The 103718-nt window shown below is 43.0% G+C and overlaps 4 protein-coding genes, 1 long non-coding RNA gene and 1 pseudogene across 8 annotated transcripts; 4 read left to right on the forward strand and 2 right to left on the reverse strand.

Moving 5' to 3' along the window:
* Positions 1-1555: 1555 nt before the first annotated feature.
* On the forward strand, positions 1556-26645 carry Ash2l (ASH2 like, histone lysine methyltransferase complex subunit). 3 transcript variants are annotated; one of them, XM_013144702.3, is made up of 17 exons: positions 1556-1783; positions 2259-2325; positions 3183-3328; positions 5748-5836; positions 6075-6169; positions 9850-9945; positions 11606-11701; positions 13028-13103; positions 13791-13808; positions 15261-15354; positions 16509-16726; positions 19803-19970; positions 20550-20743; positions 23553-23645; positions 25247-25345; positions 25862-25921; positions 25993-26645. In XM_013144702.3, exons 1-17 carry the CDS (start codon positions 1593-1595, stop codon positions 26098-26100), a joined length of 1908 nt encoding a protein of 635 aa, XP_013000156.1. In that variant the 5' UTR covers positions 1556-1592; the 3' UTR covers positions 26101-26645. The 3 variants fall into 3 exon arrangements, with proteins under 3 accessions (XP_013000156.1, XP_003462929.1, XP_063095903.1); XM_063239833.1 differs by lacking the exon at positions 1556-1783 and adding an exon at positions 1962-2146; XM_003462881.5 differs by lacking the exon at positions 13791-13808.
* Positions 26646-28323: 1678 nt separating this feature from the next.
* Positions 28324-34553, reverse strand: Star (steroidogenic acute regulatory protein). Its single transcript, XM_003462880.5, has 7 exons — positions 34350-34553; positions 33362-33475; positions 32946-33073; positions 31692-31850; positions 31380-31564; positions 30841-30934; positions 28324-30142 (listed from the first exon to the last, which is right to left on the reverse strand). The coding sequence occupies exons 1-7, from the start codon at positions 34411-34413 to the stop codon at positions 30029-30031; spliced, it is 858 nt and encodes a 285-aa protein (XP_003462928.1). The 5' UTR covers positions 34414-34553; the 3' UTR covers positions 28324-30028.
* A 932-nt stretch (positions 34554-35485) lies between these two features.
* LOC134473939 (uncharacterized) lies at positions 35486-48995 on the forward strand. Its single transcript, XR_010044442.1, has 4 exons — positions 35486-38104; positions 42888-43035; positions 44553-44658; positions 47648-48995. It is a non-coding gene; the product is annotated as an uncharacterized LOC134473939 (long non-coding RNA).
* Lsm1 (LSM1 homolog, mRNA degradation associated) lies at positions 47738-61281 on the reverse strand. Its single transcript, XM_003462879.5, has 4 exons — positions 60851-61281; positions 57657-57725; positions 56158-56273; positions 47738-48208 (listed from the first exon to the last, which is right to left on the reverse strand). Exons 1-4 carry the CDS (start codon positions 60894-60896, stop codon positions 48038-48040), a joined length of 402 nt encoding a protein of 133 aa, XP_003462927.1. The 5' UTR covers positions 60897-61281; the 3' UTR covers positions 47738-48037.
* A 108-nt stretch (positions 61282-61389) lies between these two features.
* Positions 61390-102630, forward strand: Bag4 (BAG cochaperone 4). Of its 2 annotated transcripts, XM_063239835.1 has the most exons (6): positions 61573-61705; positions 71444-71551; positions 76416-76523; positions 96253-96507; positions 97260-97514; positions 98431-102630. In XM_063239835.1, the coding sequence occupies exons 2-6, from the start codon at positions 71537-71539 to the stop codon at positions 98914-98916; spliced, it is 1119 nt and encodes a 372-aa protein (XP_063095905.1). In that variant the 5' UTR covers positions 61573-61705; positions 71444-71536; the 3' UTR covers positions 98917-102630. The 2 variants fall into 2 exon arrangements, with proteins under 2 accessions (XP_003462925.2, XP_063095905.1); XM_003462877.5 differs by lacking the exon at positions 71444-71551 and having other exon boundaries at positions 61390-61705.
* LOC134473938 (DCN1-like protein 1) lies at positions 76532-79032 on the forward strand (annotated as a pseudogene).
* Positions 102631-103718: the final 1088 nt, after the last annotated feature.

Genomic DNA, 103718 nt, shown 5'->3' on the forward strand with positions numbered 1-103718 from the left:
AACTACACAATGAGACCCTGTCTTTAAAAAAATGACAAAAGGTTGGGGGTGTAAACAAGTAGTTCAGTTGGGAGAGCAACTCTGGGATCAATTCCTCCAAAGGAAGAAGGGGAAGAGGATTAAAGATAAGGCTGGGGCTGTAGCTTGTGTAGCCTGGCAAAGCTGACATTTAATCTTCAGTACTGGAAAGAAAGAAAGAAAGAAAAAAAAAAAAAAGCCAGGCATGACACACACCTGCAATCCTCTCTGGGAGGCTGAGGCAGAAACATCACAAATTTGAGTCCACCCTGGGCAATTTAGCAATTTAGTAAGACCCTGTCTTAAAATAAAACATTTTAAAAGCCTCAAGATGTAGTTCAGTGGGAAGATCCTCCATTAACATATTTTTTTAAAAGTAAAAGTTTGAAGAATTGTAACTGCTTATTACCTACATTTGATTTACATATGTATCAAATTATACCCATAATGTATCTCACGGTGTGCAAATATTGTGTCTACATTTTAAAAAGAATTTGCATCTATGTTAAAACTATCACAATAAGTAAACATTTGGGGGGTAACATTTTGAGCAAGTACTGTTTCTACTTAAAACTATCACCCACTAATGATGGTATTTATCACTAACAACTTTAAAATATCCATTATCTGGTAATTTCATTAGACCCTCCTTCAATTTTGTTGAAATCCTATTGAAAAATCAGTATGTCTATATATTTCTAGTTGTGTCACATGCCCCAGTTTCCTAGATGGAGAATTAGAGCTATGCTTTTCTCTCGTAAAATGAGAGAACAGTGCACAACGTTTTAAAAATTAAGATCTATCCAAACACTGATATCTAAACAGTTTCCTGGGCCCCAGATTCTAGAGGTTTGCACCCTCGAATTTGAACAACCACGGCTGCGAATGCTTCCAGTGATTTCACCTGCCAGCTCTTGCTGGTGACTTCTGAGATCCTACTTTTAGTGGTAGCTCTTTCCTTCGCTAAGCACAAAAGTTCAAGTCCCTGACTCTGGGGCTTCATTTCCTTTCTTTCACAATAAGCCGCTCGTAAGGCACACTTTGCTTGTCGCCTAGTTCTAGTCCGGACACTCCCCTTACCCTACCCCATCCGCGTGCCTAATTTGGGCTCTGGAATCACATTCTAGATTCCCATTTCCAAAGGCCTTTGGAAAGGAGCTCAAAACAGCAGACCCCTCGGCAGCAAGACTAATTGCAGCAGGAGCCGAGCGGTGAGGGCTGGAAGATGTTTCCCACACTCAATGGTGAGGGACGTCTGCAAGGCACACAGCAGCATGTAAAGTCACTGCGCAGTCAGCGAGTTATTGGCACTGGGCAGCATTCACCCGAAAACGAAGGAAAACCTAAAGGAAACCCAACTAACAAACTCACGCCTTCACCGGGTACAGCTTGTGGCAGTTGCCGGGGCTGCGACCCGCCCCTCCGGCCTTAAAGCGGGGCGGCACAAAGTGCGCAGTCCTTAAACCATGGGTGGGCCCACCAGAGGCCTTTACTACTTGAAGAGTACAGTATCAACCAGCAAGTCGCGCGAGACTGAAGCTGTATTATCGCGAGACGTCTGGGAGGCGGCGGTGATGGCGGCGGCGGGAACTGGCCCTAGCCCGGGAGCGGGTGCCGGACCTGGCCCAGGAGCGGCTGCAAATGCAATAGCGGCAGAAGAAGGGGAGACGAAATCGGTGGCAGCGATAGCAGCCGCTCCAGCCGGAGAGGGGACATCTGCTGCGCCGGCACCCGCGGAGCCCAGTTCTGGGGAGGTAGAAAGCGGGTAAGACGTCCGCCGCCTTTTGCTGGCAGGGAGGGATGCCTGCCCTTTGGAATCCTGCAGCTCGGGCGCGTTCCAGCAATCCCTCCACGGGACCCAGTCCGCGGCCAACGGCTGGACGAGTAGCCCCGCCCGTCGCTCAGCGCGTAGGTCTGAACTGCAGCGCAGGCCACGCCCCCCTCTCCCACATTTTAGGGAGGTGCGAGCCCCGGTGCTAGTTGTTTCTGATCCTGGCACCGAGTAGGATATTGATAGCTCAGTGTTCGCGCTCTGGCGTCCAGTTCGGAGCCGGCCTAGCTGAAAAAGCCGTAAGAGTGTGAAGTTCAGCTAAATTTCATCATCATCTTTGGGAGTTGGCGTTTTGAGGTTTCTCTTAAAAGTTCTTTCTTGATTTTGAAATTTTGATTTTTTTCCTCTTTGAAATAAAATGGATTTGGGGAAAAAATATTCTTACTGGAATACATGCATTACCTTACAGAGATGCAAACTTGGTTGATGTAAGTGGCGGTTTGGAGACAGAATCCTCCAATGGAAAAGATACATTAGTAAGTATATCTTTTTGCATGTTTGCAAAGGGAAATAAGGTACTTACGTATGTATGTGTGTGTTTACTATAGTGGGAACTAAATCTAGAGGCGTTCTAGAACTGAGCTGCGTCCCAAGTCCTTATTTATTTATTTTCTGGACGAGATCCTAGGTGAAACGCAAGGTTGGGAATCCTCTTGCCTTTTCCTTGTTCAGTCCTAAGGTCACAGCTTATGCTGCTGTGCCAGGCTTTATTTGCTTTTTATGTTTTTTTGTTTCTTTGAGACAGTGTCCATAGGTAATCCAGGCTGGCCTTGAACTCACTGTGTAGCACAGGCCGGCCTCAAACTAGTGGCGACCCTCCTACCTCAGCCTTCCCTGATGCTGGGATTACAAACCAGCACCACCACATCCGGCTTCTCCGCTAATTTACTTTTTATTTTAGCTTATTAGTACATGTGTGTGGTATGTAATGTTCAGATTCCTTGTGGGCAGCTGGCACATGTATATACATCTCAGTTCCTTTTTTTTTCCACACACCCCCCTTTCCCTTCCTTCCCTCTAATTTGTAGTTTTGGTGGGGGGCAGGATCTTGCTACATAGTTCAAGCTGGCCTTGAACCCACTATGTAGCCCAGGCTAACCTCAAACTCAAGGTGATCCTTCTTGCCTCAGCCTCCCAGAGTGCTGGGATTACAGGCATGCACCACCACACCAGGCTCTAATTTGCTTTTTAAATTTATTTTTGCAATGTAGAGAAGTAAACCCAGGGCTTTGTGCATGCTGTAAAAATGCTATACCACTGAACTACATCTCCCATCTGTTTTTAAGCAAATGAAAAAATGCATCTTTGGTTCTCTACTTGTTCTTGGTCACAGGAAGGTGCTGGGGATACTTCAGAGGTGATGGATGCTCAGGCTGGCTCTGTTGATGAAGAGAATGGCCGACAGTTGGGAGAGGTAGAATTGCAGTGTGGGATATGCACAAAGTGGTTCACAGCAGATACCTTTGGCATAGATACCTCGTGAGTACTTTTATAAGAACTGGATTTGAAAGTCAGATCTGCCCCATGATGTCCAGTCCCTTTCCACAGCTTTGGAGAAGAAGTTGGGTTTCATGTCTGCGCCTCAGTATTACTTCTCAGAGTCCTTCAGGCAGTGACTAAGGAGAAAAACCATGTCATACAGTCTGGACATAGCTTTGTTTTTTTTGTTTTTGTCTTTTTCCTTTTTATCGGTACCAGGGATCGAACTCACGACTGCCTGCTTACAAGGCAGGCGCTTATGCCGCTGAGCTAAATCCCCAGCCCCAGTCTGGACATAACTTTTTGTCTGTCTCTCTCTTTGTGTGTGTGTGTGTGTGTGTGTGTGTGTGTGCCGCTGAGCTAAATCCTCAACCCCAGTCTGGACATAACTTTGTCTGTCTCTCTCTTGTGTGTGTGTGTGTGTGAGTGTGTGTGTGAGTGAGCCCCAGTCTGGACATAACTTTGTCTGTCTCTCTCTTGTGTGTGTGTGTGTGTGAGTGTGTGTGTGAGTGAGCCCCAGTCTGGACATAACTTTGTCTGTCTCTCTTGTGTGTGTGTGTGTGTGTGTGAGTGAGCCCCAGTCTGGACATAACTTTGTCTGTCTCTCTCTTGTGTGTGTGTGTGTGTGTGTGTCTGTGTGTGTGAGTGAGCCCCAGTCTGGACATAACTTTGTCTGTTTCTCTTGTGTGTGTGTGTGTGTGTGTGTGTGTGTGTGTGTGTGTGTGTGTGAGTGAGCCCCAGTCTGGACATAACTTTGTCTGTCTCTCTCTCGTGTGTGTGTGTGTGTGTGTGTGTGTGTGTGTGAGTGAGCCCCAGTCTGGACATGACTTTGTCTGTCTCTCTCTTGTGTGTGTGTGTGTGTGTGTGTGTGTGTGCCGCTGAGCTAAATCCTCAGCCCCAGTCTGGACATAACTTTGTCTGTTTCTCTTGTGTGTGTGTGTGTGTGTGTGTGTGTGTGTGTGTGTGTGTGTGTGAGTGAGCCCCAGTCTGGACATAACTATGTCTGTCTCTCTTGTGTGTGTGGGGGGGGGGTGCTGGGGGTCTAAACCAGGGCCTTGTGCATGCCAGGCAAGAGCTCTACCACAGAGGCAAATCCCAGCCCAACTTAGGTCTATTTAAGAACACCTTGCTTTAATCTCTTACTTGATGAATCTTTTTTTTTTTTTTTTGCAGAATTCATTGCAGACTCCACATAAGTTTTTTAGGTGGGGAGAAAGAGAAACCATACTGGATTCATGGAAGACCGAGTTTTATTTGGGCTTCTTGAATTAAGGAGACTTGGGTCTCATTATAAAGGCTGGCCTGAACTTGTGGGAATCCTCCTACCTCAGCCCCCTAATGCTGAGATTGCAGGCCCCTTTATGATTTATTGTACATAAGTAGATTTTGGAAATACTAATGTACCAATTAACACGACTGACCTGGGATATGGTGTTTAAAAGAGAAATATCGAGGGTTCAGAAAGAAAGAATTGATTCTGGTAAAAAGGTTGTAGGGAAAATGTACTGACCAAGGAAGGTCTAAAATTGGAACACTTTGGGCAAGAAAAATTTATATGGATAGGCTTAGGAATGGAAATTTACATGAGATAGCCAAAGGTAAATCAGAGATGAATTAAGCTACAGTTTAGAATTTGTAGGAGCAAGTTTGTAACTAAATTTAAGAAATTATCCCAGAAGCCCAGCTGTACGGTATTGGAGCACCACAGCACCACGGGTGGGAAAAAGAAATGAGCAGTAGTTGAGGAATGTAGAGGAGTTCAGAGGTTTTGGTTCATGGCAGAACTGTGGCAGGCACCTCCAGGAGAGGATGGCGCATCAGGGCCAAGACTTACATTTGCTGTTAACATGAGTGCTAGGAACACTTGTCAGGTCATCATGGTCCTGTTTCCATCCCTCTCAGTTCTCAGGACAGCCAGGAATTATCCGAAGGCTGACATAACATCCAGTACCTCAGGGTTCCTAGAAACAGCCCTTCCCGGTAAAATCAGTTAACATATAATGTAAAGATTGGCCAACACAAGTGGTTGAGAGGATCACAGTAAAATATATGTGTTTGTACTTTTGACAGTCTATTGGAAGAGGGAAAAAACGATATTCTTTAAACACTACAAACAGCTTGATTATCAGAGTGATAGATGCATAGCTTTCATGGGTAGCTTACCAGGTACTGTAGAAAGTTAATGTTCTACTACAGCCTCATCACGCAGCACATTGAGGTCTTTAAAGAAGCAACAGCAAGAATAATCAGGATTCCCAGGACATGGGATGAGAGAATGTGAGCTAGCAGGATAGGAAGAGGCTGCTCTTCTCATTTTGTATTCATATTGCATTTGAATTAAAACAACTACAGCTATTGATCTGTGTCTGTAAGTGTGCATCTGAAGTTCACTGATTTGTACACTCTTGCTGACCCACAGATCCTGTCTACCTTTCATGACCAACTACAGTTTCCATTGCAATGTGTGCCATCATAGTGGGAATACCTACTTCCTCCGGAAGCAAGCAAGTAAGAATAACTCTGCAGATTTCAAAATGATCATCCACTGAAAAAGAAAAGGGACGGGAATTAGACTTGGGAGACCTTTGCCCTGAGTGGTAGAAGGTGGAAGAAGCCGCTGTTGCCCATTTCAGATCCTTTTTGGCTGTGCAGCTTGGTGTTTTGTGGGCCATCTTATGTAGACTATTCCCTTGGTAATGGAACTGTAGTCATCATAGATAACTTTTTTTCTTTTTGTTTTTGATAGACTTAAAGGAAATGTGCCTTAGTGCTTTGGCCAACCTGACGTGGCAATCCCGAACACAGGATGAACATCCCAAAACCATGTTTTCCAAAGATAAGGTAGAGATGGAATTAACTTCATTACGGTTAAGACCAGAAATCAGGTGGAAGGCTGGGGATTTAGCTCAGCAGCCTAAGGGCCTGCCTGGCAAGCACTAGGTCATGAGTTTGTTCCCCAGTACCCCTCCTCCCAAAAATCAGGTGGAAAGCCATTTGTGGTAGTGCAATCCCATCACTCGGCAGGCTGAGGCAGGAGGTTTGCCATGAGTTCAAGGCCAGTGTAGGCTCCATAATGAGTTCAAGCCACTACATAGCAAGACTTCTCAAAAAAAAGAAAAGAAAAAAACAAAAATCAATGGAACATTCAGTATACTAGCAGGAAAGAGTTACTTGCACATGCTAGGCAGCCTATACCCTGGCTGCACCTCCATTGCCTTTCTTTGTTCTGAGACTTGCTAAGTTGCTCAGGCTATCCTTAAACCTGGTTTTTTGAGACAGGGTCTTGCTATGGTTCAGGTTGACTTTGAACTCACTATGGGCATGATGACACATACCTGCAGGGAAGCTGAGGCAGGAGGATAGGAAGCTTAGCAATTTAGCAAGACCTTGTCTCAAAATAAAAACAAAAAGAACTGGGGGTGTAACAGTGCAGAAGCACTGGGTTCAATCCCAAGTAATGCAAACAGACAACCTATAGGGTTTTTTGGGGTTTTTTTGTTTTTTTTTTTTTTTTGTCTTTTTAGAGACATGGTCTTGCTATGCAGTTCAAGCTGGCCTTGAGCTCAATTTGTAGCCCCGAGGCTGATCTCAAATTTTTAATAATCTGCCTGTCTCAGCCTCCCGAGTATTAGGATTATAGGTGGGCACCACCACGCCCTATAGTTTATGAGCTTTAATTTTTTGTTTTGTTTTTTGAGACAGGGTTTTACTTTGTGGTTCAGGCTGGCCTTGAACTGTGTAGCCTAGGATGGCCTCGATCTTTGTGGTCTCCTTGGTTTTCCAAGTGTAGCCATCATGCCTATGACGTACTGCTTGAAAAGTACATGTGTAGAGCGTGCTGTGAGATCAGAATTGTCTGGATCAGGCTTTGGGCCTTGTCTACTAAATAGAGAAATTTGTACTTATTGAGTCTTATAAACTGGAGCAGTCAGCAGGGAGGCCCTACTGATTTTTTTTTTTTTAGTATTAAAAGTACTTAAGCAGAGTGTATTATAAATAGATTTGACTTTTTCCTCTTCACTTATTTTTCCCAAATTATTATCTGTTTTTTCTTTACCTAGATTTGCCATTATTACCGTTTTGACACATTTGCTTAGTCTCGTATCTGTATTTTCTCCTACACTATGTGAGACTAAATTGCAGATAACATACTTTATCTACTGTTCTGTTGTGTAATCACAATATAATGATCACACTTTAAAAATGTAATATTGATTTATAATACTAATATAGATTCATAATACTATTGTAATATAGTATTAACCCTAGTATAATAGTATATGTATAGTATATTAGTATACTAATATGTTAGTATATAGTATATTAGTATTAGTATAATATGTAATTAGTATACTAATATGTTAGTATATAGTATATTAGTATAATATGGTAATTTGTAATACTATTATAATATAGATTTATAATATTATTTATATATTAATATTTTCTCAGTATTTTGTCTTAGTATCCTTCATGGTTTTGTCTACCAAGGACTTGATCAGGATTGTACCCTATATTTATCTGTAATGACTGTATTTTGTCTTTTTTGAGACACGGATTTACTATGCATTCAAGTTGGACTGGGGCTTACAATGTAGTCCAGGCTGGTCTCCAACTTGCTCCTGCCTCAGTCTCCTAAGTGCTGGGACTACAGGTGTGTGCTACCACGCCCTGCTATCTGTTAGGATTTTAGTCCCGCAATAGTTCCATTTTAAATTTATTTTTCTTTTGAGAGTGGACTCTCCTGTGACATTGAAAGTTTTGAAGCATCTAGACAATTGTTTGGCATGATATTAAAGTGATTGGCTGTAAAACAGGAAACATTTATTGGCTATAATTCTGTAAAGAAGAACTTTCATACTGGGCATGGTGGCCAAGTCTATATTCATAGCACTCTAGAAGGCTGAGGTGGGAGGATCACAAGTTTGGTTTTGTTTATTTGTTTTTTCTGAGACTGGGGTCTCACTGTATAGTTCAAACTGACTGACTTTGAACTCACTGCATAATCCAGGCTGTCCTGAAACTCCCTGTTGATTCTCCTGCCTTAGCCTCTCAGCATGCTGGGATAACAGGTATGCACCACCAAGCCTGGCAAGAAGATCATGAATTTGAGCCCATACTGGGCAATTAATGACTTAGCAAGACCCTGTTTCAAAGTACAAAAGTTTTTAAAGAGTGAGAATTTTTTTTTTTATAATTTTTTTTGTCTTTTTCCTTTTCATCGGTACCAGAGATCGAACTCACGACTGCCTGCTTGCAAGGCAGGCGCTTATGCCGCTGAGCTAAATCCCCAGCCCTGAGAATGTTTTCAAAGGGTGAGGATGTAGTTCAGTGTGAAGGGCTGCCCAAAAAACCCAGCTTTTCCTTCTCCTTCTTTTCTTTTAAATTGATGTAGAGTCATGTGTTGCATAATGACGTTTTGATCAGGTGTCCCTAGTGGTCCCATAAGAGTACCGAGGAGCCGAATGTCCCCGTTGTTTGGCAAGGACAGGGGCACAGAGTGTTGTTCGGGCGCTGCCCGCCGTGTGAAGGTAGTACACACGCTGTGTGCTGTTTATCACACTTGATCGTACGTGACTGTTGCCCTTCCATGTGTTCACTCTGCTCTTTAGCATTAGTTGAGGCTGCACTCCTAAAAAGTTCACTGCAAAGTGGTGTGGTAGCTGCATGTCACGTCGTACATGTCACGCTCACTGCAAGAGTGCATGATTCAGTTTTTGGTTCTTTTTTTTTTCTTTCTTTCTTTTTGCAGTATTGGGACTTGAACCCAGTGATGCTCTGCCACTGACCTATATCCTCATCCTTTTTATTTTTTGCTTTGAGACAGGGTCTCACCAAGTCATTAAATTGCCAAACTGTACTCAAACATGCAATCCTCCTGCCTCATCCTCCCAGAGTGCTGGGGATGTAGCTCAGGGTAAAAATCCTGAGTTTAATCCTTAATACCACTAAAAGAAAGAAAGGAAGGAAGGAAAGGAGGGAGGAAGAAAGGAAGGTAAATTAATTTACAGTACCTAGCTAGGCATGGTAGTGCACACCTATAATCCCAACTCTGGAGATTGAGGCAGGAGGATCCTTGCAAATTCAAAACCAGCCTGGGCTACGAAGTGAGCTCAAGGTCAGCCTGATCTGTATAGTGAGACCAGGTTTCAAAAAAAAAAAAGGCCTTATAAAAATAATTTACAGTACCTGTAAGATGTGTGGAGAGGTCTCAAGTAGGTAGAAATAAGAGCTCAGGAGCTGATAATTTAGAAGTCATCTTCCAGTTGACAACCAAGGGAATATGACAGAGCTTTTACCTCCAATTGGATTATAAATTATAGTTATTTGTCATCTCCATAATGTATATATTTCTAAGCAATTAAATATTTGTTCAAGTGATTAAAAGACTAAACATGGATTTTCCTTTTTATTGTAATGAGGCCTTTGAAAATGACAGTTTTCTTTCTTTGTAACCAAATGTTTGAAAGTAAATATAAAAGTTTTAATATTTTTTTAATATATTTTATTTTATACACTAGGATATTATACCCTTTATCGATAAATACTGGGAGTGCATGACAACCAGACAGAGACCTGGAAAGATGACTTGGCCAAATAATATCGTCAAAACAATGGTGAGTAAACTGAAGTTGATTAGGCTTGACATTTAGAAAACAGTGTTAGCCGGTCTTGGTGGCATATCTGTATAATCCCAGCACTCAAAGCTGAGGCAGAAGGATCTTCAAAAGTTCAAGACCAGCCTGGGCTACAAAGTGAGTTCGAGGCCAGCCTGAACTGCATAGTGAGAGATGCTGTCTCAAAAAGACAAAAAAAAAGGTTCTTTGTACTGTTTAAATGCTATTTAGTCTCAGCATGAAATAATATGGGACTAGAAAATGGAAATAATTTGATTTTAAATCTCTGAGAGTATCAGATACAAATTTAATAGTTTGACACACACATTCATTGACCCCACACATTATAAGCACCACTGAGCTCCACAATCAGTTTATGCACAGAAACCTTTGACCACAGCACTTTGGAAGTATAATTTTGTATTAAAATTCGAGGTGAGCCAGGAGGATGCAGCTCAGTGATAGAATGGGTTCAATTCCCAGAGTCACAAGTAAAGTTCCTGCATTAGAACAAAACAAAGTAGGTATGGTGATACACTCCTATAATCCCACTCAGGAGACTGAGGTGAGAGGGTCACCATTTGTTCAAGGCCAGCCTGCACAAAACAAAACATTTTTCTTTGATTTCAAACAAATGAGAACCAGGCATGGTGGTACACACTGGTAGCCTCAGCACTTAGGAGGCTGAGGCAGGAGGATAGCTTCAAGTTTAAGACCAGGCTAGGCTAAATAGTGAGTTCAACCCCGGCTTTAACTATAGAGGGAGACTCTTTTTTTTAAAGAATTGTTTTATTTATTTTTTTTTTTTTTTTTGTCTTTTTTCCTTTTTATCGGTACCGGGGATCGAACTCACGACTGACTGCTTGCAAGGCAGGTGCTTATGCCGCTGAGCTAAATCCCCGGCCCCTCAGAGGGAGACTCTTAAGGAAACAAAAGAAAGCTGAGCATGATGGTACATACCTATAAATCTTGCTAGCACTCGGCGAACTGAGTCAGGAGAGTCGCTATGAGTTTAAGGTGAAGCCTGCACTATGTAGCAAGATCCCATCTTTAAAAAAAAAAAGGAACAGAATAAAACAAATGAGAGCATCTGGGAAGGAGTCAGCAGCCAGCCGTTGGTGCTTATCTGTGGGGTGGGAGGACAGGTGAGGGTGATGAAGGCTGCCTGTTTCTCTTTTTTTACATTTTTAATGATCACTGCTGTAGTCACTTTCTTATCGCTGGGACACAAAATGCGTGACCCCACCAGTTAAGGAAGGAAGGGTTTATTTGGCTCAGTTGGTGGGGTCTCAGTGCAGTCGGCTGGTTCCAAGGCAGGGTGCCCTGGCAGAGGAGAAAGCTCACAGCACCAGGACAGAAGGCCTACCAGGCCATGCCACATCGACCCACCTCTTTCTACCAGGCTTTACCGCCCAGTGTCACAGCCAGGTGTAAACCCAGTACTGATCCAGCAATGAGTGTCACACACCCACGACTCAGTCACCTCCCAAAAGACCCCCCCACCCCACAAACCATGAGGCTTTGGTGGACACGTAGGTACCGACCATGACAGTCACGCAGTGATTCTGTAATAGCGCTGTCTTTGGAGACTGACTTTTTGGTTGGAGGCTGATCATCTGTGTAAGAGATCCGTTAATGCTAAGATGCTGTTTCCTTTCAGAGTAAAGAAAGAGATGTATTCTTGGTAAAGGAGCACCCCGATCCAGGGAGCAAAGACCCCGAAGAAGATTACCCCAAATTTGGGCTTTTGGATCAGGTACACTAATGTCCTTCATATTTTCTTCTTCACCTCAAGGCGTTAGGGATATTAGATTTTTGTTTGTATCTGTATATTTGGCACCATGACATGGTGGGTTCTGAATAAACACTTATTGATGGGTGTGCAAATAATATGTTGAACTAGGAAGCTAGTGTGTTAGTTCTGACTCTTTCCCAGAGTGTTACAGATTTTCACTAATAACTTTTTTAAAATGTTGGTTGCCTCATTGGTATAAAAATATGTGCTTGCGAATTACTTCTATCTTTCTGCCATCTCAAATTTTACTCTTAAAATCTTTGAAACTTTGAGATTTTGTTGGACAGTTTGTCTTGCACAAGAAAGAGAAAATGTCTGTCCTTACTCTGTGACAGGGGTCACACTTGGCCAGTGAGAAGGTCAGCTGTAGCCAGGCACAGTGAAACAGAAAGAACTGGGTGGCTGAGGCAGAAGGATCTCAAGATGCACCCAGCCTCAGCAACCTAATGATTTGTTTAGTGAGACCATATCTCAGTGTTCAATTTAGAATTAAGAAAAGGACTGGGCTTGTAGCTCAGTGCAGGGGCCCTGGGTTCTGGGCCCAGTTCCACAGAAAAGACCAGGTGGTCAGATCCTCCAGCTGTGCCTCCTATAAGTGTCAGATTAGATTTTTTTTTTTTAATCCCCCTTTAGAGACAGGGTCTCACTCTGTCTCCCTAGGCACTGGCCTCAAGCTCTGAGCCTAAGTAGTTCTCTACCTCAGCCTCCCTTGTAGCTGGGACTGCAGGCTAATACGTCATCTCTGAAACTGAGATTTCCCACTGCAGTTGAGGTTTCTGCTTTCGTGACAGGAAATCTGCCTATGCCGACCCTGGGGAGCCAAGTCAGTGGGCTGAGGCTGTCCTGGTTACCTTGCACCCTCCACCCAGGCTGCTTGGCTGACCGCCGTGTATGGTTATTTGTGAAGCACTCGGCCACTGTGCACACATTGCCTGCTCCCTCCCAAAATCCCAAGACCCCTGCAGATTTCAGAATCTAAAGGATTCAGTTCCTGTGCTATTAGAATCCCTCCTGTTTTCAACTCTGCCAAATCACCTTGTGTATGCAGCCTTTTTGTTTTGGTTTGGTTTTTTCCCCTTTGCTGTGTTAAGAATTGAATGCAAGGCCTTTATTCTGAGCTTTAGCCCAGCCTTCTATTTTTTCAGACAGGATCTTCCCAAATTGCATAGTGTGGACTTCACTTGCAACACTCCTGCCTCAGCCTCCCAGAGTTGGGGTCACAGGTGTGCATATCCACACATAGCTTAACTTCCTCTTTTACTTAGATTTTTTTTTTTTCCCTTCCAGGATCTCAGTAACATTGGTCCTGCTTATGACAACCAAAAACAAAGCAGTGCTGTATCTACCAGTGGGAATCTAAATGGTAAGTACTTATACATCTCATTGCTGAAATATGTTTAAGCTGTTTAAACCACACGTGTCTAGAATTGGGCATTCATTAAAAGATCCTTTAACGTGGCTGTTTACTAATGCTTTACAGTTTAAAACTCAATTTTGAAAGGTGGTCAAAAATATGACAGATGGTAATAGAGGAGAACTATAACCACTTTGCAGGCACTTTGTTCTTAAATGAAAGAGATTTGGTGTAAATACAGGTACCATTTAAGGTTCGATTTACAGTGTTTGTATTACACTTCCCATCTACATCTTTATAGCAGATGTAGAAAGCTTTAGTTACTCTCCACTGTTTCTGTGATTCAGCTATTACCTAATAAGCTTCCCATGTCCGTTTTCTAGTTTTTCTTGCCCTAAAACTTAAACATTTCTGTATGATCACCTGCGGTGGCATGTACCTTTCTGTTGGTACCCAGCTAATGGGAAATGCTACTGGTGACTAATGGTAAGCTGCCGGGAGCCCAGGCCAGCAGTTCATTTGGCACGTGGTGCCATTGTCTTTCGGACTGGACGAGTCTCATTAATTAACATTTTCCACAGTTAGTGCAAGGTGGGTTGGAAGTAGCTGAGTGTATACTGTATGTCTTTACACCACCTTCTCCCTGCTTCATTGTTAGGAGTTGACAAATACATGGTGCCACTTCTGTTCTTACAGGCGGAGCCACTTTTGGAGGTGAATTCCTCCTGTGTCTTCTCTCAGCCTCTCAGACTTAAGTATTTTGTGGCTTGGAAAATGCTTTTTGCTGAGTTGTGGTAGAAGCTAAAACTAAATAATTTTAAAGCATTGTGAAAGCAGTGGCAATAGCATTTACTATGAAATGGTAGTTCCAGTTTAATGTTAGTAATTAAAAGCTTTATGTTGTCATATTCTGCCTGACGTGACCAGTGGTCTCCGTAGTACTGCTTGTTCTCTTCAAGGTGGTTCTAAAACTTCTAAATGAAATTGACAGGAAAAAGTTAATGAAGGCTGAGGATATACACCGCAGCGATAGAGCGCTTGCCAAGCTAGCAAGGTGCTGGGTTTGATCCCCAGCATGACCAAAATAAATTGCATAATCTTTGTGATCGGTAACGACATACAGCAGTGTCAGGCTAAGTCTCTTATGCGAAACAGAAATAACCTCTGCTGTATTCACAGAAAGGAGCTGCAAAATCGTGGTCCTGTGTATGCAGAATATGACCTCCCCTCAATGTCGTGGTCCTTCTTATTGCAGCAAAATCGCTGGTGGTTTCCGAGCTTGCCCACATATATCTCCTGTATTCTGCAGTTGTTTATGGAAAGGTGTTTTCCTGCAGTTCAGGGGTGATTTCTTGAAGTGGGGGGAAACAGACAGTGCCTGTTTCAGAAATACACAAGGCACTGTTTCTTTTGGCTTCAGAATGTAGCTGAATTGTTTTATATAAAACAATGTACATTGTCTGTTGATACTGTTCTGCTCTTAACTCCACAAGCCAGATTGGTCTAACTTGAATTGGATGTACTGGCATACTCTTAATAAATGTTGTATGGAGAATGCACATGGAACCAAAATTTGCCTGCTAAATTTAAAGCCTTTCTTCCTTGCACCACATATGACCGTAATGGGTGCTAGCAGCACTGGAGAGAAACACCTTTTGAGCACTTCCATTTTTCATTTTCCATGTTTGATGTACTTTTGTCTCTTTGGATCCTCAAGTTAAGTGCTTCAGCAGACTCTGTGCCTTTATTATGTTTATGGACCACACCGCACAGTTCAGGCGGTGAGCATGGACCTCTGGTGAGGAGTCTGCATCCTGGGTGTTGGCTGTGCCCTGGGCTGTGCGCTTGAGTGCGAGTGCAGATGCATTTGTGTCACATCCTAGGTCGTGGCTCCTTTGGAAAGGAAAGCCAAAGCCATAACATGAATTTCATGACTCTGGCTTTGTTTGCGCCTGCCACCAAAGCTCAGTGTTCGGACTGTGACACGCTCACACTTACACTCACACTCAGCACATGCTCCAGAGCCAGGGTGACACCCCGTGGCTTTGGGAAGGAAATCTTGTGGTGTCACACAAATGCACTTTGAGTGTGTTGGTCCTCAGAATCTTGGTGTTTGCAAGGCACTTTGATCGCAACTTACTGAGCATCACCTGCCTTCTCTTAAAGGGGGAATCACAGCAGGAAGCAGTGGCAAAGGGAGAGGAGCCAAGCGCAAACAGCAGGACGGCGGGACCACGGGGACCACCAAGAAAGCCCGGAGGTGGGGAGGACACCCTGCCCTGTACCCATCGTTTGCCTCTGTGGTGCCAGCAGAGTCGTACAGAGGGGAGAGTGGTCTCAAGTAGCCCTGGGTGGCAAACTCACGGCACCTGCGCCTCTGTGGGCTGTTGGTTGTTATTGCTGAAAGCTCTAAACGGTCCGCCTTCACTGCTCTGCTGTCTGAAGCTATGAAGCTCCTCCTCCTCCTTTCCCCCTCCCTTTCTCCGTCTGTTTATCTGTCTGTCATTTTTGTTTGTTTCTTGAGTCAGGGTCTCACTACATAGCCCAAACTGGCCTTGAACTCACAATAAATCCTCCTGTCTCGGCCTCCCAAATTCTGGGTTATGGGCCTGTACCACCATGCCCACCATATATTAGCCATCTTTTGTTTTGTTCTGGTTTGTTTTTTTGTTTGTTGGTTGGTTTGTTTCTTGAGCCAGGCTCGCCATGTAGTTAGACTGGCCTTGAACTCACTAGATACCCAAGGCTGGCCCCAAACTTGTGGTGAGCCTCCTGCCCCAGTTCCTGATTCCAGGTGTGTACCACCATGCCTATCCCACCAGTACTTGCTACTACATGAACTTGCTACTACAAAAAGGTCCCAGGCCACATCCTTTGGGTAAGCTTGGGGTATAAAGTTCTAAGGCATTTTGAGAAAGAATAGGTGGAACAGAAGGGGAGAAAACCTACAGAATGTGAGATCTTTAGCTTCTGCCCCTCCTGTCTCAGGCTTCTTCCATTGTCTTTGTTTCGTACTCAGGTGGTGAAATCCGGGTTACTTTTTACTTAGACTGGGCACAGATAATAAGTGCCGTCGTTGAGCTTCTGTTCATTAGTTTATAATAATGAATAAACTAAGGGGAAAGCAGCCTAAATACCCTCATTCCTCTCCTCCCTTTCTCTTCCATTGTACACTAGCTATATTTCATAGACAAGAGTATTCCTGATTAGCCCCTAGGAAGACTAATTTCAAGCCCAACTGCTTTGTCCAGACAACTTACTCCAGCTTACTTCCTGAGTTCCAAAACACTTTTGTTAAGAAGTTGCATATGTTCAGACCAAAATCTACTATGTCAGAGGCTTTTCTGGCACAGGAGAATGTGGTTGAACTACAGGGAGTTTTAGTGCCTTGATTTTATTCTTTCCTCGCTGCAGTGACCCTTTGTTTTCTGCTCAGCGTCTCCCGCCTCACGGCTACCCCTTGGAGCACCCATTCAACAAAGACGGTTACCGCTATATCCTGGCTGAGCCGGATCCGCACGCCCCTGACCCCGAGAAGCTTGAGCTTGACTGCTGGGCAGGAAAACCCATCCCTGGAGACCTCTACAGAGCTTGCCTGTATGAACGGGTTCTGTTAGCCCTGCATGACCGAGGTATGCAAGCATCAGGGGTCACATGGACCAGGGTGACTTAGAGCTGGCCTCATCATTTGATCAATGTAGGATTCTTTAAGATTTATAGTAAAGGTCCACTGGGGAGATAGCTCAGTGGCACAGCACCTGTCTGCAAGCGTGAGGCGAAAGGTCATGAGTTCAGTGCCCAGTACAAAAAAAAAAAAAAAAAAAAAAGACTTACCGTAAAGTTCCAGAAGTGATACATCTGGAGAGTCTCTCAATATCAAACTTCTCATAATGATAACAGTTCCTACTTTTGATGAACTGCATTACTTACGTAATCATAATGCAGTTCATCAAAAGTAGGAAATTAACATTGGTGAATACTATTACATTGGTCCTACAGATCTAGCATCCCAATTGCTTCAAAGTCCAAATCCTTTTGAGGGCCAAGATGATGCTCAGGAGGTCTTGGATTTCAGCTGGGCTTGGTGGCCCTCACCTATGATCCCAGTTCTCAGAGCACCTGAGGCAAGAGGATTGTGAGTTCAAGCCCATTCTGGGCGACTTAACAAGACCCTGTCTCAAAATAAAAATGTGCTGGGATTGTGGCTCAGTGGAAGGCCCTGAATTCCATTCCCAGTACCACACACAGAAAAACATTGGGATTTTAGAGCATTTGAGATTTAGGATTTTTAGGTGAAGGATGCTTGCCCAAGTGAAGTCTATACAAGTGTTCCAAAATCTAAAACACTTCTAGTCTCAGAAATTTTGTATAAGGAATGCTCAACCTGTATTGACAACAAATCAAAAGTTATTTAAGTATTTTACTTTTCCACCCCCAACATTTACTCCATTTTCTTGGCTTTGGGCTTGTGAAAATCACATGCTAATTACCTCAGAGCACGTCACTCAGTTTCAGTTTGTGATTTGAGTCACACTGTTTGGACAGGAAGGTCAGCGAAGTGAGCTGTATTCCTCATGCTGTGTCCTGTCTAGTTTTCCTTTGTCCTAGGACTGGTGGCAGTTGGTCACTTGACAAAGATGATGTCTGTCAGGCTTATCCACCATAAAACTACTTTTTCCTTGCGTAATTGTTTTGAGGGGAGGTGAACTCTTGAGTATCCCTTTAATACTGCCTTTGTGGTGATCCAATATGTAACAGGGTTGAATTAGGTCCAGAACAAGAAGAGCTACGTGTCCTCCCTTTACTGTGATATTATTTGATAATTGGCTTTTCTGTAATTTAATTACTAGTATTGTATCAATGTTGATTTGGGAAAGTGAGATGTTTTTGAAACAGGTTCTCACGTTTTTTGCCCAGTATAGCTCTGAATCCCGGAGCTCCCAAGACCTTAGTGACATTTTTCTGGGTTCACATATGTTTTGCTTTAATTTGTTGTGTTTCATGCTGGAGAGTGAACTCATGCCCTTCATATGAGCTATCTCCAGCCGTTTATTTATTTTTTTGAGATGAAGTCTTGCTAAGCTGTTCAAACAGAGGCTGCTTGCCACAGCCTCCGAGAACACTGGGGTGACAGGCACGGGCCACTGTGCCTGGGTAATCAGCTAGTTTTGATACGTCTGTTATGGTTGTAAATAACATTAGGGGAAACTGACTAAAGGGTATATAAAGACTTTGGTTTTGTACGTGTACTCTCACTGTATTCCCTAGGTCAGCTGGCCTATCTCCGTGCCTTAGCCTGGAGAGTAGCTAGGATGGTAGGAATGTACAGCTGGCTCGTGTGGCGTTTTGTGTGCGTGTTTCTTTTTTTTTTTTTTTTTTGTATGTCTTTTTTGAGACAGGGTGTTGCTATTTGGTTCAGGCCTTGGGCTCACTTTGTAACCCAAGATGGTCTCAAATTTGCAACAATCCACCTCCCTCAGCCTCCTGAGTGCTGGGATTACAGGAATGCACCAACACACCCAGCTTAAAGTCTGTAATTATTATAAAATAAAAAGTTGTTTTTTTGTAGGGCTGGGTGTGATGGCACACACCTGTCATGCCAGCAGTTGCTCTTAGAAGACTAAGGCAGGGCGATCACGATAAGTTTGAGGCCAGCCTCAGCAACATAGTGAGTTCAAAGCTAACGTGAACTGTGAGATCCTGTCTCAAAAAACAGATACAAAGGGGGCTGGGATTTAGCTCAGTGGCATAAGCGCCTGCCTTGCAAGCAAGCAGTCGTGAGTTCAATCCCTGGTACCGATAAAAAGGAAAAAGACAAAAAAAAAAAAAAAAAACACAACAAAAAAAGTTAATTTTTTTCTTTTTTTCCCCAGTTCTGGGAATTGAACCCAAGCCTAATACATGCTAGGCAAGTGTTCTACCACTGAGCTACATCCAAGCTTAAACAGTTAAGTATTTTAGCCAGATGTGGTAGTGCCAGTAATTCCTTCCAGCTGCTCAGGAGGCTAAGGCAAGAGGATTGTGATTTCAAGGTCAGCAGTTCAAGGCCTTGGTACCTAGCAAGTTCAAGGCTAGCCTGGAGTACATAGCACGATCCTATCTCAAAAATCAGTAAAGAGAAAACATGTAGTTTAATAGTTAAGAGCCCCTGAGGTCTATCCCCGGTACTGCAAAAAAAAAAAAAAAAAGTGGGGGGAAGAAAAGAAAATTGAAATTAAAGCCAGGGATTTAGCTCAGCAACATAAGCATCTTCCTTGCAGGCATGGTCCCAAGTTCAATCCCCAGTACCACAAAAAAAAGAAATTAAAAATTTTAGGGCCAAAAATATAGCTCAGCAGCATAAGTGCCTGCCTGGCACACACAAGGTCCTGAGTTTGATTCCTGGCACCTAAATAAGTAAATAAATAATTTTTAGGATAGTTTACTCAAAACAGTGTCTAAACACACTCCAGTTGGTTCATTAAATTTAGGGACTATGCATATGAAGTGCGATCAATTTTAACCTGTCCTCTAAATATAATTGCATTTAATAAAAACTAGACCATCTAGCAGCTTTCTCACTTTCTCCCCTCTCCATTTCGTTGGCGTCTTACGGTGTTTTTTGACTCCCGAGCTGTATTTTCTGACCCTGCTGTCTCACTGGACATAGGCTGCATCTTCAGTGTCTCAGGTAAGTCGAAGCCTCTGTCTGAATCTTGTCTGCTGCAGCGCCCCAGTTGAAGATCTCTGATGACCGGCTGACCGTGGTTGGGGAGAAGGGTTACTCCATGGTGCGGGCCTCCCACGGGGTGCGGAAAGGTGCCTGGTATTTTGAAATCACTGTGGATGAGATGCCGCCAGACACGGCTGCCAGGCTGGGATGGTCCCAGCCTTTAGGTAAGTTGGAACCCTAGTGCGGACAGCATAGTAACTGGGCTTACCTGACTGGGGCATCAAATTCGGTGTCTGCAGGGTTTACTGGTTTGCAGGCTCTGGAAATCTTGTTAGAATTACTAAATTACCAAAAGAGTATGTAAAAAAAAGCAGTAGATTTCAGGCATGTGCCACCGGCCCTTGACCATTAGGGTTAGATGGGATGGGAAGGCAGGACACCAATGATAGGATTCATGTGCTTGGAGGAATGCAAGAGGCCTGGTGAGGTGCCACACCTCTACTTCTGTCACTCAGGCTGGGGCTGGAGGATCTCCAGGTAGGAGTCCAGCCTTGTCCCAAAACAAAATATGCTGAATGCAGTGGTGCACACCTGTAATCCCAGCATTTGGGAGACTGAGGCAGGAAGATTGTTGCAAGTTCAAGACCAACCTGGACTACAAAGTAAGCTCAAGGCCAGCCTGAACCACATAGTGAGGCCCTGTCTCAAAATAATATAAAGACAGTAGAATCTGTTTGTTTTAGGAAACCAGAGTTGACCTGAAATCAGTCATCTGATTTTTCATGTATCTTCTTTTGGGATAGGTAACCTTCAGGCTCCCTTAGGTTATGATAAATTTAGCTATTCTTGGCGGAGTAAGAAGGGAACCAAATTTCACCAGTCCATTGGCAAACACTACTCTTCAGGCTACGGACAGGGAGATGTGCTGGGGTTTTACATCAGTCTCCCAGAAGACACCGAGACAGCCAAGTCACTGCCTGACACTTACAAAGATAAGGTGAGTGTCCTGCCCAGAGCCCAGGCCATGGCCTGCGTGCTGCCGACCCACAGTTTTCCTCTGTTCACATCACATTTAGCACATTTTCAGACATAGTAAGAGGTGAAAAGAATTTAAATCAGCACCCAAATACTTGATTCTACTAGTTACATGTTTGGATCCTCTTTTCCACTGCCTGTCCATTCATCTTTTTTATGCCCTACAGAGAAATGGCAAAAAATAAGTATGTTTCTACCCTTTAGGATGTGTTTCATTAATTGGCACTCAACCTTGTTTAGTTTCTTATACACACACACACACACACACACACACACATTTATCTATTTATTTATTTATTTATTTTGGTTTTTTGAGACAAAGTCTTGCTGTGTAGTTCAGGCTGACCTTGAACTTGTGGCAAGTTCCTGCTTGGCTAGTTTATTTTTTGATTGGATCATCTTATTTATTCATAAGAGTTGCCTGTATGCCCTAAATTATAGTCATTTGTCAGATACAGTATTTTCAAAATATTTTCTCCTCTGCCACATTCATCTATTCACTTTCTTAATAGTGTCTTCAGGGTCACCCAAGTTTTAAGTTTTGTGAAGTCTAATTTGCCACGTTTTAGGCAGGCATGGTGGTGCATACCTGTAATCATACACTCAGGAGGCTGAGACAGGAAGGCCACCATGAGAAGAAGGCCAGAATAGTGAGTTCATGGGCTACATAGTAAGTTCAAGGCCAACCTAAACTACATAGCAAAACCTTGTTTTAAAAAAGAAAAAGAAAGGAAGCTTGCTTTTAGCTTTCACATTTGGTCTCTGATTTACCTTGAATTAGCTTTTGTGCTGTGTCAGCCAAGGTTACTTTTTTCCAGAGGGCTTCCTCTGTCAGCATCATTTGTCAAGCTCTTTCCGGTCTGCACTGGCTTTCTGCTGTGTCTGTAGTGCAAATCAGATGAGCGTCTACACAGGTGTATCTTGGATTTGCCCTGTCTGTGTGTGGCCCTTCGTGTGGGAGCCCAGAGTTTGTCCCTGTGCTGGCTGCGGGGAGGGTAGAGCTCAGCGGAGGCCTTTGCTGGCACACCCATGGCCCCAGGTCAGCCCCCAGCACTACCATGAGAAGCAGGGACGGAAAGGAATAGGGGCGGGGAGGGAAAAGGCAAGAAAGAAAGAGCTGGAAAGTGACTCCTCTGCTTTGCTCAGCAAAGGAGCATTCGTTTCACACTGCAGCTCAGCTCCAGCCTCGCCTGCCTGGGCCTGAGGACCTCTGCGCCTCTGCACGGAGCTGCTGCTGCAGAGGGCGGAGCCTCTGGAAGCTGCTTTGCCTCTTTTTACCTGCTGTGCTGGCACACTCCTGTAGGCCCAGCCAAAAAGAATTAGTTAAAATGACAGTTTTACTTTTTCATATAGACTGGCTTAGTTCTTAATTTGTTAACAAGATATCCGTAAGACAGTACTGTGGATCTGTTCAGAAGCTACATGTATACTGATGTGAATGACCTCTAGGGTGTGTAGCTGAGGGAAATACTCAAGGAGTGACACCAAACTTGCAGTATATTTTTGCCGCGCATGGTTTGTATGTCTGTCTGGCTGTTCCTCTGGTGCGTGTCCTCTTTCGGGAGACTAGTACTGCAGGTGCTTCAGCTGCTCTGGGAGTGTAGTGGCACCCCAGCACGTGATTCACTTTGCAAGCAAGACTGGTGAGGACGTGGGGATGGAGCAAGCTGCTCCATATTATATGTTCATGGATCTTGTGAGCTTTTTAAAAACTATGTCTACTCCATGTATCTACTGAGAAGTTCAGCTTTAAAAATGTACTGGAGGGCTAGGGATTTAGCTCAGTGGCATAAGTGCCTGCCTAGTAAACATGTCATGAGTTCCATCCCTGGTACCAAAAAAAAAATGTACTGGGTGTTCTACAGTGGTTTGGGAATACAGAGCTGTATAGGCTCTTGAGGCCTGGGACTCATAAGCTAGCAGAGAAGAAATGGTGTCCACAATACGGAGCTTCAAGGCTCAGGGCAGTCATTGTTCCTTCCACTGAGATTATTTTAAAAAGTATGAATTAAGGGGCTGGGGATTTAGCTCAGCGGCATAAGCGCCTGCCTTCCAAGCAGGCAGTCGTGAGTTCGATCCCTGGTACCGATAAAAACGAAAAAGACCAAAAAAAAAAAAGTATTAATTAATTTAGCTTTTTTTTTTTTTCAGACACTAGACAAGGCTGGCCTCGAGTTTGTGGCAGTTCTTCTGCCTCAGCTTTCCAAGTGCTAGGATTATAGGATTACAGGCATGTGTCACCACACCCAGCTAATTTAGTTTCTCTCTCTTTTGTGTGTGTGTGTGTGCCAGGGATCAAACTCACAACCTTGTTCTTGCCAGGCAGGCACTTGTGCCGCTGAGATAAATCCCCGGTCCCCTTTAGACTCTTATGGAGACTTTTGTTATGGTAAGAATGTCTGCTTATGTGTATTTCCTTACAAATTTTCTTACTAAGCACTTTTAAAGAATGTTTAACAAATATGACAGGCTGGTATTTTTTGAGAAGTATACAGTAAGCGAAATGCAGTGAGAGACACTTGTGCCAGCCACTCAGGAGATGGAGGCAGCAGGGTCACAAGTATGAAGGCAGCATAGACAGCTTAGTGACAGCCAGTCTCAAAACAAAAAGAAAAGGGCTTTCTTGGGCTGGAAGGGACGTGGCAGGCGCAGTGTCCTTACCTAGCGTGGGAGAGGCCCAGTGCCCACGCCTGGGACTTGCGGCCTCTAGCCCAGTTCTCTCTCGTGCCCGCTGATGCTTCAGTGTGCCTTTTTTCCTCTCACTTTTCAAGGCTCTGATAAAGTTCAAGAGTTACTTATATTTTGAGGAGAAAGATTTCGTGGATAAAGCCGAGAAGAGCCTGAAGCAGACTCCTCACAGTGAGGTGAGTGAGTCTTGGTCCCCAAATCTGCAGAGTCGCAAGGAAATGGAAAGCCCAAGGGAGAGTGGTAGGCTTTCAGGGAACACCCCAGCCACAGCTCCTCCCGGGGTGCCCGCTGCTACCAGCAGGGCGGTGCCTGTCGGAGCGCTTCATACAGAAAAGGCAGAACAGGAGTGCCTTGGGACGAAGATCTGAGCCTAATCCACTGTCCACATCCTTTAGTGGTCCCTCAGCTGAGGCAGCGCAGTGCGGAGGGGCCTTGCAGTGCGGCCCGGGGTGAGCGCAGGTGGCTGTGCAGCTCAGTGCCCTGCAAAGGCCCTGGCTCCCTCCCTGTGCAGGGTCCCCGCACCGTCCGGAAAGGTAGCCTTCCCGAGCTGGCCTCAAGGGCCAAAGCCCAAGAGGAAGGAGAGGAGGGAGGCAGAACCTTCTGAAGAGAGCTGAAAATGTGCTGCTGTGCTGTGCCAGGCATGGGCATGGTGCACCCCTGTCCAAGCAGTTTGGGAAGCAGAGGCAGGAGGATCACAATTTGGATTGGCAATTCAGCAAAAAATAAAAAATGGAAAAGGCTGAGGATAAGTCCAGTGTGAAGGTTCTGACTATAATTCCCAATATCATTAACACACACATGCACAGAGTAAAAATAAAAAATGAGAAGAGTAAAAATGCTGTGGCTTTACTTAGGGTAGGAATGGAAAGTATAAAGGAGTATATGAAAACTAAAACTCCAGTTGTTTTAGGGAAAAAAATAATACATAAAGGAAACAGTTGGGCCTGGGATATAGCTCAGGCATAGCACCTGTCTAGCAAGCATGAGGTCATAAGTTCAATTCCTGGTACCAAAAAAAAAAAAAAGGAAACAGTTACTTTAGGTATGATAACAGCTAGAGAATACAGCCAGAGGGAAGGTAGTTCTTGCTGGGAAGAGAAAGAATCTTTTCTGAAGATCCTCTCTCTTTTGTGGTTGAAGAAACATTCGGGAAATAATTACAGGAAAGAAATCATAAAGAAAACAAGGGTTCAGCCAGGAATGGTGGCACATGCCTTTGATCCCAGCACTCGGGGAGCCTGAGCAGGTGGATTCTGCAAGATGAAGGCCAGCCTGGGCTACATAGTGAGTTCAAGGCCAGCCTGAGCTCTACAGAGACCTTGTCTCAGAAAAAAAGATGAGGCTTCATCTTCTACAACAGAAGACTCTAAAAAATTTCAAAGTTAAAAAAAAAAGAGAATTTGATGGCAGGAAAAAGAAAAAAAGAGTAGAAAAATAAGCTTCAGTCGGTTTAGTTCCAAGGGATCTGGAAGGCTTGCCTGTTTCTCTTAGGTAAAATCTGATAAATAATCTAATGTAGAGCCATTTGGTGACATGGAATCTAGAAAGCAAATAAACCTGAAGTGAACTGGATTAGTACACATTTATCTTACTGTTACTTGGAGAAATTGAAAGTACCATGTAAATTCAAGATACTGCTCTGGCATAACCCACAGGCTGTTCTTGGAGTACAGCATACTGTTGTTAGTCTGGAAGCAGCACTTCCATGTTCTCCAAGTGAGTTCTTTTGTTTGTTCTTTTTTAAAATTCTGAATTGAAACCATGATTTTTGTTTCAGATAATATTTTATAAAAACGGTGTCAATCAAGGAGTGGCTTACAAAGATATTTTTGAGGGGGTTTACTTTCCAGCTATCTCACTGTACAAGAGCTGCACGGTATGTATGCTGTGTTCATCCTGTAACAAAGAGTACGATTGGTTCTGAGCCCTTGGGAGGTTGAGGCAGGAGGATCACTATGAGTTTGAGACCAGTCTGGGCTACATAGGGTTCAAGGCCAGCCTGACCTACTTAGTGAGACCTTGTCTCAAAAAAAAAAAAAAAAAAAAGAAAGGAACAATCATTGGGGGCCTGTTTGCCTTTAAAAAAAAAAAAGCTAACCCATGGAGATTTCCATACATTTTAGTCTGTCAGTAGCACCAGTTAAAAAGGTAAAATAAATAACAGAAACTAACACAGATCGAGCAAAGCAACCACGTTGCTTTGAAAACAGCCAAAATAAAAAAAAAGGAAAAAAAGAAACAAATACAGCTCGATTTTTCCCCAGTTTGGGATGGTGCCAGGGAGTTGTGTTTGTGTTCTGAGCATCCTAGCTGTGTTCACAGTGGAAACGTTCGCATGTGAAAATGACATCTTGGTGTTTTTCCATGTCTACCTGAACCGAATGGACTGCAGGTCTCCATTAACTTTGGGCCGTGCTTCAAGTACCCTCCCAAGGACCTCACCTACCACCCGGTGAGTAGCACTAGCAGCCCGAGCCCCAGGCCCCCCATCATGCTCCACTCACCCCCATCTGTCCCCTGCAGATGAGCGACATGGGCTGGGGCGCCGTGGTCGAGCACACGCTGGCCGACGTCCTGTATCACGTGGAGACGGAAGTGGACGGGAGGCGCAGTCCACCCTGGGAGCCCTGATGAGTCTGTGAGCTTTCTGGACAGGGAGACTGGGGTTTTGCATTTGAATTCTCAACGTCCACCCAAAGATGCCACAGAGCACAGCTCTGCTCCAGACAGTTATCTGCCCCTCCTCACCTTCTGTGACACTCTGTTTCCTGTGCCATACACCACCTGCTGACCCCAGGACCTTGCCATACAACTGGTGCTGTCTCCTGTCCCTGCCAGCAGGGACTCGATACCTTACCACATTTTCTAGGAGCCAGTGCTCTGGTCTTGAGAGTTAACTTACTGGAGAGACATTTCCTTCTGCAGGCACTAACTGTGCACCCGGCACCTGGGGTGGTGGGGCTGCTTCTGTGAACTGGAACCTGGCAGCGTGTTCCAGAGCCATCTAGAAGCAGTTTCCTTTTGGTGCGAGTTTGTCTGTTGGTTTTGGAACACATCTTTCATCCCCAGAATCTCTGAAATGGCGCAGTCTCTAGAACTGTACTGTGAAAGGGACTTAGCTTCGCACAGAATAAGATCTCTTCTCCAAATAAAACTTGCCTCTGGTTTGTGTGGCACTTGGCTTCTCTCAAGCTGATTCTCTTAGGGGCAGTGTCTGAAATGTCAATGAGGAAAGGACCAGCTCGGTGGAAGAGACAGGTTTGGGGTGTGTAGCTCCCCTGGGCTCACTTTGTTCTCGCTGGCCAAGTCCAGCACCCTGTGAAAGCTGGACTCTCAAAACTGTAAGGAGGCCAGCGGTTTCTCGGCTCTTCCTTGGACACAGTGTTGTGTAAGCAGGCTTGGAACAGTTGGTGGTGGAGGTGCAGGCTCTGGCTGGGCTGTAGCTCGGTGGGTGAGCGGTGCCCCAGCCCGTGCAGGACCCCAAGTTCAGCCCCCAGTACTGTTCTGGGAAACCAGTGCAGCTTGCAGAATCCTGAAACCTGGAAGGAGGCGGAAGCTTCCTTTGGGGTCTCTTTCCAGCTTCCTAGCCCCCTCCTTGGATCCACAGAGCGAATGGCAGATACAGCACCCCAGTGGGATGGGGGTGCTCGAAGATACTGCATGCCACTGTCACCTGGGTTAGTGAGGAGAATGCTTTAACAGGTGAGATGTTGTCAAAAAAATCGCTGCATAGCATGCCTGCAGCTCTGCTGAACATCTTATTTTTGTTTTTGCCAAAAACTTCCCAAGTTCAAGTACATTTTGGGATCATAACACAGTAACGTTGACAATTTTCTCTTTAATGAGCGGTCCAGACTGCTTGTTTCCTCTGCTCCAGTTTTGCTCTGTTTAGGACGCGCTGTATGGTTCAGGCTGGCTTTAAATGCACTATGCCCTGATTGGCATGCTTTGAAATTTTGTTGTAGTTTTCTCTCTTTTTTTATATTTTATTTTATTTCTCCTTGAAATAAAATGGATTTGAAAATGAAAAAGAAAAAAAGTGCTATGTAGCCCAGGCTGACCTCAAACTTGAGACAATCCTCTGCCTCAGCCTCCTGGATGCTGGGGTTACAAGCGTATGCCACCTCACCCAGCTCTTGTCCATTCTACATCTTAACAGAAAACCACAGAGTCAGTATAACTGTAGGCTGAAGGCTCAGTCTGTCAGATTCTAGACACCTACTGATGCATGGCACTGATCTTAGAAGACAGACTGCCAGGTGTGCACACCTATAATCCCAGTACTCAGGAGGCTGAGGCAGAATGATTGATGCAAGTTCAAAGCTAGCCTAGGCTACATAATGAGTTCAAGATCAGTCTAGGGGCTGGGGATTTAGCTCGGTATGAGCACCTGCCTGGCAAACTCAAGATTGTAAGTTTGATCCCTGGTACCAAAAGAAAAAAAGACCATACTACACACTGAGGTCCTGTTTCTTCTAGATTATCCAAACAGGGTGATTTGTCTTGTCTTGTTTTGTTTTGTTTTTTGAGACAGGGTCTTGCTATACAGTTTAGGCTGGCCTTGAGCTCAATTTGTAGCCCAGGCTGTTCTTGAACTTGTGACAATCCTCCTGCCTCAGTCTCCCAAGTGCTGGGATTACAGGTGTGAGCCACCAAGCCTGGCCTAGAGGATGGTATTTTATAAAATTAGGATGTACATGTCTTTGACCTTCATAAATTAGAGGTTGCAGAAAGGAATTTTCTTTCTAATACTTTATATTCAAGAGAACATGTTTCCATGCTCATGCATTAAGATCTATTGGAAGAGCTCAGAGAATACTCGTCGTCTAATTCTACACATTTTCTGTAATCAGATTATCAGGAACAGCTTATTTTATTCAAATGTAAAATTAAACAAGTAGGAAAAATATCTCCTACACATCAGAAGGACACAGTTACATAGTTTGAAGAACCATTACAACCCAGCCTAAAACTAGTGTCTGCTGAAACCACACTCCTCTCCCAGCTGTTCTTCTGAACCAGCACTCATGTTGCTGTGCCAGCCTGTAAGCAAGCAATCCTCGGCAAGGAGTGGGCCGTGAGCGCTGTGAAAATGCGTCTCCACCACTGCCCCTCAGTCAGGAGCGCCGACATAAACAGGGATTTCCCCTAAGCTAAAAACAGACTAAGTAAAGTCATCAGAATAAATTACAATAAATATTTTTTTCAGCTGTTAAGTTTTAATATCGCAATAAATACCAGGATGTCCACTAGTGTTGTGTTGTTTAATAAATAAGCTAGGACCCTATTTCCAAACGGTATAAGTCCTCAGAGCTATTAAAACTAGACTGGAAAAGCTCCAGGTGCAAGTAATTTCTTTATCCTACTTAAATTTAGTGGAGAACTTTCTTGTGTATGTGTGTGTGTGTCTGTCTGTCTGTCTGTGGTTTGAGACTGTTGCTGTGTGTCTGCACTGGCCGTAGATTCACTGTGTAGCCAAGGCTGCCCTGGAAAACTCAGTTTTCCTGCCTTAGCCTCCTGAGTGCTGGGGTTACAGTGTGCACCATCCCACCTGGCTCCAATTCTGCTTTTAAAGCATAGCTTTTCTGTATAATGGAAAGGGAAACCAGCTACTAGCTTACTATCCCTCTTCCAGCGGCTGCCTCTCCCAAAATGCTACAATTTTAACCTTGCAAGCAGAGAAGTTGGCTGCTCTGAGCCAAATTGACAGCTATGAAATTCTTTTAGTATTGTACTATTTGGCATCATCCTAAACACGTTAACTTTATCTTAGTGGTGTTTATTATCCCATTTGATACTATCCTTTTAAGTAGATCAGCTGCAGTTACAATCATCTTCAAGGAGCCCACAAATCAGCTCAGATACAAAGTGTCTTACTGATTTAGGTGTGTGCTTATGAAAATTACTTTTTTATGAAAGATTTTGGTAACATTCTAAATAATTGATATGAATCTGCAATATTTCTTTCCTTTTAATGAGATTTAGTTTAAATATTTGTCTAGGACCCTTCTAGGATGAGATTATACTCTTATTAGACTATATTTTCTTTAATAACTAAAACAAGTAGAGACTGAAGGTCTCATGTTAGTTATGGCTCTATTCTGACTAGTGTTGTGGAATGAGTAATGAGACCAACCTAATCCTCAGTGCAGGAGCAGGAGCCCCTGGTAAGAGCCTGCACTGTCCGTACCTTGCCTGCAGGGAGAGGAATTCCTGAGTCCAGTTTTTGCCTTTAGCACCCGCTTTAGTGGCTTTAGTACAGACACTAGCATTCGAAAGATGGTTTTAGTTGGGCATTTAAGAGCCCAGAAGAATTTGTAACCAGTGTCTTGGGAGCTTAGCCTACATTCAGAGCTAGCTACTCATGGACCAAGTGAGAGGTCTGTCTGTCTGAGAGAGAGCATGCCTGCTATTATCTTGGTGCTAACACTGTGAATAGTGCAGGCCTTATCACACCCTAGACTCCCCAACCCTCCCAGCTGCAGGTGAAGCTCTTAGACTTGCAGGCTTCTGGCAGGGGCGTCCCAGGTGCAGGCAATTGGGAGCTGCAGGCTGCTGGCTAACATCGGGCTTCAGCAGTGGGGCTGGACTCCAGGCGCTTGCGCAGGTGGTTGGCAAAATCCATCTGGGTCTGTGATAAGACCTGGTTGATGATAGTCTTTGGCAGCCAACCCTGGAGCAGAAGACAGGAATATGACCATCACTGGCTCTACTCCACACCTCTGTCCCTGTCACACACATGGACTGCCTGGGGTGTGGCCCTCCAGCTCTGTTTATAGGTGTGGCCTTGGAGTTGCCCAGACTGCTTTGCTCAAAGGTTATGATGAAATCAAAAGCCCAGGATTCGCTCTTAAGACAAAAATCCAGCCCTGTCTTCACAGTTGTGTGTGTGACCTTGAGCAATCTACATTTACATCACCTCGCACTGAAATTTCAAGGGTTAAATTTATTTTTTATGGGGTTTTTTTTTTTCCTTTGAGACAGTCTCAGTCTGTAATTTAGGCTGTTGCAAACCAGTCTCAGACTCACTGCAATCTCCCTAGCTCAGCCTTCTGAGTGCTGATGTTACAAGTGTGATATGGTACCACATCCAGCGTGAGACGGTCTCACTATGTAGCTGAGGCTGGATTTCCACTCACAGTCCTGCTGTCTTAGTTCCCGACGCTGGGATTGAGGTGTGCACCTGGCTGCTAGCTTCCTTTTTTCTGAGTGATAGCAAAGACTTGAAATGGGATGTGAGCGCGTGGTGGAATAGGACCTGCCACCGAGCGTCACTTCTCTCCCCAGCGGCCCGTGCCTGTCACTGCAGGAAGGGAGTCTGTGTGTGGTGTGCATGAGGGGAACCAGCTGGGTTTCCTCTCCACCTCTCACCTTGAGGTCGATGCTGAGCAGCCAGGTGAGCTTGGTCTTTGCAGGGTTCCCTGCCAGCGGATGGAGGACCATGCAGGTGGGGCGCTGCTCAGCTCTGACGGATGAATAGAGATCAAGTCAGGACAATCAGTTTTCTCTCCTGATGACTATAATTTATTCCACCACATTTCTGGAGCACCTTGTCCTCTTTCCAAATCTCATCACAAGTCCCCTTTACCAGTGGCCATAAGTGATGGTTGGCGTGGTTACAAGACATGGTTACAGCAGCTCTTCAGAATCAGTGTGCTAGTGGGGAACCTGGAGCCTGCTGCTTCGCCCTTTGGTTGATAAGCAGGAAGGGGTCAGGAACAGCTGCTCCTGCCTCAGTATCCCCAGTGCTCAGATTACAGGCATGTACCACTTCAAACCAGCCAGAAAATGAGAATGTTTTGTAAAAGGAACCTAAGGATAGGGCCCAGGACTCATTTCTCAGAGCTAGGACTGCATGCATACCATGGCCTGTGCAGAGAAGAGGTCCCCAAGCCTGCTGCCAGTCTCACCTGATGACACCTTTCTGCTCAGGCATGTCCCCGAAGTGTGTGGCCACACCCGCCAGCACGCAAGTGGAGCCTCTGCGCTTAGCGCAGCGCACGCTCACGAAGTCTCGAGGCCCCACCAGGTTTCCCGCTGCTTCTGCGGCCAACTCGTGGGTAATGACAGTGTCTTTTCCAATCTTCTGTAGGATCTGTCAGGCCCCAGGGAAGCCAGATCACACTCCCGTCAGGGCCAGGCTCTGGCCCATCATGGGGTCTTCACGGGCCTGCCTTTCAGACTACTCTGCTGGGCCCCTCCCCTCTGTGGGCTCCCCTTACCTTAAGCTCCTTGACATTTGGGTTCCACTCCCCCATCGCCTCCATGCGATCCACAAGTTCTTCGTAAAGCCTGTCCATGGGCTGGTCTACCACCACCTCCAGCCGGAACACCTTGCCCACATCTGGGACCACCTTGCTCAGCACTTTGTCTCCATTTGCCTGCCAGGAGGAAATGGAGCTCTAGGGTAGTGGTTCAAGGGAAATATTCCTAGCCTGTGTCTCAAGACAGCTCGAGGCAAGGTTGGGAGAGGCCCAACAAAAGGAAATCCCAGCTGAGCGTGAGGACACCTAGGCCTGTCTGGTTCAAAGAGCAGTAATAATCATTCCTGCCAGGGGCTGGACATCTGCTGAGGGCTGAGAGAGGTAACCCGCTTGCCCCGGGCCCTTTGGTTGGCAGGTGTTGATATGGGTAGGTCCAGCTGAAAAGACCAATACCTGACTGCAGGAGCTCAGGTCCTGAAAGAACTTGGCGTGGGAAAAGTCTGGTTTGTGATCAGCTGATTGATTATACTGTGTAAGCAGAACTTTGGTGGCATCTTCAGGGCTTTGCTTTTTGTTGTCATTTCATTGTTTTCTCTCAGTTAAATATATCACATCAGAAGGATTTCAGGCCAGAGGTGTTCACTGAGCCCTTAGCAAAGCTCAGCACTGGGCCTAAGATCCCAGACTTGCTGTTATTCCCCTTAGAGAACCCGAGGAAAGATCTTCTTAGGATTTAGGTAGGGAACAGCATGTAAGCTGTTGCTAAAGATAAAGCCACAAAGTCTCTGACAAGAGTCGGTGGCTTTGGGGACAGGCCTTATTACTGGTCCCCAGTAAGCACCCCAGACAGTTTTGGGCCACTTGCAGCCCCCAGCTCAAGGTGGCTGAGCACAGTGTGTTTGGAGCTTGGACCGTGGGCCTGAGTGATTTGGCTGCATGTGGAACCCCTATCTCAGAGTTTCTGCATAATGGAAGTACATTGTATTTGAACAGGAGCTAAGAGTATAGGAACAGTGTTTCTCCATCAAGGCTCTCACAGGAAGGAGGGTTCCTGAGCGAATGTATTCTTTTTTTTTTTTTTTTTAACTTTTTATCGGTACCAGGGATCGAACTCACGACCTCCTGCTTGCAAGGCAGGTGCTTATGCCGCTGAGCAAAATCCCCAGCCCCGAGAATGTATTCTTGGGAAGTTAAAACTCCACGCTGCTGAGTGACTACTGAGGGAGATGAGGCCCTGGGAGTGTCACTACAGCTTCTCCACTGCACACTTACCTGCTGGCTCTCCTTCTTCCAGCCCTCCTGGTTGCTGAGGATGCCCAGGGCCTTCTGCATGGCCTCCTCCCCCTGCTGGATGTAGGCCAGCTCCTGATCACTGTAGAGAGGCTCCTCCAGCAGAGAACCTGGACCCCCAGTCAAGGAGAGACAGTGTTCTTCCCTGTCCTGGCCTCCCACCAGCTACCATCCTTTAGATCTCCCTTGGACATGCTCCTCCCTCAGGAGATCTGAGACCAGTGCCAAGGGGTCCTGCACACAGACCCAGGTAGCCATGGGACTTGGCCTTGAGGAGCTATGGGCTGGGAACACTTTCAGAACAAGGTGGGGAAGGGCAGGAGGGGGTCAGAGCCTTGGGCGCCCACTGGCATCCTGAGAGCCTCCCCTGCCAGCAACCCAGAAGCCAAAGGACTTACCCAGCAATGAGCTCTGGCGCCGGACCTGATTAATCCATACACCCGGGGCTGGATCTCCCCGAACTCTGCGGTTCAGCTCCTGGCCAATGGCCAGCACTGCCTGGTGCCTCAGCCCTGTAGGAAGGGAGCGAGACTGTTTCCAAGGAGCTGGAAAACCACTCAGAGGGACCATTCCTGCTTAGGAGCAGACTCCTAGGAGGGCAGTGCCCCAGTGGCCAGTTTAGTATAGTACACTTTGCCCTACACAGGTTACTTCCAGGGCCCAGAAATCTGTTTCCACCTGGGTGGACAAATCTGCTGGAGAAGCTGACCAGGGCTTGCTGCAGAAGCTGTATTCAGCCAAGAAAATTCTACTTGCTGAAAAAGAAAGCTGTCCCCTGAACCAGGTACTCGCCAGTGGGGAGGGTCCTGAGCCAGGCTGCTCCTGTGGGTGCAGCCAGGGTGGCCACACTGCTGGCTGTAGTTCTGAGCAGGGCTTCCAAGCTCATTCAGCTGGGTAATGGGAAGAAGATTCCTCCAGAATGAGTTTTTCTCCCTTCAGTGGAAGTGAGGGATTAACCCAAATGGCCTTCTCTCCTATGAGCTCCAGAAAAGCGGCTTCTGCTGGCCCTGGCTGTGCACCTTGACCCATACCCTGTCACTTGCTCCTCACCTCGCTCTCCCAGTCTCACTCTCTGGCTGCCCTGCCCCCTTCCCTGCCCACAGCTCAGGCTTGCTGGAATCAAGACAGACTTCTCCCTCCACCACTGTGGCCCAGACTTTCCCAGCCTCAGAAGGAGCCTCGTCCAGTCATGAAGGAGGCAGTCAGGAGCACATTAAGAATAGCTGGAGCCCTAGAATGGCAACCAGAAAGCAGGGAATTCAGAAGAGACATGAGCATCTTGTATCCTGCCCAGTTCTTCAAATGGGGAAACGAGGGCCCGGCTGGCCCAGCCCTGCACCTGGTACTGTCCCTTAAGGACCCTTGCGTCCCACAGCTGGCACTCACCCTTCATGTTGCGCATATGTCTGTAGGAGCTGCCAGCACACAGTTTGAATGTGGCGAGAAGCATTGTGCCCAGAAGGTATGGTGGTGCTGCTGCTGCTCCTCTCAGGGCAGCTTCTGGAACCTCTCAAGGTCCACCTGTGTCCAGCAGCTGCAGTCTGCACCATGCATGCTGCTCCTTAAATGTCCCAGGCTGAAGGCTATGCGTCATCCCTGGGAGATAAAAAAGCCATTGCTTGCGGTGCAGAGGAAAGGGTCAAGGAGAGAGAGATTGCCTCATGCTGCTGCCCTGACCTTTTGGGGGTGGGGGAGTGGGGCTTGCAGGAGGGAGTGGGGAACTTGGTGCTGATTCTGCAAAAGAAGGGGGAGAACAGTGGCAGCTAAACAGAAGCTGTGAGATGAGGACACACTGTACTGTGCCTGTCGAAAGTTGAAAATACAGATTTCCAACCCTGTCCTCAGGCTCCAGGCTCAGTGGGTCTGCAACTGAGACTCGAAGCCTGCATGCAGGAGATAATGTCCCCGCAGGAGCAGGCCAGCTGTCCTGGAGCTGGTCCACTACACTCAGCACCCTGCTGGTCCAAGAAAGCAAGCAGGGTCTGCAGAGAACAGAGGAAATAAGGATGCCCCTGACCTCAGCAGATGGGGAGCCTAAGATCTGAAAGTAGAAACAACTTGGTCATGGTCAGACCTCTGGTCAGCGTTGGGCTGGGACACCCCCACGAGTCTGCTGGCCTTTAGTCCATCTGCACATGGTTCCTTGCATGGCCCCTTGGACCCCATGTGTGTGCAACCCGTCATTATTTGCCCACCCACTGAAAAACCCTCCGTGAAAGCCCCATACTGAGCACATTCTCTTCATAGGGTTTGTGCCAGAGCAAGGATGACCCTGGGATTGAAGGAGTTCAGCCCGTAAGTTCCTAAAGCAGAGTCACCTTGGTTGAGGCCACACTCTATTCCTATTTCTGGATCCCTAGTCCAGAGGCTGACTTAGGGCCCTGTCAAATTAGGTTCTTCTTTCTGCTTCCTGAGAGTTTGATCAGACACGAGGGGCTGTGGAATGAGAACAGAATCTCTTCAGTATGGCCACACTGGGAAAGAACAGGGACCAGTGTCCTCAGGCCTGTCCTTGGGCGGGGGGTGGGGGGTGATAATAGCTCTGGGACTATTCCACGGATGGACAGAAGTGGGACCATGATCTAGCAGTGGTGACGAAGCCCGAGTCTAGTTGATTGTTGTCTCACAGCTGGTTCTGCGCTGTCCTGACTTGTGGAAATCCTTGCTGATGGAGGAGCTACGGGGCTTAGGTCATGAGAAGGTTACATCTGGCTTGGGGTGGAGCCAGGGTCTCTAAGCAATCAGGGCTTGCTGTTTCTGGAATGTTAGATAAGCTGGGAAGGACTTTGAAGAAGAACAAGCTGGAGGGGTAAAGTAGAGTCACTGAGGACAACAACCCTGGTCCCTCCTCAGGGGATCAAAGGATGATTTCAAAGGCACCTGCCCTGCCCCGCTTTAGGCTCTCCTGGGTAGCAGAGCTGGGCAGGTTGTGCTAAGGGGCTTGGCATGTATAGAAAGGTGAGAAAGCCAGAGTGCTGGGGGCTCACCCCAGTCTTCACCCCAGGGGTGCCCTGCATTGCCAAGTAAGAACTCAGGAAGCACTGAGTGCCTTTGTGAGTCCCAAGCACCACCTCACCGCACAGGGACAGATCCACTTGAAGCCAGTGACTGGGCTGTGCGAGACAGCAGGAAAAGACAAGGTGTGCAGAGAAGGGAGTTTATTTAGATCACAGGCCACTGTGAAGGGGGGTGGCAGGCAAGCTTCAAGTGGGGACTCACACCAGGTGGCGGGTTTAGTGAGGGTATGGAAAGAGGGTGTATGGGGGCTGGGGATTTAGCTCAGCGGCATGAGCACCTGTGTTGCAAGCAGTCAGTCGTGAGTTTGATCCCTGGTACCGATAAAAATGAAAATGACAAAAAAAAAAGAAAAGAAAGAGGGTGTATGCAGCAAGGGTGACTGGCTAAGTCATGTCCCCCGCAGATGGCTCAGCACTGCCGATCTCCCAGGAGCGCTTGTCCTGAGTTCAGGGCTCTGTGTTCACAGCTGTGACTCTGACAACCCCACTGCCTAGGGCCTTTAGCTGCAGCAGAGAAGGTAATGCACAGGTCTATGTATGTCTTCTAGAGAAGAGGGGTCAGGACTCTTTGGAAGGTAAGAATGGGACTTTCTCATCAGCAGTTTTGATCCCACCTGGGACTGCCTAGGGAGAGCGAATGTCTAAGTCTAGTTCCTCTCTTCAGAGAGTCAGCCCTTGTTGCCGGTGTGGCCACTGTACACTGTTCTGCTGAACTTGAGGCTGATTTGAAGCCAGATCCACCTGTCAGGAATACTGGGAGTGGAAACATTCACACCAGCTCTGCCCCTGGCCCAGGCCTTGCCTTCTGTGCGCCAGCAGCCTGCGTCCTTCACCACTGCTGGGAGGTGGGGGAGGCCAGTGCCACGGTGCTCGCACTCCTGCCGGTCCTTCGCACAGATGGCAAGGAAGGGTAGGGTCCGACAGAACTGGGCCATGCCTGGAGCCTAAGGGCAGGTGAGGCCTGCAGCCCCATGTCACCCATGGCCAAGCATCTAGGGGTCCTGTAAGCAGCAGCTGCTGGATGTACAGGCTCGTCCTCAGGGCCCCTGCAGCACCCTCTTCTGCAAAGCCTCTTTGGACCACCCCAACCTGGAGGAGTGGCTTGTGCCTCTGTGAAGGACCCTTCCTCCTGGCAGGGCCACCCCTGAGTCCTGATGTACATGTGATAGGTGGGTATCATGTCCATGTCAGCTGTCAAAGCCAGCCCTCACCCCAACACTCAGCTCCAGGGAGATACAGCCTGGACTCTCATTCCTCCTCCACTGAGTGACCAACTGGGGACACAGCTAGGCTCCAGCTCCTCTTTTTTTGTTTGTTTGTTTGTTTGTTTTCTTCCTTTTTATCAGTACCAGGGATCGAACTCACGACTGCCTGTTTGCAAGGCAGGCACTTAGGCCGCTGGGCTAAATCCCCAGCCCCTCCAGCTCCTTTGATTTAGGAACCTGCCCGTGAGCCCCATTTCCAGCCCTTAAAGCCTCCAGAAAAGACCCCTACTCGCATTTCATCTTTCCTTCCAAAGGCACAGAGCAGCAGTGGCCACGGGTGTCTGCAGGTGTCAGCACACGTGCAGCCTCGCAGACACGTGTCTTCCTGGGCAGAGGCAGGGGTTATTATGGGACAGGCCATGCAGATAATGCTCAAGGCCGAGCTGTCAGCGTCCTATGCAGAGCCACAGCCATGTACAGGAAGGAGGAGGGGGTGTGGGCAAGGCAAACCCCTGCCACTGCTGCTGTCACAGGCTGCCCAACTCAGGGTGGGCAGGCTGGGTGACCTCCAGCGCCAAGTTTCCTGTCCTCTCTTCAGCCTCTCCAGCTGAATGACCAGTTAACTGTTGCCATCCCTCTAAGCATTAGGGCGACAGAGTCATCAGGGAATTTCCTCTGTTTCTGGAAGTTACCAGAACTTCCTGGCCCTCAATAAGGGAAGAGGAGGAAATGGGATGAACACAGCAGGTCAGTAGGACCTGCCTTAGTCAGTGTGCAGGAACACGGGAGGAAGGGGGCCTCCATTTGAGCAGAGATCCCATACTGATATTGACTGTGCAGCTCTGCACTGTGATCTTGTGACAGGACCATGTGACCAGCAGTGACCAGCACGAACAGCTGGAGAGCAGATGAGCCCTTCGTAAGTATAGACTAGAATGCTGATTCCACAGGAGAGGAGTGTGATTGGGAGGAGGAAGGGGTGCTTTTCTGGGAGGCTGGGGACAGAAGGTGTGGTGAGGATGTCCTGGGTGTAAACATGGGCAACAATGTGGAGAAGGGCTGTGAGCCCTGAGAGCTGGACGGCTATGCCTGTGGTGGAGAGGTTGGAGGCTGTCACAGAGGGAGAGGCGAAGGGTGTGATGGAAAGGACTGGGGCAGAGCATGGAAGTGGAAGTGCCTACCTCTTGCCTGACCCTGACCCTGACCTGGTCATGTTCAGAAAACACAGGGTTTGTGTTCAGACCTCCAATGCTGGCCCCACTATCGGACTTCATGACTGTCATGGATATTTTTTTTTAAAGACAGAATCTTCGTATATAGTTCAGGCTGGCCTTGAACTCATGACAACCTGCTTCAGCCTCCTGTGTGCTGAGATTCAGGCAGATGCCACTACGCCAGGCCCCACATTTTTACCTTAACACGGGGTTATGTTTTTTCTTTTTGCCATATTGGAGACTGAACCCAGGGCCTTTGCACTGAGCTATATCTCCAGGCTTTTGGTTGTTTGTCATGTTGAGACAGTGCATTGTCAGCTTCCCCATCACTGGAATGGAAATTTAAGTGAGGAGAGGTTTATCTGGCTCTGTTTAGTGGGTTTAGTCCTAAATCAGCTAGTTCTAGAGTTGGAAACAGCATGGAGGAAGTGTTTCAGGCAGTTGAGTTAGACAGAAATATTATAGGCAGTCAGACAGGGCTGGGCTCTCCAAGGAGCCAGTGCAGAAGACCAGATACCTTGTGACTTTGAAGGATAGAGACACCTGTTGTGGAACAAATCTCAACATAAAAGGCAAAACAAATGCAACCATACCCTAAGTATAAACATCAGGGATTGATATTATAAATAGGTATCAATCACCTTGAGGAAGCCAGAAGGAGCCACTAATTCAACCCCTACAGGCAAAGTTCCTGTTCCCACTTGCTTCCCTTATTGGATCCTGATTTAATTGATCTTATTTGAGCAATTATGCTCATAATCTTATTGGTTGACCATAGCTCTGTACCACCTCATGCCCAACTTGCAAGTTCCATTTTTCCCCATCTTGGGAGCCCCCTCAGCTCATGGTTTTGCAACACAGAATTTCAAGACGCGACAACAGGAAATCAACGTGTGTGTGTGTGTGTGTGTGTGTGTGTGTGTGTGTGCATTCTGCTCTTAATCTCCATTGTTGCTAAAATTGATTCTTTGATTTTAGAGAATATGAATCCATACCAAACATCTAATAGATTGAGTATTTCTTTCCCCTATATCAGAAGGACCAAGGAATTTATTTTATTATGTGTATTGATATTAACAGCTATATTTTTTGTATCAAGGATCAAACTCATGACCTCACGCTTGCCAACCAGGTACTTATGCCACTGAGCTAAATCCCCAGCCCTGAACAGCTACTTTTAAGAAAATAAGACATTATGGTAACCATTGCTGAATTTCCATTGTTTTGGTTTTGAAGTCCAAAAATACTTTTATTCTTTTTTTATTGGTTTTAGGCTTCTCTATTATTTGATTTCAATATGCACAAAGATATGGACAGCTATTTTGAAGAGAACAAGAAACATTATGGTAGCTATCGCTGATTTTCCTATTGTCTGGTTTTGAAGGCCCATAATACTTTCATTCTTTTGTTTTGATCAGTTTTATACTTTTCTGTTTTGTTTGAATTCATTGTGTGTGAAGATATGGACAACTGTTTTGGGAAGAACAGGAGACACTGTTCTCCTGGCCATGGTTGATTTCCTGGTGTCGCGTCTTGAAATTCTGTGTTGCTTGCATTGTTTTGTTCTGATCTGCTTTGTTCTGTTTTGTTTTGTTCTGTTTTCTTTTAAGATAGATCAAAAAGAACGTATCAGAAGGAGCTGGCTGGGGAAGCTGCTTAGTTTATGGTGGCTGGAGCAGAACCCAGGGACAGTGCCAGAGAGGAGGGGGCAAGGGACCACATACAGACCCAAGGTCACATGCTCATGGCCTAACCAGACATAGCCCAGGGCATGATTTACTAATTTGTTACCAGTTTTCCCCAAAATGAGACCAGGTCTAATTTAATTTTTGCTCCATCAGATGCAGTAGGGCTTGTTTTCAGAGGAAGTCTTATTTTTTCATGTACAAAAATCCACATTTATTCATGAACAAAAATCTACATTTATTCAAATATAGACATGTCCTCTTCTTCGGGAACATCCTAACTCTCTAAACCCCAAATTCCTGCCTGAATTCCCAGTGGCTCCATTTCCTGTAGAACCATTGGCTCTGGTCCCTCAGTCCAGCAATCGAACGCTCCTCCCATGAGCTCATCGTGTCCTGGAGCCTGTGTGCAGATTCACATTGGACACAGCTGTTTGTTATCAGTGGTGCGTTATTTGTGCATCGTATCTCTACTTCAGTTGGTCATTCAGCAGTGAGTCTCAAATTCATCCGTTTATGTAGGCAGGTTCCCCTCACCCCAAAGTTGCGCGCTTGGGTATTTAGAAATACCTAATTATAATTTATTTATTTATATTTTAAATATTAATTTCTTTTTTTTTTTTTTTCCATTTTTACCGGTACCAGGGATTGAACTCACCTTACAAGGCAGGTGCTTATGCCGCTGAGCTAAATCCCCAGCCCCTTGAATATTAATTTCAATAAAAATTTTGTTTATATTTAATTATATATTAATATTACTTTATAATTCAATACATCCATTGTGCATTGCAATAAGCATATGAAATGTTTTCTTTGGGCTGATGATCTTTTTTTGTTTTGTCTTTTTCCTTTTTACCAGTACGAGGGATTGAACTCACAACTGCCTGCTTGCAAGGCAGGCGCTTATGCCGCTGAGCTAAATCCCCAGCCCCTGGGCTGATGATCTTAACTGGGGCTTATTTTGGAGGCAGGGCTTATATTATAGGTATCCTGAGAAATCATGGTAGGGCTTATTTTCCAGTTAGGTCTTACTTTGGGGGAAAGGTGGTAGGGTTTTTTGTTTTGATTTTTGTCTTTTTTTGGAGACAGGGTTTCACTATGCAGTTCAGGCTGGCCTTGAACTAACTTTGAGCCCAGGTTGGCCTTGAACTCAACAATTCTCCTCTCCCAGAGTGCTGGGCTTACAGGTTGTGTGCCACCCTGCCTGGCCAGGAAGTTGACATCGTAGACTTACCCATTAACAGATAGGGTCCCTCTAAATTGCCCAGGTGAGGTTCGGACTTGTTATGCTGCTGCCTCAGCCTCCCATACTGCTGGGATTTTAAGTGTGCATCACCCTAATTAGAAGATAAGCAGTAGCGTGATTTTTCAAGCAGCAAGCTGGACTCTTAGATTTCCTTGGTTAGGGATTTTGGTAGAGAACATTGTTTTAAAGCATTTGGTCTCTCTCTCTCTCTCTTTTTCTCTATACTGGGAATCAAACTCACAACCTTGTGCTTGCCAGGCGCTTTGCTGCTGAGCTATATCCCCAGCCCTTTCACCATGGGCTCTTTGAGGGCTCACCATGCAGTTCAGGCTGGCCTTGAGCTCACTTTGTAGCCCAGGCTGGTCTCAAACTTGCAAGAATCCTGCTGCCTTTGTTCTTCACAGAACAGTACGCTAATGCAGGGAGAGCTGCTATTGTACGTGACCTCTACAATTTTTTTCCCCTTCTTTTCTTTTTTCTGATACCGGGGATCGAACTCGTGACCGCCTGCTCGCAAGGCAGGTGCTTATGCTGCTGAGCTAAATCCCCAGCCCCTGACCTCTACAATATTTAAGACAATTCTATTAATTGCCAACATATGCTCTGGAGACAGAAAGCAGACCAGTGAGTGGTTTCTAAGAGGCCGACAAAGGAGTTAAATACAATGGGCAGAGGAAAATATTTCCTTTTAATTGTGATGGTGGTTATTGAACCACAACAGTTATTAAAACTCCAGAACTGTGCACCAAAAAGACTGAACCTGGGCTGGGGGTTTAGCTCAGTGGCATAAATGCCTGCTTGGCAAATGAGAGGTCATGAGTACTATCCCTGGTATAAAAAAAAAAAAAAAAAAGAAGACTGAATCTTACTATATAAGCCACACCTCAGTAAACCTGATCAGTAAAAAGAAAAAAAAAAAAAAAAAAAAAAGCCCAGAAACAGAACCCCTGGGTGGTGGCTTCTTTAGCCATTTGGAGTCCTGACCTTGAGGTGGGCCCCTGTCATGCTGGCCTCTTGTGCTGGCGCTTGGACCGAGGCATTTTCTTCCATCCCTAAGTCCCACGGGGCCTACCAGCCTGCTGGAGCCATCTCCCTTGAGGCTGGAGGTATCCCAAGAAGGGGACCAGCTGGGGAAAGAGCAGCAGGCTGAGAGGAAGAAGAGGCACAGCAGTGGCAGAAGGGAGAAGGCAGCTGGTTGACTTTGCTCCCTGGGGCATGGCAGAAGCTGGGAAATGACCCAGAGCGCAACCTGCTCTGCTTTCTAGGGTCGGTGGCTGGCTTTCTAGCTCCTTCACAGGCATGATGGTGCAGGCCGGTAACCCCAGCACTCTGAGAGGTTGAGGCAGGGGGATCATAAGTCCCAGGCCAGCCTAGGGAATCAGTGAGATCCTGCCTCAAAATACAAAAGGGGCTGGGATATAGCTCAGTGCAAAGGCCCTGGGTTCAATCTGCGGTAAAATACGATTATTGCCATTTTCTATACGTGAGATCTGACTACATTTGTTAAGATCTGACTAGGTTTGTTAAGTGAGTCTTTTTTTTTTTTTTTTTTTTGAGCTAAATTCCCAGCCCTTATAGTAGCACAATTTGTAAAAGCCAGATCCTGGAAACAGCCCACATGTCCATCAACTGGAGAATGGATAAAGAAAATGTGGTTTTTATACAATGGAGTACTCTGCCATAAAGGAGGAATTTACATTTCCAGGTAAATGGATACACCTTGAGACCCTATTCTTAAGTGAAATAAATCGGGCACACATGTAAATACAGCATTGTTTCTTTGGAGAAACCTAAAGTATAAACAAGTACCAAAAGGTATAACAGATGTTATGCAATAAGAAGGAAATGTTCAAAGGGGAAGGGAAACAAAGAAGGGCCTGGGGGAAAGGAAAGAAGGGAAAAGTAAAAAAAAAAGAGAAAAGAAGGAAAACATGAAAACAAAGCTTTTGTAAGTGGGGAGAGGAGGAAGGAGTAAAAGGGGAACAGGAAAAAGAATCAAGTTACATCTCAGCACTCGGGAGGCTGAGGCAGGAAGATCGTGAGTTTGAAACCAGCCTGAGTTACAAAGGGAGCTGAGTGAGCCCGTCTCAAAAAGACAAAAAAAAAAAAAAAAAAAAAAGAATCAAGTTGTATCCTGTACAGGTACAAATTCTTTATGATGAAAGTGACCATTATGTGTATCTAAATTGTACCAATGAAATCTGATTGAAAAAATACCATGGATCATAATGTTGGAAGGAAATCAGAAACACAAACTTAAATAGCACATGCTTTCTCTTATACAAGAAACCCAAAGTGTAAGTAAAGAGCAAAATAGAAGCTAATACAAAGTAGGGAGACAGCGCTTTCTCAAATGGGAAGGGGATCAAAAGATGGGGGGGGGGGAAGGAAGGGAGGGGTGAAAAAGGAATGGAGATTGTGTTATGCACATGCATCAAATTCACGCAGGGAACACAGACCCTGTGTACCAAACACATGTACCAATAAAAAAAATTACTTTCCTAGTTGCAATAAACACAAACATTTACTGCAAACTAAGATCGTGTTTTTCAAAAGTTTCTGACAATTACCCTCTGTCACGTATGTATTTCACATCGTCAGTATCTGCACACATGCATGTAACACATTCCTTACGCAAACCAAGTCTCTTACATACGATGCAGTCTATTCTGACCTTTTCCAATGGGAAAACATCTGGTTATAAACCACTGAGTTGTTTCCTGACCTGATGTCGCAGTGTGGGTTTAAAGTAGGTTGATCATGTTCAGCCTCACTGGCAAAACTTTCCCCCTTCCAAATTTAACAGGAACCCGCTCGGAGCGGGTGTATGGCTATGCACACGTCTGTGAGCCTGTTTGTCTCAGGCGACATTCCTGTCAGCTCACAGTATCTCCAAGGGGAGAGCTCAGATTAGGCTTGGAGCAGAAGATGCCCGCAGACCCCCAGCCAGTGCACCTGTTCCCTAGTTGCCCGGGTAACTGTTTCAGTTCTGGTCGCTCCTGTCTTAGAAAGGGCTGGTGACTGTGATGCATGTCATATAAACTGATCTCCAACTGGCCAGCCACGCTTTCTCGGTACTTGCTGCTCGCTTACCCCATATAAGCCCTGGACCACTGGATTTTGGGCCTGGTATTCTGGGGATGATCCCAATCAGTGCCCGCCAATGTAAATAAATCTTCCAAATCCTGAGTGTCATTTCAGTGTTTCTACTTGCTGTTGTAGGCTCTCCGACCTATGACAAGAGGATTGCTTTTAGTTTTCTCAAACTTGAAACTGGAGGGTTGATCAACCAAATGGGAATTTTGGTCCTAAGTGCGAGAGGAGCTGGGTGAGTGCACCTTCTTAAAGGGCAGAATGCGCCCCACAGACACATATTCTCTCAGGGAGGTGGGGAACTGCCCCAGCAACTGTCTCTGTTCTGTTTTCTTCACAGCCACAATCCCTGGGGCCCATTTCTCGACGGCAGGGAATCTTGGAGAGGGACAGGAGAGTGGAGCAGGGACTGGCTAGGCAGTGCTGTGGGAAATCAAAGGCGTCCGCTGGCATGCTCACTTACTTCAGATGAGAGACCGTAAAGCGGTTCTGCTAGATTTTCTTTTTAAAAAATTTTTATTGGTATATATTCATCACACAGTGCTCACATTCATTATAGGGAATCTGTGCCTGTACTGTAGAGAATACAGCTTTTTTTCCTATTCCCCTTGTAGATTTTCTCCTTTGAATGCTTTTTCAGGCAAGCCTCAATTGGAAGGTTTCAGTATGAAGTGGGATGGATCCTGTGTTCTAAGTAAGAGAAGACAGTACCAACATCTGCAGTCTGGGAGAAAGAACCGATTTCAGTATGCACAGACCAGGCCGGCAGAGCGGCGGGGGCTGGGCGTGGAGTGGCAGGAGCAGGGTGTCAGGGTAGCTTTGAGCTGGCTCATTTTGGCAGCTGCATGATGTAGTTCTGACCCACACAGGAACACTGCTATGGCTCGGAAAGTCAGCAGATCTGTGTTGTCACCCTTTCCTCTCGGAAGTCATAGCTCCTGTTGTTACATTTGGAATTGTTTGATGGATATTTGTTTTTATTTTTCTTAATTTTGGGGGGGGGCACCAGGGACTGAACTCATGACCTCGCACTTGCCAGGCAGGTGCTTATGTTGGTCAGCTAAATCCCTGGCCCTGATTTTTTTTTAAAACAGGCTCTTGTTATTAGCTGGCCTCAGCCTCCCAAGTGTACCACGATACTTCGCTGTTTGATATTTATTTTTCTTCCAAATTCATTTTAATGTTTGATAGACACTCAAAAAAACAGCTTAAAGCTGGGCGTGATGGCACACACCCGTGATCCCAGCACTGGGGAGGGGAGGCTGAGTCAAGAAGCTCACTTGAGTTTGAGATCAGCCTGGGCTACAAGGCCAGTATGCACTGCATAGTCAGACTTTTGTCTTAAAAAACACAAAAAACAAAAACACCACCTTAGCTCCTAAAACTGCTAAGTATATTTAATACTAAAGTATAAAATAATCCACATGCAAACTAGATATGAATCTTATGAAAAGTATATCTTTGCAAAATCAGATCATAAAAGGAAATACTTGAAATAGTTACAATTACTGAGAACTAGGGGCTGGGCATGGTGAAGCATGCCTGTAAGGACAGTGATCTGGGAGGCTGAGGCAGGATGGTTGCATATTTGAGGCCAGCCTGGACTATATACTGTTTCCCTGAAAATTGGACCTAGCTGTAAAATAATCAGCCTCGAAAACCAGAGACCAAAAACACCAGCATGTTGACCTCTCTTTGCTTACCTGCCTTGCTGGGCAGCCACCAAGCAGGAACAGTGATGCTGGGGAGGCATGGATAGCCTGATCTAGGCTGGCATTTTTTGAGACAGGGTTTGCTATGTAGTCCAGACTGGCTTTGAACTTGCAGTGACCCTCCTGCTTCAGCCTCCCAAGTGCTGGGATTGCAATATGTGGTGCCAGGCCTGGCACACACCTCTAATCTAGTTTTCAATGCTGATTAATTTCCAGCTGTGTCTTATTTTCAGGGGGAGACTAATGAGGCCTTGTCTCAACAGCTGCCCCCCAAAATTAGTAACTTTTTTTTTTTTTTTTTTTTAAAAAGAGAGATTGGGGCTGGGGGTTTAGCTCAGCGGCATAAGCGCCTGCCTTGAAAGCAGGCAGTTGTGAGTTCAATCCCCGGCACCGATACAAAGGAAAAAGACAAAAAAAAAAAAAATAAAAATAAAAATAAAAAAAGAGAGATTACTCAAGCAATGTGCCAAAAAACCCAAGTGGTGTCTCCTCACTTCTGTCTAATTGTCTATCTTTTGGTGGTAATGGAGGTCAAACCTAATGGAGCTCTACCACTGAGCTGCATCCCAACCCTTCTCTCTTTTTTTTTTGAGACAAAGTCTTACTGGTTGCCCAGGCTAGCCTTAAACTTTTGATCTTTCTGCTTTTGCCTCCCACATAGCTGGATTACAGGCTTGTACCACTGTTGCCTGGTTAAACTCCACTGCTTTAAAAAGTAGTCTTGGGGCTGGGGATTTAGCTCAACGGCATAAGCACCTCCCTTGCAAGCAGGCAGTCGTGAGTTCGATCCCTGGTACCAATTAAAATGAAAAAGACAAAAAAAAAAAAAAAAAAAAAGTAGTCTTAACCAGATGTAGTGGTACATGCCTGAAACCCAGCACTTGGAAGGCTGAAGCAGGAGGATCACCACAAGTTTGAGGCCAGCCCAGGATATACAGTGAGACCATCTCAAAAAAAGTACTCTTAAAAAAACAAAAACAAAAAACAGTAGCCTGTTACACTTACCATACAGTTACTACTCCATACCAAACAAGTGGTATCAATCTAGATGGTCAGTGCCTACACTTTTTTTAAAAATCACAGCACAAGAGGATCAAGACCCAGTGCAGAGTACTGTACAGTGGCATATGCTGTAATTGCAGCACTCAGAGCCTGAGGCAGGACTGCCGAGAGGTTGGGGTCAGTCTGGGCTATACAGTGAGTTCAAGGCTAGCTTAACTACAGAGACCCTGTGTCAAAAAACAAAACAAGCAAAGAAAAAATACAATGCAAGGGCTAGGAAACCTAACTGAATTAGTAGAAAGATCCAAGAATAAGCCACTTCAGGAAAATTACATTTCATGGGAACTTGAAATAGCTTGGGGATAAAGCAGGTCTGAGTCCTGTCTCTAAGGTGTCTGTTGTCCCTAGCTCTGAGAAACTTCACTGAAAGCTCCCTTCTGACGCCTGATGGATTGAGATACAAACAAGGAAGGGGAGAAGGGAAGAACCAGTGTGTTTACTCCTCCATAGGTAATCAGCTGCTTGGAACCATGAGCCCTGCGTGTGGACAAGCAATTCTGTCTGGTCACTGGCGGCGACTCTGATGGGGAAATCATATGATGGTTTTGAGCTTCATATTTTATTTACAAGAAAATGAAGAGTATCCTCTGTAAACTCTAACTGGGGGTATGAAAATCAATACAAAGACAAGGTGCTGGCTCCAAGGTGCCGGCTGCATGGAGTCCATGCCGCTGTCCCTTTAAAGAGGATTTTTGTTACTTGAAACAACAAAACAAAATCCCACAGGATATCTTCTTGCTGCACATGTGACAGCATTAAAAATAAAAATGACCAAACTAATTCTCAGGTCAAAAATCGTGGCGAGCAGGATGTCACCTTGTTGCAGTGACATCCCAGGACTCAGTACTCATCCAGAGTGTCTGCTCGGGGGATGGAGAGGCCTCGATCCTTCAGCGCCTGCACCTTCAGCTTCTCCGCTTCCAGCTTGGTCTGCTGCTCTACTCTCTGCTCTTCCAGGATCTCCTCGATGGACACTTGCTGGAGGGGTGTGTCGCTCTCCTTCTCCAAATCCTGCAAAACAGGCAGCTCTAAAACATCCACCTGAAGCCCAGGAAAAGAAAATCTCCCTGCTCCACAGACACGTGGCTCCTGGGTCAGGGCTAGGCAAAGGCTTGGCCCAGGGACACGCACTCTGTGTGTACGGGGCCAGCATCAGTGTGCACAGCAAGGACACAGCTTAACCAAAATCCCACGGTAGCCAGGAGTGACTTCAGTCAGGTGATAACTTTCCTTTAACATAAAATTATTAGCGCTGCTTATAGGTAGCTATCTCCCTACTAGTACAGAATCCAAGAAAATTACTAGTAAATTTTATACTTTGAAAGTCAGTTAGCCGGGCGTGGTGGCTCACACCTGTAATCCCAACACTCAGGAGGCTGAGGCAGGAGGATCGTTAAGAGTTCGAGACCAGCCTAGGCTACAAAGTGAGCTCAAGGCCAGCCTGAACTGCACAGTGAGACACTGTCTCAAAAAGAGAAAAAAAAAAGTCAGTTTAATTTGACAGTTTTTGCTCAGAAAGAAGGTAGAGAACACGATTCCATGCCTAATGGCAATAAACTGTTCCTCTGTGGCACTAATTAGGCACACCTATAATGAGCACCTTCAATGGAAACAAGTCTGTAGAAAACTTCATCAAGCAGGGTGTGGAGGCATACTCCAGTAACCCCAGCACTCGAGAGGCTGAAGTAGGAGGCTCACTGTGAATTCAAGCCTACACAGTGAGTTCAAGGCCAGCCGGAGTTACACAGCTCAGACCCTGTCTCAACAAACGAACAAATAAACAAACAAATGTATAGTAGCATTCTGCGTTTTCTGTTGTTCTGTAACATGAACAGCCTGTACAGATAGTGTTCCTGTTCCTTCCCTTTCTCTATAGGTGTGCGACAACACTGACGCATCATAAACTGTGCTGTTTTGGCCTGGATTCCAACTGTCACATGCTGCTAAGGTCTAGAGTCCTTACCAGGTGGCCTCTCATTAGGTGCTACAAGGGGTCACACAGATGGCTTAGGCCATCCCGACCCCATCAAAAGTTAAGAGCAGTCAGCAAAATTGTTTTGTCATCTAAACCTCACCAGGCTGGGGCTATCAGCCAGGGCAAGACAGTGTCCTCCGCTTAGTGTACTTGCAGCCTTCAGACCTTGTAATGTGTCACCCGCTGAGCTATGTATGTGTGACCTTGGGCTTATTACTTAAGGCCGCATGCATCATCATCCTTGAGGCAGAATCTAGAGTCCTAGGCTTTGCAATGTTTCGGGAATGCAAACCACTTCTGGGCAAGTTTCCTTGGCGCTGGTACAGTTTCTTCATGCTGACTTCTGACCCACATAACTGCGTAAGCATTTCTGTCTCTCCAGTGGCATCACTGTAAAACTTTGCACTGTTCAAACACATGGACAATGACAAAAAAATCCACATGAGGAAGCTCCAGGAAATGAAGACTTTTTTTGGTACCGGGGATTGAATTCACGACCTCGAGCTTGCCAGGCAGGCGCTTACACCACTGAGCTAAATCCCCGGCCCTGAAAAATGATCTTTTTTTGGTCTTTTTCCTTTTCATTGGTACCAGGGATCGAACTCACGACTGCCTGCTTGCAATGCAGGTGCTTATGCCACTGAGCTAAATCCCCAGACCCATAATGATGAATCTTCTTTTTTTTTGTCTTTTTCGTTTTTATCGGTACCAGGGATCGAACTCATGACTGCCTGCTTGCAATGCAGGTGCTTATGCCACTGAGCTAAATCCCCAGACCCATAATGATGAATCTTTAAGAACAGGTTTTCTGGGCTGGGGATTTAGCTCAATGGCATAAGCGCCTGCCTTGCAAGCTTGAGGTCATGAGTTCGATCCCTGGTACTGATAAAAGTAAAAAAAAAAAAAACAAAAAAACCCCATAAAAACCTGGTTTTCTTTCCTTCTTCTCTTGGCTCCCACATATACACCATCAGAGAGACCCCTTCATGTAAGGTAACTTCATTACTGCAAAACCGACCCACACCCATGTGCATCATGAAGTAGCTCCTCTTGACAGCACGGTAATATGCTCCTCTCTAGAAACTGCATTTGGGAAAACAACTGAAAATCCGCCATCCACCCAGCATGCATGGGGGGAGCTCCTGTAATACCTGGGGAAACCACGCTACAGTCCTTCGCTGGCCCCTCAATTCTCGGGGTCCCAGGTGCTTTACTCGACCTTTATATAAGACAGCAATTTCTGCTGCTTAAACAAGTGGAACAAATGAGACACTGAACCAAATGCACCAACTGCAAACATATATATATATATATATATATATTTGGTCTGTTTTTGAGACAGGGTCTCACTGTGTAGTTCAGGCTGGCCCTGAACCCATTTTGTAGCCCAGATTGGCCTGGAATTTGAAGCAATCCTCCTGTCTCAGCCTGATTGCTGGGGTTACATGTGTGTACCACTAGGCCTGGCTTGAGTTTACAGTTCAAAGGACATTATTTAGCTGGTTCACAGGAAACCGAGTTCAAAGGAAATTGGTCAATTCTGCATTCATTTTTTCCAAGTCTAGCCAGAAGGTTAGGGAGGAGATGCCAGCTATGCAGTTTAGGCTGGTCTTGAACCATGAACTATGTAGCCCAGGCTAGTACTCATGACTTGGCCTCCTGAGTGCTGACACTGCACTGTGCATTGCCATACCAGGCACCCTATGCCCCTTTTTAGTGTCATTTTCATACCCTTCTTCTGTTCACCTTTGCACCTCTAGGCTGGCTCTTAGCCCTGGTGGGTTATTTTCTTTTACTTGATCATTTTATCTGGCTGGTCTATTTATAAATAAACTACATTAAATTCCTACAAAATGACACATTAAAAAATAGCCACAAACCAAACCACTCCAAAGATTTCTGTAAACTAGAGACTTCTGGGAGAACATGGCGGACAAATAACAGCAGCCACGGAGGCTCTTTGAGATTACCACTTTAGAATCCAGGAGCGGTGCCGTGTGAGAAGTCCTACATGAGGGGAGATGCACCCTGCCGACCTAGGAACGAACTAAGCTGAGAGAAACCAACTGGAAATGCAATACTGATGCTATAACAGGGACAGATAAAATCTCAGTGAGGAAGCTGGATCCCACGGCACTGGAAGCCGTGATTTGAATTTCCTGCTGCCGATACTGCGTCCCAATCCGCACGGCAGGGAGAGAGGCACGCAAAAGCTCTGAGAGCTGGAATCGGTGAACCAAACGGCATTGAAAGCAGGACTGGCAGGGAGCCCTGCATCGACCTGCGGTGAGTGAGAGAAATGGGGACCCTTTCATAGACTGGGAGGCTCCAACAGAGGACATTCTGGGAATGAGCAGACTAGGCGGAAAAGGGCCCTGCAGTGACTTAAGTCGCATATTCCCCTCTCAAGCGGGAGTGGTGGGGAGCGCTTGGACTGGTGATGCCACGGACTAAGATCCAGTAGGCTAGCCCAAATCAGGTCCCTGTGCCTGGCGGTGCACCCTAGCAGTGAAGCATTCAGTAAGTTGACCTGGAGGGGCGGGCCCAGCAGAGGCTGCCCAGATCTGTGTCTCCCTAGTACACTGCAGTGGGCGGGAACACCTAGCCAGCGGATTCAAACAAACTGTAACAGACAAAGAGAAAAAAAAAAAAAAAAAAAAAAAAAAACCAAAACTGGGCCTCCTACATATGCTTGTATGGAAGGAACAAAAAGTATGGGAAAAGGGAGCAACAAGAAAGGGTCCTCAATCCCCAATCCTGAGAACACTGATGCAGGAAAGGTAAATGCAAAAGAGAATGAAGACAGAAAACGCGCAATATCAAACACGGCACCTATAGACATAAAGTGGTATCTCCGGAGCCTCATAGACGAGTTCAAAAATGAAGTATTTAATGAAATAAAGCAAGAAATAAGTAGAATAGTTAGAGAAACGCTAAGCACCGCCCAAGAAAAAACAGATGGTAGAATGGAAGAACAGAAAAAAAGGGAGAATTGTTTGATGGAGAAAATAGAGAAAACATAGAATACGTGAAGCAGGTTCAAAGAGATTACCAGGAAACTAAACTCTATTGAAAGCTGGCATAACAGCTTGAAAGAAACTAAGGACAGATTATCAGAACTGGAGGACAGATTTATAATATGGGAGCATGAAATTAAAAACTTCTTAAAAATAACAAGAAAACAAACAGCAATAATATAAAAACTATAAGATGATAAGAGATCTATAACTTAAGAATTAAGAACATAAAAGAAGAAGTAGGGACTCAAACAAATGAACTACAAAAGCTATTCACAGAAATAATCCAGGAGAATTTCCCTAATTTAGCAAAAGGTAAAGATACTCAGATATATGAGGCATACAGGACCTCAGCCACCTACAACCCAAACAGTGCTACACCCAGGCATATAATAATCAAAATTCCAGAAGTCCAATATAAGAACAGAATATTAAAAGCCATCAAAGACAAGAAACAGATCAGTTACAAGGGAACACCCATCAGAATTACAGCAGACTTCTCGGCACAAGCCATGAAATCATGAAGAGCATGGGGGGAAATAATTCAAGCTCTGAAAGATAATAAACTCAGCCAAGATTGATATATCCTGCACAACTGTCCCTAGAAATTGATGGAAAAATAAGGTACTTCCAGGATAAAGAGGAACTAGGGGAATTTGCAACCACCAATTCAACACTACAGAGATTACTGTAGGATATTCTTTTTTTTTTTTTTTTGTCTTTTTCGTTTTTATCGGTACCAGGGATCGAACTCACGACTGCCTGCTTGCAAGGCAGGCGCTTATGCCGCTGAGCTAAATCCCCAGCCCCTACTGTAGGATATTCTAAAAATGAAAAATACCAAGATTCCAGAAACAGTGGCAGAGCAGCCACAATGAATGGAGCAGAAAGCGAAATGAAGAGGACAAACTGACAACTAATGACAGAAAAAGAGCTCAACAGAAATGAGGCAGAGAAGGTTGGATGGTAGGAACAGCCATTTTGGAGAAAACAAGACATCATAATAGGTAGTGCTGATTTAATATCCTCTTGTTGTGAAGTCCCATCAAGCTTTTGTTCTTCTGTCCTCCATCGGTTTTAATGTGTTGTATCTTATTGGATTTTATTATATGTGATAATATAAACAAAAACTTTTATAGACAAGGAGATTATACAGAAACCATTGTTCATTTTCTGTTAGTTGATTCTAAATACCCTGTAATACTGTCATTCTCTTGAATGGCTTTACATTGTCTTGATATGTTTGATGCTACAGTATACAAAGTTATAGCCAAAGATTTTAAGGGAAGAGACACTATGGTAACTACTATTATGTTGAGATTATCTTGTGGTGAAACACTATTTTGCTTAAATGGCTATGTTTTGATTTGTGCTGTTTTGTTGTTATGCCCTCTTTTTTTTTTATCTCAATCTCCTTTTAATTATCTACTTTTTCATTTTTATCCCTTTAATTAAGGGAAAAATAAATAAAAAGGATATATTATAGTAACCCACTTTGATTTCCTATTAACTTGATTTGAAACTCTATTGCTCTCACCATCTTGTTTTAACTGATTTTCCTCTATTCTGTTATGCTTGATAGTACCAAGTTTGAAAGTATAGGCAACAACTATGAAGACAGTAAGATTAATTGTGACGCCCATTCTGGTTGACTATTATCTTCTTTTGAAGTCCTCTAATGTCTCCAATGTTTTGGTTTTATTGGTCTTATTCTTTACTGTTTTTTTCAATTTTATTATAACTGATGATATAGGCAATTCTTTTTAAGATACCAAGAGGCATTATGGTAACCATTGTTGATCACCTTGTATTTTGTTTTTACATTATGTATTATGTCCCTCCTTTTGATTTGACTGACTCTGTCCTGGTATGTCACATTTGGTTTTAATTTCTTTTTTTTTTAAATTTTTTTTTTTGTCTTTTTCTTTTTTATCGGTACCAGGGATCGAACTCAAGACTGCCTGCTTGCAAGACAGGCGCTTATGCCACTGAGCTAAATCCCCAGCCCCCTTGGTTTTAATTTCTTCAAAAGAAAAAAGTAGTAAGAACTGTGGGAGTAATAAAACCCAAAATGTAATTGTCATTGTACAAAAGAAAGGAAAAGAAAGATCTCTAAAAGATATAACTGCATATATATTTAAGTATATAAGATAGATAACCATATTACTGAGTTTTGTTGGATCATTGAACAAAATTGTTTGCAGTCTCACTGTTTGAAAGTCCCCTCTATATGCTTTAATTTTGTAACTTCAACAACTACTTCTAAGATGACAATATGTAATTAACTAGTGATTTCCTACTGTTTATTTTTTCTGAAATTCTGTATAACTTGTACCCTTTTTCTGTTTTTTTTTTTTTCTTTTTTCTCCTTAAATAAAATTTAAAAAAAAAAAGATTTCTGTAAACTAAATTAAGGTAGGGCTAGGTATTGGGGAACTATCAAAAACTTAAAACAGAGAAAATGTCAAAATTTTGGGTATAGAAAAATAGAACAGCTGGTTACCAGTCCTTCCTCCCTGCCTCCCTTTTCCTCTCTGGGGCGCTGGGGATGGAACCCAAGGCCTCACACATGCCAGGCTGCTGCTCTACCACTGAGCACAGTCCCAACTCCAATGCTTAGTTTCAATTATTCCTGTTCTGGCAACTAAGTAGTAGGAGCAGGGCTTGGTTAAAAGTTTAAATAAGGTACTGGTTTTATTTTATTTTATATTTATTTTAGACAAAAGGTCTTTGCTATGCAGTTCAGGCTGCCCTGAAGTTACTATGTAGCCTAGGATGGTCTGGATCTTGCAGTGGGCCTCCTGCCTCTGCCTCCATGTGCTAGATTACAGGGGTGCACCACCACGCCCGGCCAAGGTACCATAGACCACAGTGACAGTATTGCAGAAGGCTCAGAGCCTGTCACCTGACAGCTGGCTCTTCTGGCACAGGTCCAGATGCCTCCTGGTTGAGCCAAGGATTTGTGCGAAGCTGAGATTCATCTTCAGGTCAGGTAGCAGAAGGGATTTTCCTACATATTCCTTCTACTTGTCCTCTTTAAAAATATGAATACACTGGATATGCAATGTTTGTTCTCTCAAATACAGATAACTGACTTTATATGGTGAACTACTTGTAACTAATTTAAATAGCTGCGAGATATTCCAACGTATGTGAATCATACTCTTGTAACCCAACATACATAAATCAAGCTTCTTCAGTTTTCTGCTATTAGAGTAACAGAAATACTGTATTAATGAGCATATTTATGTAAAAGAAATTTTATTTTTAGATAGGGTATCATCACTATGCTGGCCTTAAATTCATTATGTAGCTCAGGCTGGTCTTGAAATTGTGGTGATCTCCTGCCTTAGTCTCCTGAGTGCTGTGATTACAGGCATGTACCACCACACCTGGCTAAAACAAATTTTGTTTTTTTGAGACAGAGTCCAGGTAGGCCTCGAACTCATGGCTATCCTCCTTCCTCAGCCTTTTGGATGCTGTGATTACAGTCATGTGCCACCATTTCTGGCTCCCACCTTATTTTTTTTTTTTTTTTGTCTTTTTCCTTTTTATCGGTACCGGGGATCGAACTTACAACTGCCTGCGTGCAAGGCAGGCGTTTATGCCGCTGAGCTAAATCCCCAGCCCCTATTTTTTTTTTTTTTAATATCAGGTAAAATCAGTATTTTGGGGCTGGGGATATAGCTCAGTGGCACAGTGCCTGCTTGGCAAACATAAGGTCCCAAGTTCAGTTACCAGTTAAAAAACAAAACCAAAAACAGTATTTTACGAACAGGATCAAAATCTTTAAAATGCCAAGAAGTACTAAAACAAAGTGGATTATTCTCAGTAGCTTCCCTAACTTAGTAAGTGCCTGTGAGAAACTAGGTCAAATGTAGAAATTATCTTTCTTCTCTTAAAAAGACAGAAAAAAAAACCTAACTAGCATGAGTAGCAAGATCCACAACTTAACAGTTTTCACTTACTATTTCTCCTAGGAGGACCACATTTTCTCCTCTGACCACAAAAATCCCTCGAGGAATATCACCGTATTTTTTGCCCACATGAATACGTTCCACAGTCTGATGTAGCACTAAGTTAGCTATAAGTGCACAGGGAAGAAATACAGATATTTAGTTCATGTTACTGGGGAAAGGTCTATAAGTTAATACGTTATGGCATTCTGAGGAAAAAAACACTTAGCTAAACAAAATTTCTAAACTTTCTAATTCTGGGAAAAACAAAAACTGGAAATAATCTTCTGTTTCACTAACACATACCATTTAGGAAATCTCTGAAGAACTGCATACTGAGAGTACTTGGGATTATGTTGCACTAAATCATGAATGATAGCACAAATAAGTTATGAAATATAAATTCCTTTATTAATTGCTAATAACATGGCTATAAGAACATATGTATGAACAGGAATTTAGAAAACTTGAGCCTAAACAATCACCAAAATTAAACTTTTTTGAAGGAAATAACTTTTTCTGTTGCATGGTATATGTATATGACTTTAACCTAGTGTTGATATCCATGGATTATGATTCAGGAAAAATATATTTTTTTCTACCTAGTCAGAGAAACATATCTGGTAATCTGAATCACAATACTCCTTATACTTCAAAGTACTAAATAAATTTTAGATTTAGACTCCTAATCTGTTTTGAATAATTATTTTTGTCCTTTCAATTTGTATTACTTGTATTGCTTGAAGCAAAGCAGAAACCTATGTCATATCCATTTTGTTTCTTTTTCTGAAAAGGGGTTTTGGTGTGTGGCCAGAGTGGACATGAACGCCTACACTCAAGTGACCGTCCTACCTCAGCCGCCTTGGTAGCTGAGACTTCAGGTGCATGGCACCATGCCCAGCTATTTATATCTTTTGTAATTCTCATGTTTCAATTGTTTTTTTCCATGCTTAAAACTAGATCTTAACAAGTATCTAACAATGTAGATACAACTGAGAAGTTCTTAAAACAGAAACAGATAACTTTAGAAAAATACAGACTGCAAAACAAAATATGTAGACTCTTTTGAGTTAGCTGGATTTCTATACATAAAATATCAAGTTTAACATTAATAAAAAGCTTCAGGAAATGCCTTTCGCCCACTTTCCCTGGACAGGGAGGGATTACCTTCAGTGCAGGAAGTGCTTTGAAGAGTAGGAGCACACAAGCCAATGCACAAATGAGCAGCCTTTGCAGTGGACTGAGTTTATTTCTACCACTTGGCTCCCTCTAATGGGGGAAATAAAAAAACAGTCCGAAACCAGCTTAGAAATATGTGCCTGTAGATATACGAGCTACTGAAACACCCAATCATAATGTAGAAAACAATGATTTACTCACTCAAAACAGCTCCATTATGCCAGACATATGTAGAAAAGGTGCAGATAAACTTTTAATATGAAACAAAAAAATGCAATGGGTGGCTCTTACTATCTAGAGAATTAAAGGGGACATCCATAGTTAATACGTACCAAATTGATCAATGCTTCTTAAAAAGCCTATAAGTGTCCTTCCATCTCGAAGCAGGACCAAATGTTTTTCTGAGGAGAGGAAAAAAGATCTTCAACATGAATGCTGTCTGCTTCAGGGAGTTTCTAAGCTAACAATAAAGTTAATAGTTTAAGCAGTCCCATTTCCCTTTGGGCTGCAGTTCAGGTGGAGCTCACTGGGAAAATGGAAGCAGTGTCAGGGCAGCGCTATGGATTACAGCTTGGTGAGGAGTGCATGCAGCTTGGTTAGTAGAGGACAGGAAGCCAGCTGACCCCACCTCATGTTTGACTCAAACCCTCTCAGTACCACAGTGGTTTCTACATCTGCAAACTAAGGAATTTAGTCTAGATGATCTTCTCGATCCTAATCCTAGAATTTGTTTTCTTTCAATTTAAAATAATTTCACTGGGGATGGTGATATACACTATAATCTCAGCTAACAGGGAGGCTGAGGCAGAAGGATTGCAAGCTGGAGGTGGGCCTGGGCATTTTAGCAAGACCCTGTCTCAAAAACAAATCGACAAACAAAACTGGATGGAGGCTCAGTGGTAGAGCCTTTGCCTAGCATCTAAAAGCATTTTATTTTTATTTCTTCTTGGTACCAGGGATTGGACTCCCAACCTTTGCACTTGCCAGACAAGCACTTGTGCCACTCAGCTAAATCCCCAGCATCCCTTGCCTAGTATTTGTCAAGGCCTGGGTTCAACCCTTATCATCAAAACAGAAAGAAGGCCTCCAACATTTAAAATGAGAACATGATAATAGGCTAGAAGAGAAATTCAATATTTATTGGAAATTATATTCCGTCCCAGGGTCTGACAATTCATAAAATCAATCTAATGAATTTATATGCCTTGTAGGGGAAGACAAAAGGAACTACCTATTCTGATTAGCACAGCAGAATAAGCAAAAGGTACAGGATAGCATGATGAGATGAGCAGGTGTAGTTACAGAAGCAAGAGTAGCAAGAGCAGCCCTCTCTGCATAGGTAACCATGAGACGGGATTGAATGATGAGAATAAGCCAGTTATTGGAGAAGTCAGAATCTCCAGTCATTGATTTATTTAATGTCACGCATAAAATACTTTCCAGATACAGAAGACAGGGCAGTGATTTTTCCCCTGAAGGAATTTATTGTCTTCCTTGGGCTGTAAATAAATATCATAAGCAAATAAATCTTAATTATATGCGACTTTAGGGAGAGAAATTGTATACACCTGGAGGTAATGGAGTTGGACCCTGAAAAGTAAGCTTTAAAAGCCATGAGAAAGGGAAGGGAAATCTGCAATTTAAGCAGAAGTTAAAAAAAGATTATATGTCCATTTGTGTGGCTAAATGATGTAGGGATGAAGGGAAACAACAGGAGTTAAGGTCAGAAAAGTATCAGGGGAAGCTGGCCATGGGAGTGTACTTCTGTAACCCCAGCTCTTGGAAGGCTGAGGCAGGAAGATTGTTGAGTTTGTCAGCCTGGGCTATGTAGTGAATTCAAGGCTGATGTGGGCTACACAGCAAGACCCTGTCACCAAACAAAACAAAAGCAGAAAAGCAACAGCAGTAATGAGGCTCAAGTCCACTCCTACGAGACATCCTAGGGATTCAGAGAAAGCAGCAGATCAACCATGCAACTCAGACCACCTGTTTGGGGAACAGCAGGAATCACAAAATCAGCGACCAGTGTTAGAGAAAGCAAGAAAACGGAATGAAGAATCCCGTGGTGATACTATCACAATGCTACAGAGCTGAGAACTTAAGACGATCTCAGTGGTTGGAGCTTCAGCAGTGTGCTGACAGCAAAGATCAGACCACATGGGCAACCAAAGGTGGGTTCTTTAAGGTGGTCAGGAAATACGGTCAAAAAGGGACTACTCAAGACAGTAACAAACAGGATTAATGCCTGGGAGAAAAGAGACAGAAGACGCGAAAGGACAATACTAATGGAAGAAGCTTCTAGAAGCAGTAGGAAGTGTATTACAAAAGAACTACTTATTCAAATGAGGAGGTGAAAATACAGGAAGAAGGAAGATACCAGAGAAAGTTATGAGTGCTAAGCAGAGAGAGAAGAGTATACAATATTGCAAATAGTTTTAAACTTTTCAGTAAGGAAAGGGCTTGAAATCTACAAACAGGTACAGGTTAGAGGGCTTGGCAAAATAGCAGGATGTTAGGGTATTGCTCCCCAGCCTTTTTGGTACCAAGGACTGATTTCCTGGAAGACAATATTCCTAGGGTGAGTGGACTACAGGGGGATGGTTTTGGGATGACTGTAAAGAGCAAGCAGCCAAAATCCCTCCCCATTGCAGTTCACTGTAGGCTCATGCTCCTAGGAGAATCTAGTGTCACCGCTGATGACGGGGTGGAGCTCAGGCGCTAACTTGAGCAATGGGCAGCAGCTGGAAATACATGGGCAGCTTTGGTCCTGCTGCTCACCTCGAGCAGTGCAGCTTAGTTTCTAACAGGCCTCAGACTCTGCCATGGATCAGAGACCCCTGTGTTAGGGGCTTCAACTCAGATCTATGACGGATAAGGGGCACCCTCAAACGACTAAAATATAGTTATTTCTTTATGACTTAGAGGTAGGTTTATAATGTGGTTGTTATAGTATTTGATCCAAATTACACTAATGATCTCAGATAACTATAAAATGAGAATGTGAAAGTAGATTCACGCTAACCTGCAGAGTCACAGTAAATAGGAACACAGGCAGGTGTTTTCTTAGTAAAATAAAATTATCTAACAGAAGAAAAAGTTCGAAGTGACTTTTCCTGGGAAAGTCAGTGTATGTCCGGCACACTAACACAATCTTAAAAGTGCTAATGAATCTCAAAATCCAAGGGCATTTGCAAATGGTTATACAACAGAAAGCCCAGTTTTCTTAATGTTTGCGTGTTTTTTAAAATGAATTCTTCCTGTGTGCACTGGTACTTCAAAATACTGCAGTTAGCAGACAGTGGACGCGGGAGAGGTCTGCGGGTCACCTTCGAATTCGGGCCTCCGCTCCGAGAATGAAAATCCCACAGCGAGTGCTCCTCAGCCCAAGCACTGGCGTGGATGGTGAGGGGCGGAGGCCGTCAAAGCGGACGCTCAGATTTGAGCGCAGAGCACGGCGCCAGCCCGGGGTTCTCTCGACGAGCTCCCTCCGAAGAGGCGCCCGCCCGGGAGGAGGTGAGCTACTCACTGTCGATGTCCTCGATGAGGCTGGCGGTGCCGGGCATATAGTTCATTTTGAACTCAGATGAAGTTGTAATGGACAGCGGAGGTGGGTCAGCACGCCTGACACCTCCTTACTCCAACCGCAGTCGCCGCCTTGGCGGGACCGGGAGCGGAACGCCGACCCCAACCAGCAGATTTGGCCCAGCGAGCCGCGGCCCGGGCCTGCCGGAAGCGCCTTCATATTCCCCACCTACTTCCGGCTACAGCCTGCTCGTCTCCCGGAAGAGGTGGGCCAGTCGAGCATCCGGGTACACGGCGCTACCAGCCCCGATAAGCAAGGAAGAGGCATGTAGAGTGCTGGAAGGTAGGAAAATGTATATTCCCATTTAAGGAGCATGGCCCCTTGCTCTTGCGGTCTTCTTCCCGAAGTCCTGGAAACTCCCGTGGTGGTCTCAACGCTCTGTGCTCCGCGGCAGGGGGCGGGCCCTTGCCTGGGATTGGTTGTTGTAGGCCGACCCCTTTCACTGCTGTCCAGTCCTACTCGCCTGGCTGCGCCTGCGCAGTGGTCCGGGCGTGGGAGGGGGGCGGGAAGCGCTTCTGGGCAGCGGAGCCCATGTCAGCCCTGAGGCGCTCGGGTTACGGCCCCAGTGACGGCCCGTCTTACAGCCGCTACTACGGGCCGGGCGGTGGGGATGTGCCCGTGCACCTCCCTCCGCACATGTATCCTCCTCTGCGCTCCGAACCTCCCCAGCCCCCAGTTTCGTGGCGGGCGCGCGGGGGCGGCCCGGAGTCCACCTGGCCTGAAGGCGGAGGCGGTGACGGCTACTATTCCTCCGGGGGCGCCTGGCCGGAACCAGGTCGCGCTGCTGGAAACCAGCAGGTGAGCTTTGCACTGTTTGTCCTGGGGACCCATTGGCGAGAAGCGAGGGCCACTGGGGATTCGTCGTGGCTCAGGCTTTATATTTGCTTTCCTTTCGCGGGTGTGTGGGATGCGTGTGGAAGAGACGGTTATGGGAACACGCTTGTGGTCCTTTCCCCGGCGTTTTTGCTTCGGCCCATGGTGTATATGTGTGTTACCATTAAAAGGGGATAAAAAGATGCTGCGTTAACTTAAGAGTAGGAGCCAGCTGCGGGATCTCGGTGCTGTCGCTGGAGTGGCAGGGCTCTGCTCGAGCGGTGGCAATTTGTTCTGCGTGGCCAGGGTGGCTGCAGCCCGGGTCGTCGCTCAGCAGCCCCTCCCGAGGGAGGGGAAGCAGACTGAATGAGAGGACCGTGCCAGAGTGTTTAGCCCTTTGCCCCTGAAGCTTTGCCTGGGTTGGCTCTTGCAACAGGGTTGTAAAAGCATTTTTACGTGCCTTAATTTTTTAAGTCACGAATTGTAAGGTTCATATCATTATGACACCTAGTTTTAGATAAAGAAGGCGGTGTTGAGGTTAGCACATTTCCTCAAAATACGTGGACCCACACCATGTTATTCTCTGTACACTAGCCAGAAGTGTATTCCTGTTTTATTGATGCAGTATTCTTAGCACCGAGCGATTGTTACAGTGTAGGAGCACACCTCTTTGCTTTCAGAAGGTATAACTTCCTCATTTGGTGAAAATGTCATAGTGAAGTTCTCATACATCGCTGGTGGGACCATATTTTGGTCCCATATGGTAAAGTGGTACCATATTTTGGAAAATAGTTTGACAGTTCCTCAAAATATAAGCCTAGTATTCTGTGTCCACTCCTGGGAGTATACCCAAGAGAATCAAAAACATATCCTCATTAAAACTTTTACATGCATGTTCTTAGCACTGTTATTATTCATAATAATCCAGAGTACTAGAAACAAGCCAAATGTCCAGCAACTGATGAACATGGCTTAATAACAAAATGTGATATAGTCATACAGTAGACTATTGTTTTGCCACAGATAGGCTTGAAGTACTGGTGCAAACTACAACATGAAGGAATCTTGACGAGATCGTGCATTGTGAGTGCAGAGATTGTATATTGCATGATTCTGTTTGTAAAGTGGCAGAGGAGGCAAATTCACAGACGCGAAAGTTAGTAATTGCCACCGGTTGGGGAACTGGAAGTGTTGAGCAGCTTGTAGAGTTGTGGTTTTTTGTTTTGAGACAGGGCCTTGCTGTGTAGTTCAGGTTGGGTTTACACTCACTGCAGCCCAGGCTAGCCTGGGACTTGAAACAGTGTTTCTGCCTCAGCCTCCTGAATGCTAGGATTATAGGTGTGCGCCACCATGGTATGAGTGGTTTTGGTTTTTTTGAGGTGATGAAATGTTCTCAAGAGGGGCTGGGGATTTAGCTCAGCGGCATAAGCGCCTGTCTTGCAAGCAGGCGGTTGTGAGTTCAATCCCTGGTACTGATAAAAACAAAAACAAAAAAGCAAAGGAAATGTTCTTTCTCAAGTTAGTGATGATTGCACAACTATAAATATGCTAAAGATCGCTGATTTATGAGTGGGTTCCACACTTCCAGTGGGTGGGTTTTACATGTTAATCATATCTCAAAAATTTTATGAGGAAAAAGTGTGTACCAGTCAGAAGAAAGATCCGTATTTTCCAAGCTTGGTGAATGAAATGGTTGACCTGTAAGTACCCAAGTTAAAGATCGTTTGAGGGAAATAGGAGAGGACTTCTAATCTGCCGACTTACTTCTGTTGAACTTGCTGTGTTATGAAAACAAAAATGTGTTTTAATAACAGGTTAGATTGGAGAAGTTTAAGGCTTTGGCCTTCTACAAGGAGCTGTGCAGGGTAGTTGGAGATAAAATTGGACATGTGTGATGGTCATTTGAAGAGTTTGTGCTTTATTAGTTTTTTGAGACAGGGTCTTGCTGTATAGTTTAGACTGCCACCGCACTCATTGTCTAGCACAGGCTGGCCCCCAAATTGTAGTGATCCTCCTGCCTCAGCCTCCTGAGTGCTGGGGTTACAGGTATGTGCCACCATACCCGGCTAGTGCTTTATTTTTGAGGTGATGATTTTAAAACTCTAAGAGTATGGGATGAGACTCTCTTATAAAGTAGTAAAAAACCAATACAAAACAGGTGCATTGTCTTAACTATTATTTTCTGTATGTTTTATGTTTTTGTATTGTGAAATCTATCAAACTAAAAACAAAAATACAAAAAAGTTAAAAATCTTACTACTTAAAAAATGTACTTTATGGACCAGAAGCTTTAGATGTGAGCCCATTAGAAATGCAGAATCTGTCTTTTTTCAGATTTGCTGCTCAGTTTATTAAGATCCCCAGTAACTCACATGCATGTTAGTGTTTAAGAGGCAATACAGTATAGAATTTTCTAAATGAAATATACTGAACCACAAAAAAGATTTGACATTAACATGTTTAAATGTAGTAGGGTAAATTGGAAATCTACCATTTCTGTTTTTTTTAAACTTTGAAGAGTAATACTTTTCTTACCCTGCTAACTATCTATAAAGTATACTACAAACTAGGCATGGTGGTGCCCAGTGCTGGAGAGGCGGAGGTAGCAGGATCACCATGAGTTAGAAGCCAGCCTGGACTGAGTTAAAGACCAGGCTGGACTATACAGTGAGACCTTGGCTCAAAAAACAAAACCAAACAAGACAATATCAACAAAAAGAAGGTGTTGTGTGGGTTCCCAGTCCCTTTACCCTGTAGTCCCATCCCTGCGTGCCCTGTGGAGCTGGTCGGAGATGCCATGTTTCAGGCCCTGTCCCAGAGCTAACAAAACCCTTTGGTGATGTGTCTGTTTCCCCAGACAAGTCAGCCAGAGTGCAGTCCAAGGCAAGAGTGACAGTCCCCTACTAACCTCATCTTGGAAGGGACATACCATCCCTTGTGCCGAACAGTGCGGTAACAGTGCTGTAACAGGGAGGCCTAGAGGCAGGGGACGTGGGAGTCATCTTGGAGGACGGCTGTATCAGAAACAGAGCTCAGTTGGACTTCCAGAGGTGTTCAGAGGAGAGGTAACAAACACATGCATCTGAGCCATGTCCAAATGTAGAGCTCTTTTCCTAAGATTTCATTATAAAAATTTTGTATGTACAGAAAAGTTGAAATAATTTTAAGTGAACAGTCATATGTCTATGACCTAGGTTTTGTAGTTAGCACTCTGCATTTGCTTTTATCACATCTTCCCATTTGGTTTTTGTATTTATAGATTTGAAAGGGTTTTTTTTGTTTGTTTGTTTTTGTTTTTTTGGTACCTGGGATTGACCTCACAATCTCACACTTGCCAGGCAGGTGCTTAAGCTACTTAACTAAATCCCAGGCAATTTGAAAGTTTTTTTTTTTATTTGAAAGTTTTGTTGTGGTTTTTTTGTTTTTTTTAAGAGTCTGGCTGTGTAGTTCAGGTTGGTTTTGAGCTCACTATGTATCCCAGATTGGCCTTGACCTCATGGTAATTGTCCTGCCTCACCCTCCCAAGTGCTGAGAGTACTGGTGCGCCCTACCACACCCATCTTAAAAGATATTTTCAAATATAAAATAGGAAGATCCTTGGAAGTGAAGGATGTGGGAGGAGATGATTCTGATATTTTAGTATTTCTCATAATAGGAATAAGGAGGAAGAACAAGTTTTTATGGGAAAATAATGGTTTAGTTTTGTACCAAAAGACATAATGATTAGTTAAAAGAAGAGCCTAAAAAAATGCAAGGACTTGGCCGGAAGCAGTGTGCTGCCTTTATTTCCTTTCTGCAGGGAGCCAGTTAGTCAGGGTGGTTACCATGTGCAAGCTCTGGATGCAGAACATGGAATTGATTAGAGAGAAACTTGTAATTTTTTGACTTTGTTTTGTTTTTTTACTGTTGAATTTTAGTCTCTGTGGCAGTGAGGAGTGTGCAACTCAGGAGACCTGGGGATGGAGAGTGTGACTGAGTCCTCAGGTATCACTGAACCACCAAGGAGCAGGGGTCTCAGGACAGAGAAAGTGCTCAAAGAGTTGCAGGCATCAGAAAGGTTACACAGAGTCATTGTGGAGATAACATGAGAACCACGAAAATCTGTTGGATTTGACAATTTAAAAAAAATGTTGGTTTTAGTGGTGGGAGTTTAAAATAGTGTTAAAGTAACAAATGGGAATTTGAAGATGACAGCTCACGTAGTTTGAGTATATCCTGAAGCAGTTTCTACCCCTCTCCCCTGCCCAGTATTGGGCTTCACATTAAGCCTGTTTTTTTTTTTTTTTTTTAAATTTTGAGACAGGGTCTTGGTAAATTGCCCAAAGTGCACTCACATTTGTAATCCTCCTGCTTCAGCCTCCCAGAGTGCTGGGATTATAGGCACATGCCCCCATGCCTGCCATGCCTGTAACATTTTTAGTCAGTGAAAAAGTTGTCACTTGACTGAACAAGGATTTAGGGGAAGAATTTTTGTGATAGGTGGCTTGACTGTATTTATAAGCAAAGAAGAATGAGCTGGTAGATTCAGAAAAAATGTGAACAGGAAGATAGAATATGGTTTAGGAAGCCAGGTATGGTAGTGCACACCTATAATTCAACACTTGAGAGGCTGAAGTGGGAAGATCCCCTCAAGTTCAAGGCCAGCCTGGGTTTTATAGCAAGACCTGTCTTACACACACACACACACATTTGGGAGTAGCCACAGATTAAGTGAGGAAAATGTAAAACTGTCTTTGTAAATGACATGGTTTTGTATATGGAATAAAATCCTAAAATATGTATAAATTTAGAAAAATGTACAAACACTATTAGAATTAACCAGCAAATTTGAGAAGATTCAGAATGCGGGGCCAGTATACAAAAATTATTTGTGTATCTATACATTAGCAATGAAAACCCAAAAATGAAATTGAGGGAACTTGGTAGCTTCAAGATTTAAAAAATATATTCTTTAAGATTAAAAAAAAAGATACTTGGTAGCTTCAAGATTAAAGAAATATATGGTAAAATACTTGGAAATAAATTGGGCAGGAAATGGAGAGAGGTTTTGGCTGTGGCTGTGCAAGGGCCTGTGTCTGGACAGTAGCAGTACCTTTGTCTCTGGCAGGAGCAGCCCATAGCTGCCGAGATCAGGAATCTGCCTGGATAGGAAAATGCCAGCGAGTATTTTGGGAGTTTTTTTTGGAGGCAGGGTCTCCCTATGTAGTTCAGGGTGGTCCTGCCTCAGCCTCTTGAGTGCTAGGATTACAGACATGCACTATTCTGCTTGGCTGAAAATGCTGACCATTGACTATGAATTCATGAGTGAAGACCAGCTGCCTCATCTAGTGCACCGCCTTACCTCGAACTCCTGGGTTCAGATAATCCTGCTCCAGCCACCAAAATACCAGGGACTACACATGTACCACTGTACCTATTTTTCTGTGATCGTCTAGGGACAGGAAAAACTGTCATCCTGGCACAGTGATGATGAACCTTTTAGAGATCTAGTACCCAACTGCAGCCCCAAACCCTCTTACTAATCACTGAATGCCAACACTGCAATTCATCCTGAACACAGAGATTCGTTTAGAAAAGCAGCTCATACATTTGTAACATTTTTTGTCTTAAAACACAATAACATGCATGCCATAGATTTATCACCCCCATAGCCTATAGTGGAAAAGTGTTTGCTTCTGCTGACTGGGGAATAGCTGTTGCTCAGGAACCAGTACTGAGCTTTGCTGGCACAAGTGACATTCCAGATGCATTAGTTGAGCTTGATGGTACTTGCCTGTAAACCCAGCACTAGGGAGACTGAAGTAGCCAAGATGAGTTCACGGCTGGCCTAGATGACAGTGATGGGGTGACTGGCACAGAAGGGTGACTTGAAGTGGCCCAGAGGTCTTAGGGCAGCTGAGAAATTCACCGGAAATACTAGGTTGTGCTTCATCGCTCCCTGTCAGAGGTCATGCCCACCTTGCAGTCTCAGTGGGTGAATCTCTGGAACATACTGTGAGGGAAGAGGAAGTGAACGTGAGTGAAGGTGGCAGGGAGATATGCCAAGAGCCCTTGGTCTCTGCAAGCTCCAGTGTGGTCTTGGGGAAGGGGACAAAGGAGACTGTGTGCATACTCCTGCACAGGGCATCTGCTCAAGTCAGACACCTGATAATAGTAGACTGGTTGTATTTAAATTAACTGGAAGATTATAGGTAAATGAATGCAGCTAGAAACTGTATTCATAAATGAATAAATCAGACTTGCATCTGTATACCCCGTATTGTCTCACTAGTGTAAAAAAACTGAAAGAGTAAATAAGATCCAAAAGTTACAGTAGGTAACAGTAAATGGGAAAAAAACTGCTCAAAGGGAAATTACATTGTTTGGTTAGTCTTGCATGCCTGTATCTAGTAGCCTAAGGATAACAATGTGCAGTATAACAACCATTATTAAGTCCCTATCATCTTGTTTTGAAATCCTATATTGCCTTTTTTGCTGTCATTTTGCTTTTATTGTTGTTTTTTAATTGTTTGGTTCTTGATTTTTGCTTTTTTTCTCTCTTTTTTTTTTTTTTATCGGTACCAGGGATCGAACTCACGACTGCCTGCTTGCAAGGCAAGCACTTATGCCGCTGAGCTAAATCCCTAGCCCCTGCTTTTTTTCTCTTAAAAAACAAACAAAACTAGGAGAGTACAAAGTCCCAACAAATAGAAGTGATAAATTACCCTGACGGGATAATTATACATTGTGCACATGTATCAAACTATACTGTGCCTCATAAATGCATACAGGTACTAGGTGTCAGTTACAAAGAAACTTCCTATAGACATAGTATAGACGTGATGTGGAGTTCCTGCACAAAGTTACTTTCCACTTTGAGTACATTTACTGCAGGAGAACAGGCTTATTGTTGGCATCAATGAAAATACTCAATTTAGTTCCCTCACTTTTCCTTTCTTTTTTTTTTGAATTTATTTTCTTGGTCCTGGGCATCAAACTCATGGCCTTGCATGTGCCAAGAAGGTGCTGTGCCACTGAGCTACATCCCCGGCCTCATCACTGCTGCTTTCAAGTCTCCAGAGACCTCAGTGCTGTCGCGCTCTGGAAACTGAGGCTGTTCACTGCCATTCTCAGGGCCCAGCAGTATTGGAGAGCAGAGGACTCAGAGATGAACTGCTGTCTGCGGGCCTCGTGACGCGCCAGGGTCACCCTAGGTTGAAGAACTCTGTCCAGGTAGTTGTGTAAACAGCCAGGATAGCAGCAGCTCCAAGATGCTTGGAGCAGGGGTATGCAGAAGGTGTACAGACATCTTACTGTACTGGCCTTCGTCCTTATCTGCCTTAAGCCTTTCCAACCTTCATTTGTTTGGACAAAAGGAATATAAGACCTTCTTTGTTGTTTTAGCCCATACAAGGCCTTCACACTGTGCTTTGTCCCCAGGTCTTTTTAGACACAGTGTCTCACTAAGTTGATAAATTGCAGGGGGTGAATCTGGCAACCCTCCTGCCTCAGCTTCTCAGAGTGCTAGGATTAAAGGCACATGCCACCATATTGGGCTCACTTAAGACTTTCAAATCTAATGTGGTATGGGTGTCTTCTGACTCAAGTTGCAAGTTTATAAATCTCATCTTTTGTACTCTATGTATCTACTTTTTTTTTTTTTTTTTTTTTTTTTTTTTTAAAGACAAGATCTTGCCGTGCAGCACAGATTGACCTCGAACTCATAGTGATCCTCTTGCCTCAGTCCCCACTGCTGGGATTACAGGTGTGTGCTACCATGCCTGGCCTCTGTACCTACATTTTTGTTTTGTTTTGTTTTGTTTTGGTACCAGCTATTCAACTCACAACCTTGAGCTTGCCAGGCAGGCACTTACGCCATTGAGCTAAATCCCCAGCCCTCTCTGTATCTACTTTGAATGGTGGATTTCTGATGGAATGAAATTCTACTTTTATAACCAGTATTTTTTATTGAAGTAGAAGAGTTATCAACAGGTTCCTAATAGTAATACAGATAGAACCAAAAAAAGTAATTTTATTTATTTACTTACTTTGTTGTTGTTGTTGTTGTTATTGTTATTTTTGAGACAAGGTCTTGCTATACAGTTCAGGCTGGCTTTGAACTCACTTTGTAGCCCAGGCAGGTTTTGAATTTGCAATGAATCCTCCAGCCTCAGCCTCTCAAGTGCTGGGATTACAGGTGTGTGCCACCACACCTGGCAATTTATTTCTGAGCTAGGATCTCAATATGTAGTTTAGGTTAGCTTTGAACTCACTGTGTAGTCTGGACTAGCTTTAGACTTGGTGGCAATCCTCCAGATTTAGCCTCCCGAGATTGGAATTATTAGGTGTATACCACCATGCTTGGCAAAAAAAAAAAAAAAAAGTTTAAGTAGAACATAGCACTAGTTTTTTTGTTTAATGAAAGGAGAATGGATCAGATTAGGGTTGACTCTAAATCTAGAAGTGCTGAAAATACTGAAGATTTTGTACAGATTTAGCAGTTTATAGCAATTATGCTGTATTTGTTAGTATATGTTACATCAAAAATAAAACTTGTTAAAAAAGTAAAATTCATATTGTGCAGACTATAAAATGTTGAAAGAAACAAAAAAGTAAGTAAATGGAAAAACATCTCAGGTTCATGGATGGAAGACTTAAGATAGTAATCTCTGGGGCTGGGGATTTAGCTCAGCAGCATAAGCACCTGCCTTGCAAGCAGGCGATTGTGAGTTCGATCCCTGGTACCGATAAAAAAAAAAAAAAAAGATAGTAATCTCTGAATTATCCATAGATCTGCCACAATCAAAATCCTATCAGTTTTTTTGCTGAAGTTGAGAAGCTGATCCTAAAATTCATAGTAAATACAGAGTACCCAGAGGAGCCAAGATAGTCTTGAAAAAGAAAGTCGAAAGACTCATCCTCTCTACTTTTAAGATTTATTGCAAAATCAAGGCAATTAAAATACTATTGATTAAAAAAGTGATTAAAACATATTTATTACAAAGCCAAGGTTGTTAAACATTTTATTAGCATAAAAATGGATATATAGATTAATGGAATAGAATTACACCTGCATAGCCACAGGCCAGAGATTGAAGTTGGGCTCTTAGCTCACACCAGATCCAAAAATAAACTCAAAGTGGATCATAAACTCAAATGTAAAAGCTAAACCTGTGAAACTTGTAGAGGAAATCGTAGAGTGAAATGTTCATTACTTTGGATTGGAGAATAGTTTCTTGAATTTGATACCAAAAGCATGAGCTTCAGAAAAAGTAGAGAAAGTGGATTTTATCAAAGTTAAAATTATACCTGGGACATTGAGGCAGGAGGATCATAGCAAGCTTGAGGCCAGGTAGGGCTACACAGTGAGTTCAGGGCCAGCCTGTACCACAAACTGAGACCCTGTCTAAAAAAACAAAACAAAACCAACCAACCAAATAACCTCAGATGTCAAAGGACACTATCAAGAAAGTGAAAAGGGAGAAGTACACATCTGAAGGATGACCTGACCTGAGGCTGTGACGCAGTGATAGAGTGCTTGCCCAGTATTTGTGAGACCCTCGGTTTAGCTCGCTGGTACCTCAGAAACAGAACTTTTATTTTTATTTATTTATTTAGGTACTGGGAATTAAAACTCAGGATCTTGAATTTGCCAAGCAGCTACTGTGCCACTAAGCTATATCTCTGATTCCTCAGAACTGTTTATTTATTTGTTTGTTTATGTATTTTGTCTTTTTGAGGCAGAGTCTTGCTATACAGTTCATGCTGCCCTTGAGCTCACTTTGTAGCCTAGGCTGGTTTCGAACTTGAAACTATCCTCCTGCCTCAGCCTCTGGAATGCTGGGTTTACAGGTGAGAGCCACTATGCCTGACTCTTTTTTTGTTTTGATTTTGTTCTGTTCTGTTCTGTTTTCAAGACAAGGACTCATTATATAAGATGTAGATCAGGCTGGGTTTGAACTTACTTTGTAGTCTGGGCTGGTGTTGAACTCACAGCAATCCTTTCCCCTCAGCCTCTTAAATGTTGGAATCACAAGTATGAACCAGTATGCCCAGCAAAAAAAAAAAAAAAAAGAAAGAAAGAAAGAAAGAAAGAACTTTTTTAAAATTCAACAATAAAAATGTACCCCTTTAAGACATGGCTAAACATCTATATAGACATTTCTCTGAAGAGTCTATGCAAATGACTAATAAGCAAATAAAGAGATGCATTACTCATCAGGAAATTGCAAATCAAAATCATGATTAGATGTTATTTTATACTCACTGGAATGGCTATATTGAAACAACACAAAACAAAACAAAACCAACTAGGCATGGTGGTGCATCCCTGTAATTCCAGCACTCTGAGAAGCAGATGCAGAAGGATTGCAAGTTCAAGCCCAGCCTGGGCAATTTAGTGAGACCCTTGACTTAAATAAAAAATTAATAGAGGGGCTGAAGATGTAGTTTGCTGTGAAGGCCCTGGGTTCAGTCCCCCGTACCTAGTACTGGTGAGGATGTTGACAAATTGGGACCTTTTTTTGTGTTTTGATTTTTTTTGTTGTAAGATAGGGCCATGCTGGCCTTGAACTTGTAACAATCCTGCTTCAGCTTCCTAATTGCTGAGATTACAGGAGATGCCTGCTAGGGTACTTTCTGGAACCAATTTGTGTGGTAATGGACATTTTGCTTGATTGGAGCATATGGTTCCTATGTGGAATTTAGCCTTCCTCAGGCAAAAGGAATCTGTATCCCTGAACTGTTTGAAGAAGTAGTCAGCTAACCAAATCCTTGTTGTTGATTGGACTGTCAGTACTATTGATGAAAGAAGTTGCTATGAGTCCCGCCTTGGTTCCACCTTTATCACTGTTGGAACGCTGGTGGACTGTGCACCTCATTTCTGAACTTCCACCCCAGGAGGAAACACAGGTTCAGAAACTGCCAGTTGACCTCACGCAGGGATACAAAAGTACTCTTTGTGCTAATCCAACTCCTGGGGCTTCAGTAGCTCATACAAGTAATAGTAATTGCATTTTGTTGTCATTATTTTATTTTTATTTTTTGAGACAGGTTCTCACTGTGTCATTCAGGCTGACCTGAACTTTGTGTGTGGGCTTCAAACTTGTGGCCATCGTGTTGCCTCAGCCTCCCAAGTGCTGAAATTACAGGTGCACCACCAACCCTTTCTTAGGAATTGCACTTTTAGCTAAACAAATAGGAGCCAGTTTGCTGCCAGACTCCACAGAATGCACACAGGAAAAGTCTTAAAAGTCTGAATCTGAAAAAAGTTACAACAGCTCTTGCCTACCCAGCCAAGGCCACATGGAGACCCAATGAGAGTAAGCAGTTAGGGGACACAGATTAAATGCATGGGACTCACATGATCACTCCAGTTGACTTTTTTTTTTTTTTTTTTTTTTTTTGGAAACAGGGCTTGCTGCATAGTTCAGACTGGCCCAAAATTCACTTTGTAGCCCAAGCTGGCCTCAAACTTGAAGTAATCCTCCTGCCTCAGGCTTCTGAGTGCTGGGATTATAGGCTTGCATCACCATACCCAGAGACAATTTAAAATATGCTATGCTTAAGCAATGTACTTATTTCAAATATTTCCATTCAGCTCTCTTAACAGTGTACCATCGATGTCAGACTGAGGCCATAGTATTTGAATCATTTAAAGAAAAAAAGTATACATCTATTAAACTAGACAACAGATGCTGAGCAGCTTTGAGAAAGTTGCTTACTGAAATTTACTGGCTTCTTTTTGCAAATCATTGTTAACATTTGAAGTTGGTGAGAAGGCTGGAAACATTGTCACCATACCTGGATTGGAGTGGTAACTGTTCTGTATTATTCCTGACAATGTAATTATAGTTGGCAGCAGAAAGCTTAGCCATAGAGACAGTTATGAAAAAACAAATCAAAACAAAAAAACTAGAGTATGATCAGGCAAGATCTGTGTTAAAGATGTGTGTTTCAAATAAACTTAAGCAGTAATATTTTCAAACTCCAAAGTTGTTAATCTGTCCTAAATAGGAGTAAAAAAATTGTTTTGTTGCACTAATTAAATTAATACAGATTGAATATCTCATATCTAAAATGCTTGCAACCTTAAATATTTTGGATTTTTTTTTTTTAAATCGGTACCGGGGATCGAACTCACGACTGCCTGCTTGCAAGGCAGGTGCTTATGCCGCTGAGCTAAATCCCCAGCCCCATATTTTGGATTTTTTAAAGTATCGGAATATTTGTGTATATATTGTGAGATTTTATGGGGCTTAGGACCCAAAACTAAATATAAAATTATTTGTTTCATGTGTGCCTTATACACAGTTTAAAGGTAATTTTAGACACTATTTTTAATCCACCTGCTTTTGTGTGTGTATGATATATATATATATATATATATATATATATATATATATTCTTTTTTTTGGTACTGGGGATCAAACTCATGACCTCACACTTGCCAGGCAGGCACTTGTGCCACTGAGCTAAATCCCCGGCTCCTGTGTGTGTGATATTGGGGTTCAAATCTTGGGCTTAGCGTGTGGTGGGCTAGTACTGTAACACTGAGCTACATCCCTGGGCCTGCATGGGCCCGTGGGTGTTGACTGCGGGTGAGCACATGAAGTTTCTCATCTGTGAGATCATACCAGCACCCAGCAGATTTTGATATTTGGAACATTGTGGATTTCAAACTTCCAAATTGGGGTACTCAACCTGTCATGATGGATAGGAACTGGAGAGAAAAAAAGGAAATTTTTTGTTTTCGTTTTATTGTTATTGGGGATCAAACTCATGACCTTGAGCTTGCCAGGCAGGCGCCTATGCTGCTGAGGTAAATCCCGGCAAGAAAGGAAATTAATGACTGGTTTTGTTAATCATTTTGACATAGAATTTGTTTATATATCATTTGTTCTGGCAGAATTCCGGTCAGCGATTGTTCTAGGCATCTAATTTACCATTTAACATAGCTACATCAGGTTTTTTTTTCTAAGACAGGATCTTGCCATATAGTTGAGACTGGCCCTGTATTGGTATGTGGTCCATGCTGACCTCAAACTTGCTATGTAGTCCACATTTTTCTCAAACTCATGATCCTCCCTTCTCAATCTCCCAAGTGCTGGGATTATATGCATCATCACACCTGTCTTCATCATTTTAATAATGATTTTATAGCAGGGTTTTGTCTTAGTTGCTTTCTTGTTGCTTGGACAAAATACCTGACACTCAAAGTTAAAGGCGGAAAGGTTTATTTTTAGTCTAGAGAGGTTTCAGTCCACAGTCAGTTGGCTCCAAGGCAGGGTAGCATGGCAGAGGGGCTGGGAAAACACAGTCCATGTGTGGCAGGCAGAAGCAGTGTGCAACAAAGCAGCCAGCCTCCTTTTCCCTTGACGCCAGTTAGGCCTCAAGCCTTTTGGTTGGTGTCACCCAGGCCCAGGTTGGGGCTTCTTATGATCTATATCCAGAATTATGCTAAACCAATCAGTGGGTTATTTCACTCCCTTAGTCCAATTCAGAAAACCTGGATCCAGCCACTTTTAAAAAGCCCCACCTATGACTTTATGAGGCTTCGAGGGGAGAGCTCTAGATATAAGCCATGGCAGGTTCTATTGCCCACTCCCCTTTTTTGAGACAGGATGTTGCTTTATAACTCATGTGGATTTGAACTCGCTATGTAGCCCAGCCTAGCCTTGAACTTGCCAAGATTCCCTTGTCTCAGCCTTGTGAGTGCTGGATTACAGGAGTGTGTACCATGCCAAAGTTGCTTTTTGTCTGTTACTTTTTTTGATACCTATATCCTGCCTCTATCACTCTCAGAATTATCTAACAACATGTTTTTTTTGCCCCTTCAATTGATTGCTTGATCCCCACCTTTTCTTTTTGTACATGTTTGCAGTACATAATGATTACACTCCTTGTGTAGAGTTGCTTGCTACATGTATATTGTAGCTTGTATCTAGATGTCCCCCCAAAGCCTCATGAGGTCAGAGGTGGGGCTTTTTCACAGGTGGCTAAATCTAGAGTATACAATGCTGAGATTAAGATTGTGTGATTGGAAGCCGGGGATTTAGCTCAGTGGCATAAACACCTGCCTGGCAAGCACAAGGTCATGAGTTCGATCCCTGGTACCAAAAAAAAAATAAAAATAAAAATAAATTGTGTGATTACTAAAGTGATCCATTGATTGGTTTAGCCAAGTACTGGGTGTGAGTGTGACCCACCCTAAGGTGGGAACCCTAGATGAGCTATAGAGAGATAGAAAGAAGCTGCTGATGTCCCCTGCTGCTTGCTGCCTGTTCTGTGATGCCCTCTGTGAGCTGCAATAAACTTTTCCTTCTTTAACTGAATGTCCGGTATTTTGCCTCAGCCACAAGAAAAGTAACTTAAGAGAATGTGTGTGTCACATTTTAACTTTTGCAACCCTTTGCTTTCCCTTTTTCTCTTTTCATCCCTTTGCTTCCCTCCATGTCTCAGTCCCCTTCCTAATCAAGAAAATTTTGTTTCCCTACTTCCTTTATGTAACTTTTATTTTGTTCTTTATTTATGTTTTAGGCTCCTCATATAAGAGAAATCACGTGATGTTTAAGCTTATGTGTCTGATTTATTTCGCGTACCATAATGGACTCAGGTGCATCCATATTCCTGCAGATTACTTAAATGTGTCTTTCTTGATGGTAGAGTACTACTCGATGTAAGAATATTATTAAAAGTGAATGTATTTTCCTTTTAGGACCAGTCACCATATCCTGGCTACAACCCTAATTACTGGAATTCTGCTGCACGACCTAGGACCCCATACCCAAGTACATATGCTATGAGACCAGAGTTACAAGGCCAGGTATGATTGTCAATTGGAAAGCTTTCTGAAATTTTTCTCAGTGAGCTCATTTACTTTCAGAACCTGTAGAAATTTTGTGATTTTTTTTTTAATTTAATGAGTTTGTCAATCTCAGCTTAATAATACTTTAAGCTCAGGCATAAGAAAGTATGAAGACAATACGTACATTTGAATTCTTAGGAAAAAGAAATATATTTATTTGTTTTTTGCTGGGAGTACTAGGAATCAAACTTATGACGTTGTACTTGTGAGGTAGGTGCTGTACCACTAAGCTATATGCCAGGCCCTGGACATTTTTACTTTTTTGTTTCTTTGTTTATTGAGGCAGAATCTAAGCTACATAATCCAAACTGGCTCTGAAATTATTGTAGCCCAGTCTAACCTCAAATGCATGGTGATGCTCCTGTCTCAGCCTTCCAAATCTGGGATTACAGGCATATACCACCATGCCTGGCAGGATAAATATTTAGTTGTAAGTATTTTAATTGAGCTGGCCCAGGTGGTGTAGGCCTGTGATTCCAGCACTTGGGGGGCCAAGGAAGGAGGATCGCAATGAGTTTGAGGCAAGCTGGGGTTATGTAAGCAAGTTCAAGGCCTGCCTAGGCTACTTTTTTGTTTGTTTGTTTGTTTTTGTACTAAAAGAGTATAGAGATTTGCTGCTGAACTGGAAGAGGAGGGGAGAGGCCTGGAAGACACCAACATGAACAGGTTGAAATCATCACAGGATAAAGTTCAGCAGTTAATGATCACATAGTGTAATAAAAAACCCAAGTAAGTTGTCTTTCTCAAAATGACTGGAAGTTAGATGTTGCAATAGATAATTTTTTCCAAAATCCTAAACTTTATTTATGAGAGTGTGTAAACAGATCACTGGACAGGAAGAAGTTATAACAACTATACAACAGATACAAACATCCTCAAGATGAAAAGAAAATTGGAATAGATGATATACAGCAATTCCTGGTACTTGATGCAGCCAGCAGTAGAGTTTTGATCATTGCGTGGAAGTTCAGAGCAGCACACATTGTGAGCTCTCCAAGCAGGAGTTCCTGGACAGTGTGACAATAAGGATGTGACAGCACAGAAAAGCTAAAGGCTCAAATGCCCAGAATAGAAAGATCCAGGGTGGTGTAAGGATTTTTGCCAGTTCACTTCTAATTTCACAAAAGAATCTAGGACAAAAAGGATGAGATCCAGAAATGACCATTGCCTGTTGGAACTTCATGCTTAATGGAAGATTTAAAGTCTTAGACTTAAGCAATAAATTGTTCTTGGAACATCATAAACGATCAATACCAAAACATACAGAAATCTTGTAGACTTCAGTACGATAATTGCAGATGGCATGTCTCATTATGATGAGGAAGGAGTGTGGCCTGTTCTCATTGATGACTGTGGAATTTGCACACCTTCAAATTGTGGAACCAAAAGTACAGCTGTGTAAAGGGACCTTTTAGAATATACATATTCTGTACAGTAAATACAGTGGAAAACTGCACAGGCAGCGGCTCACTGCACTGAACTGAAGGTTGATCCTCACCATTCAGATTGAGGGATGAGATAGAACTTTAAGGATACGTTTTGGCCATATCATAGTTCACGTTCATTCTTCTAATGGTAGTTTGGGCTTATCTTCTAGTCTGGGCTGCTCTACACCTTTATAATTACAGCGTTGTGAATTTCATTTTAACATCTGCGGACCATCCTAGTTTATTCCCCCATAAGTTTTCGAAGCTTTATGGTGATCATTTGGAGGTTTCCATTTGAGGCTTTATAGTGATTTTTTTTTTGAGTACTGGGGATTGAACTCATGACCGCATGCTTGCCAGGCAGGCATTTACACTGCTGACCTAAATCCCCTTCATGGTGATCATTTAGAGGCTTCCATTTGAAGCTTTATGGTGATTGTTTTGAGGTTTCCACTTTTGCACATTGCTGTCTTCATCAGAAAACAGTTTGGCATAAGAATCAAGCATAATGAACACAAACAATTTATAGAAATTTTTAAATGTATGCTTTGGCAAGTTGCAGAGATTGTACTGATAGTACTTCCAGTGAGATTGATATATTTGAGCTAGGCGTGGTGGTGCACACCTGTAATCCTAGCATTCAGAGAGAGGCAGGAGAATTAAATGTATGGGATCTAGAATGGTGTTTTGGTTTTGAGAGATTTTTTTTTCCTGGAAAATCACATCTATTGTTGATATAAGTAGAATATCTGATGAAAGAAGTGTCAGAACAACCATCATGAAAAATTTGTGGGATAACTTGGTGCCTACCTGAAAAATCTATTGTGTTTTAGACTCAGTGTCTCTCTCCCTCTTCCTCTTCCTGTCCCTCCTTCCTTCCCCCCTCTCCCTCTGAGTACTGTTTTTGTTTATTCTTTTTTTGTGATACCAGGGATTGAACTCACAACCTTGTACTTGCCAGGCAGCCGCTTATGCTGCTGAGCTAAATCCCCAGTCCTGCCCCCGTCTCTGTCTGTTTCTCCTTTCTTTCTTTCTTTCTTTCTTTTCTTTTCTCTCTTTCTTTCTTTCTTTCTTTCTCTCTCTCTCTCTCTCTCTCTCTCTCTCTCTCTTCTTTTCTTTTTTTTTTTAATTTTATTTAAGGAGAAAAGAAAAAAAAACAGTGAAAGTACAAGTTATACAGATTTACAGAAAAAAAATGAACAGTAGGAAATCACTAGTTAATGGATTACATATTGCCATTTTAGAAATAATTGTTCAAGTCACAAAATTAAAGCTTGTAGAGTGGACATTCCAACAATGATACTGCAAACAGTTCTGTTCAATGATCTAATAAAACTCTGTGATATCATTTTCTATCTTATATACTTAAATATACATGCAGTTATATAGTTTAGAGCACTTTCTTTTCCTCTCTTTTGTACAATGACTATTACACATTTTGGGTTTCATTGCTCCCACGGTTCTTACTGCTTTTTTGGAAGAGAGTAAAACCAAATGTGACATAACAGAACAGAATCGATCAAGTCAAAAGGGTGGACATAATAGATAATGTAAAAACATAATACAAGGTGGTCAACAATGGTTACCATAATGCCTCCCGCTATCTCTAATAGAATTGCCTATATCATTAGTTATAATACAATTGAACAAAACAGTAAAGAACAAAACCGACAAAACCAAAACATTGGAGACATTGTAGGTCTTCAAAAGTAGATAAAAGTCAACAAGAATGGGCGTTATAATGAATCTCATTATCTTCACAGCTGATGCCTAAACTTTCGAACCTGATACTATCCAGCAAAACAGAATAGGGGAACATCAGTCAAAAACAAGATGGTGAGAGTAATACAGGGCTTCAAATCGAGATAATAGAAAGTCAAAGTGGGTTACTATAATATATCCTGCTATTTTTATTTTTATTTATTTTTCCCTTAATTAAAAGGATAAAAATAAAAAAGTAAATAATGGAGTGGAGATTGAGATAAAAGAGGGCATAACAGCAAAACAGCGCAGATCAAAACATAACCATTTAAGCAGAATAGTGTTTCACCACCAGATAATCCCGACCCAAAAGTAGTTACCATATTGACTCTTTCCTTGAAATCCTTGAGTACAACTTCGTATACTGTAGCATTAAGTATATCAAAACAATGTAAAACCATTTAAGAGAATGACAGCATTACAGAGTATTTAGAATCGACTAACAGAAAATGAACAATGGTTTCTGTATAATCTCCTTGTCTTTAAAAGGTTTTTGCTTATACTATCGTACATAATAAAATCCAATAAGATACAACCTATTTAGACCATTGGAGACAGAAGAACAAAAGCTAGATGAGACTTCAAAACAAGATGATACTAAATCAGTATTACCTATTAAGATGTCATTTTCTCCAAAATAGCTGTTCCTATCATCCAATCTTCTCTGTCTCATTTCGGTTGAGCTCTTTTTCTGTCAGTAGCTGTCAGTTTGTCTTCTTCATTTTGTTCTCTGCTCCATTCGTTGTGGCCTCCCCGCCACTATTTCTGGGTTCTTTGTATTTTTTTTTTTTTTAGAATATCCTGCAATACTTTCTGTAGAGTTGAATTGGTGGTTGCAAATTCCCCCAGTTCCTCTTTATCCTGGAAGCACCTTGTTTTTCCATCAATTTCCAGGGACAGTTGTGCAGGATATCTCAATCTTGGCTGGAGATTATTATCTTTCAAAGCTTGAATTATTTCCCCCCATGCTCTTCGTAATTTGATGGTTTGTGCAGAGAAATCTGCTGTAATTCTGATGGGTGCTCCCTTGTAAGTGGTCTGTTTCTTGTCTCTGACAGCTTTTTTTTTTTTAATTTTATTTAAGGAGAAAAGAAAAAAAAGTAGAGAAAGGGTACAAGTTATACAGATTTACAGAAAGAAAAATGAACAGTAGGAAATCACTAGTTAATGGATTACATATTGTCTGACAGCTTTTAATATTCTGTTCTTGTATTGAATTTCTGGAATTTTTATTATTATATGCCTGGGTGTTGCTCTGTTTGGGTTGTAGGTAGCTGGGGTCCTGTATGCCTCATACATCTGAGTATCTTTACCTTTTGCTAAATTAGGAAAATTCTCCTGGATTATTTCTGTGAGTAGCTTTTGTAGTTCACTTGTTTGTGTCCCTACTTCTTCTTTTATGTTCTTAATCCTTAAGTTATGGATCCTCTTATCATCTTATTGTCTTTGTATTATTGCTGTTTGTTTCTTTGTTATTTTTAAGAAGTTTTCATTTCATTCTCCCATATTACAAGTCTACCCTCCAGTTCAGATAGTCTGTCCTTAGTTTCTTTCAAGCTGTTATGCCAGTCTTGGATAGACTTCTTAGTTTCTTGGTAGTCCCTTTGAACCTGCTTCACATACTCTTATGCTTTCTCTGTTTTCTCCATCAAACAATTCTCCCTCTTTTTCTGTTCTTCCATTCCACCATCTGTTTTTTCCTGGGTGGTGCTTAGCATTTCTCTAACTATTCTGCATACTTCTAGCTTCAGGTCATTGATAACTTCATTCCTGAATTGGTCTATGAGGCTCTCTATATGGCGCTTTATGTCTATTGGTGCGGTGTCCGCTATTGCCTGTTTCTCAGAATTGGGGGCCGAGGAGCCCTTCTTTGTTGCTGCCTCTTCCCATATTCTCCGTTCCTTATATATGAAGCTTACATAGGAGACCCAGCTTCTCTCCCTGTCAGCCACAGCCTGATCGAATTGCTCCGGTTAGGTGTTCCCGCCCACCGCAGCACACCAGGAAGTTGCAGATCAGGCAGCCTACGCGGGGCCCGCCCCTCCTGGCCACCGTCAGGCTCTGGGATCTGGGTTGGGCCAGCCTACTGGGTCCGCCAGCAGCGTCACGCAGGCCAGGCACTTTTCACCAATCCCGTCTGAGAGGGGGATGTGTGGCTGGAGTTGCCACCGCGCCCTGCTCCCGCAGGACTGCCCGGGCCCAGAAAGTCCTCCGCTGGAGTCAAACTGTGGTAGAGTGTCAGTTTCTCTCACTCACCTCACCACAAGTCAGTGTATGCCTCCCTGCCCATCCTGTTTTCGACTCCGTTCGCAGACTCCGGTTCTCAGAGCTTCCTCGTGTCTCTCTCCTTGCCTAGCCGATGTAGAGGCAGCCAGCTGCCGTGCGGCGGGAAACCCAAATCGCGGCTTCCAACGGCGTGGGGTCCAGCCTCCACACCAAGGCTTTTCTGTTCCTGTTTTAGCACCAGGACTGCATTCCAAGTTGGTTTCTCTCAGCCCAGTTCGTTCCTGAGTCAGCAGAGCATATCTCCACCGGCTTATGTCTCCTTAGTCTGCACCTTTCCTGACTTCTGAACCAAGCCTTTCAGAGAGCCTCCGTAGTATCTGCTATCTGTCCGCCATGTTCTCCTGAAAGTTCTCTTTTCTTTCTTTCGATAGCGTCTTGCTATGTAGTTCAGGCTGACTTGACTGTACTGCAGGCTGGCCTCAAAATTGCAGCGATTCTCTTGTCTCGCTTCCCGAGTGCTGGAATTACAGGCGCATGCCACCACACTCAGTACTATACTCTCAAGTTCAGAAAGATTCCACAGAATTATTCTACACGTACCTTACCCATGTGTAAATGTAATGATACTATAGGGAGCTTTTATTTAGCAAATGTTCACATAATCTTAATTCTACTCTTATCTACATTATGCACTACATAATTGGATTTCATTAATGCTTATATACTTATCAAGTTAAACTATTCAATTTGTATTGAATATTTTAACTGGTAAACAGTAAAATATCCTAAATTTAGGTGTGAAGGTTTTTCTTGTTTTGGCTTTTTAGTCATCACACTATGGAACACAATTGAAATTCTCTTAATTTATAAAAGGATAGTATGGGCGGGCAAGGTGCCACACGCTTGTAATCCCAGCACTCAGGAGGTTCGAGGTAAGTTTGAGGTCAGCCTGGGCTACATAGCGAGATGCAGTCTCAAAAGTACCCCCCCAAAAAAAAGATAGTGTGATTTAAATTTTGAAAGTGCTTGTGATGAGCCATAAAATTCAATTTGTATAATGCAGGTACTTATCTTTCAGACAAGTAGCCCCTTTTTTTGGCCTTTTGAGACAAGATCTTGCTAAGCAGTTCAGGCCAGCCTTGAGCTCAGTTTGTAGTCCAGGTTGGTTTTGAACTCCCAATGATCCTCCTGCTTTAGCCTTCTGAGTGCTTCTGGTTACAGGCTTGGACCACCACATCTGGCTAAGTAGCCCATTTTTGATGTCTTTATTTTGTTGAAATTGCTTTAACTGCTAATCACTGTGGTTGCCAAGTATTTACTTTAGGAGCAGAGATTTTCAGATAAGCATATACTTGATGAAAACTATCAGTTTGGCTTCTATTTCTGTAAGTTGTTTAGACTTTTTACTGTTTCATTCACATTAGCTACCTCGTTTGTCATGGCCCTCCTTTTTTTGATTACGAGACCCAGGAACTACTTTCCTGCCAAATTGCTCATTTTGTTTATACTGTCTTGTGAAGAAGAGTTTAATTGATTTCTTTTCTTTTTTGGTACCAGTGATCGAAGTCGGGATCTCATCATGTTTGTCAGGCTGGCACTTACACCGCTAAGCTAATGTTTAAGAAAGTAATTAATTGTAGGGGCTGGGGATTTAGCTCAGAGGCATAAGCGCCTGCCTTGTAAGCAGGCAGTCGTGAGTTCGATCTCTGGTACCAATAAAAAGGAAAAAGACAAAAAAAAAAAAAAAAAGAAAAAGAAAAAAGAAAGTAATTAATTGTGAGAAGCAATTGAAGGGCTGGAGATTTAGCTCAGCGGCGTAAGCACCTGCCTTGCAAGCAGGCAGTCGTGAGTTTGATCCCTGGTACCGATAAAAATGAAAAAGACCAAAAAAAAAAGAAAGCAATTGAAAAGAAAGAATTGTAAGAAAGCAATTAATCTGTAAGGAAGGTTAAAAAATGTTGAACTTCCAGTTTTGGATGACAATGGTCTTTACTAGAAATGAATTTTTGCTTAGTATATCCAGGCACTGTCTAAGACCTAGTATTGATACTAATAAAGGAATGTATTAGGGCTGGGGATTTAGCTCAACGGAATAAGCGCTTGCCTTGCAAGCAGGCAGTCGTGAGTTCCATCCCTGGTACCGATAAAAACGAAAAAAAAAAAAAAAGACCAAAAATAAAAGAATGTATTTCAGAATAGCAGTACAGTTTATGCAGATGCAAAAGTGATTCCAAGAAGCAATAACTTACTAAAGTTGCTTTTTGTTTACATAATTTTGAAATTGATGAGATATTTTATTAATACTCCAGTTATAACTTTTAATTCAAGAATTTAATTTTACCAAAAGAAAACTTGAAAATTTCTATTCAGGTTATTGGAATTAGTTACTAAAAGAAAAAGGAGAAGAATCTTGCTGTTTCCAGTGTTTCCTTTTTGTAAATACAAAGAGAAATTTCAAATTATGAAAAAATTTTTAAAAGAAATATGCATACTGTGTGTGTGTGTGTGTGTGTGTGTGTGTGTGTGGTACCTTGTGCATGCAGGGCAAGAGTTCTACCACTGAACCACATTCTCAGCCCTGCATTTTTATACTGTCTTAAAGATTTTGAGTTACAATATTATTTTCAGATTGATTGTTTAAAGTACTCTGTGTTTTGAAATGAGATCCCTTTGTTCCCCAATATAAGTTATTTTCATAAATATCTGATATTGGTTGTGACCTAGTACCTTGGGTTTTACATGTTTTTATTTCTCTTACTTTCTTTCTTTTTTTTTTTTTTGGTCTTTTTGAGACAGGCTCTTGCTATACAGTTCAGGCTGGCCTTGAGCTCACTTTGTAGCCCAGGCTGGTCTCGAACTTGCAACATCTTCCAGCTTCAGCCTCCTGCGTGCTGGGATTACAGGCTTGCGCCACCACGCCCAGCTACATGTTTTTCTTTTAAATGTAAGACTTTTTCAACAAAATAGTGTTTGTCATCAGTTTGGTACTAAACATTTATAATTACTGTGTAATTATAAACAAGAGTACATGAAGCTTTGCATATAATATGTAGCATAAAAATTAAATTGTTCATTGTGATGACATCTTAGAATTAAAGCTATTACTATGGCTGAAAAGAAAAAAAGTATAGAAAATATGTACATCTTTTTATTTAGCTGTCAATTTTTAGGGTTGCCACATTTGTTTCAGATTTTTTAATTTTAGAATTTTTTTTTGAGACAGGGTCTTGTGTATAGGTCAGGCTGGGTTTGAATTTGCTTTGTAGCTCAGGCTAGCCTTGAATTCACAGCAGTCCTGCCTCAGCCTCTCAAATGCTGGAATGCCAGGCATGGTGGTATATGCCTGCAATCCCAGCACTCTGAGATTGAGACCAGAGGGTCCTTGCGAGTTTGAGACCAGCCTGGGTTACAAAGTGAGCTCAAGGCCAACCGGACTCTCATAAAGAGACCCTTTCTCAAAAAAAAAAAAAAAAAAAAAAAAAAAAAACAAAAACCCAAAAAAAAGAAAGAAAGAAAGAAAACGTAATCAAAGTCCCAGTTGATACTTCTTTACGTTTCCTGAAGTTACTCATTATTGTATGTCTATGTCATTACTACTTATACATCTATCCATAAACTTATATGACATGTTTAAAACTTAATATGTGTGGTTAGAAGTCACCCATGATCTTGCTGTCCCAGCAAGCAATAATTGGCATATTTCCTTCTGTTTTTGGGTCTGGAAATATAGCGCAATGGCCCAGCACCTCCCTGGCAAGTGCGAGCTTGTGAGTTCAATCTCTAGCACCAAACAAAAACTATATTAATTAATTACTTTAAAAAATCCCCAGGATATCTCCTGGTTTTTATATTTCTATACAAAGGAATAGATTTTTAAGGAACAGATTTTTTTGAAATAATTATTTTTAAGGACTATAAGTCAAGTACAGTAAATATAATTTTAAAGCAGCTGTATTTATTATTTGTGTCAAAGATTGCTTTTTCCCCCCCAGACAGGGCCTTGTTTTGTAGCTCAAGCTGGCCTGAACTTGGGGCAATCCCTCCTTCCTGCTTCCAGGTGCTGGGACAGCAGCCATTTGCCACCACATTCAGCTTGTCATTTTTTGAATTTTTGTGTACAATGCATATACATTATCTGGAAAAATTCAAGGAATAAGAATTTGAAAAGACAGGGGCTGGGGATTTAGCTCAGCGGCATAAGCGCCTGCCTTGCAATCAGGCAGTCGTGAGTTCGATCCCTGGTACCGATAAAAACAAAAAAGACAAAAAAAAAAAAAAAGAATTTGAAAAGAAAAAATGTTCTTATGTTCTGTTTTTATGGGCATTTCAGAAACAATGATAGGCATTGGCAGGTTAAGAGCTTTCAAATGAATATACGATTTTAGATCTGTTAGAACTCTATAAACTAAAGTTCTTTGTAGAATTAAATTTTAAAATATAGTATACTAATACAGTTTCCCTGAAGAATTTCAAGTAGTCAAATATATGCTTTAATTATGTTTAAATTTACCAGTGAGGGCCAGGGATTTAGTTCATGGTGTAAGCGCCTGCCTGGCAAGCATGAGTTCAATCTCTGGCAAAATAAATTTACCAGCGATATAGAGACAAATAATGCTTTTTTAGTGTGTAGGAATACCAGGAATCGAATTCAGGACCTTGTGCTTGCCAGGTAGGCACTGTTATTACTATGTCCCCTGTCAGAGACAAATGATGGAAACACTTTTTTTTTTGTAATAGAGGATTGCTTTTGTACTGAGCTATATCCCCAGCCTTTTGTTTTTCCTTTTTTCTTTTTTTGGTCTTAGAGGATGAACTCAAAGCATTCTCACTGAGCTGCATGCCTGGCCTTTTATTTCTTGAGATAAGAGTTCAGTAAATTACCTAGGCTGGGTTTGAACTTGTGAACCTCCTGACTCATTCTCCCAGGGTGTAGGGATCACAGGGTTGTACACCAGCATACCTGACTGGAAATACATTTAAGTATCTGAATAATTGTTTAAAAAATCTGTTCTATTTTTTTAGCTCCTTGATTTGGTGATTAATTTTAAGATTGATTTTTTTCTAAGATTGGTTTTGAGCCATCTATTAAAGTTAGATGAATATTTATTTAGGTATTTAAGGAAATTATAAAAGGAATTGCTGTGTTTTTAATTTTTTTTTTTTTTTTTGTCTTTTTGAGACAGTGTCTCGCTAGGCAGTTCAGGCTGGCCTTGAGCTCACTTTGTAGCCCAGGCTGGTCTCCAACTCTCAACAGTCCTCCTGCCTCAGCCTCCTGAGTGGTGGGATTACAGGCATGAGCCACCATGCCCAGCTGGTTTGTTAATTTTTTAAGCTAATTTTTTATTTTTGGTGGGATTAGAGATTGGACCTGAGGCCTAGTATATGCTAGACAAGTCTTTTTTTTTTTTTTTTAGACAAGTCTTTATAACTGAGGCCAAGTCCCGGTGCCCAACCCCCAGCCATGTAGTTGCTTTCTTACACACCTTTTCTAGCGGGGGTGGGGGGCGGTAGGCAGTGTTGAGACAGGATAGGCCTTGTAAATTAGGCTGGCCTTGAACTCACTATAGAGCCCAGGTGGGCCTCTTAGGGTGGTCCTCCTGCCTCAGCCTGCCAAGTGCTGGGATTACAGGTTTGTGCCACCATGCCTAAATTGCTTTTTTTTTTTTTTTTTGTCTTTTCCCTTTTTATCGGTACCGGGGATTGAACTCACGACTGCGTGCTTGCAAGGCAGGCACTTATGCCCCTGAGCTAAATCTCCTAAATTGCTTTTTTATAACATACATATTAACTGTAGGATGAGGCTGATCCTAGGAAATGGAAACCAAAGTAAACAAGAGATCATTTGTTTCTGGTACATTTGTGTTTTGTTTGTGTCATCCTCATTTCTGGGAGTGAAGTAGAGAAGTGGGAATTGTTTATGTTTAAGTGTTTCGTGCTTGCCACTTGGCTCCCTACAGTACTATCCTCCCTCTGACAGTACAGTTTGGGGCTGGGAGTGTAACAGAGTGGTAGGGTTTTGCTCAGCATGGCAAGGCCCTGGGTTTCATTCCAGCACTGGTAGGAAAAAGGCCCGTGCTTTAGTGGTTATTTTTTCTTGCTGTGCTCAGGATCCAACGCAGGAATTCACATGCTCTAGGTGCAGCACTATCCGCAGTTACTTCTGCAGCCCCATCCAGTGACTCAGTATGCTCACAAAGCTGTGTGATGGTTGTGTCATCTCATGCTAGAACGTTCTGCTGCTCCTCACAGAAACACCTTACCACCTCCTCCCTTCTTCCCTACTCACAGCAGCCTCTACTTCAATCTCGGTAAATTTATCCAATTTGGCCTTTTTTTTAACAGACAATTTTTTTTTTCTTTTTTTGTTCTTGCAACCAGGGATTGAACTCTCAACCTCATGCCTGCCAGGCAAGCACTTGTAGCACTAAGCTAAATCCTGGGCCCTTGTTTTTGACATTTTATATTGTTCATATACTCGTATAGCCTTTTGTTCTGGTTTTTAGCAAAATGTTTTCAAGGTTTACTCATTGAATATATTTCAGTCCTTCTCTGACTGAATAACATCCATCCAAGCCAGGCGTGTAGGATGTGCTGGTAACCTCAACACTTGGGAGTCAGAGGCAGGAGGATCTCTGAGTTCAGCCTGGGTGCAAAGTGAATTCAAAGCCAGGCTGAACTACACAGTGAGAGTCTGTCTCAATAAAACAAAACAAAACAAAACAAAAACAAACCACCACCAACAACAAAAACTGCATTTTGTAGATGTACCATCAACTGGTAGAAATTTAGGTTTTTTTCCTATTCAGTTGTTATGTGCAGTGTTGCTGTAAGGAGTCATGTGCAAGTGTTTCTGTGCAAATCTGTGTTTGGTTTTCTTAGGTCTTTGAAGTGGAATTATAAGGACGTTATTAACCCAATGTTAAAAATTTGAGGAACAAATAAATTTTATACATCATTTCTTCTATATCTTGATCAATACTTGTTACTTTGTGTTTCTTTTTAATATAGATATCTTAGTGGATGTGAAGCACGTTTGATTTGCAGTTCCTGATGACTAATGATGTTAAGCATCTTTTCATGTATTTATTAGTTATTTGTATACCTTTTTTGTTTGTTTGTTTTTTGTCTTTTTGAGACAGGGTCTCGCTATGCAGTTCAGCTTGGCCTTGGGCCCACTTTGTAGCCTAGACTAGTCTCGAACTTGCAACGATCCTCTTGCCTCAGCCTCCTAATGGTCCTCCTACCTCAGCCTTCTGTCATTTGTATATCTTATTTATTATTTGCTTTTTGGTTTTTTGAATCAAGGTCTTGCTATGTAGTTTAGGCTAGTGTTGAAGATAGTTTAGGTGGCCTTGAACTTGCTATAATCCTTTTGCCTCAGCCCCCCAAGTGCTGGGAATAGGTGTGCACCACCATGCCTGGTTTGTTTATCTTGTTTACAGAAATGCCTATTCAGATCCTTTGCCTATATTAAAATTTTGTTATTTTGGCTTTTTTTTTTTTTTTTGGCTCTCAATCAAACTCAGGACCTTGTTTTTGCCAGGCAGGTGCTGGCAAGTGTGCCGAGCTATATCATTGGCCCAAAATTAAGTTATCTTGTAATATATTTTAAGCATTCCTTGTAAATTACATACAAGTCTCTAATTAGATATGATTTGCATATACATAGTTTCTTGCATTCTGTGGATTGTTTTTTCACTTTCCTGATGGTGTTCTTTGAAGAATAAAAATTTTTAATTGTGCTACTAAAGTATAATTTGTCTATTTTTTCTCTGATGCTCTTTTTTTGGCATTATATCTAAAGTTTTGACTAACTCAAGGTCACAAATACTTATTTCAATTTTTTCTGAGACTTTAAAAATTAGCTAACATGGCATGGTAGCACATACCTGTAATCCTAGTACGTGGGAGACTGAGGCAGGGGGGTCACTGTCATTTTGAGACAAGCCTGGACCCCATAGTGAGTTCAGGACTAGCCTGGACTTCATAGTGAAACCCTGTCTCAAAAAAAAACAAAACACAGGCTCTGGTGGCCGAGGACGGGAGCCACCAGTGTTTACTGGGACCCACGTCATGCTGGGACCTGGAGCACCTGGAAACCAAGCAACCCCTCCCCCTTGCCTGTTTTGTTTTGTTGAATTTCAGTATACATGAAAGTATGGACAGCTGTTTGGAAGAGAATGAGAGACTCTACGACAGCCATTAGGGATTTCCCTATTGTCTGGTTTTGAAGACCTACAAGCCTTCCTCATTCAGTTCAGATCAGTTTTATACCATGTCGTTTTGTATGAATTCTCTGTATGTAAAGATATGGACAACTATTTGAAAGAAAACAAGAGACAATATGATAGTGAAGATTTCAGGTCATCTAGCCTTGAAATTTATATCTCTTACATTGCTTTCTTATGTCCTACTTTGTTCTGTTTTGTTGTGTTTAATTTTACCCCCTTTAAAATAAAAATTAAAACACAACTGGTTCGGTTTTTATATTTACATCTAACAATTCTTTTTGAGTTGTGTTATAAAGCAGGATCCAACTTGTGTAAGTGTGAGGGGGGGGGTACTGGGATTGAACCTAGGGAGCCCTGAGCTACATCCATAACCCTTTTAATTACTTTGAGACAAGCTTTCACTGAGATGCCCAGGTGAGCCTTGCACCTGCCATCCTTCTGCCTCGGCTTCCCAGGCAGCTACAATTATAAGCATGGGCTGTCACTTCTAGCTCAGTGTCGTTTTTATGCATGTTCATGACTGTTTATCTCAGCAGATCTGTTTCAGGAAGTTCATCCTCCATTGTATTATCTTAGTACCTTTGTTGAAAATCAGTTGACCATAAGTTTAAAGATTTTATACCTCAACACTCAGGTTCATTCCATTGATCTATAGAATGGAAATCAAGTCTGTCTTTAAGCCAGTATCAAAATTTTTTCATTATTGCAGCTTTGTAGCAAAAAAAAAAAAAAAAAAAAAAAAAAATTGGATGGTACTGGGAATCAAACTCAGGCCTTGCGCTTGCCAGATAGGCGCTGTGCCACTGAGTTATATCCCCAGCCCTGTAGCAAATTTTGAAATTACAAAATGTGAAGCCACCAGCTTTCATCTTTTTCAAGATTATTTTGCCTATCCTGAATCTTCTGCATTTCCATATGACTTTTAGGATTAATTTGTCAGTTTCTGCCAAAAGGACAGCGGGACTGCGTATTGGTTGAATGTGGAGTTTGGAGAGAGCCTGAGGGACAGAGTCCCTTCGTGTCTTAAACCACCTCGGTGGCATTAATTTCTCTCATTTCACTGAGTGATCTTACTCATAAAGGTTGTTTTTTTCTTATAACATTTTCCCCCTTGGGTAAAATTTATTACATTTGTATATTACATATTCATATGTTAAAGATTCAATCAGAAATTAGTAATGACTTAAAAGCTACAACAATAATGTGAGAGAACCTGTGGATACAGCATACAAGCTGTTGAATTTTAAAATAGTCCAGAGGTTTCTAGACACATTCCATTTGGAATTAGCACATGCATTTTTTCTGGTGAAGCATGGCACGGACATTAAGCATCACTGTCCTGAGTGAGACAGACACTTGCAGTGGTTTGCACAATGACTGGTTTACTTTTTTTTTTTTTGGTATCAGGAATCAAACTTAAGACCTCACGTTTGCCAGACAGGTGCTGTGCCACTGCTCTACATTCCTGGCCCGATTTACTTTTTTTTCTGATTTACCTTTTAGAAAATGAAATGATGTTACTCATTTGCCTTCCTGCTTCCTTTTTGTCATGTGATTCTTCTTTTTGATGAATTTTCTAATCTTGAAGCTCTTAAAAAAATTCTAATAAACCAAGAATGTGTAATTATTTTTCTTTTCTTCAGGCAGCGTCTCTCTCTGTAGTTCAGTTGGGCCTTGAACTCACGGTGCTCCTTTTGCCTGTGTCCCGAGTTCTGGATTGCAGGCACCACCATGCCTGGCCTCTTGCATTTTTTTCTGAGCGTCTTGGAGACATTTCTGAACTGTCAATCCCTGGTCACCCTTGCAAACATCTTCAGCAAGTGCAAGGCTAATGCATGTTCTTGTGATTCCATGTTCTTTTGTAAATGTGCATGTTGCAGCTTTCCACATGGTGGTTATTTGGGAAGGAAGGTAGGGATGAACTCATGAGGAGTCAAAACCAAAAAGGAATTTGTGTGGTGAGCACGCAGGTTTTCTAGGGATGGTTGTGTTGGTGCGAAGTCCTCTCACTGGTCATGAACACAGTTGCTGCTATGAAGCTTCTTCCCTGTCCCACCTTCTTGTCTCCCCGACTCCTCCTTCCTACACTCTCTCTCCCTTTCCCTCCTCTTCTTCATTTCTTTTTCTCTCTTTTCCTGTTCTGAGGCAGCTCTCACTGTTTCCCAGCCAGCTTCAAGTCTGAGATCTCCTTGCTCAGCCTGGGTGGGAGCTGCAGGCTGCTCTCCCCTCTGCCTTGTGCCGCGGAGAGACCGGCTGTGTGCTGTGTGCGTGAGGCTCTCTGATGGGGAAGACACTGTTGGCTTTCCGCAGTTAGGACACAATCCTGCATGCCTGGGGGCAGAAACGCTCCCATAGACAACTGAAGACTTGCAGCTCTACATTAGCAACCTGTGGTCCAAAAAGACATTGGTTGAACTTAGAGTATTTTAAAACGTGCTTTAAGGGAGAATTGAGTCATACCAGGAGCTGAGTAGGGATACTGCATGAGAAAGCAGTTGGTGGGTGACGAGACCTGGTATTTCCAAAAATGGGTGTCAGTGACATTCAAGTTGATGTTGACTGCTGATTATTAAGAAGCCTTGGAGTATTGTGGTACGTCTTTCTATTTTCCAAGAGTGCTGGAGGAAGCCATTTTTGCTTGGCCCAAGTCTCTGTTCTCTATCAGATGGGCAGGAAACCTACCAGTGGTGACTCTTCGGATGAGAGACCTGACCACTTGTTCTCCATTTTGGATTCCATATCTACATAGTGGCCCATGAACTGTGAAACAACGTTTGGAAAGGATATTCCAAGCTGTGCAGTGAAATGGTGTGTAGTGTGATATTTAGAAGGACTTCTGTTAGCCTTTCTTTGCACAGGGTGGGGAAGGGCTTCAGACGGGGTCTCACTATATAGTAAACTTGCTTAGGGAGCTCAGGCTAGCCTCAAAGTTACGGAGATCCTCTGCCCTCAGCCTCCCAACTGAGACTGTAGGCTTGTGCACCACCATCCCTAGTTTGTTGGACTTTTGACTGTCAACTTAAATATGCTGCATTTCTTCTAGAATGAAGAGCAGCAATTGTAATTAGGCTGAATTTAAGAGTGCTGTCTCTTAATTTCTGGAATTCAGAATGAGGCTTTTATGGGAGTTCAGATAAATAGGGTGTTAAAGATTTTATTTAATTCATATATTTACTCAGTGTCAGATTTCTTATGTTGGTATATCAACTGACAAATTCAAAATTATAACTTCTCGTTTCTTAGGCACAGGATTTCCTTGGATACAATAGAAGTACAGAGAGTCCTAGCAGAGCCCACAGGCAAACCTGGGGTTTCATGTAACCATTTTTTTGGTGGTGGTGGTACTAGAGATTGAACCCAAGGAATACCATGCTACATTCCCAGCTCTTTCAAATAATTACTATTTTAAGGCAAGCATATTGGCACAGGCCTGTAATCCCAGCATACTAGGAAGCTGAGGCTGGAGGATCACAAATTTGAGCCCAGCTGGACAATTTAGCAACTTATTTAGACCCTGTCTCAAAGGGGGGGGGGCGTGTGCTGGGAATTTATGTCAGTGGGAAAACTCTGGGTTCACTTGCCAGTCCTGCAAAACATGACGACAAAAAAATTACTGTATTTGAGACTCAATACGTTGTTCAGGCTGTCTTTGAATTTACGATCCTGCTACTTTAGCTTCAAGTAGCTGGGATTATAATCATATGCCATCACACCTGAATTATATAGTATAAGCTTTTTTTAAACTATAAAAAAGTTACAAAACTTTGTTAAATATTTAGAAAGTAAAGAAAGGAATAGAAACACCCTACTTGTGCTATCTTAACATATTACTATTTTGGAACACTTTAGCGTTTTTCAATCACGTATTCACAACTTTATTCTTTTCTATTTAACATTTTATTTATTATGTGCTCTTTTCATTGGTATAATAACAGGAACTCTTTCATTTTATTTTAAAAATTGTTTTTTGGTTTTTTTTTTTTTTTTTTTTTTTTTGAAACAGAGTCTCATTATATATTTTAGGCCAGCCTTAAATTCACTAGGGTAGCCCAGGCTGGCCTTGAGTTTGCAGTGAGCATCCTGCCTCAGCCTCCCAAGTTCTGGGATTATACTCAGGTGTCACCACACCTGACTCTTTCCTTAACATTAACGAGAACTTCCAAAAACAGTGGTGAGATTCTGTCTCAGCCTCCCTGAGTATCAGTATTTGACAATCTGATACTCATCTTTGGAATGTTTCTTGGAGTGTTTTGAAGCAGATTCTGGATATCCTATTATATGACTTGTAAATAAATCTAAGTGTGTATCTACAAAAGATAGTCATTTGAAGCCAGGGATGATAGCCCATACCTTTAATCTCAGCACTCAGGAGGCTGAGACAGCAAGATTACCCCAAATTTGAGGCCAGTTGGGCTCATACATAGTGAGTTCAAGGCCAGCCTGAATTACACAGCAAGACCTTGTCTCAAAAAACAAAAAATGAAAAAGGTCATTTTAAAAACACAATACCATTACAACTTAAATACCAAATAACTTAAAAGGAAAAAAAAAAAACCTAAAAAGAATTAGTACCATTAATACCATCTGGTCAGTTCCAACAGTAAACTTTTAAGGCTCAATAAAGTTCTGAAATGAGTAGGCCCTATTCTGCATAATCATTCCATTATTATAGGACATTAAGTTGTTCACACTTTCATGTGATTATAAATAATGCTGCGATGAACAACTTCATACTGATGACTTTTTCTCTAGTTGGTTCATTTTCTTAGGGAATTGAATTATAGTACAAAAAGTCACATGGTGTTCTATGAAGGACCTCTTAGTTCAGGGTGAAAATCTTCCAGCCCCTTAGAAGCCTTAGGAGCTTTAACAAAAAGGGGCTCATTGCCCTCCTGCTTAGATAGTGTTGCTGGCTTTCATTGTAGCTGGCCCTGCAGGGAACTCTGGCCGCTTCTGTCTTTGAACCTAAAGTGAGAAACACTGTTATTTTGAGACAGAGGACAAGAAACCTTGGTTCTTTGTTTTCACTTTTTTTTTGTACTGGGAATTGAACTCACAACCTCATGCTTGCCAGACAGGTGCTGTGCCCCTGAATTATATCCCTGGCCCTTTGTTTTTACTGTTTTTAAAAGGTAAATTTGAAACGAATAGAAAACATTAAGACAATCATTAAATTGAGGGTTTAGCTTTATTCTTGTTGTATTAAACTGAGGGTTCTGAATCTGGATAGCTGATGGGAAAGTGACAGGCCTGGGATGTAGCTCAGAGGTAGAGCACTTGCCTAGTGTATATAAGGCTCTTGGTTCAAGCCCCAGCCCTGCAGAACAACACAACAAAACGTGCACAGTAAGCGGTATATGAGGAATTGGTCACCGTTGATGGTGCTAGTGTCATGCGGGAGCAGGGTAGTGATACAGCATGAAAAGCATGGACTTCACAGTCAGACCTGGGTTCGCCCTCCATCCCGCTCTAATGGCACTGGCCACAGTGATAATGTAAATCATTACAATTTATTGAGCATACTGTGTACCAGAGATTTATGTCATCTCAGTTAATTGTCATGACAACTCTGCAAGATCAGCACATTGTCTTCATTTCCCTGACAAAGGGAACCTACAGCAGAGCTGGACCTGCCCCAGTAGCATGGCACTTTCTCCGGCCATTCTCCCATGACTGTCCGGATCCTCTCCCTAAGCTGTGGGTGGAATGCTAGGTTCCCTTAGGGAAAGATTTGCGGAAAGCCCTGCTTTCAGATCACCCATCATTCAGGTTTGCGGAAAACCCTGCGCTCAGATCATCCACCGTTCTGTCCCTCCTTACTCTTCCATTGCTACACTTTGGACTGTGCATGAGTTCAGTGTGTAGCATGGGGTTTACGTTGGGGAGAGAAAGAATGCTTTCAAGCTTGTGAAAGTACTTCATCTCTTCATTACTGATTTCTTTCTTCCCAAAGTTTTCAAGGTTAGGCATGAAGGCAGGGCATATGGCTCTTTAGCTCCTCTATCCATTATCTTTTTTTCTCCTCCTTTTGCTTTTTTTCAGAGTTTGAATTCTTATGCAAATGGAGCGTATGGTTCACCGTATCCTCCGGGTCCAGGGGCAAATACTGCCTCCTACTCGGGGGCTTATTATGCACCGAGCTACAGTCAGACCAGTTATTCCACCGACGTTCCGGGCGCTTACCGTGCAGTGGGCAGCAGTCCAAGCCCGGTCTCTCGGTGGGTGTATCCACAGCAGGACTGTCCGAATGAAGCCCCACCACTCAGGACACAGGTGCCAGGATATCCTGCTTCACAGGTGAGTAGGTTTCTGGGGGGGGGGGGATTCAGAGCCTTTGCCTCTTGAATTGTAAACAGTGGAGCTATGTTTGTTTATACCAGTGCTATGCTTTAGGTGTTCAGAGATGTTTCTTCAGCAGTGGAGGCAAGGACAACTTTTGTTGTTGTTGTTTTGAGACAGGGTCTCGCTATGTGTAGCTCAGGCTTGCCTTGAACTCACTATGTATCCAGGCTGGTCTCAAACTTGCAGGGATCCTCCTGGTTCAGCATCCTGAGTGCTAGGATTACAGGTGTGTGCCACCACTCATGACTGGCTGGCAGGGACAGCTTTTATATTGATACTTTTTGTTGCATCTATTCCAGTAACTGTATTTTGGCTGAAGACATTTTACAGATGTCAGAATTGTAAAGTTTTTAAAATAAAATGAACCTTTTAAAGTTGTTAGATTTATGTTTTTAAGTATTCTGTGAATGGAACCATGTTTATTTCTCTGTTCATTTCAAGAAGAGTTCTAAGATGTCTTTATTTTTGCTTTCTTGTAGTATGTGGGCCATCAGTGGGACTCTTCTGTGTGTGCCATCTATTGAATTTGTACACTTTGCTCCCCCGAGTTTGTCATCAAATCTGAGCCTGGTTATCTTTGGAACCAGGTTTCTTCAGACATGGAGAAGTTATTTTACTGGCATCTCAGACCTTGCCTGTCCTAGAATGATGTCATTCCTTCTTTAAGCTTGGAAGCAGTGACAAGCTATTTCTTCCTCTTGATTTAGAACCCTGGAGTGACAGTGCCCCATTACCCCTATGGGGACAGTAATCGCAGTGTTCCACAGTCAGGAGCAACTGGACGACCCCAGGAGGACGCCTGGGCTGCTGCTGGCACTTACGGGATGGACACCCATTATCCCTGGCCTTCCGCCGCGCCTTCAGCACCGCCGGGGAGTCTCTACCTGACCGAAAGTACTTCGCCGTGGCCCAGCAGTGGCTCTCCTCAGCTACCTCCTTCACCTCCACCCCAGCAGCCCAAGGCAGGTGATGCTGTCATTCCTTTCGTGCTGCGAGTTAGAAAGCACAGGATGGAACTTCTCTGCACTGGTCTATGTAAAATGGGGCTAGCTGTGAAAAGTTGGTGATTATTACCTATCGCTTTATCTCAGCCTTATTCTACCTCCCTTTCCCCCATGCTCACACTTTATTTTTAGGAAATGTTTCAAATTCACATCTGTATTATTTGTTTTAAAACAAGATTTTACTGTGTAGTTCAGGCTGGCCTTGAACTCACTGTATTTTCATTGTGTGGCCTAAGTTGCCTTCGAAGTTGTGGTAATCCTCCTGCCTCAGCTTCCTGAGTGCTAAGATTACAGGTGTGTGCCAACACATCTGGCTTACATTCTTTTTTTTTTTTTTAACAGACAGAAACATGCTTTTTCTGTTTTCTGTGATACAGTTTGACTATTAAATACAATCAAAGACTGTATTTTACTACCTCTATTTGTAGACAGAAGACAAAATCCATGTGTAATATTGACAGTATCAGCATATACATTCTAATTTTAAATTAAACCGCAGGCTCAGACATCAACTGCTACGAGTTGCGCTCCTTCTCCTGGTCTGTCGGAAGGGTTTGACTGGTAGGAGAAGAGTGCTTGACTCTTACCCTCAAAGTCGCTGGCTGGATTGTGAGGCGGTAGACAGATTGTGAGGTGTTCATGATGCCGACCTGCCTCGGGGCAGGTGGCAGCCATTGTTGGAATTCTCTGCCTTTTCCATGACAGGAGACTCCTGTCGGGTTCCCTCAGGTAACTGAAGAGGGAGTCCGGGTTTATCGGTGAGGAATCTGATTTTCACACGTCCTCCTGGTCAGGGGAAGGATGTGGACTCACAGATGTGATGTTGGTGGATTCTCACTTAAACTGCCCCCACTCTTTTCTCTTCTGTTCCCAGGATGCCTCCTATACCTACAGCCTGTCTGATCAAGGCATGAGCCGGCACAGCTTTGGGTGCAGTGTCCATCAGTACGAGTCCGGAGGCACCGTGAATAGCAACCACTCGGAGCCTTTGGAGTCCCAGGTGCAGTACAGCGCGGAGCCCCAGCTCTACGGCAGCACCGCCAGTGAGCAGCCCTGCAGCCCAGAGCGGCAGGATCACCTCCCTGAAGAGCGTTTGCCTCCCAGTGAAAGTACTCCTCCAAGCATTAAAAAAATCGTACATGTACTGGAGAAGGTCCAGTATCTTGAGCAAGAGGTAGAAGAGTTTGTAGGTAAAAAGACAGACAAAGCATACTGGCTTCTGGAAGAAATGCTAACAAAGGAACTTTTGGAACTAGATTCTGTGGAAACGGGGGGCCAGGCCTCTGTCCGGCAGGCCAGGAAAGAGGCTGTTTGCAAGATCCAAGCCATACTGGAGAAATTAGAAAAAAAAGGATTATGAGAGGATTAGAATGAATTGGAAGCCATTACTTGGCCAAAGAACTCTTTGATTTTGGTTAGTTACAGATGTTTTGAAATGCCTGTTGATGTCAAGAAGCAATACATTCCAACCTTCCTTTGATCTGAAATTTGAAAAACTGGCAAAGAAATAGAAGAACATTTCATTTATGAGTCTTTTCAGTTTTCAGACGAATGAATGTAATAGGAGACTATGGAATTGCCTGTACTGCCAAGTAGACTCACTTCTCAAGGAAGTTTAGATATTTGCAAGCTGCTTCTTATCATCAGGAAGGAAAAATAGTGACAGGTTATTAGGAAGCGAGGAGAGGAAACTGGATATAATCTGAGACAAACATGTTCTGTTTTTGTGAACATATGACTAACTTGTCACATTTTTGTACATTGTGACTGCTTTGAGCTGAGCACTTCATGTGTAAATTACAGCTTAGACTTTAGCCTTCTTTGACCTCTGTTTTGTTTTGTTATTTGCAGTTCACAAATACAGTATTATTCTCTACTTCTTGGTACCATTTTGTAATAATATGTTGAATTATCAAGAGACTGTCTTGGCAATTCTAAATGAATTTGTACCCTTTCACAGCTTGAATATTGTAATGTGTAGTGACTTCCTAAGATAAACTGTCTTTTTTTTTATAGCTAGGGTTAGAATTCTTAGCATTTTTACTTTTCTTCCTCCTTTTTAAAATTAGTATTGGGGAGTAAACCCAGTGCACACTAGGCAAGCTCTTGCCACTGAGCTACATCCCCTGGCTCTTTTTATTTTTGAGTTAGGGTCTTGCTGAGTTGCCCAGGTTGGCTTCTAACTTGAAGTTCTCCTGCCTCAGCCTCCCAAGTAGCTGAGATAAAGGCATGTACCACCATGCCTGGTTAGCCTTTCTACTTTTCATAGCACATAAAAGGCACATTTGGAAATAGCATTGACATAGAAATGTCAGTGTATTTTGATAAAGATACACTTTTAAATTACCTTTATTTTTTTTAACAAAATATTACTATTGCTGCTTCTATAGATAATCTTAGGGTATAGATTGAAAACAAATGCTGCAGTGAGAGAAATGACTGCAAAAAGTAATAAATATGATCATTTGATGATACTGTTCTCCCTTTCAGCTGTTAGTTTCATCAGTGAAGATCCTATGGGCAGATTTCAGCTCAGTTTATACTTAAAAATGAGTACAGTAGGAGATTCATGCTCAGGGAATGAATCAGCCATAGCTAGAGTGGGAAATTATTTTCTTCTTTTAAAGGTAGATTTGATGTTTACTTTGTAGAGTAAATTTCATAGACAGAATTGCCTGTTTCATAAAAAGATGCTAATTGCTATTAATAATAGTCATTTTTGAGCCAAATTTCAGAAAAGGATATTGAAGAGTCTCAGATGGCATCACTTGGGTAATGCTATTCCATCATACAGAGAAGACTTAGGAAAAGCACTTACCTTTTACATCTAAAGTGGGCTCAGATCTATACTGTCTGCTTTCAGAAAAACAGCTGTTTCTTAATAAGATACCCAAGTGATAATTTTTCTTTCACCTAGGTGCCAGGCCTCTTGGCTATACTAAATCTATTAGTCCTCTCCTCTATTCAAAATAGAACCAAACCAGTAAAAACATATTAGATGATGAGAAGAAATGTAAGAATGTTGATTGGATCTTATGCTTGGGAGGTGGTTTTGGTTTTTTTTTTAGATGGGGTCTCGCTATATAGTTCAAGTTGGCCTTGAACTCACTATGGAGCCCAGGCTGGTTTCAAACTCAATCTTTCTGCCTCAGTCTCTTGATTGCTGGAATTATAGGGGGATAAGTGAATTTTGCTGAATAATAGGGTGATAATTTTATTCTAGAATTTTTATTTTTGAGCTCATATAGGAATATTTTTAAGTTTTTCTATGAAAATTAGAAAATTAGACTTCAGGCTGAAACTTTAGAAGAGAGAGAAACTTAAATCTAAGTTACCTATGAGGCCCTTTAAATTACTAAATGCCCAACATGCCAATTTTCATGAAGTCTTGATATATATATAAATATGTATGTACAAATGTATATGTTATGCAAAAACATACATAGATATGTGTATCTTTTTAAAGTTATTTTTAAAGCTTTTAGTATGATTTTAGACTTACAGAAAAGTTGTACAATAGAGTTCCTATATACTCGTCATTGACCTTTTCCTTATGTGCATTTTACATCAGCCTTTGAGCACTCGTTAAATTAAGAAACTGACCTTGCTACAATACAACACTGCTAACTAGAGAGTTAAAAGTAGAGATTTTATTAGGCTTTTTACTAATGTTCCCTTATCGTTGCAGGATCCATTCCAGGGCCTAATCTCGCCTTCCCTTGTCACGTCTCTGGTCTGTGACAGTTTGTCCTAATGGGCTGTATTTCTGGTGTTGTGAAACCAGTCATTATGCTAAGGTGGTGTCTGCTAGGATTCTCTACTATATATCACTGTTCTCCTTTGTAATTAGTAAACATTTGCTAGAAATCCCTTGAGACTATGCAAATGTCCTGTTTCGGCTTCACCCTTTGCCACTTCCTTGTGTACTATCCACTGGCAGACCTTGCTTGTAGCAGCTACTACTGTGATAGTCGATTGGTGATTTTCTCCTTTTCTCATTTCTTCTATATTTAATAACTGGAATTCTGTAAGGGAGAGTCATCACAACTAGGTTTATATTTTTAGTTATAGTAAGATATTCAGGATAGGTACAAATTTAAAATTTAAAGATGTATACTATGTTAAAATGATTCTAAATGCAAGTATCAAAGAACTGAGTTGGTAACCTGTCTCAGAAAATAGAAGGACTTTAAGAAGGAAAATAATATTTATGATTTGTAGAATTGTTTTAACTTTTCACTTGGTGTTGACTTTAGAGTGAAATTTAAAAAAAATTTTTTTTCAAATTTCACATTTGGACTTTGAAAAATTGCCTAAATTTATATTATTTAGGGGGTCATTTTTGTCAAAATCTTAAATAAAGTTACCCAGACCTAGCATGATCAACACAGCTATGTTTTCTTTATAGTAAGCCACAGTTGTCCCAAATACAAACATCAGTATAAACCTTTAAAAGAGTCAGCTGCAGTGGGGCATCTATGGCATGGATTATGCTTGTGTCCATGTACTGGTGCAGAATTCTTTTAATGCTCTAAGAAGTGAGGTTGGAGAGCAGGTCTCCAGCTGATTAATGTAGATAATACTGTTTAAGCATATTTTTTTTAAAAAATTGAATAATATAGATTAATTGGCATTTTAAAAAATATGTTGAGGAAATGTAGAGTTGAGGGCACTTTTTTCTTAAACGTTGTGAGTTTACCATAATTCATGCAAGTTACAAGTAACCAGTCAAGTCTGTGAAAGCAGAATTTTTCTGATTCCCACACTTATTTTTCTTGTTTTGAAGACAACCAGTTTCAAATGTGCAACACATTTAAAAATATATTTTGATATTTTTAAATAGTACAATTACGTTGCTTTTTCTTTACCTATCAATTTTAAGCCTTTTTTTCTGATTTTTTATGTGGCGGATGAGAAATTGGGGTTTATCTCTTGGCCCCTACTACTCACACATCGCAGCCTGCCCTCCTCCTCTTCCCTACGCCTCAGTATGGTTATGTAGTAATCTCTCTGTAAATGTTAACCAGAGCTCTGCCAAGTAATAAACTGTGATTTCATTTCCTGAGTAACTATATTCCTCGTAATTAGTCATTTGTCTTCCTTTTGTTTGCTTAGGTACTTATGACTGATTGGACCACATACCCTCTATTAGCGGTCTGCATCTTCTCTTAAGGTGCTCTGTTACCTGTTGTGTCCACCTCTTTAAGATGTCTATCCTGGAACTTTCTCACAAGAGATCTGGTGTGTTCCTGATGCAGACTGTGACCCTGGAGTTTTTCTTCATGGACACATCATCCTTTATTTTTGGAATGGGGTCTCACTGAGGAGTCCAGGCTGGCCTCAGAATTGTGGCAACGCTCTGGGTTCAGCCTCCCAACTGCTGGGATTCCACACCATCCCTGGTGTGTCTTTGTCCTTTTGAGGCAGGATATCGCTGTGTAGTTAAGACTGTCCTTGGGCACCAGGGGACCCTCATGCATCAGCCTTCTGAGTGCTGGGATCACAAGTGTGTGTCACCTTGTCAGCTTTTTATGTTTCTCTTATTGTATTTTAATTTTTTTTTCCTTTTTTGTAGCATTCTGCGGACTGAAGCCAGGAGCTTTGCACTGAGGCACATCCCTAGTCTCTTTTTTTTTATCTCTTACTTTGAATCAGGATCTTGCTAAATTGCCTAGGCTGGGTGATCCTCCTGCTTCAGCCTTCCAGTGGTAGGATTTGAGGCAAGCACCTCCACCCCGGTGGGGTTTTACCTTTTTTTTTTTTTTTTTTTTTTTGTGGTTGTAGTATCTTACATCTCTGAGGATATTAATGATGATTTTTTGATATTTTGTCTTTCTGTATAATAAATTTCCAAAGTTGCTTCTTTCTTGCATTTAAAGTCTCCATCTTGATCATGTTAGTATTTCTCAGATGTCTGTTCTTAGTTGTGTTTTTTTACAGTGTGATTTAATTGTACTGGAAATTCAAAATTCCTTCCAAAAAATTCTGCTTATTTTTGTCTTTACTTTTTTGTCTCCATAGCTCTTCTCAGTATCCCTTGTGGATCAAACCCAGGGATATTTGCCACATAATCACCTTTTGTTTTTTGAGACAGATTCTTGCTAAGTTTGCCCAGGTTGGCCTGGAACTTATGATCGTCCTACCTCAGCCTCCGAGCGGCTG

This window comes from Cavia porcellus, unplaced genomic scaffold, assembly GCF_034190915.1.
Source record: "Cavia porcellus strain 051 isolate PalLab524CR breed Dunkin Hartley unplaced genomic scaffold, mCavPor4.1 scaffold_29, whole genome shotgun sequence".
Taxonomy (NCBI): Eukaryota; Metazoa; Chordata; class Mammalia; order Rodentia; family Caviidae; genus Cavia; species Cavia porcellus.

Excerpts from the sequence above, each read along its gene's own strand:
- Ash2l (XM_013144702.3), top strand. The coding sequence starts at position 1,593 with ATGGCGGCGGCGGGAACTGGCCCTAGCCCGGGAGCGGGTGCCGGACCT. Across the intron at positions 2,326-3,182 it reads CCAATGGAAAAGATACATTA|GAAGGTGCTGGGGATACTTC; the intron begins GTAAGTATATCT and ends TCTTGGTCACAG. Across the intron at positions 9,946-11,605 it reads ATAATATCGTCAAAACAATG|AGTAAAGAAAGAGATGTATT; the intron begins GTGAGTAAACTG and ends GTTTCCTTTCAG.
- Star (XM_003462880.5), bottom strand. The coding sequence starts at position 34,413 with ATGCTTCTCGCCACATTCAAACTGTGTGCTGGCAGCTCCTACAGACAT. Across the intron at positions 30,935-31,379 it reads GAGCAGAAAGGTGTCATCAG|AGCTGAGCAGCGCCCCACCT; the intron begins GTGAGACTGGCA and ends TTCATCCGTCAG. Across the intron at positions 30,143-30,840 it reads TGCTCAGCATCGACCTCAAG|GGTTGGCTGCCAAAGACTAT; the intron begins GTGAGAGGTGGA and ends CTTCTGCTCCAG.
- Lsm1 (XM_003462879.5), bottom strand. The coding sequence starts at position 60,896 with ATGAACTATATGCCCGGCACCGCCAGCCTCATCGAGGACATCGACA. Across the intron at positions 56,274-57,656 it reads AAGAAGCATTGATCAATTTG|CTAACTTAGTGCTACATCAG; the intron begins GTACGTATTAAC and ends GTGCACTTATAG. Across the intron at positions 48,209-56,157 it reads TGGTCCTCCTAGGAGAAATA|GATTTGGAGAAGGAGAGCGA; the intron begins GTAAGTGAAAAC and ends CCTGTTTTGCAG.
- Bag4 (XM_003462877.5), top strand. The coding sequence starts at position 61,439 with ATGTCAGCCCTGAGGCGCTCGGGTTACGGCCCCAGTGACGGCCCGTCT. Across the intron at positions 61,706-76,415 it reads GCGCTGCTGGAAACCAGCAG|GACCAGTCACCATATCCTGG; the intron begins GTGAGCTTTGCA and ends TTTTCCTTTTAG. Across the intron at positions 76,524-96,252 it reads GACCAGAGTTACAAGGCCAG|AGTTTGAATTCTTATGCAAA; the intron begins GTATGATTGTCA and ends GCTTTTTTTCAG.